General features: G+C 34.3%; 7 protein-coding genes, 1 long non-coding RNA gene and 3 pseudogenes across 8 annotated transcripts; 9 read left to right on the top strand and 2 right to left on the bottom strand.

Annotated features, from left to right (window-relative positions):
- The first annotated feature begins 5849 nt into the window (after positions 1–5849).
- LOC145636826 (uncharacterized) lies at positions 5850–9605 on the top strand. The gene is made up of 2 exons (XM_081688369.1): positions 5850–5992; positions 9044–9605. The coding sequence occupies exons 1-2, from the start codon at positions 5850–5852 to the stop codon at positions 9603–9605; spliced, it is 705 nt and encodes a 234-aa protein (XP_081544495.1).
- Positions 9606–16480: 6875 nt separating this feature from the next.
- LOC145613725 (scopoletin glucosyltransferase-like) lies at positions 16481–18117 on the top strand. Its single transcript, XM_081668812.1, has one exon. The coding sequence runs from the start codon at positions 16562–16564 to the stop codon at positions 17993–17995; it is 1434 nt and encodes a 477-aa protein (XP_081524938.1). The 5' UTR covers positions 16481–16561; the 3' UTR covers positions 17996–18117.
- Positions 18118–22874: 4757 nt separating this feature from the next.
- On the top strand, positions 22875–23924 carry LOC145636806 (uncharacterized). The gene is made up of 4 exons (XM_081688353.1): positions 22875–23225; positions 23313–23336; positions 23404–23460; positions 23727–23924. The coding sequence occupies exons 1-4, from the start codon at positions 22875–22877 to the stop codon at positions 23922–23924; spliced, it is 630 nt and encodes a 209-aa protein (XP_081544479.1).
- A 7202-nt stretch (positions 23925–31126) lies between these two features.
- LOC145613631 (scopoletin glucosyltransferase-like) lies at positions 31127–33039 on the top strand. The gene has a single exon (XM_081668745.1). The coding sequence runs from the start codon at positions 31261–31263 to the stop codon at positions 32725–32727; it is 1467 nt and encodes a 488-aa protein (XP_081524871.1). The 5' UTR covers positions 31127–31260; the 3' UTR covers positions 32728–33039.
- A 6516-nt stretch (positions 33040–39555) lies between these two features.
- On the top strand, positions 39556–50909 carry LOC145613574 (uncharacterized). The gene is made up of 3 exons (XR_014106997.1): positions 39556–39776; positions 40655–40823; positions 50529–50909. It is a non-coding gene; the product is annotated as an uncharacterized LOC145613574 (long non-coding RNA).
- A 63-nt stretch (positions 50910–50972) lies between these two features.
- Positions 50973–52791, bottom strand: LOC145636782 (uncharacterized). Its single transcript, XM_081688333.1, has 3 exons — positions 52577–52791; positions 51211–52318; positions 50973–51017 (listed from the first exon to the last, which is right to left on the bottom strand). Exons 1-3 carry the CDS (start codon positions 52789–52791, stop codon positions 50973–50975), a joined length of 1368 nt encoding a protein of 455 aa, XP_081544459.1.
- Positions 52792–56617: 3826 nt separating this feature from the next.
- LOC145636778 (scopoletin glucosyltransferase-like) lies at positions 56618–58231 on the top strand (annotated as a pseudogene).
- A 5640-nt stretch (positions 58232–63871) lies between these two features.
- LOC145636771 (UDP-glucosyl transferase 73M2-like) lies at positions 63872–64366 on the top strand. The gene has a single exon (XM_081688323.1). It carries the CDS (start codon positions 63872–63874, stop codon positions 64364–64366), a length of 495 nt encoding a protein of 164 aa, XP_081544449.1.
- Positions 64367–68395: 4029 nt separating this feature from the next.
- On the top strand, positions 68396–69979 carry LOC145558437 (scopoletin glucosyltransferase-like). Its single transcript, XM_081619685.1, has one exon. It carries the CDS (start codon positions 68411–68413, stop codon positions 69878–69880), a length of 1470 nt encoding a protein of 489 aa, XP_081475811.1. The 5' UTR covers positions 68396–68410; the 3' UTR covers positions 69881–69979.
- A 3128-nt stretch (positions 69980–73107) lies between these two features.
- On the top strand, positions 73108–86890 carry LOC145636765 (scopoletin glucosyltransferase-like; annotated as a pseudogene).
- An 11343-nt stretch (positions 86891–98233) lies between these two features.
- On the bottom strand, positions 98234–101489 carry LOC145636757 (cytochrome P450 CYP736A12 pseudogene; annotated as a pseudogene).
- Positions 101490–105932: the final 4443 nt, after the last annotated feature.

Here is a 105932-nt window from a genome sequence, read left to right as displayed (position 1 = left end):
CCAAACTTCATTCCCGAAGAAGCCTTACTCAATGTCTTAACTGTTTGGGTTCGTATTCCAAACCTATCAGTTGAGTATTTTGACAAAGAGTTTTTAAAGAAAATTGGAGCAAAAATTGGGAGAGTAATTCGAGTTGATCGATCAACTGCTAATGTAGAGCGGGGTCAATTCATGAGGTTAAGTTTTGAAATTGATTTGTCAAAACCTCTGTTAGCAAAGTTCTGGTTAAAGGGGAAGGTCTGGAGAATTCAGTATGAAGGAATAAAAATGATATGTTACAAGTGTGGAATAATGGGACATGCTGAAGATCAGTGTGCTTCAAGGTTACCTAATGATCATATGGTGGTAGATGACATTAATAAACAATTGGATGAGATAGTCCAGGAAAAACCACCCCCTGCTGTTAGACCTGAGGAACTAGATGCTTTTGGGGACTGGATGCTTGTCAAAAAACCAGGCCGGAAGAAAAATCCCAGACCGGAAAAATCAGGACAACCGGTGGGAAAAGGAAACTCTGGATCCTTAAAAGAGCAAGGTCAAAGAACTCGAACTGTAACGAACGAAATTCAAGGAAATTTTGGGGGAGGATCTCGTTTTGAAGCGCTGAATCAGCAAGGGAATAATGAGAATATTTTTAGTGAGGAAGTTAATGCTGAAAATATGCAAGTGGTAGATATCACTAAAGATACTGGTGAAGATTTACATAAAAAGGATATGGAAATATCTTCTTCCCATATTTTTAACAAGGATAATTTCGTGGGTACAACTGTTAACCTTGGGGATAATTCACAAAATAAGCAGAAAGATGTCAATTTCCAACTAGGACTTGACAAAGCTGGAAGTTCGAACCATATGAAAAATAAAAAAATTTGCGACGGAATATTCCGTCGGAAGATATTATTACGACGGAATTTATTTCCGTCGGAAGTTCTTTGTTAATTTTGAAAATTAAAATTCGTTCCTTGACCTAAAAAAAAGGGGGAAAGACGCAGAGAGAGAAAGAGAATGAGCGAGAGGAGAGAGAGAAAGAGAAGGAGAGAGAGAAGGAGAGAGAAGAAAGACGCGGCGGCGCTTAACATTTACGCCGGCGACGCCTGCCGTCAACGCACACCCGCCGCCGAGAACGAAAGAGAGAAAGAAGGGTGAAAGAAAGAGAGAGGAGAAAGAGAACGAGAAAGAGAAAGATAAGGAGGAAGGGAGAGCTGTCGAGGAAGAAAGAACGACCCTGGTGGTTTCCGGCGACGCCGCCGCGTTTAGGTAAGTGTGTGCAATTGGTAATTTTTTTTTTAATTTTGCAAAAAACCACCACCGGCTAACATTTAACCACCACAACGCAGCACCTCCGTCCCCTAGTCGTGACTGAACCACCTGGCCGTGGTTGTTTCCGGCGACGCCACACCTCCGTCCCCTGAAAATTCAGTAAGTTGCCTTTGCTTTCCCCCTTTTTTTTTCAATTTTATTTTGTTTACTTATAAACCCTTAATTATTTTATTTTTTTTTAATTTTTTTGTAGGATTTGTACAATTTTGTTGGTTTAATTGTTAAAAAGAAGTGCAGATCTAAAGGTTAGTTACATTACAAACCCTAATATAATGTATGTGTGTATGTTACTTTGGTTATTAGATAGTGTGTTGGATTATAATTAGAATGTATTCAATAACTTTTAGTTTGGTTAATTTAGTGACATTGGTCATCTCATATAATTAATTAATTGCTCCCTTCTCTTTACAAAAACAATATAATGTTAGTTTGGTTTAGTTTAGTTTAACATAATGTAGTTTAGTTAAGTTTATGTTAATATAATGTGTTTTAGTTTAATTTATTTTAATATAAAGTATCTTAATTTAGTTTAGTTTTTTTAGAAATATGTTAGTTTAATTTAATATATAAAACGGTAGTTTGGTTTGGTTTAGTTTAATATGATATATTAGTTTACTTTGGTTTGGTTTGATTTGGTTTATATTAATAATATGGTGTTATGATATGTTTCTCTTGTTTAGTTTAATCTTAATATATTTGTTTAATATTATGTATGTTAGTTAAGTATATATATTTTTAAATAAATCTTATAATTAATTAATTGCTCCCTTCTCTTTAAAAAAAACAATGTTAGTTTGGTTTAGTTTAGTTTAACATAATGTAGTTTAGTTAATTTTATGTTAATATAATGTGTTTTAGTTTAATTTATTTTAATATAAAGTATCTTAATTTAGTTTAGTTTTTTTAGAAATATGTTAGTTTAATTTAATATATAAAATAGTTTAATTTAATATATAAAACGGTAGTTTGGTTTGGTTTAGTTTAATATGATATATTAGTTTACTTTGGTTTGGTTTGATTTGTTTATCTTGTTTAGTTTAATCTTGATATATTTGTTTAATATTATGTATGTTAGTTAAGTATATATATTTTTAAAAAAATTATTTTGCATAATAATATACCTAGATACCCGTTCAAGGCATACACATTAGGAGTATGTCTTGAATAGTCCCCGGTTGGGACTGTCCTTGTACGTTTATTCTCACTTAGGTGGTGAATGTATTCCTTTGTTTTAATTCTAAGGAAGATCCTTGCTTGTCATTTCTCTACAATGTTCTCTAGGTACATATATAGGTGTTTCTAATCGCCTATATCGTGTACTTGGGGAACTGTAGGGAGATGCTGCCGGATTTTCCATAGAATTGAAATTCTGGCATACATTCACTAGTGAGATTGAACGTACAAGGATGGGTTAGGTTGGAGTGATAAGGACCCTTGGAAATCATTTCTCTTCTCATTTGCATTTCCATAACAGTTTGATCTATAATGAATATATATTGTGCTTTATGACTAATGTGATTAATGGCATATGTGTTAGTTGTGTAGAACTTGTAATCATGAAACGAAAAGAACGTAGCTGGATGTACGAAAGGAAGGTTGGGAATTCTATTAATCCTGAGTTCTTCAAGGGGGTAGATGAATTCCTTAAATATGTGGAAGATCATCCCGAGAGTAGCAACCCGAATGAAGTTAGGTGTCCATGTTTTAAATGCAAAAACAAACGTCTTTGGGATCCAGATACGGTTAAACTGCATTTGTATCGCAGCGGTTTTTTACCTAATTAAAATGAGTGGATGTGTCATGGGGAAGGTTTTCCAGGAACTCGTAGAAGGCAGTCAAATGAATATCGTGAAATGGTTTTGGATGCCTTTGGTTAGTCTCAAGATCAAGGCCATTCCGAAGAGCCACCTGTTTCATTAGAGGAGGAGCCTAATGCACAAGCCAAGCCATTTTTTGATTTGTTAAGGGCTTCTGAACAATCGTTATACGAAGGGAGTTCATTGTATGTGTTAGAGATGGCTTCTAGAATCACTAGCCTAAAGTGTGAGTATAATTTGTCGCATAGATGTGTTGATGGAGTTGCTTCTTTGGTTAATGAAGCGAATCCTAACAACAACCACATGGCCGAGACATTCTATGAGGTCAAGAAAATTGTTAAGGGGTTAGAGCTGCCCCATGAAAAGATCCATGCATGCCCGAAAGGATGTATGTTGTTTTGGAAAGATGATGCTCAATTATCTACATGTAGGGTGTGTGGCAGCGACCGATACAACAAGACTTCTAAAGGTAGCTTAGTGCCTTTGAATGTTCTATTTTATTTCCCTATCACACCTAGGTTGCAAAGGCTTTTTGCAACTAAAAACATTTATGAGGAAATGACATGGCATGCTAAAAATCCTCGAGTTCAAGGCACAATGGCATACCCTAGCGATAGTGAAGCGTGGAAACACCTAAAGGTTGCTTTCCTGAGTTTGCCTCTGAACCTCGTAATGTTTGACTTGGTCTATGTACGTATGGATTTGCTCCACATGGTCAGTTTGGGGGACAATATTCATGTTGGCCTGTCATTTTGACCCCTTATAACTTGCCTCCGTCAATGTGTATGAAAAGACAGTTCATGTTTCTTTCGTTACTCGTTCCTGGTCCTAAAAACCCTAAGGGCAACTTAGATGTTTACATGCAACTGCTCATACACGAGTTGAAACAATTGTGGGAAGTTGGGGCAAATACTTACGATATTTCGAGAAAACAAAATTTCAATCTCCGAGCATCCATCCTATGGACCGTTAGTGACTTCCCGGCTTATGGTATGTTATCTGGTTGGACCACGGCCGATAAGAAGGCTTGTCCATATTGCATGGAGAAAAGCAAAGCATTTTGGCTCGAAAATGGTGGTAAGGTTACTAGGTTTGATTGCCATCGTCAATTCCTTCTGACAAATCATCCTTTTAGAAATAGTAAAAATGCATTTTGTAAAAACAAAGTTGAAAAAGGTTCACCACCTCACATCATGTCAGGAGAGGAACTTTGGGAATGTGTGAAAAACCTCCCGAAAGCAACAGATGGCCCTGAGGCACTGAAACGTCTCAAGAATGCAAAAAAAGTGTGGTTCAAGCAAAGCACTCTATGGGACCTTCCATATTGGAAACATCTGCTTGTTCTTCACAACTTAGATGTCATGCACGTTGCAAAAAACTTTTTTGATCAGTTGATTCACACTATAATGGACGTGAAAAAGCTATCTTGTGACACGCCATCAGCTCAGAATGACATTACTAAATACTGTAAATGGCCCCAGCTACATCTTCAAGAGGATGATAGAGGAAAATAATTCATGCCAAAGGCTCCATTTGCTCTTGACAAGGCTCAGAGAAAGGTTTTGTTTGAGTGGGTCAAACAGCTGCGGTTTCCTGATGGTTACGCTTCCAATTTGAGCCGATGCGTTGATCTGCAATCAGGTAAGTTACATGGAATGAAAAGTCATGATTGTCACGTGTTCATGGAGAGGTTGTTGCCCACTGCTTTGAGAGAATTGCTCCCTACCCATATATGGAATGCAATTACAGAGATAAGCCAATTCTTTCGCGATTTATGTTGCTACACAATTACAGTTAGCGACATGGAGCGATTGGAAAAAAACATAGCTGAGATCCTGTGCAAGCTTGAGAAGGTTTTCCCCCCATCTTTCTTCAACTCCATGGAGCATTTACCAATTCATTTGCCATATGAGGGCAAGTTATGTGGACCTGTTCAATATCGGTGGATGTATCCTTTTGAAAGGTAAATCAAAGGCCCTTTCTCAACTCTTACTTTCATCTCTTTCATTGCTTTTCGTTACTTATACTTCTACGGCTATATAAAAATAATTACAGGTTCCTCAACCACCTGAAACGAAAAATTGGTAATAAGGCTCGTGTTGAAGGTTCCATATGCAACGTGATCGGGTTCAATGGTGGGCTGTATTTAGAACTCAAGCAAGGTCGGTGATTGATGCTCCGGTAGATTTAGAGTTTTTGCAGGGTCCTTCACCACAAGTACATGCAACGCTTTGTCCACCAAATGACATTCCAGACTATGAACTTGATAGTGATGATGATGATGACGATGACTTTGTTATCTCAGGCGATGAAGAAGAAGAAGAAAGCATTGGCTCCAGTGATAGTGACGAAGAAGAGGACATCGATGTATTTTTAGATGACACTAGTGATAGTAATAATGATAGTGATAATGATAGTGGTAGTAGTGATAAGAGTAATGAAGAGTAGAATATGTAGTTACTCCTTTAACTATTGCCTTCGAATGTTTAGTTTTTAATGACTACTCGGACTTGTAATATTGCATTACATTTTTGGTCTCATTTTATTTTTTTAATGTCTTATGGATCTAATTTATGAATTTACAATGTGCGATCATGGTACTAACAACTTTTTCAGGTGGTCATCATGGGAGGAGGAAATAAAGGAGAAACGTCCAAGAGGAGAAAGACTAAGGGGAAATCTCAGTTTGTACGTGTTGACGAGGATGAGTCAATGGAGGAAGAGGAGGCACATGATTTGGGGGCCTCTCAAGAAATCGTCAATCGGAGACAGATTCCTAGGCATGTACAAGGGCAACAGGAGCTACAGGACCCGCATCCTAATGACTTGCTGGAGTTGGACCCTTCCACACTTTGGTGCGTATGTATTTGTAATGAAATATCCTTAAATTTGTATTTACTTTGATAAAGTGAATTTGTATTACTTTAACCATGTTTTGTTCACTTTTTGTTGATTATCTACTTACATGAATGTCTATCCTTTATTATAGGTTTGATGATATCCCGGTGAAGAATGTGCTCTCCGACTCGCTAACCGGCTACTATGTTGAGCCTTGGAGGAATTATGGAGAGGTTGATGAAGATTCGAGAGAGCACTTTTGGAACTTGTTCAGCGTATGATAACTTTAACCTAACATAATACATGTTTTATAAATTATATTGATGGAGTTGAATTTTGTAATAAAGACATTTTCTTGATTTTCTGCATGTATATATAAAGGCTGCAAAAAACCAAGGCCAATTACCAAATGCCCATGATCTTTTCTTGAAGACACACTTCAAGGAAGTGCCTGGAAAAGGCCAAGTGGCTGCCCACACCAAAGCAAAAAGGATTGCGGTAAAAACTTATTATATGAGTTGATATATGGCAAATTAGCAAAGTAGAACTCATTATATGGTTATTTGGATGAGTTTGGATGAGTTAGGGTCGAAAATTGACTTATGTGCTTATTTTTCTTAATTTATATCCTTAGGCAATTAAAAGCAATTGATATTGGAATGTTAGAAGAAAGAACGAGTCCATTTGCTTGAAAACATAGAAAAAATAGGCATGGTTTTAGCCATATAGGCCAAATTTGGATGATTTTGAATGAGTTAGGGTCGAAAATTGACTTATGTGCTTATTTTTATTTATTTCTATCCTTAGGCACCTACAAGTGTGTGATATTGGAATGTAAGAAGAAAGAAACCTTCCATTTGATTGAAAACATAGAAAATAGGCATGGTTTTAGCCATATAGGCCAAATTTGGATGATTTTGGATGAGTTAGGGTCGATATTTGACATATGTGATTATTTATCTTAATTTATATCCTTAGGCACTTAAAAGAAATTGATATTGGAATGTTAGAAGAAAGAACGAGTCCATTTGCTTGAAAACATAGAAAATAGGCATGGTTTTAGCCATATAGGCCAAATTTGGATGATTTTGGATGAGTTAGGGTCGATATTTGACATATGTGCTTATTTCTCTTAATTTTTATCCTTAGGCACTTAAAAGAAATTGATATTGCAATGTTAGAAGAAAGAACGAGTCCATTTGCTTGAAAACATAGAAAATAGGCATGGTTTTAGCCATATAGGCCAAATTTGAATGATTTTGGATGAGTTAGGGTCGATATTTGACATATGTGCTTATTTCTCTTAATTTCTATCCTTAGGCACCTACAAGTATGTGATATTGGAATTTTAGAAGAAAGAAACCTTCCATTTGATTGAAAACATAGAAAATAGGCATGGTTTTAGCCATATAGGCCAAATTTGGATTATTTTGGATGAGTTAGGGTCGATATTTGACATATGTGCTTATTTTTCTAAATTTCTATCCTTAGGTACCTAAAAGCAATTGATATTGGAATGTTAAAAGAAAGAAACCTTACATTTGCTTGAAAACATAGAAAATAGGCATGGTTTTAGCCATATAGGCCAAATTTGGATGATTTTGGATGAGTTAGGGTCGATATTTGACTTATGTGCTTATTTTTATTTATTTCTATCCTTAGGAACCTAAAAGTATGTGATATTGGAATGTTAGAAGAAAGAAACCTTACCTTATATTGTTGGTTGTTTTTTTAACAATATTTTTTATTATCTTCAATATTTTGTAGGAGACCTACCAGAAGAAGCTCGAAGAAACAAGGAGTCAGGGGATTCATAAGAGTCCCAATGAGTTGTACTGGGAGACGGTTGGTGGGCGCAATAAGAAGGGGCATGTGAAGGGACTTGGCCAAAGTGCAGAGCTCTACTATGGCAAACAGATGGGTCGAGGTTCCCGTTCTTCACAGCAATACACGCCGTATGTCATTTCTCAAATGCAAGACCAGATGGAACACAGGTTGCAAGCTCTCCAAACTCAAATGGAAGCCGAGATGGAAAGGCGAATTGACTCCCGAATGGCTGAAATGGAGAGGAGATACAAGGAGAGTATGGATGAGATGATGAGTCGTTTCACCAACAACGACTCATGTTCCACCATTCATCCTCAGCATCGAGACCCAAGGGACGACCCGGGTAGTGGTGGAGCTGGCCAGGGTTTCCAGGCGATTGCGTAGCTTAGCTTTAGTCTAGCACAGAATCACTCTAACCTAGCTTTTGTTTGGTATAGATACCAAAATGTGGACTATCTTTTGTACTAGGACATAATTATTATATATATATATGTAAATAAATATAATTTCGTAGGTCGGTAATTAATTTTTTTAAAATAACAATTTCAGGACTCAATGTTTAGTTTTTTTTTTTGTCGATTTATCATACAAAAAATTCAGGTTTGAAAATTCATATTTTTACAGAAATTTGTTTCAGGCTGGAACTAAAATTTACGACGGAAAAAGCGTCGCCACCTATAATTTACGACGGAATTTTCTATCGTAATTTATGATTTGCGACGGAAAATTCTGTCGGGAATATATAAGTTGCGACGGAATTTTCTGTCGCAAAGTATAATTTACGACGGAAAAAAGCGTCGCAACTTATATATTTCCGACAGACTTTTCCGTCGCAAATTATAAATTACGACAGAAAATTCCGTCGTAAATTATAGGTTGCGACGCTTTTTCTGTCGTAAATTATAGTTTGCGACGCTTTTTTCCGTCGTAAATTATACTTTGCGACAGAAAATTCCGTCGGGGAATTTTTAGTTTACGACGGATATGTTTCCGTCGGAATCTTGCGACGGATCATCAATAAAGGCCAAATTCAAGTCCGACGATACTATTTCCGTCGTAAATTCCGTCGGAAGGAAGGTTTACGACGGAAATTCCGTCGGAATATGGCCATTTTCCTACAAAGGGTTTTTCGACGACCCGTTACGATGGAATTCCGTCGGAACCCTACTTTCAGACGGAATTGACATATGTTACGACGAAATTTTTCCGTCGCAATTTCGCTGTTTTCTTGTTGTGTTCAGCGGTGCTTCTCATACTTGGTCTAGAGGAAATTCGATTGAGACTTGGGAAAGTGCAAGACTTGACCGTGCCCTTTGCAATGGAGAATGGAGTCTTAGGTTCCCGAATGCATCGGTTAAGCATCTCCCTGCTATCCAATCTGATCATTGCCCGATTATTATTACCCCTAATGGTTTTGCACCTATTTCAGAAGTGAATAGGCCCTTCCGTTTTCAAGCTGCTTGGATGACACACGAAAATTTTCTTGAGTTTATTGAAAGTAAATGGGATAAGGAGGCGCCTCTTATGCCTCACCTTAGTCAACTTGCGGCTGATTTTCAAGAATGGAACAAAACAACCTTTCACAACATTTTTAAGAAGAAACGCAATCTCATGGCTCGGATTGCAGGGGTGCAACGTGCCCTTGCTCTTCAAAAAGTGAGAGATTTGATTAAGCTTGAGTCTAAATTGAGGGTGGAACTTGATGAAGTGCTAGCTCAAGAGGAATTACTTTGGTACCAAAAGTCTAGAGTGGAATGGATCAGAGACGGAGACCGCAACACCACCTTTAATTTTTTCATCTAAGCACAATTGCTAGGAGATGGAGAAACAAAATCTCAGCCATTAGAGATGGCCTGGATGGGCAGTGGTTAACGGATAAGACAAAGGTTCAAAATAATATAGTACAATATTTCACTACTTTATTCGACAGTGAAGAAGTGTAGCAATATGAGGACCTTTCTCGAGATATCTTTCCAGAATTCACAGTACAACACGTGATTGGAGTAACTTAACACGGCCGTACCTACAATGTGAAATTGACAGAGCGATTAATGAGATGGGTGCTCTAAAGGCCCCGGGACCGGATGGTTTTCAGGTTTTGTTTTACAAGAAAAATTTGGATTTAGTGTCCAAAAATGTGTACAAATTGGTCCTTGATGTGCTCAATGGAAAAAGTATGCCACCAAATTTGAACGACACCTTCCTTGTGTTAATTCCTAAAATTGATGATCCTGAGATAGCTGCTCAATTTAGGCCTATTAGCTTATGTAATGTAGCATATAAAATCATTACAAAAGTTATTGTTAATCGTATCAAACCCATGATGCCTCATCTCACGTCAAGTAAGCAAACAAGTTTTGTGTCGGGAAGACAAATTACGGATAATATTGTTATTGTACAAGAGGTAATCCATACTATGCGGAACAAGCAGGGTGCAAAGGGGTTTATGGCTATTAAAATAGATTTTGAGAAAGCTTATGATAGGCTTCGATGGGAGTTCATTCGGGACACTTTAATGGAAATTCGATTTCCTATTCTGCTTGTTGAGGCTATTATGGAGTGCATAACCACTTCCACTATGAAGGTGCTCTGGAATGGGGAACCGACTCAAACTTTCACTCCTAAGCGTGGAATTAGACAAGGGGATCCATTATAACCCTATATATTCGTGCTTTGTATGGAACGATTAAGGAGTCAATTATTTTAAAGAGATGGAAACCTATAAGGGCAAGCAGGAACGGACCACAACTATCAAATCTTGCATTCGCTGATGATATTATACTCTTTGCAGAGGCTAGTACAGAACAAGCACATTGGATCAAATCTTGCTTGGATCGTTTTTGTGCAGCCTCAGGGCAGAAGGTTAGTTACTCTAAAACTAGAGTATATTTTTTGAGCAATACTGATGATACGAAGCGAAAAAATATCACTGACTTCCTGGGTATAGAACAAACAGATGATCTTGGGAATTATTTGGGAATGCCAACTCTTACAAGACGAGTAACTAGAGACACCTTTGGCTATCTCTGTGAAAAAATTGACAGCCGATTATCAGGGTGGAAATTGAAGTATATTTCGTTAGCTGGCAGAATTACATTTGCTAAATCGTCTATCTCAACGATGGCCTCTTATGCTATGAAAACTACAAGGATACCAAGGACAATTTGTGATGACATAGACAAAAGAACAAGACGATTTATTTGGGGAGGTGATGATGAGAAACGTAAAATCCACCTTATTTCTTGGGAAATTCTGCAAAAACCAAGAAGTTTGGGAGGTTTGGGACTGCGTTCATCTAGAGAAGCAAACTCGACTTTCCTATCAAAATTAGGATGGAGGGTCCTTACAGAACCTCATGCGCTTTGGGCTTGTGTTCTTCGAAGTAAATACTGCAAGGGGAGATGCGATGTTGATATGTTTGAACCAAAATCAAACATGTCAAATGTTTGGAGGGGAATTACTGAAAATGCAAACATTATTTTAAAGGGAGTTCGAACTGCAGTTAGTGATGGAAAATCCACCCTTTTTTGGGATCATAGGTGGGCTTGCTCAAAGCCTCTTACACTGGTATCATACCTTTGGACATTGAGGGGGCAACAGTAGCAGAGATGTGGGATGAGCAGCTTGGATGGAAGTGGGCAGTTTTTGCTGATATTCTACCACCTGGCATATTGAGAGAGATTGAAGCTCATAGCCTCATTAGTAATCCAGAGCAGGGAGATCTTTTATATTGGCGGAATGGTAAAAAAGGAAGTTTTTCTATTAAATCAGCAGTGCAAATAATTCGCAATGAGGTCGATGAGCAAAATGATGGATCATGGGATTTAATTTGGAGACTTAGAGTTCAACAACGAATGAGAGTGTTCCTGTGGTTAGTGTTCCATGACAGAGTTATGACTAATGCAAATAGATTTAAGTGCTCATTAACTGAAGATCCTTGCTGTAAACTTTGCCATGAAGTAGAAGAAAATATTCTTCATGTGCTGAGAGATTGTAAGGCAGCTAGAGAGGTGTGGCGCCAAGTAAGAGGGCCTGCTAATTCCTCCAATTTTCGTTCTGGTACATTGAAGCAGTGGCTAATTCGTAATATAAAGGTACAATTTCACAACAATTTATCTCCTGAAATTTGGCCTACCTATTTTGCTATTGTGATTTGGTGGATATGGAGATGAAGATGTGCGGTTGCGTTTAACAAATCAAATGAAATCCCAATTGATGTTAAACAATTTTTACTGGAAAGATTTAAGGAAGTATGGAGGGTTATGGGAGATGATATTTCTGATAACTCCCAAGTGGCTGCTAGAAGGGAATCATTTATTAAGTGGCTTACTCCACCAGTTGGTTGGATGGCTTTGAACTCAGATGGAGCTGCTAAGGGATCTCCGGGACCAGCTGGAGGGGGTGGCATCATTAGAGATATAACGGGGAGAATGAGCTATGCATACTCTCTTAAACTGGGTGACTGCAATGCCTTCAAAGCAGAGGTCTTGGCAGCAGAATATGGACTTGAACTTGCTCGAAGAATGGCAGTGAAGAAGCTGCAATTGCAACTGGACAATAAAGCTTTGGTTCACATTCTTAACAATGAAGATAATTATAATGGGGAGTGCATTCATGATATAAATCATTGCAAGAATCTAATCAAGAAGCAAGATTGGGAAGTTGAAGTGAAACATATCTTTCGGGAAGCAAACCAAGCGGCAGATTGGCTAGCCAATCAAGGAGTAACTCAGAACAACAAAATTCAGTTGATTCAAGTCCCACCCCTAGCTTTAGGGCGTATTTTACATAATGATGTCGTAGGTGTGGCTTTGCCACGTTTTGTACCCCCTTAGTTTATTTTATCTTGTTTTTTATTTACCGGGGCTTAGCCTCTCGTTTGCACCAAATATAATATATATATATATATATATATATATATATATATATATATATATATATATATATATATATATATATATATATATATAGTTAAAGTCCTGTGCAATGCACGGATTTAAATAAATTACATAGTGAATTATAACATTAATATAACAATTATATACTAAAATAATAGAAAAAAAATTACTGTAAAATATATACATATAAAAATATTTCGTTTGAGTGTGTATGGAAAAATATTATCTCCAAAATGGAAAGTAAATATTATTATAAGCTATAAATATTTTTCATGAAAAAAGGAAAGATAAAAGTGGGGGGGGGGGATTTTTAACCAGTGAATGACATGTGTCATCATTGGTTTCGCTTTTAGTATTAAGTTGATTTTAAATAAAAGAAGCTTATGTTATCATCAAGACAAATACTCCCTCCGTTTTTAAATACTTGCTCCACTTTTCTTTTCCGGCCGTTTTTAAATACTTGCTCCATTTTCTTTTTTGGAAAGCATTTACAATATTTAATTCATTACTTACACTTAGTGGACCTAACATAATACTCTCTCACCTCCTATTCTTACACTACTTTTGTTTTTTTACAATTTTTTATTTCTCAACTATCCCACTACCTTCATATTTTATTATTATCTCCAATTTCTCCTAAAACTCCGCGTATGGAGAAATAGAGCAAGTATTTAAAAACGGAGGGAGTAATAAAAGTTGTTTTATGTAAATAAATTAATAAAACATTTCATTTAATATGACATTTTTATATACTCCGTATAAAACAATATTTATAAAGCACGTTTTGATAAAACTTTATTGATTTATTTATAAAAGTTCCACTAGATAAATATTAACTATGATAAAAAAATAAAATAAAAAGAAAATTAAGGATCATATCAAAAGTAGATGTTAGATACTTGGATCTCGCGGAAAGTGGGGGGGTCAAAATCTTCTAGATGGAAAGAAAATATCCCAAACACAAATTTTTTACGAGCACCAATTATATGCCAATCAATCAATCATTGATGAATACTGCACTTACCGATGCACTATTGTAATGGGTGACAGACTGACTCAATATTTTATTGTCATCTAGTATCACAATTTCTATGGTATTCTACTATTTAGCGACCCATTATACTATCTTCGTTATACATTATTTGCAACGATTAGACATTTTTCCTCTATATTTTATGTCAAATTGTTGCAAATAATATGTAACTGAGGTAGTAATAAAAATATTGAGTTTTTCGGTCACCGGTTACAATATTGCATCAGCAAGTGCAGTATTTATCAATGATTGGTATATACTCTCTCCGTTTTTAAATACTTGCTCCACTTTTTTTTTCTGACCGTTTTTAAATACTTGTTCTATTTTCTTTTTTAGAATAATTTACAATATTTAATTCATTTTACACACTTAGTGGACCCAACATAATACTCTCTCTTCTCCGCACTACTTTTGTTTTTTACAATTTTTTATTTTCTCAACTACCCCACTACCTCAATATTTTATTACTTTCTCTAATTTATCCTAAAACTCTGCGCATAGATAAATGGAGCAAGTATTTAAAAATGAAGAGAGTAATTGATAATTAATTTGTGTTTGAGATCTTTTCTTTCCATATAGAAGATTTGGAAACACACCCCCCCCCCTTCCTCCAGATCTAAGTATATAACATCTACTTTTGATATGATTCTCTAATTTTTATTTATTTTATTATGGTTAATACACAAGAAAAGTTTATCTAGTGATACTTTTATAAATAAATCAATAAAATTTTATGCTTTATAAATATTGTTTTATATATAAAAATGTCATATTAAATGAGATAGTTTATTAATTTATTTATATAAAACAATTTTTATTTGTCTTGATGATAACATAAGCTTTCTTTACTTATAATTTTATACATAGAGCAAATAATTACTTGTTATATTTTTAATACTCCGACTATCTCAAAATAAATAACACAATTAAACTTGTTACACATATCAAGGTAATAGCTTGACCATATTTTTGTAAAATTGAATGTTAATGATTAGTATAAATTAAAAGTTATATTAATAAATTTTATATTTAATACCTGACCAACAATATATTTTATGATAAATACTTCCTCCGTTTTTAAATACTTGCTCCACTTTCCTTTTTCGGGTGTTTTTAAATACTTGCTTCATTTCCTTATTTGAAAATATTTTATAATATTTAATTCATTTCTCTCATCTATATAACCAACATAAAATATATTTTATTAATTTCATATTCTCCCCCCTCCAATTCTCGCAACTACTTTTGTTTTTTTTTTACAACTTTTACCAAAACGGCTAGTTTGACAAAAGTATTTACCAAAATGGCTAATTATCAAATTTAATTCCAAAACTAGCTAATTTATTAAGTTTTTTTTATGAAAGATCCCTGAATTTATTAACTTGGAAGGAATTTATCTATTTCTTATTTCCTTTGAACCGGTTTTGTTCACTTTCTTTCTTTCTTTTTTTTTTAATTTTTTTTTTGGTTTTATTTTTATTTCCTTAAAGATTTTTTTAAGTTGGAAAATTTAAGCAATATACAAAACTATGAAGAACATAAACTGTTGCAGACTCGCAGAACCATAATTTCAATAATAAAAAAATAATAATAATAAGCCCTAATGTTTCATCTTGGACATATCAATCACAAAAATTTGGAATTTCAAGTATTGTTCTATCAAGACTACCGCAAATTTATACGACGATAAGTGATTTTAAAGTATTGTTCATCTTTTTCATGTCTATTAATTGTATACACTTTATTAATGTCGGCTAATATGGATATTTTGAGTGGTTGTTTATTTTGTGTAACTTTTTTAAAAATTGAGAATTGCAACATGTATATTATGTTGATTGTTATGTAACAAATTAATGAGATATTTTAAACTATGACATTATAATTTAAATAAAACCAAAATTTAAATAAAAAACAAATTAATTCTTTTTAAGTAAAACAAAAAAAAAAAACATAAAGTGAACCGAATCGGTTCAAAGGAATATAAAAAATAATAATATCCTTTCAAATCAATAAATTTAGCTAGTTTGGGAATTAAATTTTAGAATTAGCCGTTTTGGTAAATATTTTTGTCAAATTAGCCATTTTGGTAAAAGATCCTCCCACTACCTCCTTATTTTATTACTTTTTCCAATTTATCCTAAAACTCCAAATAATGAGAAATGGAACAAGTATTTAAAAACAGAAGAAGTACTTTTTTTTTTATATATATATATATAATTTTAATTATAAACTATAGTCAAAGTTCATACATATAAATATTGAAAAAAAATCCAAAGTGTCCGTCATTTTAGGATAAATAGAGTTCAAAGAGTCCTTCTAACTGAGATATTTTATAAATAAAATACACTCCCTCTGTATTCTGTTTATTAAATAACCCTTACATTTCTCTAGACATGGAGTTTAGGAGGAATAGTAGACATAAAATATTTCATTGTGACATAATAAAAAACAGAGGTAATACTCCCCCCGTCCCTTATTTACATGCCTACTTTTCATTTTACACCGAAATTAAGGAATTTAGAGATTCCTTCAAAGCCTTTATTGGGAAATATAAATATGCATGTGGGGTTGGTCCGGTCCGGTCTTAGACCGATAAACAATCCTAGTGGATGTCAAATTAGTTCATCCTGTCAAATTATCCCTGTTGCTCCAAAACGACCGTGTTTACTCCACTATGTGGATGTCACATCTAATGAATCAATTTCTTCCACTTCAACAATCGGAGTATATAACCAAGCATTTTACTAACTTAGCTTATTCATGTATCCCACAAACACAAAGTAACACCCAAAATATAATAATTTTCCTTCCAAATTGATAAACATATAATGGGTGACAAACCACAAAGACTTCACGTAGTCCTCTTGCCGCTTTTGGCTGCTGGCCATATGATCCCAACCTTAGACATCGCCAAGCTTTTTGCAACCAACAATGTCAAAACTACCATCATCACAACCCCTCTCAACGCACCATTTTTTACTAAAGCACTTCAACCAATGATCGATGTTGAAATCGTACCATTTCCATCTAAGGAAGGTGGTATTCCGGAGGGAATAGAAATTAGTGACCAAATATCATGTAATGAATTGTCTATCAAATTTTTCAAGGCGACCCAGTTGCTTCAAGAACCACTTGAGCAAGTGATGGAGAAATACAAGCCTAATTGCCTAGTCGCGGACATGATGTATCCTTTTGCTACTGATGTTGCAGCCAAATTTAATGTGCCAAGGTTAGTATTTCATGGAAGTAACTACTTTGCATTTTGTGTGGGGCACGCGTTGATGAAGTACGAGCCTCAAAAATCCGTCTCATGTGACGATGAGGAATTTGTTGTACCTAATCTTCCTCATGAAATAAGACTTACAAGAACTCAGCTTGTAGCTGATGTTAAAGAGCTAGGTATGGAAGAGTGGATGAAAATATTCGTTCGTGCTATGGAGGCCGAAGAGAGGAGCTATGGCATCATTGTGAATAGCTTTCTTGAGCTTGAGCCCGAGTATGTTGATTATTATACAAAGGTTATGGGAAAGAGGGCATGGCATATTGGTCCTGTTTCACTATGCAACCGCGAAAAAGAAGCTAAGTTTCAAAGGGGGAAGGACTCCTCTATTGGTGAGCATGAGTGCTTGAAGTGGCTCAATTCCAAGAAGCCTAATTCGGTTGTTTATGTTTGCTTTGGTAGCATGGCGGAAGTCTCAACCTTGCAACTCCAAGAGATCGCGAGGAGCCTAGAAGCTTCCGAGCAAGATTTTATATGGGTGGTGAGGAGGAGCAATAATGGTGAGGGCGAGAAAAATGAAGAGTGGCTACCACATGAATTTGAGAAAAAGATGGAAGGAAAAGGACTAATTATAAGGGGATGGGCGCCTCAAATGCTAATTTTGGACCACGAAGCTATAGGAGCATTTGTGACACATTGTGGGTGGAACTCGACATTGGAAGGCATATCATGTGGAGTTCCCATGGTAACTTGGCCAGTGTTCGCCGAGCAGTTTTATAATGAAAAGTTGGTGACTCAGGTTTTGAAGACCGGGGTTGGTGTCGGAGCTAAGAAATGGAGTAGAGTAGCGGAGAACGTAAAATCGGAAGATATAAAGAAAGCTATAACAAAAATTATGGTGGGTGAAGAGGCTTTGGAGATAAGAAGCAGGGCAAAGAAGTTGAAAGAGTTAGCAAGGAAGGCTGTTGAAGTTGGTGGATCATCTTATTGTGATATGAATTCCTTAATACAAGAATTGAGCTCCTATAATTCTAGAGCCTAGAGTAGTAAATGATGAGGTTATTGTTGACACTTAATAAATAGCATAAATCAAATTTATCACTTGTTCACTTCTAATGTAAGCGTGGTCTCCTTGATAATAAATACTTTCTTGGGATTATTGTATTTCCTTCGGATTGTATGTATTATTATGTCCGGTAAAATTGTCACTTTTTACTTTTCAATGAAAACTAAATTTGGAGTATGCATTCAAGTATGAGCAAAACAAATACACTCATATGTGTGGAGTGACATAAGCATATAAGCTTAATTCAAATGTTTCTTGGTCTAAAAAAAATAATTAAAATGTTTTCTTCCATTTCATATACGATATATATATATAAGCAACATAATCCCATTAGCGAAACAAAGCCTAGTGGTAAGAGTTTTAGCCTCATGGTAAAATAAAAATAAATAATAAATAAATAAAAAATAGAGATTGTATTGGTGTTGGTACCCCCTATGTGTTTTAATAAGTATTATACTAAATAACACATACTTCGTAATAATTTAAGGCAATGTAATTTAATTGATTTAAATAAAATAAGAAGTGGGGTAGTTGAAATATTAGAAAATGTAAAAAAAAAAAAAAAAAGTAAAAAAAAAGTGTAGTAAATAATTTATTGAAAAGTAATGAATGTGAGAGAAAACAAATAATAAAAATAAATTTAGTAATCGTAGTAGATTCAAGTGAAGATCATGAAAGGAGAATGATATAATATTAAAATGTAGTTTTTTTGCCAAAAAAAACAAGTGTAATACTTATTAAAAAACGGAGGGAGTATTAATAGAGTATAAAAACCATCAACTTAAGTTTTTGGTTGAGTTAGTTCTCTAACATGGTATCAAAGCCGGTGTGAACACAAAGGTCACGAATTCGTATCCTATCCACCCCTCCTTTCAAAGTGGAATATTAAGCACATGCATGGTAAGAGGAGGGTCTATGCTACATCCACACTTTAAGCCCCTTGCTTGAGAGGATGCTATAGAGTATAAAACATATTATTCCTCAGCTTCAACCATCAGCTTAAGATTTTAGTTAAGTTGGTCCTCTAACAAGTATATCCTTATAAAATATAGTGGCGGAACCAGAATTTATTAATAGGGAGGGGGGGCAACGTATTAATATTACATTAAAATACATAATTAACAAAAATTGATACAATTAAACATTACATATATTCCTACTTAACAACATATTTAATGAATATTTAATTATAAAATTCTAACACGTTATTAAAAATTATGGTCAAAGTCAGTATATGAATACTAATAAAGGGATAATGTGTCTTCTTCTTTTTTTTTTTTTTTTTTTTTTTTTTGGTGAAAGGATGCTTAGCGAGCCGGATTATTAGCATTTAATTAACCGAAGTCAAGCTCCGCCAAGGCATGTCACTTCTTTTGGGATGAAGAGTGCACATTTTTTTGTTGAATTTAGGATAATTTTTATACGTAAAACTTTGATAATATATATATATTTTTTTGAATAGTTGATAATATATATTTATATTAGGAAAACTTATATATAATGGGTAACTTTCATTCATTATAAGGTAACTTTTGATCATTATAATAATTTAATAAATGTTTGTGTATTCAGTACCCAAATTTTAGAAGCTTATTCAATATACCCATTTTTTAGTGGTGACCATGGGCCATGTTTAAGATTTCTTGGGATTTGGGCACCGGTCTGATGGTCTCTAAAGAGCCACATTCGGCACATTGTAGGGGTTTCCACAAATTAAAGCGTATTTTAGTAGTTTTACTATTTACTAGAATTGGCCCATTAAGGGGGCCTCCTTCCTTTCCTTTCGCATTTCTTTGACCAGGACGGCCCAAATAATTTGTAACTCGTGACTTTATCCGTCACTACTATTCTATCACGTCTTGTAACAATCATTTAGAGTACTTACTAATTAGCAAATAGCAATATTTCTTTCTTAAGTTTAGGCCCTGTTTGGGAGAAAGCTGAAAGCTGAAGCTGATTGAGTTAGCTGATTTTGACTAACTGATTTTATTAACTGATTTGACTAACTTATTGTATTAACTGGTAAATAGCTGATAGCTTAAAGGTGATTGAGTATGTGAAATGACTAATAAGCTAATTGTGGGGTAGGTAGTTTAGATAGGATTTTAAATTAAATGAGGTTATAAATGTCATTTCACAATAATTAATGAATAAGCTAATTGAAAAAGCTCCTAAAGTGAGCTTTTTCAAAAAGAGCTTATTTAGTGGAATAAGCTCTTTCAATAAGCTTACTACCAAACACTTGTATTAGCTTGTATGACTAGTCAATCAGCTAAAGTTAGTCAAATAAGCTAATATACCCCCAATAAGCTTACTACCAAACAGGGCCTTAATCTTTTTTAGTAGAGCAAACTCGACGTCACAAAACCAGGAATAGATCGGTTGACACATTTTTTTTTTTGGGATGATTGTTCTAACAGAAATCCTTATGACAATGTTTTATTATACATATAAGTTACAAATATTAGATAGTCAAAATATAATTTGTAATATTACTAAAATTTTAAATGTGTAACTAAAACAGAATGGAGGAAATATACGTACTACATATATAATGAACATACAAAGCGACCATTAAATGGACATATATATAAGGAAAATTTGCAAATTATCACCCAAAAATAGTTCCATTTTCTAAATAACCACCCATTAAAAATTTTATTTTAAATTACCACCCACTAAAATATTTAATTACGCAGATTACCACCTTTTTTAAATTTTCGGTTGATTTCATGTGTGTGGGGCCCACAGTCGTTATTTCCCTCCTAAATTTTTTTATTTTCTTTCGATTTCACTATTGTAAGCTACTCCTCTCTCAATTCTCTCTGCAAATTCACCTAACTCCATAAATTCTCACCCACTCTTCAAATTTAGATCCTAAATTGCAGATTAAAACCCTAAATTATTTTAAGTTGAGATAAAAATTTGCTCCAGTGTAATTGGGGCTTTGCTTGAAGGTTGTTTGCGAAAATCACCATTGTTAGGGCATCTGCTGGGGACCACGTGTTGAGTTCATTCACCTGACAATTGCTTGCTGTCAATGGCGACGTCAGAGGTTAGCAATTTAGTTCCTTGTCTTTAATTTTGTAAGTTGTTGGTTGGTGATGGACTGATGGTAGAATTTCAATTTTGTTGAAAGTTAGGGTTTAATTTGTACTTTGTTGAATTATTTAATACATTTCAATTATTGTTTAATTGTTGGTTAATTGTTTAAGTATAGATGTTGGTAGGACAGTGATGTAGGGTATATGTTTATTGCTGCTATGTATGTTTGGTTTAAAAAAGTCTTCATTTTTTTCCTATTTCTCCTTATTTTGCTATTACATGCACAGATTGCTGATCCTGTTGAATTAGTTGATGTTAAGGTTAGGTTAGGGGGTGTGTTTGTGAACAAAAAAATAAGGGGGAAGACTTTGTGTGGCTATGAGGGTGGCTTGGAATATTGGAGGTATAAGTGCAAATTGAGTGAGATGTCAGTGGACTTGCTAAGGGAATCTTGTATTTGGGGGTTTGTGAAGCTAGACTTACATGTGCCAGACTCATGGAATATTTGGTACAAACAAAAGGGCAAGACTTGGTCAAATGGTAAAAAAGAAATTCTGAGTGAAGATGATGTAAAGGGCTTTTTGGAGACAAAGACAAAGAATGGGTTTGTTGTAGTGTATTGTACTAGCCAAGTACCTAGTACTGTACAACCCACCCAAAACAGAAAAACCAAAGCTGATAAGCCCACTGAACTTAGGAGAATCCCTAGGTTTAAGCTGAATGTGAAAAATAAAGATAAGGTTGTAGATCAGACTGAAGAGGGAGGTCCATATATGAGACTGTGAAAGGGAAGAAATCATCAAGGAAGAGATTGTTCTCTGAGAGTGTCAAAGAGAAGAAGAAGCAAGGGGAACAGGAAGGTAGTTCTGGGAGAAATACAGTGAAGGGAAAGGGAAAGTGTACAGCCAAGGGTAGGAGGAAAAAGAAGACAGGGAGGGAGGTTGAGTTGGAACCAGAAGCTGGATCTGGCTCCTCTAGCTCTGACTGCTATGACACTGACCCTGATTGGAATATAGGGGAAGAGAAGGGGTTAGATGAAGATGTTAAACTTGAAGAAAATGTGAACAATACTATTCAGAACATAAATCAAGATGTTAATGCAAGTTTGGAGTGTGTGAAAGATAAGAGAGAGGATGAGTTGCAGAACAAGGAGTTGATCATTGAAAGTGAATTATTGAGCAAAGAAGTAAATCTGCAGAGAGAGTTTAGTTCTGATTCAGAGGAGTTGTATAGCCCTAAGTGTTCTGATGATGAAGAAGACAAGTACCCATGGTTTCATGCCTCAACAGACTTCAAGAAACCAATAGTCTTGCTGAAAGGACAGAAGTTTATCAACAGTAAACTGCTTAGGAGAGCATTTAGGGTTCATGTAGTGGAGAATATATATGAATATTGACATTTGCACAGTGATAGCAGCAAGTTAACCATCCAGTGCAGGAGGAGATGTCAGTGCAAATGGAATGCAAAAAAGTGTAGGCTGCCTAAGTGTACCTATGTTGGTGGGAGGAGATGCCATTTTAAGGTGGTTGCTAGGAGATCTGTCAACCAAGATTTTTAGCAGATTAAGAATGTGAATCTGAAGCACAAGTGTGTAAATTTTACTGGTGAATTTCTAGCTGAGAAGTACATTGAGGATTGGAGAAGTGATCTAGGGTGGAAGCTAAAGGGATTCATTAGGAGGGTGTTAACTAATCTTGGCATAGAAATTACTTATAGCAAAGCTTGGATGTCAAGGGAAAGAGCTAAGCTAATGATCTATGGATCAGCAGCACAATAGTATGCCAGAGTTTGGGACTATGGCAAGGCTCTCATGAAGTATAACCCTGGGACACAATGTAATGTTGCTATTGATGGGATTGAGCAACCTGAGCCCCCATTATTCCTTAGGATGTTTGTTTGCCTAGCACCTATGGAAAAGGGCTTTTTGTCTAGCTGTAAATCCTTAATAGGGGTTGATGGATGTCATCTCAAGGGTCCATACCCAGGGAAGATACTTGTTGCAGTAGGGAAGGATGACAACAACAACATTTTTCCCATTGCATGGGCTACCTGTGAAATAGAGAACACAGAGACATGGGTGTGGTTCCTAGAGAGCCTAATGAAGTCCTTAAAAGATGAAAATGAAGGGATTGGATTCACCTTTATGCTAGACAGACAAAAGGTGATGCATTACTTGCTACTAATATATTATTTTTCAAAGTTTGTACATTTTTTTTTATGTAATGCATTACTTTTGATTTTAAAACAGGGGTTGTTAGAATCTTTCCAGCAGGTAGCTAGTCCCTAATGCAGACACAAGGTATTGTGTCAGACACATTTGGGCCAACTTTAAGTTGCAGTTTAGTGGAGCAACATTCAAAGAGCTATTCTGGGCAGCAGCTAGGGCTACAACACAGGTATACATTCACCTCAAATTGGCTATCTGTTTAATCACTGTGACTGTGTGTGAATCACTGTGACTGTAACTGACTTTGACTGAATCTGACTGTGACTGAATGTGAGTGTTTGTGAGTGTGAGTGAATCTTTATGACTGTGAGTGAATCTCTGTGACTGTGTGTGACTGTTTGTGTTGCTGAATCTGTCTATGTAGGTGTGTGTGTAAGTGTGGTTGTAAATGTGTTGCTAAATCTGTCTATGTATGTGTTCTTGTCCTTTTTGTAGTTTGATTGTGAAGTGGCAATGGAGTCAATAAGGTTCTTGTCTGAGGATGCATTTGAATACCTAGCTGACATCCCAGCTGAGCATTGGTCTAGACATGCTTTTAGTTCATTCCCAAAGTCAAACATGTTGGTTAACAATGTTTGTGAGACTTTCAATGCTGTGATCAAAGAAGCTAGGGATAAGCCCATATTGACTTAGATGGATAGGCTTAGGAGGTATATAATGAAAAGAAACAATGATAAATGGGAAAGTTATCAAAAAATGGAGGGAAAAGTAGTTCCATATGTAAGAAAGGCATTCCAAAGGATAGAACCAGCAGGTAGGCATTGCATTGTGCAAGTTTCTAGAGGTGACACTTATGAAGTAGAGCTTAATTCTGACATAGTCAAAGTGGACCTAAGCAAAGGTACTTGCACTTGCTACCATTGGAAGCTAACTGCTATCCCTTGTGTCCATGCATATGCATGCATCATGGACAAAAGGGCAGACCCTGAAGAGTATGTGGATACAGGTATGAGGTAGCACCTATGCCTGGTCCAAATCATTGGGAGAAGGTGAAGCTAAGGGAGCCACTACCACCAGCCATCAAAGTACAACCTGGGAGGCCTAAGAGTAAGAAAAGGAAGCTGGAACAGGGAGAAATTATGGGGCAGAGCCAGCAAGAAGAGAAACCAGTCAAGACAAGGACAACATGTAAGAATTGTGGCCTGCTTGGACACTATGCTAAGACCTGCAAAAACCCATCTGTGACACCAGTGGCTATATCATCCCCTAAGAAAGAAGGTGGTAGATCACATTTGAATACTGAGTGGGTGAATGACCAAAGGAAGATGAAAGCAGAAAGGGCATCAAGAAAGGTAATTTAGACTGACTTTATGCTAATTGTAGTGTAGGTTTAAGTTTTTTAGCACTAAATGTTTTTTTTTTTTCAAAGTGTTGTTGGTGGTACACCTGGACCACATAGTATAGCTAGGAAGAAGTTCCCCCAGGAAGAGCATAGGAAGAAGCAGCAGCAGAGTCAGCAGAGTGGTCAACAGCAGAGTCAGCATCAGAGTTAGCACCAGACTCAACAGCAGAGTCAGCAGAGCCAGGCTTCAACTACAACAGCTGCCACAGCCTATGCACAAGATTCAGAAGCACCAAGAAGCAAGTTGCACACTATTAGAATGACTAGGGAATAGAGTACTTTGAAACAATCTTATTTGAACAATGACAAGTTTTTTTTTTAGTATTTGAACAATGTTAAGTCCTTTTTTAAGTAGTTGTACAATGATGACTGCCTTTGTTTCAATCTTTTGGATTCTGTTTTAAATTGGTGAATGACTAGTTGTTGAATGCATTGGCAAGATAATTATTTGAATTTTTGTTAATACTTTTTGTCATTGATGCCAAAATAAAAAGAACTCATACCAATCAAATCACAACTCATACCAATCAAAAAATTGATACAAAAATAACTTGTTTCATTCATTACTACATACAAATAACACTACAAATCATCACTTTAATCACTCCACCTCCCACTCAAACCAACTTATTAAGTACAACACTACCTAAAACTAATAACACTAAACACATAAGAACTACAACAACCAAAAGCTTGCTGTCAAAACCACCATTGCTATGGAGCATCTTCTTCCTGTCACCATTTAGGACCTTGCATTTCAATGTCAGAGTATCAACCTCATTAAGCAAGCATCTTCTTTGGGCAGTGATATCATCAACCTGAACTTTGAGTGTGTTCACTTCACCCTTCATCAAATTTTTGTCAAGCACCAACTGGTTAATCACCTCTCTCTGCCACTCAGTCCCTTCAATGTCAACCCATTCAAAAGACTTACACCCCCTAGTTTCAGTGTTAGGGTCATAGAACTTGCAAGCCTTGAATTTCCTGCCTAGGTTAGAAGTAGTCCATGATGTCAACTTTGCAAAAGGCAAGCCACAGTTGCATTTCTTCTGGTTTGTGGGAGAAGTGTTATTCCAAGACATTATCAGACCTAAAATGAGCATAAAACAAGTCAGTTAAAGCAACAATAACAACAACCAACCAAGTATACAACACTACTTAATCACACACCTATTCACTGTGGTGGTTGGCCACCATAATCAGGATAACCAGGGGGTGGTCAAGTCCCATTTTGCTTCATCCTGTACTCAAGTATACAGTCAGCCAAGAAACCAGGGTCATCTGTGCTTCCAACATGTATGGTGTAAAACTCCTGATTAGGTAACCTCCTAATCATCTTGAACAAATCTCCATCATCTTCTAAAGTCCAATACTTTCCTTTATATAAGTACTTGAATATGGGGTACAAAATGTCAATTGATCCTTCTATAAGATCATCCATATCACGAAGTTGATCTTCAAATGCTATTGCAGTATCTTATAAGTTACTTTTGGCAATCTCATACTCAAGGTCAATAACTATACTCAAATACTTAAATCTGAGAACCACCTTATTCTTTTCCATTTCTGCCACAATAATTCCAACAACAAATAAACATAACAGCTTAAAACATGCTTCAACCAATACTAACCGTACTTAATTAAGTGTACAAATTGCAAACACAACTTACCCAGTAACTAACTAGGGGTGAGCATGGGACGGATACCCGTACCATTAGTACTAACGGTTCGGGTACCCGATAACCAAAATCCCTAAAAGTGATACCCATATCCCGAACCGATAAGTTCGGGTACTCGAACTTCGGGTACCCGGATTTTCGGTTCGGTTATCTGGTACCCAATAAGATATCCTATATTGATAATTAAACTTAATTATGTAGTTATTATGATATAATTTACCACTAATTAACAACAATATCATATGATTTTGACAAAATTATTAATAATATTACTAATCATTGATATTATAAAGTAATTATGAAGTAAATTAAGAGTTTAGATTTTGAAAAATAGATTTAAGTAGGGAAAAAAGCAAAAAATATGCTTATCGGAACGGATCGGGTAACCGTTAATTTTAAAATAATACCCAATAACCATACCCGATAACAAATTATCGGAACGGGTACCCGAACCGTTATGGTTATCGAATCGGGTACCCTAATTTTCGGAACGGTTACAGATCGGTTTTTCAAGTTTTCGGTTTTTCGGGTAGTTTTGCTCAGCCCTAGTACTAACAGCAATTCAATGACAAAACACCTAAATTGGGCAAACAAAATGAACCCTAATTAACTAACACTACTAAAATTCGGCTAAATTGCAACCGTTTTTCTACGACCGTCTGAAAAACGGTCGCAAAATATGTATATTGCGACCGTTTTTTATGCGGTCGCAATATTACGACTGCTTTGACAACGGTCGCAAATTTGCGACAGTTTTGTGGCCGTTTTTAGCCTTTTAGACGGTCGCTAGGATGTTTGAACAATTAAAAATAATTCTAAATTCAAATAAATTGTTTGCGACCGTCAAAGACGGTCGCATATGTCATAATCTGCGACCGTCAAAGTAACGGTCGTAAATGTCATAATCTGCGACCGTCAAAGACGATCGTGAAATTCATAATCTGCGACCGTCATAGAGACGGTCGTAAATGTCATAATCTGCGACCGTTAAAGACGGTCGCAAATGTCATAAACTACGACCGTCACAATGACGGTCGTAAATGTCATAATATGTGTCCATCAAAGACGGTCGTAAAATTCATAATCTGTGACCGTCATAGAGACGGTCGCAAATGTCATAATCTGCTTCCGTCAAAGACGGTCGCAAAAAGCTTTTTTTTTTTATAAAAAAAAAATCGGGTATAAATGTCACCATCTCACCCAACCCTAATTTACTACTCCGTATCCCTCACGCCGCTCCTCTTTCTCTTTCCTCTCTTCTCTTCCATTTTCTTTCCTCTTCCTCTGAATCTCTGATTTCTTTCCTCTCTTCTTTCTCCTTCCTTTACTTCCTTTCTCTTTCCTCATCCTCCATCTCTTTCCTAAGAATTGAAGAATCATATGTTGATAAATTCGCTGTTCGTGTGAAATATTTTTCCTCTACGCTTCTCATTCAAGCTTTGGCTCAAATTGGAAGCTTTGCTTATGGTGTTGATGCCGACGCTTGCTATCACCTCCGCGCTGCTCGTCACGACTGCACACTCGAGCCACCGTCACGACCTCCGCCGTCATAAGAACGAATCTAAAACAAGTCAAGGATTTCTAGATCTGATATTTAAATTAGGTAGATTGTAGATCTAGTTTTATTGTTTCTAATTATTTCTGATTATGTATAATTGTTATATTGTAATTTTTGTTTATAAATTTTGAAAATTTTTCATTATTATTCGAATTTATGGGTAAAATTTTGTATTTTGTATAATTGTTTCATTTCGAATTTATGGGTAATTTTTCTGTATTTTGATTGTTTTATTTCTGATTTTGTGGTTTTTGCTTTTCAATTTTTGATAATTTTGTTGCCGGTGGTGGTGGGTACTGGGTAAGGGTGGTTTTGGGTCAGATCAAGTGTTTGGTGGGTAAAGGTGGTTTCGGGTGGGAGGCAGTTGTGGGTTGAGGGTGTTTCCGGTGAGAGGCAGTTGGTGGTTGTGTGTTGAGGGTGTTTCGAGTGAGAGCCGGTGGGTTGAGGTGAAGTGGCGGTGGTAGCTGTTTGGGTGGGCGGCGATGGTGGGTCCGTTTCTTTTAGGGTGGTGGTGGTGGTGGTTTGGGTGGGAAGTGATGGACTGATGGTGGTGGGTAGTAGCGTTGGGTACAGTTGGTTTGGGTGGTGGGATAACTGGTTGCGGGGTACAGGATGTGGGTGGGTTTTTTTCTTCTTTTTTTTTCTGTTTTTTTTTTAACTTTTTAGCGACCGCCTTTAGCCGTCGTTAATTCTTAAAATTGTGACTGCTTATAAAAACGGTCGTAAATTTTAATTTTTGCGACCGTTTCCCTTGCGGTCGTTGAAAATATTAAAAACGGTCGCAATAAATCTGCGACCGTCAAACGGTCGTAATAATTTTTTTTTGCGACCAAGGAAATAACGACCACCCCTTTATGACCGTTGACGGTCGCAAAAATGAATTGCGACCGTTTTTGCTATTTTCTGCGACCGTTAGAGGCGGTCGCAAAAACCTTAATTTTTATTAGTAGTGTAAACACTCAGTTTCCCTCAATTAAATTGGAAAATAATCCTAATTTGCGAAGAAAGTAAACCCTAATCAACTAATCAACAAGTTTTCCCCAATTTCAGCACAATTAGAACCCTAAATTTAAAGAATGTAATAGGTTACCTGATGCGAATTCACCTCTGAGGTTTCTTCAAGATGCTACGTACAGCAATTACAAGGGGCTGAAATTTGAGGAATTTGGGGAAATTTTGAAGTATAAATCACAAATTAGGGTAGGAGAAATGTTATATAGGGGAAAATCTGGGGGGAAATCCAATTGGGAAGGAGAAACTAGCCGTTAGTAGCCGTTAAGAGGGTCCCCCTCATCTGAATTCCACCAGATTTTGAAAAAAGGTGGTAATCTGCATAAAAAAAATATTTTAGTGGGTGGTAATTTAAAATAAAATTTAAAATGGGTGGTTATTTAGAAATTGATACTTTTTTGGGTTGTAATTTGCAAATTTTCCTATATTTAATTATACAATAATAAATAACATACAAATAGTCACGTGAGAAATGGCCTAAAATAATGCACTAAGGACTTGTTCTCTTCAACTTATTTCAGATACTTATTACTTATTCCTTAATAAATTCAGATCACATCAGAAAGTTCAGATCAGATCAGATCAGAACTTTTAATTATCATTTACTTATTGCTAAATATCGTTATTTGCGTATTAAATTTTTTTATAAAAATTACATATTTAAAAAGTTCATAATGAGACGAATATAACAAGATCCATTTTGATAATATTTTTCTTTATAGATTAGTATTAAAATGCGGTCAAAGGTTAGCCAAATTGTTAAATCAGATCAGACCAGACCAGATCAGAAAAATTCAGATCAGACCTTAAAAAATTCAGACCAAATCTACTTGTTTCAGGTGAAGAGAACAAGTCCTAGATCAAAAAATTTCCACTTCAAAGTAATTGTACTTAAGTAATTAAGAAAACAACTTAAAATTGTACAAAACTATTTTATAAACACATTGTAACACCCAAATATTAAACCGTAGCTTATAACAAATTCCCTTGATTTATAATACAATGGATGCCGAACCACAAAGGCTTCAATTCACGCAGTCCTATTTCCGCTTATGATCCCAACCTTACAACGAAGCTTAATTTTGCCACGGAGTCGTCCGAGCTTCTTATAGAGCAATAAGTGGTTCTTGCAGGCGCCGGTATGCTGCATTGTACAACCGTTTTGCATGAAAGAACATAATATAGAAAAATGAAGAACATATAACTATAATGAAAAGAACATACTGTTAAAATGTAATGAACATATACCCTTCAGTGAAAAGAACATATTTACACCCAAAAAAGTGAAAAGAACATATGTTCATGTTATTTGATTATCTGTATAATGTGCTTTTATTTGTGACATAATGCTCATTGCTTATTGTTAAACGTTCTTTGAATTTTGTCTCCAAATTGTAGTGGGTATATATAACTAATGTTCATTACATAATATTACGATGTTCTTTATTAATATTACAAATGTTCTTTAGATTTAACAAAAAAAAAAAACATAAAACTGGATGTTTTTTACAAAACAGCTATATGTTCTTTATAAAACAGTTGTATGTTCTTTACAAAACATATGCATGTTTATTCCGCGTTTTTTGTCTGTACCAAGCATGGTACATTTGCCTGTACCTTAAAATTTTCACTTATAGAGAGCATAGAGTCAAGCCATTGAAGATGGTGGTCGGGGTAGATCTGACTTAATTGACACAGGAGGAAGATGATTAGAGAAAGAAGAGATAAATGAATTGAATGCTAGATAAATAATTGAATGAATGCAGTTTGGGAGGTGAATTAAAATGGGAGAAAATCATTAGCAAAATTAAGGCCTTGTTCACTTCTATTGAGATATTGTGATATGATATTATGAGAATAATATCATATGAGATATTATTGTGAAAAGATATATATGTCAATTATGATAGATTTAGGAACTTATGATAATTAGGAATATTAGGGTTAGATATTCCTATTATATATATATATATATATATATATATATATATATATATATATATATATATATATATATATAGTAATATGACTGAATATGATAGATGGAAAAATACAATGGAAAATACAGAAAATTATTTTCCCCAATATTTAACTACTTCACTTTATTTTTGCTTAATTGACAGGCCCCAAGTTAGGTTAATAATGTGATAACTTTATTATTTTACTTTTCATATTAACTTTCCAATTATCTAGAATTGCTAGGAAACACCCAACTTCCTACTGTCCTTTGTCAAGGGTTCAATCACGTACTAAATCTAAACCTCTTATAAAATTAAGTAGAATATGCCTAACACTCTTTCTTCCATTTCGTATATAGCTCTTTAATATAAACGAGCTAAACAACACAATATACACAATCCCAAGTTCAATTTAATAAAAATGTTTCCCAACGAACCACAAAGGCTTCATGTAGTCTTCTTTCCACTAATGGCCGCTGGCCATATGATCCCAACCTTAGACATGGCGAAAATTTTCGCAACACATCATGTCAAAACAACCATAGTCACAACACCTCTTAATGCACCAACCTTCACTAAACCACTACAAAGTTACAAAAATGTCGGTCCTCCAATCGACATTGAAATCATTCCATTTCATTCTAAGGAAGCTTGCCTTCCCGAGGGAGTCGAAAACTATGAGCATTGCACTTCTGATGAAATGACAACAAGGTTTTTGAAGGGCACCGAGATGCTACAAGAATCACTAGAGAAAATCATAGAGAAATGCAAGCCTAATTGCCTAGTTGCTGATATGCTCTTGCCTTTCGCTACTGATGTAGCAGCCAAATTTAATATACCAAGGTTAGTATTTCATGGCACTAGCTACATTGCACAATGTGTGATGCATGCCCTAGGTAAGTATGAGCCTTACAAACAAGTTTCGTCCGATGAGGAGGAATTCGATGTCCCTCACTTTCCTCATGAAATAAAACTTAAAAAATCTCAATTACCTACATTTTTGAGAGGGCTTGGAGAAAAGCATATCAATGATGAATGGATGAAGATATTCGGTCGTGCTATGGAGGCTGAGGAGAGGAGCTATGGAATCATTATGAATAGTTTTTATGAGCTTGAGCCTGATTATGCAGATTATTATAGAAAGGAGATGGGTAGGAGGGCATGGCATATAGGTCCCGTTTCATTATGTAACCGCGAAAAAGAAGCTAAGTTCCAAAGGGGGAAGGATTCTTCTATTGATGAGCATGAATGCCTCAAATGGCTTGATTCAAAAAAGCCTAAGTCGGTTGTTTATGTTAGCTTTGGTAGCTTAGCTAAAGTCTCAACCTTGCAACTCCAGCAGATCGCGATGGGCCTAGAAGCATCTGAGCAAGATTTTATATGGGTTTTGATGAGTAAAAACAATGTGGATGGTGAGAATGAGAAAAATGAGTGGTTATCTCATGAATTTGAAAAGAGGATGGAAGGAAAAGGGCTAGTTATTAGGGGATGGGCACCACAAGTGCTAATTTTGGATCATGAAGCGATAGGAGCATTTGTGACTCATTGTGGGTGGAATTCAATCTTAGAAGGCATATCATGCGGGGTTCCCATGGTAACTTGGCCAGTATTCGCCGAACAATTTATGAATGAAAAATTGGTGACAGAGATACTGAAGACCGGGGTTGGTGTGGGAGTTAATCAATGGAACATAATGGTGGAGGGGAATGTGAAATGGGAAGATATAAAGGAAGCTATAAGAAAAGTTATGGTGGGTGAAGAGGCTTTGGAGATGAGAAATAGGGCAATGAAGCTGAAAGAATTGGCAACAACGGCTGTTGAAGTTGGTGGGTCATCATATAATATCTTGCAATCCTTGTTACATGAATTGCGCTCTTACAATGCCTAAATATATTTGCATGTAATAAGAATTACACTAGTAGAAAAAATAAAAAAGGCACCCCTTAATTGCCACCGGTTCAGTCCAAATCGGTGGCAAAAATGGGCTAAAAAATCGGCAAAAAATGGTTTACAACATATACATCTTTGCTTCCGTTACGCAATCACAATCCTAATTAACAATTTCCCTTGTTAGATTGGGACGATTCAAAGATGTCCAAATGTTGAACTCAAGCTATCTTTAATATGTTTCTGTAAGATGTTTGTGTTGGATATTTTAGCGTATTTATCGCTAATTTAAAATTTGGTGCTCTGCCTACGTTGTACTCCGTCCTTTATTTTATTGGTTTCTAATGCATCAAAGTGTCGGCATGTTTCTAATTTCTCAATCTAGGATTTCTTTGCTTTCAATTATTTGAAGACAATGTGTCAAAAATTTAAAAAATAAAAATAGAAGTTGGGTGACAACTTATTGGTTATTTGGTATGGCTTTATATAAAGTTTACATCATCAAGGAGATCTAAAGTAATGTCATACAACAATACCTAAGGCAAAAGCCACCAACCAATAATGTCTGTGATTAATTGTCCCAATACTCACCACAATAAAACTAATATTCTAGGAACTAATTACATCAGTTACGCTAAATATAAGCAATAAACTAGGGAGATAATTTCTCTAAAGATTATCTCTTTGACTAAATACAAAAATATGTACCATATATTTAACACAATCAATCATCAATATTATTATTAAAACGCAAAGGCAAGGAGTGTCATATCGCCACGTGTCACTTTCTTTTTCTTATTTAGCCATGTCATCAAATTACCACATAAGCGATTACTTTGCATGTACATATTAAATTTGTGTACAATAAATTTTATGATAAATTTAATTCTATTATAGTATTGATTGTATAATTAAATAAATTAAATTAGTTGTTAAAAAAAATTATTAAATTAATTTTCATCACCCAAATTAAGTTTTGTAACCGATTGTATTTATTTTGGGCTCAATTAGAACGACGAATAATTACAATGTTTTAAAATTGCTTTGACCCATTTAATTTGTAGCCGATATGTTATTAATGTGATTTATTTATTGAAAGTTTTCCTATCAAAGATAAATATTTTTCAAATTCAAAAAAGTATTATACCAACAAAAAAAAATATATTTATGTGATATTCACAATCTTCCATACCCCAAAAAAAAAAAAAATAAATAAAAATAAAAAAGAAGAAGAAGAAGAAGAAGAAAAAGAGAAACAAACCTGAGGTATCGCCCGGGTCACTAATTAGTTTAAAGTTTAAACGACGACTAATGTTCATTATTATTTTAACTTTTATACTCAATGTTCATATTAAAATTAAATGATACTAGATGAATGGACATTATTTTTATTTTGATGTAATGGTATTCTCTCCATCTCTAATTATTTGTTTCTATCTCTCCCCGCATCTAAATTATGGCGTCTTCCCCCTTGTGGCAATATCAAGGGAACAGAAGAATTAGTTATTAAATAAATTTAATATAAAGTCTTGTGTATTAGATTATATTTTGTTATCAAATCTTTATGTTACTCATTCTAACTTCTAGTAGGGACATGATATGCAAATGCTTTCAATGGTTAGATTGGTTACAAACTTGGGCATCCACAATAGAACAAAACTTTAAGAAGTTTGTTCACTTGACACGTCATCATTATACAAATCTCTTCCCTAACAAATCTTTTATCAACAATAGACAAACCTATTTACAGGTTCATGTAGGGGACCCACTATCAATACAACTCATTAAATTCATCCAAACCAAAAGTAAAGAAAAAACAAAAAAAAAGAGAAAAGCTTACAATTTTTGCCAACTAAACAAGTACAAACCCATTTGTCTACACAAATCTTAACCCACATCAACACAAACCTCTTATTGCTATTGCCTTTATAGAGTTAAATATAACTTTTTATAAAACCCTAAAAAGTATTAAAGACACATGTTTTTACAAAAAAAAATATTTATAGAGAATTTTCAGTTCATGCACTTGAGTCCAACTTGATGAGGAGGGGTCTAATCGAGTTTATGTCAAAGTTGAATCAATCAATCTACAATTTTAGATACTTCACTTTTTTTTTTTTTGAAAACTTTTTAGATAATTCACTTCCTATGCTATTTCTTCCCTCCAAAATCATCCTCGTTTTCTTTTTTCTATTTTCTTTTTAGTCAATACTAGTCTTTTATACACGCGATATGTGTGTGGGTTAATAACTTAATGATAGTAAAAAAAATTATTTCGTTTGTTTGTTGATTGTAATTAAAATATTAAGAATGAAAATCACAAATTAAAATAAATGATTTTGCTTTTCTAAATCCGTATAATATTCATTGGTCTTGTGTCCACTAATTCTAAACATGAATTCTTTGTTAATTCTGGAAAACCAGAGAAAATTGAGAGAAAAATAGGAGCAGAATTTTTGTGTATATTTCTGAATAATGATATTACAGTTTACAAAAAATATATAAACATAATACAGAATCTAGAACCTGCTATAAGAAAGCCAAAAGAAGTTGTAACTAACTTAACAAATATCTATAACAAACTTCCTGAAATCTAGGGAATTCTGTTATGAAGAATCTGAGCTGGCAGAGCCAAATGCTGACTGTATGAAGCTCAGTTGGTTCCTTCTGTAAGCTGACTGTGCTGACTATCTTCAATACCCCCCTTCAAGGTGGGAGCTGATGAAATCACTCCCAACTTGGACAACAAAAACCTCAACTGAGAAGAAGGGACAATTTTAGTGAACAAATTAGCTAGTTGTTCACCAGTTGGAAGATATGCAAGTTTAATAAGTCCCTCAAGAACTTTATCTCTGGTGAAATGACAGTCAATTTCTATATGTTTTGTCCTTTCATGAAAGACAGGATTTTTAGCTATGTGTATAGCTGATTGGTTATCACAATATAAAGTGACAGGCTTCAGATTAATCACTCCAATCTCTTCTAGTAATCTAATCAACCAAGTGACCTCTGAGGCTGCAAAAGCCATAGCTCTATACTCAGCTTCTGTAGAAGATTTAGAAACCAGACTTTGCTTCTTAGATTTACAGGAAATAGGGGAAGTACCTAGCATCAAGACATAACCAGTAACAAATCTTCTGGTGTCAGCACAACTAGCCCAGTCAGAGTCTGTAAAGGCTTGGAGAATCAACTGGTCTGCAGCTCTTAAAAGAATGCCCTGCCCTTCAGTGTTAGCAACATAACTAACAGTATGAATAAGAGCTTGCATATGACTATTCCCTGGCTTCTGTATAAATTGACTTAAACACTGAACTGCAAAAGACAGATCAGGTCTAGTATGTGTCAAGAAATTTAACTTGCCTACAAGACATCTGTATATCTCAGGATTAGGCAGTAGATCACCATCTTCTAACTGAAGCTTGAGGTGTAAAGGCAATGGAGTAACAGCCCTAGAGCTCAGAGCAAAATTACAGTCATGTAATAGCTCCTTAGTGAACTTCTTCTGACTTAAAATCACTCCATCTGCAGAATAACCAACCTCTATGCCCAAGAAATAGCTTAATCTCCCCAAATCTTTTATATTGAATTTCTGATGAAGGGTTGACTTAAGTAGATCCATAGATGACTCATCTGTACCAGTTAAGATGATGTCATCAACATATACTGTAGAAATACAAACCAGGCTTCCAGCACTTTTAATGAACAAACTGTAGTCATTCTTGCACTGCACAAACCCTAAAAGCAGAAGTGTATGAACTAACTTATCAAACCACTGCCTTGAGGCCTGTTTAAGACCATATATGGATCTTTTGAGCCTGCAGACTTTGTTATGTAGGTTAGGCAACCCCTCTGGTACTCTCATATAAACCTCTTCCTTCAAATCACCATGCTAGAAGGCATTATTCACATCAAGTTGATAAAGAGGCCAATTTTTGCAAGCTGCAACAACAATTAAGCTTCTGACAGTGTTCATTTTTACAACAGGGATAAATGTTTCCTCATAATCAACACCATACTTCTGAGTGAACCCCTTAGCAACCAGTCTAGCTTTGCATCTTTCCAGCTCACCATTTGCCTTAAGTTTGACCTTATAAACCCATTTGCAGCCTATAGGTTTCTTACCCTTTGGCAAATCTACTAATTCCCAAGTATCATTACTGAGTAAAGCTGTGATCTCCTTATCCATAGCTTCCACCCACAAAGGATCCAAATAAGCCTGAGCATAATTGTAGGGTTCTTGTATCTCACAAGTATTTGCCAAGAAACACTTGTGATCATTAGTAAAATCATCAAACATGACCAAATTGCACCAATGTTGTTGTTCATTAGAACCAGCAATATGACATTGATATATGTCATATTTAGAAGGAAATTTGTGAGGTCTGGAAGATTTTCTTAGTTCAGGAAGTTGGATAGAGGAAGAAGAAGAAGAAGAAGAAGCAAGAGAGGTAGGATAGGGAAGTTGAGAAGAATTTAAGGAAGAATCTGAACCAGTAGTGAATTCAGAAGAAGCAGAACAGGAAGAATTAGTGTTTAGCTGGGAAGGAGTTGAAGAAAAAGTTTGTGTGGGATCAGAAGAAGTATGTAGGTGAATGTCATGAGCAGGCTAAATGGCATTGGAAGTGAGGGGTGGAGAAAAATCATCTGTATTGCCAAGAGAAGTAACTGCAGGTAGGTAGATAGCAGTAGACAAGACAGAATTAGGATGATGTTTCTTAAAGAACAAATGATATGGGAAATGTTTCTCATGAAATTAAACATTTCTAGACACCTTAACTTTGTGAGTAGCAAGACTGTAAACCTTATATCCCTTCTGACTAACTGAATATCCCAAGAAAATACAAGGATCAGCCCTTTCATCAAGTTTTGTTCTGTGAACCTTTGATGTATAAATAAAACACAAACAACCAAAGGTTCTCAGATGAAAATTATCAGGAACAAAACCATACAACCTCTGAAAGGGAATGCCAATATCAATGACAGAAAGTGGCATTCTATTAATCAAATAAACTGCACATAGAACACTATCACCCCAAAATTTGTCAGGAACCCTAGCCTGTATACAGAGTGACCTAGCAGTCTCCAAAATGTGCCTATGTTTTCTTTCAACTACACCATTTTGCTCAGGTGTATCACTGCAACTAGTCTATGTATAATGCCACATTTATGAAGCAAAGACTTCATACTTCCCTCACACAATTCTTGAGCATTATCAGATCTAATAACTCTTATTTTAGTATCAAATTGAGTAGAAACCATAGAAATGAAATTAGACATAATACCAACGGCCTTAGTTTTATTTCTCATCAAATGAACCCAAGTAAATTTGCTGTAATCATCTACAATTGTCAGGAATTGATTACAACCTGTTGGTGTCTTTACAGAGTGTGGGCCCCAAACATCTATATGTATAAGATAAAAAGGTTTCTTAGATTTGATACTACTAATGGAAAAAGGAAGTTTGCTGACACTAGTAGAAAAAATGCTATTTGTAACGCCCTATTAGTAACTGACATAAATTATGTTAGTTACTACAAGGGTATTAGTAACTGACATAGCTAATGCAGGTTACAAATAAAATAACATCAGTAACTGGCATAACCAAAGTCAGTTACAAATATTAGGTTAAAGATAGGCTGACCAATTATTAGTATGGGCATTAAAAAAGCCAGTTATAAATAGCAAGTCAAACTTTATTGACTTAATTAAATGTAATGGGTTTGATTAAGGCCAGTTACTAATGCAACTACAATTTTCTTTTTTTTTTTTTTTTTTTTAGAAATTAGGATATTTTTCCTCCTACGGCATACAACCTACCTTATCAATTACTCCATTTTTTCACAACCTCCTTTTTTCATTCTCCTCTGAATCTGCTCTGAAGCTCCTCCAAAACTCAATAATGGAAGTTATCAACAAGGTACGCCCTCGATCTCCTCCTAATTTATTTATATTATAATTAATTCTGATCTAACCGATTATTCGATCAAGAAATAAAAATATGAAATTCTAGGGTTTATTTTCGCTTTTTTTTTTAAAAAAAAAAAAATTAATTTATTGGGTGTTAAGGGGTTTCATAACATGAATCTTTCAAATTTGAAATTTGGGTTTCATAGTAGCAGATTGGGGGCGAGAGTTTTGAGCGCAAGTGAGAGTTTCGAGTAGTGGGATGATTCCAAAATCGTAATTCCTCACCATCATTATTTGAGTTTGCTGGAATTGCTCTTTAGATATGATACTACATCAGGTCAGCCAACCTCTTAGCTATAATTGAGTTATTTATCTAGTAAAATTATTTATAAATATTAGCTGTGTACTTTTGCTCATTATTAGACATGTAATTGTGGTTGACTTATGTGAATCTAGCCTCTGTAGAATTGGGAATTTTAGTTTGCTGAAGGTCTAAATATAATTTTGATTGTGATGAAATATCATGTGAAAGGTAATTAGATGCCGAGATCTCATCGGGGTAAGGTTTGGTTGAATACGTGCACTTTTAAATGATAGGTATGATTATTATGTTCCAAAACATTTATTAAACAAGTCTAATAATTTTTAATAATGTTTTCATTTCGCTTATGTTTTCACATCTAATGTTGGGTTTGCACAATAGAAATATGAAAACATAAGAGACTCTTGAAAATAAAACACCCGAGGGAATTATTTAATAGAATGTACCTTTTCCTTCTTATAAGTCTACACAAAATTTCAAGCATTTAGAAGTTCTCTACTTAGACCTCCCAGTTTTGTGTTGGCTAGGGGCTTCCACTTTGATGTCTATTCTGTTGTTTTCTTAATGCTAAGTTTGGTATGTGTTCGTTCCATTCAGGGTTTTATGGGAGCAATGATATCAAATTTGGCATTTGTCTTCCGTAACATATTTTCCAAGAAAGGCATGAAAGGGAAGTCTGTCAGTGGGATGAACTACTATGCTTGTTTGTCGATTCTCTCTCTTGTACTTCTCACTCCATTTGCAATCGCCGTGGAGGGACACTAAATGTGGGCTGCTGGATGGGAGAAGGATGTTTCTCAAATTAGACTCAACTTTATTTGGTAATTTATTTACTCCCCATGATTTTCCCCTTATGTTTTCCGTGTGGTTCCTATTTGGTTATGTATGTGATATGGATCTCTGTTTTTTCTTGTTGCTCTTCTTGTAGTTAAGAATCAATATTTTGTATTGTATCTTAATTTTTTTGCACATAAGAATTGATTGGTGTAAATACAGTGGAATTTAGTTGTCAGCATGGTTTGCCTTTGTCTCAACATCTTGGCACTATTAACTTATATCCTAATCAAGTACAAGTACTTTGTAGATCTTGTGTTTGCACTGGTTTTGCCCTCTATAGATTTCTACATGTCCTGGTAAAATATCCAGAAGATGGACAAAAGAGTTCTGTAATCGCTCCCTCCATATAATCTACTTAATTGAGGTTGTTTAGAGGTATCTTGGCCTGTAAATTTTCATTTCAATTAGAAGAATTCAATCACTTCAGATTAATATCTGAAGTGTTCACGTGGTGTGGTCTAATACTCTAATGTGTACAATAAAGTTCTTTCCCGAGTTGGTAAAATTTCCAACTTAAACTATATAACTTCCTAGATTTCTTACTTTTTATATTTTGGTTTTATCCATATTACTAGGATCTTGTCCGTTGAGTCTTACACAATACCTGTGTTGCTAAATTAATTATATTTGTTTCCAAATAATTAATGATTTTGTCATCCTTTTACTAACAAGATGTTATTGTTGATTTTTCTATATAGGTGGGTGGTCGCCCAAAGTATGTTTTATCACCTATATAATCAAGTATCATACATGCCGTTAATAAAGAATTGGCATGAATTTTGTAAATGTTGACTTGTTTATTTTGTCTTTCATTTCTTAATTATCAAAGAGCCTTGATGAAGAAAATGCTTTGTACATGCAGGTAAAGCAAAAAGATGACACGTTTTCCTTAACACTCAACTATCAAGAGTTCACAAAGGTATATGTGACCTTGAGTGTTTCTTTGTTAATCTGGAAGAATACCCCAAAGAAGCTCTTCTATGCATGGATGCTACCATTCATGAGGTATATCAAGCAGCTCTATTTATCTGGTAAAAACCTCATATATATAGGTTTGCTTATTAGAATTAATTATCTCATGATAACACTTGGTGACACTACAAGAAAACAGCAAAATTGCGACGGAAAAAGTTCGTCGTAAACTATGTAAATTCCGTCGTAAAGTTGGTTTACGACGGAATTCCGTCGTAAATGGTTGTCGGAAAACCCTTTGTAGGAAAATGGCCATTTTACGACGGAAATTTCGTCGTAAACCAACTTTACGACGGAATTTACGACGGAAATAATATCATCGGACTTGGAATTGGCCTTTGATGAAGTTCCGTCGCAAACTTCAGACGGAAAAAGTTCCGTCGCAAAGCAAGATTACGACGGAATTTTCCCTCGCAAAATATAATTTGCGACGGAAATTTCCCTCGCAAAATCTAATTTACGACGGAAAATTCCCTCGCAAATTATTATTTGCGACGGAATTTAGGGAATTTTCCGTCGTAAATTAGATTTCCAGCCCAAAACAAATTTTTGTAATTTTCTGCATTTTCAAACCTGAATTTTTTTAATGATAAATCGACAAAAAAAAAAAAAAACTAAATATTGAGTCCTAAAATTGTTGTTTTAAAAAAATTAATTACCGACCTACGAAATTAGGGTTATGTACATATATATATTATAATTATGTCCTAGTACAAAAGATAGTCCACATTTTGGTATCTATACCAAACAAAAGCTAGGTTAGAGTGATTCTATGCTAGACTAAAGCTAAGCTACACAATCGCCTGGAAACCTTGGCCTGCTCCACCACCACCCGGGTCGTTCCTAGGGTCTCGATGCTGAGGATGAATGGTGGAACATGAGTCGTTGTTGTTGAGACGACTCATCATCTCATCGAAACTCTCCTTGTATCTCCTCTCCATTTCAGCCATTCGGGCTTCCATTTGAGTTTGGAGAGTTTGCACCCTGTGTTCCATCTGGTCTTGCATTTGAGAAATGACAGACGACGTGTATTGCTGTGAAGAACGGGAACCTCGACCCTGTTTGCCATAGTAGAGCTCTGCACTTTGGCCAAGTCCCTTCACACGCCCCTTCTTATTGCGCCCACCCACCGACTCCCAGTACAACTCATTGAGACTCTTCTGAATCCCCTGACTCCTTGTTTCTTCGAGCTTCTTCTGGTAGGTGTCCTACAAAATATTGAAGATAAAAAAAAATATTGTTAAAAAAACAACCAACAATATGGAGTTATATCGCATACTTTTAGGTGCCTAAGGATAGAAATTAAGAAAATTAAGCACTTAAGTCAATTTTCAACCCTAACTCATCCAAAATCATCCAAATTTGGGCTATATCGCTAAAACCATGCCTATTTTCTAAGTTTTCAAGCAAATGGACTCGTTCTTTCTTCTAACATTCCAATATCAATTGCTTTTAAGTGCCTAAGGATAGAAATTAAGAGAAATAAGCACATATGTCAATTTTCAACCCTCACTCATCCAAAATCATCCAAATTTGGCCTATATGGCTAAAACCATGCCTATTTTCTAAGTTTTCAAGCAAATGGACTCGTTCTTTCTTATAACATTCCAATATCACATACTTTTAAGTGCCTAAGGATAGAAATTAAGAGAAATAAGCACATATGTCAATATTCAACCCTCACTCCTCCAAAATCATCCAAATTTGGCCTATATGGCTAAAACCATGCCTATTTTCTAAGTTTTCAAGCAAATGGACTCGTTCTTTCTTCTAACATTCCAATATCAATTGATTATAAGTGCCTAAGGATAGAAATTAAGAGAAATAAGCACATATGTCAATTTTCAACCCTCACTCCTCCAAAATCATCCAAATTTGGCCTATATGGCTAAAACCATGCCTATTTTCTAAGTTTTCAAGCAAATGTAAGGTTTCTTTCTTCTAACATTCCAATATCAATTGCTTTTAAGTGCCTAAGGATAGAAATTAAGAGAAATAAGCACATATGTCAATTTTCAACCCTCACTCATCCAAATTTGGCCTATATGGCTAAAACCATGCCTATTTTCTAAGTTTTCAAGCAAATGGACTCGTTCTTTCTTCTAACATTCCAATATCAATTGCTTTTAAGTGCCTAAGGATAGAAATTAAGATAAATAAGCACATATGTCAATTTTCAACCCTCACTCCTCCAAAATCATCCAAATTTGGCCTATATGGCTAAAACCATGCCTATTTTCTAAGTTTTCAAGCAAATGGACTCGTTCTTTCTTCTAACATTCCAATATCAATTGCTTTTAAGTGCCTAAGGATAGAAATTAAGAGAAATAAGCACATATGTCAATTTTCAACCCTAACTCATCGAAAATTATCAAAATTTGGCCTATATGGCTAAGACCATGCCTATTTTCTAAGTTTTCAAGCAAATGGACTCGTTCTTTCTTATAACATTCCAATATCACATACTTTTAAGTGCCTAAGGATAGAAATTAAGAGAAATAAGCACATATGTCAATGTTCGACCCTAACTCATCCAAATTCATCCAAAATAAGCATATATTGAGTTTTACTTTGCTAATTTGCCATATTTCAACTCATATAATAAGTGTTTACCGCAATCCTTTTTGCTTTGTTGTTGGCAGCCATTTGGCCTTTACCAGGCATTTCCTTGAAGTGTGTCTTCAAGAAAAGATCATGGGCATTTGGTAATTGGCCTTGGTTTTTTGCAGCCTTTATATGTACATGCAAAAAATCAATGAAAACATGTTAGCCCACCAAAATTCATTAATAGACAAATGACATAATTGTTACTGGACATATTGTAGGAACCTTACCATCTTTTTAGCATGTTGTACAGATGACATTGAACCTTGAAAGTGGGTCGGTTCAACGACATTTTCCATGGATCCGCCTCTTCGGTTTTTCTTGTTTTGTTCCGACCGCTTCTGATATTTTGGATCGGTGGCAACAATTTTCATCATGCCTTCGTGGATATCCTTATTAAGCCATCTTGGTTTGCGACCATTCAGCCTGTGTGTGATGTTGTAGAACGTGTCACGTAGGCGATTTGCAAACTTTTCTTCGAAAGTGTCCTTCATTTGGTTGTTTAACTCAGGTGCCCACTTGAATTTTTTCTGCAAATCAAGAAAATGTCTTTATTACAAAATTCAACTCCATCAATATAATTTATAAAACATGTATTATGTTAGGTTAAAGTTATCATACGTTGAACAAGTTCCAAAAGTGCTCTCTCGAATCTTCATCAACCTCTCCATAATTCCTCCAAGGCTGAACATAGTAGTCGGTTAGCGAGTCGGAGAGCACATTCTTCACCGGCCTATCATCAAACCTATAATAAAGGATAGACATTCATGTAAGTAGATAATCAACAAAAAGTGAACAAAACATGGTTAAAGTAATACAAATTCACTTTATCAAAGTAAATACGAATTTAAGGATATTTCATTATACAAATACATACGCACCAAAGTGTGGAAGGGTCCAACTCTAGCAAGTCATTAGGATGCGGGTCCTGTAGCTCTTGTTCCTGATGCTGCTGTTGCTCCTGCTGCCCTTGTACATTTCTGACGATTTCTTGAGAGGCCCCCAAATCATGTGCCTCCGCTTCCTCCATTGACTCATCCTCGTCAACACGTACAACCGGAGATTTCCCCTTAGACTTTCTCCTCTTGGACGTTTCTCCTTTATTTCCTCCTCCCATGATGACCACCTGAAAAAGTTATTAGTACCATAATCGCACATTGTAAATTCATAAATTAGATCCATAAGACATTAAAATAATAAAATGAGACCAAAAATGCAATGCAATATTACAAATCCGAGTAGTCATTAAAAACTAAACATTCGAAGACAATAGTAAAAGGAGTAACTACATATTCTCCTCTTCATTACTCTTATCACTACTACCACTATCATTATCACTATCATTATTACTATCACTAGTGTCATCTAAAAATACATCGATGTCCTCTTCTTCGTCACTGTCACTGGAGCCAATGCTTTCTTCTTCTTCTTCATCGCTTGAGATAATAAAGCCATCGTCATCATCATCATCATCATCACTATCAAGTTCATAGTCTGGAATGTCATTTGGTGGACAAAGCGTTGCATGTACTTGTGGGGAAGGACCCTGCAAAAACTCTAAATCCACCGGAGCATCAATCACCGACCTTGCTTGAGTTCTAAATACAGCCCACCATTGAACCCGATCACGTTTAAGGCTAGGGTAAGATGCATAATACACTTGAGACACTTGGTAAGATAAGACAAATGGATCATACTTGGGATACTTCTTAGTATGATATACTTCGACAAGCTTGTATTGTTCATGAATGTTCATTCCTTTACCACAATCCATCCAACTACAACTAAACAAAATAGTCTTGTACTTTTTTTCGGGACCGGTGTAGACAAGTTCAATTATGTCGTTTAAAATGCCAAAGTACTCTCCACCGTCCTCACTTGAGACACACACCCCGTAATTCATCGTAGATTTGTGTTTGCCATAGGACTGTGTGTGGAAATTAAAGCCACCGACAAATATCTGGTTCCAAGTTCGAACACGCTTGAAAGGCCTCATAGACAATGCTCGCAACACATCGGAACTTGGTTTTTGTTCTCTCACCTATAACCGTTACGAATACAAGCGTCACACTAATTGAAATGAAATATATTATATTATATTATCACAAATTAATCGAGATGCAATGTTCGAAAAGTATTATCACCTTGTGATGAAACCAATCAGGGAATTCACTTTCGCATTTCTCCATGACATCTTCTCGACGCAAATAAGTTCGAGTACTAAGAATGTAGTCCTCAAACTGCCTAATAGATTAATGACACATGGTTAATCATTGCAGCAATTATATTAAATTTAAGGGATTTTCAAAAGTTTATCGTAAACATATATACCTTTCGTATTCACCAAGAATGCCGGTATTTCTTAAAACAAACAAATGAGCACGTTCGAGTTCCTTGTCATCTAAATACCGAGTTTTACCCAAATTTGACACACGACCCTTATCCACCGTGAACAGCTCTGGGATTTCATCGTTGTCAGTCGGGGATTCCACATCAGCATTCACATTTCGACCTAGATCTCGTGTTTTTGTGTCAACTGAGGGCTGAAAGTAATTGGAGCAGAAGTTTGATATCTCTTCAGTGAGATAAGCGTTGCATATGGAACCTTCAACACGAGCCTTATTACCAATTTTTCGTTTCAGGTGATTGAGGAACCTGTAATTATGTTTATGTAGCCGTAGAAATATAAGTAACGGAAATCAATGAAAGAGATGAAAGTAAGAGTTGAGAAAGGACCTTTGATTTACCTTTCGAAAGGATACATCCACCGATATTGAATAGGTCCACATAAGTTGCCCTCATATGGCAAATGAATTGGTAAATGCTCCATGGAGTTGAAGAAAGATGGGGGGAAAACCTTCTCAAGCTTGCACAGGATCTCAGCTATGTTTTTTTCCAATCGCTCCATGTCGCTAACTGTAATTGTGTAGCAACATAAATCGCGAAAGAATTGGCTTATCTCTGTAATTGCATTCCATATATGGGTAGGGAGCAATTCTCTCAAAGCAGTGGGCAATAACCTCTCCATAAACACGTGACAATCATGACTTTTCATTCCATGTAACTTACCTGATTGCAAATTAACGCATCGGCTCAAATTGGAAGCGTAACCATCAGGAAACCGCAGCTGTTTGACCCACTCACACAAAACCTTTCTCTGAGCCTTGTCAAGAGCAAATGGAGCCTTTGGCATGAATTCTTTTCCTCTATCATCCTCTTGAAGATGTAGCTGGGGCCGTTTACAGTATTTAGCAATGTCATTCCGAGCTGATGGGGTGTCACAAGATTGCTTTTTCACGTCCATTATAGTGTGAATCAACTGATCAAAAAAGTTTTTTTCAACGTGCATGACATCTAAGTTGTGACGAACAAGCAGATGTTTCCAATATGGAAGGTCCCATAGAGTGCTTTGCTTGAACCACCCTTTTTTTGCATTCTTGACATGTTTAAGTGCCTCGGGGCCATCTGTTGCTTTCGGGAGGTTTTTCACACATTCCCAAAGTTCCTCTCCTGACATGATGTGAGGTGATGAACCTTTTTCGACTTTGTTTTTACAAAATGCATTTTTACTATTTCGAAAAGGATGATTTGTCGGAAGGAATTGACGATGGCAGTCAAACCAAGAAACCTTACCACCATTTTCGAGCCAAAATGCTTTGCTTTTCTCCATGCAATATGGACAAGCCTTCTTACCGGCTGTGGTCCAACCAGATAACATACCATAAGCCGGGAAGTCACTAACGGTCCATAGGATGGCTGCTCGAAGATTGAAATTTTGTTTTCTCGAAATATCGTAAGTATTTGCCCCAACTTCCCACAACTGTTTCAACTCGTGTATGAGCGGCTGCATGTAAACATCCAAGTTGCCCTTAGGGTTTTTAGGACCAGGAACGAGTAACGAAAGAAACATGAACTGTCTTTTCATACACATTGACGGAGGCAAGTTATAAGGGGTCAAAATGACAGGCCAACATGAATACTTTCCCCCAAACTGACCATGTGGAGCAAATCCATCCGTACATAGGCCAAGTCGAACATTACGAGGTTCAGAGGAAAACTCAGGAAAGCAACTATCTAGGTGTTTCCACGCTTCACTATCGCTAGGGTGTGCCATTGTGCCTTGAACTCGAGGATTTTTAGCATGCCATGTCATTTCCTCAGAAATGTTTTTATTTGCAAAAAGCCTTTGCAACCTAGGTGTGATAGGGAAATAAAATAGAACATTTAAAGGCACTAAGCTACCTTTAGAAGTCTTCTTGTATCGGTCGCTGCCACAGACCCTACATGTAGATAATTGAGCATCATCTTTCCAAAACAACATACATCCTTTCGGGCATGCATGAATCTTTTCATGGGGCAGCTCTAACCCCTTAACAATTTTCTTGACCTCATAGAATGTCTCGGCCATGTGGTAAATTATACTCACACTTTAGGCTAGTGATTCTAGAAGTCATCTCTAACACAGACAATGAACTCCCTTCGTACAACGGTTGTTCAGAAGCCCTTAACAAATCAAAAAATGGCTTGGCTTGTGCATTAGGCTCCTCCTCTAATGAAACAGGTGGCTCTTCGGAATGGCCTTGATCTTGAGACTGACCAAAGGCATCCAAAACCATTTCACGATATTCATTTGACTCCCTTCTACGAGTTCCTGGAAACCCTTCCCCATGACACATCCACTCGTAGTAATTAGGTAAAAAACCGCTGCGATACAAATGAAGTTTGACCGTATCTGGATCCCAGAGACGTTTGTTTTTGCATTTAAAACATGGACACCTAACTTCATTCGGGTTGCTACTCTCGGGATGATCTTCCACATATTTAAGGAATTCATCTACCCCCTTCAAGAACTCAGGATTAATAAAATTCCCAACCTTTCTTTCGTACATCCAGCTACGTTCTTTTCGTTTCATGATTACAAGTTCTACACAACTAACACATATGCCATTAATCACATTAGTCATAAAGCACAATATATATTCATTGTAGATCAAACTGTTATGGAAATGCAAATGAGAAGAGAAATGATTTCCAAGGGTCCTTATCACTCCAACCTAACCCATCCTTGTACGTTCAATCTCACTAGTGAATGTATGCCAGAATTTCAATTCTATGGAAAATCCGGCAGCATCTCCCTACAGTTCCCCGAGTACACAATATAGGCGATTAGAAACACCTATATATGTACCTAGAGAACATTGTAGAGAAATGACAAGCAAGGATCTTCCGTAAAATTAAAACAAAGGAATACATTCACCACCTAAGTGAGAATAAACGTACAAGGACAGTCCCAACCGGGGACTATTCAAGACATACTCCTAATGTGTATGCCTTGAACGGGTATCTAGGCATATGATTATGCAAATGATTTTTTTAAAAAAATATATATACTTAACTAACATACATATTATTAAACAAATATATCAAGATTAAACTAAACAAGAGAAACAAATCAAACCAAACCAAAGTAAACTAATATATCATATTAAACTAAACCAAACCAAACTACCGTTTTATATATTAAATTAAACTAACATATTTCTAAAAAAACTAAACTAAATTAAGATACTTTATATTAAAATAAATTAAACTACAACACATTATATTAACATAATATTAACTAAACTACATTATGTTAAACTAAACTAAACCAAACTAACATTGTTTATTTTAAAGATCAAGGGAGCAATTAATTAATTATAAGATTTATTTAAAAATATATATACTTAACTAACATACATAATATTAAACAAATATATCAAGATTAAACTAAACAAGAGAAACATGTCATAACACCATACTATTAATATAAACCAAATCAAACCAAACCAAATTAAACTAATATATTATATTAAACTAAACCAAACCAAACTACCGTTTTATATATTAAATTAAACTAACATATTTCTAAAAAAAACTAAACTACAATAAGGTACTTTATATTTAAATAAATTAAACTAAAACACATTATATTAACATAAACTTAACTAAACTACATTATGTTAAACTAAACTAAACCAAACTAACATTATATTGTTTTTTTAAAGAGAAGGGAGCAATTAATTACTTATAAGAGATCACCAATGTCACTAATTTAACCAAACTAAAAGTTATTGAATATCTAACAACCAAAGTAAGATACACATATACATTATATTAGGGTTTGTAATGTAACTAACCTTTAGATCTGCACTTCTTTTTAACAATTAAACCAACAAAATTGTACAAATCCTACAACAAAATTAAAAAAAAAAAAAATAATTAAGGGTTTATAAGTAAACAAAATTAAATTGAAAAAAAAAGGGGGAAAGCAAAGGCAACTTACTGTCAGGCGGAGGTGGGGCGTCGCCGGAAACAACCAAGGGCCGGTGGGTTCAGTCACGGCTAGGGGACGGAGGTGCGGCTGCGTTGTGGGTTCAGCAAATTTTACCATGTTATTCCGGTAGTTTTTTTGCAAAAAAAAAAAAAAATTAATTGACAATTGCACACACTTACCTAGACGCGGCGGCTCGCCGGAAACAACCAGGGCTCGAAAGCTCTCCCTTCCTCCCTTCCTCCTTATCTTTCTCTTTCCCGTTCTCTTTCTCCTCTCTCTTTCTTTCCCGTTCTTTTTCTCCTCTCTGTTTCCCGTTCTCTTTCTCGGCGGCTGATGTGCAGGCGTCGCCGGCGTAAAGAAATCACCACCGCCGCCGCGACTTTCTCCTCTCTCCTTCTCTTTCTCTCTCTCATCGCGCTGCTTCACTTCTCTCTCTGATTTTCAATTATTTCCCCCTTTTTTTAGGGCAAGGTCGCAATTTCAATTTTGAAAAAATGACAGTAAAATTTACGACGGAATTTATTTCCTTCGTAATTTAAAACTTACGACGGAATATTCCGTCGCAAAACACTTTACGACGGAATATTCCGTCGCAAGTTTTAAATTACGACGGAAATAAATTCCGTCGTAAATTTTACGAGGGAAAAAGCGTCGTAATCGAACTTTTCCGTCGCTAAATTGCGACGAAATATTTTCCGTTGAAAATAACCACCTTTACGACGGAAAATCATATCCGTCGTAAGCATTCGGTCGCAATTTAGCCTATTTCTAGTAGTGTGACTGTTTGAAACAACCCTTTTTTAATTTTGGCTTTTGTTTATGTATATATTTCTTTCCCATGTAGAATTATGTCGCAATATCAAGTACTTAGTGTGAACTGCAGCTATCCCATACAGAACAATCAAATTTGTGAAGCAGACAAAAACGTCATTTGAAGGTTGACCATTGTATCGTATCAGTTAACTAACTAGGTTTTTTTTTTTTTTTTTATAGAGTATTATTTATTGTTAATTGTGAGAGAAATATTTGTAATTTACAAGTACATCAATTCAATATAATTTACAAGACGTTGCTTAAAGTTGGTCTTATATTAAATAGATTGATAGTAATAAACAATACATGGTCTTTACATTAAAAAAATATAAATGTAGTGTACGAGTGGTGGCAATAGAGGAATTTGCTACTGCTACCATTTTATTATTATTTTTTTAAACAATAAAAACACTATTCGTAACTGGCGTTAGGCTATGCCAGTTACAAATAATACTTTATTTGTAACCGGCATAACTTAACTCCAGTTACAAATATTATGCTTTCTAACTTGGATAATAGCCTATTTGTAACTGGCGTTAGGTTAAGCCAGTTACGAATAGTACATTATTTGTAACTAACATTAGTCGGTTACGAATAATTAACACTAGTTGTAACGGTGGCATTCGCAACCAACAATGTCAGTTACAAAAAGTCAATTTGCCAGTTACAAATAGCAATTTTTCTACTAGTGTGAATTTAGCCTTAGGACAAACTAGACAAATTGTATCTATAGCACTGTCTGTACAAGGGTTAATGTCTTTAACAGGCATAACCATTTTCAGCTTATTAAAGGGTAAATGACCCATCCTCAAGTGCCATAGCTTTGCTTTCTCAGTTACTGCAACACAAGCAGTCTTGCAAGAAACAGATAAAGAACTGTCATCATTATTCTGCTGTTCTGGAACTCTATACAATCCTGAGTTTATTTTACCAAGAGGAATCGACTGTCCTGTCTGAGTGTGAACAAAACATTGATCATGAGTAAAGAGTAACTCACACTGCAAATCCTTGCACAACTTATGCACAGAAATAAGATTGTACTTAAAATCTGGAACATATAAAACATTTTGCAACTCAAGTCCACTATGAAGCTGCACTACCCCAATGTGAGTAATCAAGACTCTCCTACCATCAGGAATAGTGATATATTTATCACAAAAAGCAGGTTTACAGTTGGAAAAACAAGTAATATCAGAACAAATATGATCTGAAGCACCACTGTCAAGCAACCTCTTAGTATTGGAACAGGGCAGAAGGCGGAAATTACCTGCCATCATGGCATGACTCTGAGAATGAGAAGGATCAATAGACTGCTGATTGCTCATACACGCCATAAACTGATCATATTCAGTTGCAGAAATAGTCTTGACAAAATCATCAACTTCCATACCAGAATTCTCATAAATGCTCAAGGCTGCCACCTTCCTGTCTTTAAAACCTTGAAAATTAGGAGGATAACCATTGAGCTTGAAGTATCTATCAATGCTGTGTCCAGGAATTTCACAATGAGTACAGAAAAATTTTGATCCAGGCCTGAAAGTTTTCTGATCACCAGAATTAGGTCTAGAATAGACATTAGCACCAGGCTTGAATAGCTGAGAATACTGCAAGTTGGAATGAGCTGAGTGACTAGCATTACTGTGCTGAGGTTTAGCAAACTTATTGTATGAAACAGGACTGAATTTCTTCCTGTCTGTAGAAAATGTCAAGGAATCACTACCAGAATTCAGCTGAGAAATCCCTTTGTGTTTCTCTTCCTGAGCAAACATTCTGTAAACTTCAGTCACCTTAGGCAAGGCTTGCATCATTAGAATGTTGCCTCTAATTGTAGAAAATTGTTATGTAAGCTTCATCATGAACTGCATCACCATCTTCTGCTGATGTCTCTCAAAAATACGTTTAGTCAAATTGCAAGTGCATTTGTTGCAAGTACAATAAGGCAAAGGATGAGCCTCATCAATTGAATCCCAAACAGATTTGATAGAGATGAAAAATTCAGAAACAGACTGAGATCCTTGACTAATTTAAGTTAATTTTTGTTCTAAAGCATAAATCTGAGCTAGAGAAGTGTAACCAAACCTCTCCTCCAGATCTAGCCAAATTTCTCTTGCAGATCTCAAGAACATAACACTGCTAGCAATACGACATTCATCAAGATTAAAGAGAATCCAGGAACATACCAGATCATTGCATCTTTGCCAAGCCAAAAACTCAGCACTCAGTTCATCCAAAGGTCTAGTGTAAGTGAAATTAACGAAACCAGCCTTGTTCTTAGCAGATAAGGTCAGCGGCATTGACCTCTTCCAGCTAGTGAAACCATCTCCATTGCACTTGAACGAAACAAAGTTGAGCAGAATTAGCATCTGAAGGATGTATGTAGTAAATGCTTCCAGGATTTTGATTCAAAGGCAAATTCGAGGTGTTTGATTCAGCAGCCATTGATGATCAAGAAGAAACTTGAGACAAAATGATTAGATTCAGCAAAAATCAGCCAAAAAATCTAAGAAATTCAACAAAAAATTCAGCAGAAAAAGAAGAAGATCAGTAAAAAATCAGCAAGAATCTTAGAATTTCAGGAAGAAATCAACAGAAAACAATCACAGAATCAGAGAATTGCTAGCTCTGATACCATGTTAATTCTGGAAAACCAGAGAAAATTGAGAGAAAAATAAGAGCAGAATTTTTGTGTATATTTCTGAATAATGATATTACAGTTTACAAAGAGTATATATACATAATACAGAATCTAGAACCTGCTGTAAGAAATCCAAAAGAAGTTGTAACTAACTTAACAAATATCTATAACAAACTCCCTGAAATCTAGGGAATTCTGTTATGAAGAATCTGAGCTGGCAGAGCCAAATGCTGACTGTATGAAGCTCAGTTGGTTCCTTCTGTAAGCTGACTGTGCTGACTATCTTCAATATTCTTTCTCACTTCGCCTTCTTCCATTCACCAATTTTACAGGAACTTTTAATTAATAAAAAAATGTATGTTAATTAAGGTTTTCGTCAAAACCCGAATTTAACCCGACCTGTTACTATTTTTAGGGTTTTCGTTAATTAAGGTTAGGGATTTATCATCTTCTTTGAATTGACCATTGGCGAACATTCCCCATTAAAGGTTTCAATTTTAAGTGATGAAAAAGTGATAATGGAGGTGGTAGCTTTGACGGAGTTAACGAGGAAACCAATTAATTTTTGGATTTCTTTTAACTGTTAGTAGTACTGTACTTGAATTTAGGGGGTGTTTGACAATTGGCTTTTTGCCTAGCTTTTTGTTTTTTAGTTTGGTCAAACAGCCAAAGAATATGTTTGGTAGTTGCCTTTTTTGTTTGCTTTTAAGCTAGCTTTTCCGCCAAAAGCCAAAAGCTAATAAGAGTAGCTTTTTCTATTGGCTTTTGGCTTGTTGGCCCACTTTTCACTAATAAACAGCTAACAACCATTAATAATTTTACCAGTCACATTTGTAAACAGCCGACTTAAACAATAACTTAAAAGGCCAAACCATACAACTAATACTTCTAGTTAGTCAAACAAGTCAAGCAAACAAGCCAACATCCAACCGCCTATTGCCAAATAGGCAAATAACCCCTTACTCCACTATCCCTCACCAAATCAGCTGAAATGACCTCCGTGCCTTAATATTAACAACTAACAAGATTCGTTTATATCAGTAACCAACTTGTATTTGGCCACAATAATCAGCATAAAAATCCAATAAAAAGCAATAAAATATCCCCAAATTCAAACTTTTAATTTCACCATCAATTCCTTTTAATCAGAGTTGTGATGTTGCTAAATTGCCCAGATTTTGCTCGGAAGCGCTCAAGAATTTGGAGGAAATAGTTATGAGTAGTGATGACTGATGAGAGTTTGAGCTCTGTTGGTTTTGCTAATGGCGAGTAATGGGTATCTCTCTGTTTACGAGTGCCCTGTCCATGGCTCTTTTTTGTATCCTAGGTGTAGTATTTGTAAAATTTGTTATTTGATGAAGAAGTAAAGGTGTGATTTGATTATCTAAATTTATGCTTTAATTTGATGTTTTACCAGATTATTAAGCGTGTGAACCTAACAACGGAAGAAAAGAAATGAACAGGGGAGGAGAAAGCGCAAGGTCCTTATGCCACATTAGTTGTCATTACTTAGTATTGAACTAGATTATCCCCGTGTGATGCACGATTTTAACAAAAAATTATAGTGTAGAACTTGTATGTAAAATGAATCTTTAAATTTTATCATAAATTCATTGGAAGGAAATTTCTTGAAAGAAATACAATTTCAATGTATGTAGAAAATATATAGACTTTTGAATATTAGTGTTAAGGAATACAATTGCTATTCAATTTACTATACCTCCAATTCTCTAGATTAAAGGTATTGAAAGAATTTACATATCCTTGTTTACGAATTAAAAAAAAAAAAAAAAAAAAAAAAAAAAAAAAAAAAAAAAACCTTTAAAACATCATCAATGGTTTTAGGTAGGAAAAAAAAATTCAAAAGAAAGCGACACGTATACAGTTTTGAAGAATAATGATGTCAGCATGTTTTGTTTTCATAATAGTAAATAGATTTTGGGCTAACATGTAAACAATTCTTGGGTTAACCTTGGTTAAATTTGGTCTTAAACGTAAAGTGAGGTCCTTAAAAGTGGGAAAAAAAAAAGAGGTTTTTAAATATGAAAAATACGAAATGTTAAATATTGTATATATACTTAACTCTAAATAATTAGGTGAGAACCAATAAATACTCTGTTACATTAAATCACAAATGGTTAACAAATAATGATGTGCAAATAGTACATTAGAATTTCCTAACATCGTAACGGTCAAAATAAAATAGAGGAAGTACTAGATAGTAGATACCCCTTATTATGGACTATACTTCCTCCGTTCTTTTTTACTTGACCCGCTTTGACTTTTACACTATTCACCACTCCTTCTTTGACCGTGTTTTGTGAATAATAATTAAAGAAAAACATATTCATGTAAGATATTTTTAAATTCGTCTCAACAAGTACTATCATAATATATAACTTTTATAGTTTTTACTTATCGAGAATTAAAGTTATTGATCGTTAAAGTTTTGCATTGGCAAGTGTGATAAAAGAAACAGGTCAAGTAGAAAAAGAATAGAGGAAGTATATCTTATTACAACAAAGAGTCAAAGATGGGCTCATGAGACAAACAACAATATGCCACAAAGTTATGTGTTTATCGGCCACCCATTGCAATATTACATGTAGTGCATAATGCATATATATCACGGGTGCAAATGTTACACGCATTTGAGAAAAGGAAGAAAGGAAAAGGTTTAATCATAAGGGGATAAGCACCTCAAATGTTATTTTGGACCACGAGTCGACGAAGCAATGGAGTTTGAGTGTTTGACATTGAAGGGGATATCATGTGAGGTTCCTATCTTGTGAGGTTCCTATGGTTATAACTTGGATAGTGTTTGCGGAGCAATTTTATAATGAAAAGTTAGTGACTCAACTTTTTAGGACCGGGGTTTCTATTGATGCTAAGAAATGGAATAGAATAGTGGAGAATGTAAAATAAGAAGATAGAAAGAAAGCTATAAGAAAAATTATGGTGGGTGAAGAAGCCTATGAGAAAAGAATCCTGGCTTAGGGAAAAAAAACTAGTATGGATTCATAGTCTATACGTGGGTGACAAACAATATTTTAAACATAGTGATAGTAATGTTAATATAGTGATATTTATTAAAACTAGTGTGACCTTTAATATTATTATCCGTTGATGTTATGTTATAGTAACCCTAATTTTAACATAGTGATCTTTATTAATCATTAGCGAAATTAGGTAAAAATAACACACGTCTTTTAATTTTTATTTTTTCCCATACGTACGTAAGACTCATTATGACCGTAAGTTCATTTCCAAGATTATCAAGAACTGCTAGAAAACAACAAGCTGTGGTTCAATCTTTATTCTAAACCATATGTTAAAGCAGAGTATGCATCCAAATATGAGCATGCAAACAAATATGCTGACTTTTGGAGTGACATAAGCATAAGAATGTACGTACATTCTTTCTTTCGTTTTATATATAGCTCTATAATCTAAGAACATAAACCCTAGCTTCAAATAAATTAAAAATGGTTGCTCAAGAATCACAAAGGCTTCATATAGTCTTCTTTCCACTTATGGCCGCTGGCCATATGATCCCAATCTTAGACATGGCGAAAGTTTTCGCAACGCACCACGTCAAAGCTACCATAGTCACGACTCCTTATAATGCACCAACCTTCACAAGACCACTAGAAAGTTATTAAAAACATTGGTCCTCCAATTGATGTTGAAGTCATCCCATTTGATACTAAAGAAGCTGGCTTTCCTGAGGGAGTCGAAAACTTTGAGCAATTTACTTCAGATGAAATGACTTTGAGATTTTTGAAGGCCATCGATGTGCTACAAGAATCACTAGAGAAAGTAATAGAGAAATACAAGCCTAATTGCCTAGTTGCTGATATGTTGTTTCCTTTTGCTACTGATGTTGCAGCCAAATTTAATATACCGAGGTTAGTATTTCATGGCACTAATTACTTTTCACAATGTTTAATGGATTCACTTATTAAGTATGAGCCTTACAAACAAGTTTTGTCCGATGAGGAGGAATTCGTCGTCCCCCACTTTCCTCATGAGATAAAATTTAAACCATCTCAATTACATACATCCATGAGAGGACTAGGAGATAAGCAGATAAATGATGAATGGATGAACATATTTGTTCGTGCTAAGGATGCTGAGGAGAGGAGCTTTGGGTTTATTATAAATAGCTTCTATGAGCTAGAGCCTGATTACGCCGAGTATTATAAAAAAGTAATGGGTAGGAGGGCATGGCATATAGGTCCTCTTTCACTATGCAACCACGGAAAAGAAGCTAAGTTCCAAAGGGGTAAGGATTCTTCTATTAATGAGCATGAGTGCCTCGAGTGGCTTGATGCAAAGAAGCCTAGGTCAGTTGTTTATATTAGCTTTGGTAGCTTAGCAGAAGTCTCAACCTTGCAACTCCAAGAGATTGCAATGGGCCTAGAAGCTTCCAATCAAGATTTTATTTGGGTGGTGAGGAGAAACAATTATGGGAATGGTGAGAAGGAGAAAAATGAGTGGTTACCACAAGAATTTGAAAAGAGGATGGAAGGAAAAGGACTAATTATATGGGGTTGGGCACCTCAAGTGTTAATTTTGGACCACGAAGCTATAGGAGCATTTGTGACACATTGTGGATGGAACTCGACTTTAGAAAGTGTGTCATGTGGAGTTCCTATGGTAACTTGGCCAGTATTTGCTGAACAGTTTTATAATGAAAAGTTAGTGACAGAGATATTAAAGATCGGGGTTGGTGTGGGAGCTAAGCAATGTAACAGAGTGGTGGAGGGGACTGTGAAACGTGAAGATATAAAGGAGGCAATAAGAAAAGTTATGGTGGGTGAAGAGGCTTTAGAGATAAGAAATAGGGCAAAGAAGATGAAAGAATTGGCAATAAGGGCTTTTGAGGACGGTGGGTCGTCATATTCAAACCTGCAATCCTTAATAGATGAATTGAGCTCTTATAATGCCTAAACATCTTTACATCGGTTATGTTTTGCACTTTTGCATTTAATATCCCAAGTATCTAACAACTTCATTCACTGTTTAAAAACTACAAATCTTTGTAAGATGTTAATTTATTGTGGGTTGGATATTGTAATATAGTACTAATTTGAATCTTGGTTGCTTGCCTATATATTACTTTTTTTTTTGGTTGAAGAAACTGCCTATATTTTACTTCATTTTACTAATTTCTAATAGAAGGATGAGAGAAGAAAAATTGATACATGGCCCACTATGACGTCATTAAGGAGAGTTTGGGAAAAGAGGTAGATGTAATTTTTTTTTTTCTCAAAAAAGAAAACTAGGTGGTAATGTAAAAAAAAAAAAAAACCTTATTCTTAGCACGTCCTATATCTTAGCATTAAAAATATCAGGCGTGAATTTTTTATTATTTTTCTTTTTAATATTTTTTTGGATTTTTTTACTTTTACTACCAAACAAAATCAAGATATTATTTTTTACCACCAAAACTTCTAAAATTTTATTTTACCAGCAAATAAAATTCAAAAAATTGTTTTTTTTACCTCCTATCGTTAAAAAACCGTTAAATCTAACGATTTAAAAAAATTTGTTCGAATTTCATGCACAAGACATGTTCTTCATAGGTTTAGGGGGCATATTAGTCCTACGCCGGGTCCAATTTGTGGTCAAAATTGACAAAAAATGGTCAGAAATGCCTCGTTTTGCGTATTTCATGCAAACCGAGGTATTTTAAAAAACGCAAAATGAGGCATTTACGATCATTTTTGGTCCATTCTGGCCTCAAATTAGATCCAAATGGCCATTGCCCCCCCAAACCCCTAAAGACCATGTGTTTGGCACGAAAATATAAGTGGTAAAAAATAATTTTTAATTGTTTTATTTGGTGGTAAAATAAAACTTTTAAAAGTTTTGGTGGTAAATACAATTTAATTTCTTGATTTTTTTTGGTGGTAAAAGTAAAAAAAAAAATCCTTTGTTTTTGTTTTAATTGTGTATGCCAATGTAAAAAGGGAAGATATACTACTGTAATACTAACTGGAAAATCTTGTGTGGACCGGAGGTCCATACACACGCAAGACCTTACATTGAAAATAATGACCAAAATATTAAATATAATAACCTTAATTTTAATGTAGTAACCTTAATTAAAATTAGTGTGACCTTTGATATTATTGCGAACTTGAAGTACGACATAATGTTGAATATAGTGACCCTAACTTTAATATAGTGATGAACTTTGTATTCTTATTGACCCGTATTTTAAAAAATTTCATTATAAAAATTTAATCTCCTATGACTTTTTTTTTTTTGAAAGAAAATCTCTTAAGACTTTTATAAAAACACAATAACTTTATTTTAACATAATAACCTTTATTTTAACATAGTAAATTTTTTTAATTAATAGAAGGATCATAGTGTCTCTTTATAAGTGGTCCACAATTAATTAATGTGAACCAGGTGTATTAAAGATTTTGTAAACATTTCGCATATTTAATAATATGGAAAAATTGCAAAAAAAACCACATTTTATAACACCTTTTTTTTTGTGAAAAAACACCTTATAAAAACTTTATTGTGAAAACACATCTAAAACACTTTTTTTTTGCGAAGTAACACCTTTATCCCATTTTCGGTGTTTGACTTGGTTTTCCGACATTGACTTTGCACGTGTGGGTCACGTGATCTCATAAACCATCTTCCTTTAATTTTTTTTCTCTTTTCCCTCACCAACACCACCTCACTGCCACCCCCAACAACACCACCCCCTCACCGCCACAACCAATTCACTACCACCCTCACCAACACCATCTCACCCAATAAATCTGCTTTCATGAAAATTCCACCCCCAAATGCAGCCTCATCCACCCAAAAACCCCACCCCACCTCCTCACCCCCTTCCTCCATTGAAGCCCAATAGAGCAAGCACATACAAAATTTAAAAAAAAAAAAAAATTTAAAAAATGAATCAAAGACATTGTGTACATTGGCCCCTTGAAATTACTCCAAATTCCATCATCAGTGGGCAAAAACAAAGAACCCTAAGTTTTTATGAGCTAGAGCCTGATTATGCAGATTATTACACTACTAGAATCCGGGCATATTGCGACAGTTTGATTACGACGGCCAATGAATTTGTCACAAAAATTGAAATTTACGACAGTGTTTTCTAGCTGTCGTAAATTTACGACAGTTTTACACCCCGTCGTAGAATTACGACAGTTTTAGACTATTTAAACCGTCGCTGGGTATCTAAAATAAAGGCAAAAAAAATTAAAATATCTACGACAGCCTAGAATTGTCGTAAAAATGTTACAATACGACGGTTTACAATACCATCTTTATTAGCGACAGCTTTTAGCTATCGTAGAACACATTTTTTTTTAAAACAAATAGTGGTATATAAACCCTTCCCACTTTCCCAATCTAACCCTAGCCGCCTATCCTCTATTTTCTCTTGCTCTCTCCCTTATCTCTCTTTCTGGATCTCGTACCCTATCTCCTTCTCCTTTCACCTCTCTCTACTTCAAGCCTTCAATCTCCTCCTCTCATCTTTCTTTGCGTCAATCTCTTTCTCTTTTCCTTTCTCCATTCTCTAATAAGATGTTTAAGCTATTTCATTTTTTTGTTTTTATTATCTTTAATTTATTTTTATTTTTTATAAATTCAACTTGATTAGACCATGAAATTCAACCTAAGTTACGAATTACACGATATAATCGACAATGGTTTCGGAGCTAAGGGTTTTCTGGACAAATTCGACCATGATAATTCCAGATCTGGAGTTTTCAAGGTCGAATTTGACCATGAAAGCCCATACAAAATGAAATTTGGTATAGGTATGTTGTTTTTTGTGTAATTTTTGTTTTTGTAGTTGTGGTTTATGTTTATTTTTGTTTCTTTGGAGCATTTTTCTTATTATGTCAATTTATTTATGTTATATACGGTTTTAATGGCTGATTTTGTTGTTATTTTGTTGTATAATTTCGATTTTCTTGGTTGATTGTCGTTTATTTGAAGTTTATTTCGATTTTTTTGGGTTTATTTCGTTTTTTTTAGTAAAGGGTTTATTTCGTTTGAATTAACTTAACTATTGTTTTTGGGTTTAACATTATTATTCTTTGTGTTGTTTTCATTTATTTTTGTACAATTTGATGAATATTCAGGTACTTGCATTCTTTATTTTAGTTTTTTGATTTTTTTTGGTTTAATTTCAGATCTTGGGTTTATTTTGGGTATTTTATGTTTTTCTGGGTTTAATTGGGTGGTTTACAGTGGTGGTTGGTGGTTTGTAATGGCGGTGGGTGGTTTGTGAAGGCGGTGGGTGGTATTGATGGCTTGCGGATGGGATATTTTGGGTGAATGGTTTGAAAGACGGCTGCTATAGCTGGGTTGTAAAGTTTTTTTTTTTTATTTTTTTGCGACGGCCAGCCGTCGCTAAAGTTAAATTTTGCGACAGTTTCTTTGCTGTCGTAATTTTGCGACGACTTTAAGCTGTCGTAGAGTAATTTCAACGACAAAATATAAAACTATCGCAGAAATTAGTAAAAACCGTCGTAATAATTTTTACGACAGTCAAACTGTCGTAAAAATGAATTTTTGCAACAATGCTGATTGCGACAAAATAATTACGACAGCTGACTGTCGTAACTAATTTTTGCGACGGTTTTGGCTATTTTAGCGACAAATTTCAGCTGTCGCAAAATAGCTTATTTCTTGTGGTGTTATAAAAAGGTTATGGGTAGAAGGGCATGGCATATAGGTCCCCTCTCACTTGTTGGAAATAAGAAAGCAAAAATAGTAGGAAACACGTTGAATATGGAACTGATGCTTTCTAATTCATTCAATAATAGAAAGTTAGGCCATATAAATAGCCTTTACCAGATACACCAAATAACTAAAATAAAGCAACTAACTAGGAAGTGGGTACTCCATGATATACTCCAACTACTTAGTTAACAAGTCCACTAACATCCACTAACAATAGGTAACACATGACTAACGTACTTAATTTGACTAATTCTAATTAACAAATTTAAACTAAGATATTTATCCTAAAACTAAGGAAACTAATTAACCACAAACTTGAAGCATTGACTTCAACACACCCCCTTGCTTCAAAGTTTGTGATAATCATGAAGCATGTCTCTTCAATATTGTGATGCCCGTCTCATCACCTACACAATTCGTTGTTGATGCACATTATCACCAACTATCAATGTTTACTTGTTGATGCACATCTCACCAACACACTCTTCAAATTTTGGAGTACTTCCCTCCATGGTGCACTTCTCACCCACAACTCTAAAATAAGTTCTCTTCCACGGCCACTTGTGCCATGGTCTCTTGCTCTACATTTTGAGACCTACAATTCTTTGACAAATGCCCAAATTTTTGACATTTGAAGCATTTCAGCTTTCCCTTATGCCAACAATCCTTTTCCTCATGACCTATCTTTTGACAATTGTTGCATTGGACGGACTTGCCTTTCCCCTTTTGATTAGGAGACTTTGCTAGAAAGGCATTTTCATTCTTATTTTCACCATCTTCATTTCTCATGGTCCTCCTTTGATCCACCGCATGTAGTGAATTGATCAATTCTGCAAATGTGATTTTAGAAAGATCTTTAGTATCTTCAAGTGAAGAAATTTTACCTTCGTACTTTTCCGGAAGAGTGACAAGAAGTTTGTCAACCACTCTTTGGCTTGTAAATTCCCCACCAAGTAGCTTGATTTGGTTGACCACACTCATCAATCGATTCCCATACTCCTTGACACCTTCTCCACTTTTCATTGTCATCATTTCAAACTCCCTTTTAAAGTTTAAAATTTGCATGAGCTTGGTTTGATGGTTTCCTTCATACTCCTCCTTAATTTTTTTTTCCATGCTTCTTTAGGAGTATCATAACCCATAATAGTTGTGAATATTTCTTCCGACACGGCCGAATGTAGACACGAAAGTGTCTTTGCAATTTTTGCCATATCCTCATCATATTTTTTGGTTTGGGCTACGGTTGGATTTTGTTAAAGAGGAATTGGATACACATCAGTCTCAATTGCTTCCCATAAACTCAGGCTTTCAAATATGATTTCATTTTGATAGCCCATGTACTATAATTATCCCCTTTGAATGTGGGAATGGAAAGTGAAAAATTGTTTGGGGTAGACATTAGAACTCTCACGATTTTTTAAACTCACAAGCCCTTAGAATCAAATGGCTCTTGATACCAATTTGTTGGAAATAAGAAAGCAAAAATAGTAGGAAACACGTTGAATATGGAACTGATGCTTTCTAATTCATTCAATAATAGAAAGTTAGGCCATATAAATAGCCTTTACAAGATAAACCAAATAACTAAAATAAAGCAACTAACTAGGAAGTGGGTACTCCATGATATACTCCAACTACTTAGTTAACAAGTCCACTAACATCCACTAACAATAGGTAACACATGACTAACGTACTTAATTTGACTAATTCTAATTAACAAATTTAAACTAAGATATTTATCCTAAAACTAAGGAAACTAATTAACTACAGACTTGAAGCATTGACTTCAACATCACTATGCAACCACGAAAAAGAAGCTAAGTTCCAAAGAGGGAAGGTTTCTTCAATTGATGAACATGAGTGCCTTAAGTAGCTCGATTCAAAGAAGCCTAAGTCAGTTGTTTGTGTTAGCTTTGGTAGCTTAGCTAAAGTCTCAACCTTGCAACTCCAACAGATTGTGATGGGCTTAGATGCATCTGAACAAGATTTTAATTATATGGATAGTGATGAGGAAAAACAATGTGAATGGTGAGAATGAGAAAAACGAGTGGTTACCACATGAATTTGAAAAGAGGATGGAAGGAAAAGGGCTAATTATTAGGGGATGGGCACCACAAGTGCTAATTTTGGATCATGAGGCTATAGGAGCATTTGTGACTCATTGTGGGTGGAATTCAACCTTAGAAGGCAAATCATGCGGGGTTTCTATGGTAACTTGGCCAGTATTTGCCGAACAATTTTTGAATGAAAAATTGGTGGTAGAGATACTAAAGACTGGGGTTGGGGTTGGTGTTGGTGTTGTTAAGCAATGGAACATAATGGTGGAGGGGAATGTGAAATGGGAAGATATAAAAGAGGCTATAAGAAAAGTTATGGTGGGTGAAGAGGCTTTGGAGATGAGAAGTCGGGCAAAGAAGTTGAAAGAATTGGCAACAATGGTAGTTGAATTGAAGTTGGTGGATCATCACATTGTAACATGCAATCCTTACTACATGAATTGAACTCCCACAATGGGGAAATTCCCTGTTTCTCATGGTGAGAAACGAAATTTGTTTCTCATGGTGGCATTTTCGTGAATAAATCAACAACTTTTTCAGTATTGTGGGCTCCACAAGTTAAAAAAGTTGAATAAAGTTGTTGGTTTATTTACGAAAATGCCATGTGAGAAACAAAATTTGTTTCTCATCATAAGAAACTGGGGCATCATCCCCACAATGTCTAAATAAATTCACACTCACTAAGAATTTGTCATTACAAGATATACATCTTTGCTTCTGTTACGCACTCACAACCCAAACAACTTCCTTGTTTGATTGGAAAGAGTCAAAGTTGTCCAAATGTAGAACAACTACAGATTTCCTTAAGATGTTTATTGTGTGTTGGATATTTTATCATAGTTATAATTTAAATTTTGATGCTCTGCCTATGTTCATTGTTTATTTTATTGGTTTCTAATGCTAAGGGCCTATTCTAATAGATTGAAATCAGCTGAACTGAACTTATGTGAAATGAATATTTTATAAGAGAAGGAAATTAGGAGCTGAATTGAACTGAACTGAGCTGAGCTGAATTGAACTGAACTGAAAATAAATGTATGAGAACAAGCCCTAAGTATCGGCATGTTTCCTGATTTCTAACTAGGACTTTTTTGCTTTCAATGCAATGAATTAACAAGAAAAAATGACCATTTTTTCTGCCCTTGGTTGGTATTATTAGTTTGTGTTAAAATTTAGATCATTAAGGAGGATCGGAGATTTAATGTAATTAATTTAATGCACAAATTAGGGCCTTCAGTAATTTAATGTAATTTAATTGTGTATTGATTGAATGGGGGCTATGTATTAATTGAATGGTAGCTGGTTTGTCCTACTTACTCCCAACGTATGTGATTAATTGTCACTTCAACAAAAGTGTACATAGTTTAGAGTATAAACGACGACCAAATGAATACCACACTTTTCTTTATAATTAATTGTCCTAATGAGAGTAGATTAATGCAAGTATTTAATTAATTGTCACTTCAATAAAAGAGTAGTTTAAAGTTTTAACGATGACTATATAATATGAATGAACTGGAGTCTTCGCTATTATGATATAATAGTTATTGTTGCATACCAATTTATCACTTTGGATGATGTCCAGTTTAAAATTTGTGTCTAATTGTCTATCATGGTACAAAATAATTTAAAAATGTTTAAATTTACTACCTTACACCGGATTATAAAGGAGTTTGACCAAAATTCTCCAGCATTGACTTGGTCACGTGACACTTAATGACCCTTTTCTTTCCCAAATTTTCTCACAATTTTCCCACGTGATGGTCACTAAGTGTCATGTGACCAAGTCAACGCCGGAAAATTTTGGTCAAACTTCATAATCCGGCGTAAGGTAGTAAATTACAACAATTTTCAAAAGTTAGGTAGTCAATTATAACATTTTTTTAATAGTTACTTCGTTCCTCTATAGCATTCTCTGTTTTTTTTTTTAAAGTTCTTTTCATGCTTGTTGATGCATTATTTCAATGAATAATATCTTTAATTACCAATAATATATACAAATAATAAACATTTGATATTAAAATGCTATAAATCGAGACGAATCTAACAAGGTCTAACATGGCTATAATTTCTCTTAGATATAAATCATCGATGCTAGTCAAAGTGAAGCAAATGACTTGTGTAAGAGTCAAATCATAGCGGCAAGTACTAATTTTTTTTTTTTTTTTTTTTTTTTTTTTTTTTTTTTTTTTTAATAACACAAAACTATGTACTTTATTACTTATAGTGTTGTGGGTATATGACTTTAAAATTCAATAGCTAAGTTGGTTTTTACATAAATGCATAAATAATTAAGTGAGAACTGAGAAATACTCAGTTTAATTAAATCACAAAAGGTTAACAAATAATGATGTGCGAATAGTACTTTAGAATTTCCAAACATAGTAACGGTCAAAATACAAATAGAGGAACGAAGTACTAGTACTAGATACTAGACCTGACAAATGGGTCATTCGGGCCGGGTATGGGTCGGGTCATTTTGGGTCGGGTCAAGTTCGGGTCAAAAGGTTATCGGGTCAAGTTTGAGTCGGATCGGGTCATTTCGAGTTTCGGGTTGATTTCGGGTCGGGTCGGGTATCGGGTCGACACTTCGGGTCGGGTCAAGTTTGGATCGGGTCAATTTTTGGGTCGGGTCAATTTTCGAGTCCAATTTTCGGGTCAACTTCGAGTCAAGTCATATTCAGGCGATTCATTGGGTTAAATTCAACTCTGTATATATATTTATTTATTTTTTTTTTGACGAAAAACTCACTATATTTATTAAGGTTTTTTTTCATGGATTATAGTAATTGTTTGACTTTTTTTTTTTTTTTTTTTTTTTTTTTTTTTTTTGTGTTTTAGACTGAGAATCACTTTCAGAATCTCTTGAAACTAAGAGGGATGCTCTAACTAATTGAGTTATACCTCACTCTCTTATTGATCTTAAATTTAATAAGTACTCTTATTATCATTGTCATTGTTGTAATAATTTCTTTGAATTATTCTTATACTCCCTCCGTCCCAAATTACTCTTAACGATTTAACATTTTACACTATTCACACATCTCACTTTGACCATATTTTTTTAGCTATTATATGAAAGTCAATGTAGTCATGTAAGATGTTGTTGGGTCTATTTTAATGTATAATTTCCTAATATAAACTTTTTATAACTTATATAATTATTTACTAAAAGAAATTAAAGGTCGGATCATTTTCGGATCGGGTAAACTTCGGGTCGGGTCATCTTGGGTTGGGTCGTTTCGGGTTGGGTCATTTCGAGTTTTGGGTCAAGGTCGGGTCAGTTCCACTTCGGGTTGGGTATGGGTTGGGTCGGGTTAATTCGGGTTTTGGGTTAATATCGGGTCACTAGTTTTGGGTCGATTTCGAGTCATGGGTCGGGTCATTCGGTTCGGGTCATCGGGTCTGGGTCAGGATTGCCAGGTCTACTAGATAGTAGATACCCCTTATTATGGACTATATATCTTATTACAACAAAGAGTCAAAGATGAGACTCAAATGAGACAAACAACAATATGCCACAAAATTATGTGTTTATCGGCCACCCATTGCAATATTGCATGTAGTGCATATGGGTGCAAATGTTACTCGAATTTGAGAAAAGGATGAAAGGAGAAGGGTTAATCATAAGGGGATAGACACCTCAAATGTTAATTTTGGACCACGAAGTTATCGGAGAATTCATGACTCATTGTGGATAATATTTGACATTGAAGGGGATATCATGTGAGGTTCCTATGGTTATAATTTATAACTTGGCTTGTGTTTGATGAGCAGTTTTATAATGAAAAATTAGTGACTCAAGTTTTTAGGACCGGGGTTGCTATCGATGTTAGAAAAATGAAATAGAATAGTGGAGAATGTAAAATAAGAAGATATAAAGAAAGCTATAAGAAGAATTATGGTGGGTAGGGTCATTGGTGGGTGAAGAAGCTTATGAGATAAGAATCCCGGCTAAGGGAAAAATCTTGTATGGATCCAGGGTCTATACATGCGTAACAAACAATATTTTAAACATAGTATTTTTAATATAGTGATATTTATTAATACTTGTGTGACCTTTAATATTATTTTTAGTCGAAGTTATGTTATAGTATAGTGACCCTGATTTTAACATAATGATCTTTATATTTTCTTTTTTAAACATAATGATCTTTATTAATTATAAGTGAAATTAGGGTAAAATAACACAAGTCTTTCAATTTTTATTTTTTTTCCCATTATTATGTGAGGCTCATTATGACCGTAAGTTTCCACAGGTTATCAAGAACTGCTAGGAAACGGCAACTTCTGGCTCAATCTTTATTCTAAACCATATATTAAAGCGGAGCATGCATCCAAATATGAGTATGCAAACAAATATGCTGACTTTTGGACTGACATAAGCATAAGAATGTACATACATGCTTTCTTCAATTTTATATATAGCTTTATAACATTATTAACATAATCTAAGCAACATAATCCCTAGCTTTAAATAAAATAAAAATGGTTGCTGAAGAATCACAAAGGCTTCACATAGTCTTCTTTCCACTTATGGCCGCTGGCCATATGATCCCAATCTTAGACATAGCGAAAATTTTCTCAACACACCACGTCAAAGCTACCATAGTCACAACTCCTTATAATGCACCAATCTTCACAAAACCACTAGAAAGTTATAAGAATGTTGGTCCTCCAATTGATGTTGAAATCATCCCATTTGATTCTAAAGAAGCAGGCTATCCTGAGGGAGTCGAAAACTTTGAGCAATTTACTTCAGATGAAATGGCTTTGAAGTTTGTAAATTCCACCTATGTGCTACAAGAATCACTAGAGAAAGTGATAGAGAAACACAAGCCTAATTGCCTAGTTGCTGATATGTTCTTGCCTTTCGCTACTGATGTAGCAGCAAAATTTAACATACCGAGGTTAGTATTTCATGGCACTAGTTACTTTTCACAATGTTTGATGCATGCAATATTTAAGTATGAGCCTCACAAACAAGTTTTGTCCGATGAGGAGGAATTCGTCGTCCCCCACTTTCCTCATGAGATAAAATTTATAACATCTCAATTACATCCATCCATGAGAGGGCTAGGAGATAAACAGATCAATGATGAAATGATGAAAAAACTAAGTCTTGCTAAGGATGCTGAGGAGAGGAGCTTTGGGTTTATTATAAATAGCTTCTATGAGCTAGAGCCTGATTACGCTGAGTATTATACCAAGGTTATGGGTAGAAGGGCATGGCATATAGGTCCTGTTTCACTATGCAACCACGGAAAAGAAGCTAAGTTCCAAAGGGGGAAGGATTCTTCTATTAGTGAGCATGAGTGCCTCGAGTGGCTCAATACAAAGAAGGCTAGGTCAGTTGTTTATATTAGCCATGGTAGCTTAGTAGAAGCCTCAACCTTGCAACTCGAAGAGATTGCAATGGGTCTAGAAGCTTCCAAGCAAGATTTTATTTGGGTGGTGAGGACAAACAATAAGGTGAATGGTGATGAGGAGGTGAAAAATGAGTGGTTACTACACGAATTTGAAAAGAGGATGGAAGGAAAAGGACTAATTATAAGGGGATGGGCACCTCAAATGCTAATTTTGGACCACGAAGCTATAGGAGCATTTGTGACACATTGTGGGTGGAATTCGACTTTAGAAGGCATATCATGTGGAGTTCCTATGGTAACTTGGCCAGTATTTGCCGAACAATTTTGTAATGAAAAATACATCACATCGATATTAAACACCGGGGTTGGTGTGGGTGCTAAGCAACATAATAGAGTGATGGAGGGGAATGTGAAACGTGAAGATATAAAGGAGGCTATAAGAAAAGTTATGGTTGGTGAAGAAGCTTTAGAGATGAGAATTCGGGCAAAGAAGTTGAAAGATTTGGCAACAGTGGCTTTTGAAGTTGGTGGGTCATCATATTGTAACATGCAATCCTTAATACATGAATTGAGCTCCTATAATGCCTAATTATATTCACGAGCACCTAGTATAATTAAATTGCTAAAATCTTTACATCTGTGATTTTGCTATTCACAATATTAATTAATAACTTCGTTGTTTAAACAACTATAGATCTTTGTAAGATGTTAAATTATTACATTAGAATATTTAGTGTGGAGGGGCACTAAATAAAAAAATTAAATAAAATGTTTGTATAAGGGCTTGAACCTAAGACTTTTAGTCCAAACTCAATGCATTACCACTATAACAAAGCTAATTTAATGTTATTTATTGCATAAAAATTGTATTTAACCTATAAATTTATATATTTACTTAAATAAAAAATAAAAAATTTGGGGGGGGGGGGGGGGCGGTGCCACCCAGGCCCCTTCATAGATCCGCCTATGTGGGTTGGATATTGTGATATATAGTAAGAATTTGAATCATGGTTGCTTGCCTATAATCTGCTGTTTCTTAGTTTTTATTTGGTTTGGTTGTTAAGAATGAAGATCCCTATAGGGCCAAAACCCTCACGGTTCAACTCGGCCCGAGTAAGTGGGCTGGACAATTTGGGAGAGTGGGAGAAAGTTAGCGAAATCCCACTACCCCAAATTCTCATTAGTGGGAATTGAACCTTCAAACTCATGATTGTAAGGTACTTTCCTTTCTACTAGATCAAATTTGGATTAATACTTTAAAGTGTTGGTATGTAATGATGTTGAAGTAGTATACTCGTAGTATTCTCAATTCTCAAACAACACATGTTGATGACAGAGCTATACATTTTATAAGTGATTATTACTCTTACAATGGAAGTTCCTTAGATTTGCGAGATAGATTTTCTCTTTTACAAACGTCTAGACGGGTGTAGCACAAGCCCAAATAAGTATTTTGATCAACATGTTTTGAAACAGTTAAAAAAAAAATTTAGCCAAAAATCACATGTTTTTGAATTTGAAGAGAAGAGCTAGGTGACATGTATCCTGATTTTTTACAAGGACTTTTTGCTGTCTATATTTTGATAAAGTCAACGCCATGAATCAGTAAGTACGTATAAAATAAACCATAAGTTCTACAAGTGATCACTTGTTCTGAACTTGGTTATGGTATGGTTTTGTACAAGTTAACAAGAAAATAGTGTGCATAATATCACATTTAATGATTTAGAGAGTGAGGGATAACTCAAGTGGTTAGAGTTTTCCTCCCGATTCCAGGAGATCTTATGATCGATTCTCACCCGCATCATTGTGGTTCTCTGAACACTAAAAAAAACATTTAATGATTTTAATCTTCCCATTCAGTTTAAAGTGCTATAGGAACTTGAAATTAATGAATCGAATACCTTCTGCTCTGCTTAGCGGCACATGAAAATGAAAATGTTACATACTAATACACCTAAAGAAAACCAAGGAAAATAGAAGATTTAACGTAATTTCTTAGCATCTCCTAGTTACAAGTTATTTATGTTGATCCTACCTCATTGGGTCTTCATTTTTCCTTATTCCTTTTCATTTGTATTTATTCATTCAAAATGAACGTTATTTAGAAAAATTTGTCTAAAAGGGACTAATATATTCACTATTTTGTCTGTAAAGACCTTTTATGCTGAAAGTTGTCTAAAATGACCTTATAAGTATGTTTTGTTGTTTATAAAGACATTGACATCGAAATCAGGCGTTTAACTTTGATTCTCCGGCGTTGACCCCCATGTGCATGTCACGTGACATTAAAAAAATTACCCTCTCCCTTTTTTTCCCTTTTCCCTCCAACCCTAACCTTCAAAACACTAGCAAAGTCAAACGTCGGATTCCAATGTTAAGGGGAAAAAAGGGAGAGGGTATTTTTTTTTAATGTCATGTGACATGCACGTGGAGGGTCAATGTCGGAGAGTCAAAGTCAAACGCCGAATTCCGATGTCAAGGTCCTTCCAAATAACAAAACATACTTATAAGGTTCTTTTAGACAACTTTCAGCATATAAGGTCATTCTAGACAAAATAGTGAACATATAAGTCCCTTCCAGATAAATTTTCCCGTTATTTATAAGGAATTTTTACAAAAAATGCCTTTTATAAGAAATTTATGCAAGAAACCACCTTCTTATTATTATTATTATTATTATTATTATTATTATTATTATTATTATTATTATTATTATTTTTTTGCAATGACATACCTTAATCAAATTTTTTTTTTCAATGACACACCTTAATTATTTTTTTTTTTTGGCAATGACACACTTTTGGCCAGAAAAGAGGTTTGACCCTATTTTTCGGCGTTGACCTGATGTGAAAGGCACGTGACCTCTGAAAACCACTCTCCAACTACGCCAACCACCAGAACGCAACTGAAACCTCCTTACCCACCCCACCAAAACCGCCGCCTTACCCATCCTACTGCCACCGAAACCACTCTCTTTGGTAGCGTTCTGGTGGATTGCGTCATGTGCCTCGCACGTGGTCGGGTCAACGCTTAAAAACATGGCTAAACCCTCTTTTTTTGCCATAGGTGTGGCATTGCAAAAAAATTTTGATTAAGGTGTGTTATTGCAAAAAAAAAAAAATTATAACGTGATTTCTGGCAAAAAATTACTTATAAAAGGTGGTTTTTTGCAAAATTTCCTTTTTTTTAATGATAATTGTAAATTATGTACTTTTACGTAACTCTATTTTATGTTATTACAATAATATAGTACTTGTATTTTTTTTAAACAATTTATAGTACTCTGTATGTGAGAAGAAAGCTGGAAAGTGGAAACCATGCTCTCATAATTAGCATGCCAAAATCAATTTTCCAATCATATCAATTATTGCCTTATTGGTTTAACAAAAATCACTTTCAAAATAAGCGCATTATAATTTCATTAAAGTTTTCGTATAATATATGTGTAAATAAGTATAAGGTGGAAAGGACATAGTTTTGTTTTTCATTTATTAATATTATTATTAAGTATTCTATAATTTCACCTAACCTAAACTCATCAATCGTCTACTTTTAGCTACGCAAATTTTACACAATTTCTACGTTGAAATCATTCAAGTGACAATGGTTTTTGGTGCTCGAAGATTTCCCACTACCATAACATTCCAAGATTATTTAGAATGCTCAACTTTATACTGTCCTTTTTCCATTAATCTAAACAATAAATTCAAAGCAGATTGCAGATTTTTGGAGTAACATAATATTTTCTTCCCTTTCATAAATAGCTCTATAAGTATAAGCTAAGTAAACAACAAAATCCCTAACATAAGAAAAATGATAGCCGAAGAACCACAAAGGCTTCATGTACTCTTCTTTCCACTAATGGCCGCTGGCCATATGATCCCAACCTTAGACATCGCGAAAATTTTCACAACACATCATGTCAAAACCACCATAGTCACAACACCTCTTAATGCACCAACCTTCACTAAACCACTACAAAGTTACAAAAATGTCAGTCCTCCAATCGACATTTGTTGAGTAATAAGGTTTTGATGATTGTAAACTAATGATGATTATCTATCTAACGTGTTTGTTAAGTTGTGCATAGAAAGAACAAGTTATACTTGGAACATGATACAAGGAACCTGAGCAATGACAAGTATATAAGGAACTTAAGCAATATATGATAAGCAATAGAAGAACAAGAACAATGATGAGTGTTATGGTTGATAAGCATGATGATGGCTAAGGAACCATGAAGGTAACTATGTAAATAGGTGTTTGCATAAGTTAGCTTCATGAGGTAAGTACACTATGCATACATGAGTTATATATTTGTAGGAGTATTTACATAAGCTTTAAGTTTAATTAGTTCTCTCACTTGAAGTTTGTTTATGACAAACAAACTTCAATCTAATGTTTCTCTTAAGTGTTTATGTGAAGACAGGAACTGACTTAGGTGAAGTCAATGGGTTGGAACATAGAAGACTTCAAGAGGAATAAGAGAGAATGAATGAAGCTAAAGCAGGTTCTCCCATGAGAACCAAACCACGAAGGAACCTGAAGGTATTCTCTAACAAGATCCAGAAGGAACTTTCGGCAGGCTTTCCCATGAAAGCCGGAATATGTTCCCTAACAGGTACATGAAGAGTTCCATGTTCCCTAACAGGTACATGAAGAGTTCCCTAACAGGAACTTAGTTCTCTAACAAGAACTATCTAAGTTCCCTAACAGGAACTTGCCCCGAGATCTAGAATACATCAATACTACAAGATTCCATAACAAGAGTTTCAAAGAAACAACATGAAAACGGAGAAATCGAAGGATATCGCTCTAGGATTCATGTAAGTATGTTGGACATAAAAGTTAGTCTGGAACAAGTCTAAAGAACCAAGGTGAACTCATGATAGTCAATGAAATTAGAGTTACTGACTTGTCAGGAACTCAGAGACTGTCAGAGTTCCGAAACCTAATCGGAACTTTGGTATGCACGTCGTTAAAGGTCGCAGGTCGAATTTAATGATATAAATATTTACCTAATACGTGCATATCTTTTAGGGATTTGGTTTTACAGAATAAAAATATTTATTTTCTAATAAATCCCTTTTGGAAAAAGATAAGTTATTTTTGGAAAAATATTTTCTATAAAATAAGTTTGAAATAAAATTTAATTTTATGGAAAGTATATCTTTTGTTAAAAGATATGGTAAATATATCTTTGTAAAAAGATATGGGAAGTATATCTTTTATAAAAAGTTATGGTAAGTATATCTTTTGTTAAAAAGATATATTAGTATATTTGGAAAATATAAGATTTAGATAAAATCTGATTTTATGGTAAATATATCTTATTATTATTGATAGAATATATTCTCAACAAAAGATATATTTTTGGAAAACTTATTTTTGGAAAATATCTTTTATTTCTATCTTTTAATAAAACTTATCTTTTACGAAAAGGATGATTTGGGTGTACTATAAATATGCTCATATGTATTCATTCAAATTCGAGGCTGATGAAGCTTAGTGGTCGTGCTTAATAGTTTCATCCTTCACCACGAAGCTAAGTCAAACCTCCAGGTCGAAGTTCCAGTCAAGTTCCAGTTACAGTTCGTCTAGTAAGTTCCAGACAGATCTCGAATGTCCAGCATATTAGTTTTATCTCTTTATTTATTGGTATGTATTTAGAGTTACTCTTTGAGATCTTGTAATTGGGAAAAAGGGTTTTGAGTGTTTTATGTATTGGGGTGTGAGAGTTCGTGAGGATTCTCGTTATAATTATATTAAGAGTGCAATGTGTGAGCTTCTAGGTGAAGTTGTGGGTTTTGTACTTAGGTGGTACAAGTATTTAGTACTTTGGCATTACGTGTAGTGTTTTGGTGGTACGAGTGAATTTAAGTGTGGTGCTTAGATTGGGTAGGATAGAGTCCTATCAAGTAGCAAGTCCAGTGAGGAACTTGTGAAATAAAGGTCTGTTTCTAATAGTTTGTAACTTGGTGTTTGCCCTATTATAGTGAAGTGGTTTGTGTTTGAAATCCCTAAGGTAGGGTCGAGGTTTTACTTCCAGTTGGGCCCTGGATGGTTTCCTCGTAAAATCCCCTTTGCATTGTCTAAGTTCCTAACAGCAATCAGTTTTATATTCCGCAAAAAGTAGGCACTAGGAACATACTACAATTCACCCCCCCTCTTGTAGTATATCATCCGAAATATCAACATTGAAATCATTCCATTTTATTCGAAGGAAGCTGGCCTTCCTGAGGGAGTCGAAAATTTAGAGCAATTAACGTCAGAAGAAATGACTATGAAATTTATGGAGGCCACCGAGATGCTACAAGAATCACTAGAGAAAGTGATAGAGAAATACAAGCCTAATTGCCTAGTTGCTGATATGTATGTTGTTTCCTTTTGCTACTAATGTTGCATCCAAATTTAACATTCCGAGGTTAGTATTTCATGGAACTAGCTACTTTTCACAATGTTTGATGCAAGCACTAGGTAAGTATGAGCCTTATAAATCATGTTCATCCGATGAGGAGGAATTCGTCGTCCCACACCTTCCTCATTAAATAAAACTTACACTATCTCAATTACCTACATCCTTGAGAGGGCTAGGAGATAAGCACATCAATGATGAATGGAAGAAGTTATTCGGTCGTGCGATGGAGGCTGAGGCGAGGAGCTATGGTTTTATTGTAAATAGCTTTTATGAGCTAGAGCCTGATTACGCTAAGTATTATAAAAAGGTTATGGGTAGAAGGGCATGGCATATAGGTCCTTGTTAGTTGAGATGAACTCTACAAGAGGGGGGGTGAATTGTAGATGAGTTCCTAATGACTACTTTTGCAAATATAAAACAGAATAAGATAGGAACTTGCAATGCACACAGGATTTTACGAGGAAACCTTCTAGTGCCCAACTAGAAGTAAAACCTCGACCCTACCTTAGGGATTTCAAACACAAACACTTCCACTATAATAGAGAAATCACCAAGTTACAACCTATTATAATTAAGCCTCTACTCACAAGTTCCTAAATGAACTTGCTACAGAACAAAACACTGTTCTACCCAGTCTAAGTCCCACACTCAGACTTCTCTCGTACTCCCTAAGTACAGATCTTTCCCCTTCTCACCAGAAGCTCTCTCTGTATGCAATAAAAATACTCTCACCCAAATAACCCTAACCAATTACAAGTACAAACACCTAGTATATGATAGGCAAGCTATGCATGAAACCCGAAACTAATATGACAAGATTATAAACTTGGCAAACTTACACAATTAAAGCTCTGTAATTCTTCACGCAAAAACTCACAAAAAAAATCTTAACTCCTTTTTTTTCTCTACTATTTATACTAGCATTGCTCATATAGAAAGTAGGTTTTCATAAAGATAAATAAGTAAAACTTAACTTATCTTAAAACACGGTTTTTAAGTAAATCCTTTGAAGAAAATCTTTTCAGAAAAATAAGATAGAAATATTAAGTTAAAAAGCATAATATCTTTTTAACAAACTGATTTTAAGAAATAAACATTTAAAGAAAATCTTTTTCGATTTCTATCTTTTATCTTTTTTTATTTTAATTTATTTGCCAAGCTAACTTGTCACGCTTCTAATAAATTTCATGCATATCCTACTTAACATTTTTAACAACGAATCTAGAAGATAAAATCTTAACTAAAACATTGCTGCGCTGCGCTCTTGTTCTGGTAGGTTTACTTGGGCTCCACGCTTACTAAGTTCCTCCAAAGATCTTAGCCAGCCATCTTCAAGTTCCTATTAAGGAACGTTCCTGTTAGGGAACTCAGTTCCTGTGAGGGAACTCTTCTTCTATTTTGAATAACTTTCTTGATAAAGAACTCCTTCAAGTCTTCTTAGCTTCAGTTACTTCTTCCATCTCCAAGATCAATTTCACCTAAACTAAACAAACACTTGAAAAGCCTTTATGAGATGAGTTTGCTGTAGCTTAAGTTCCTCATCATCAAAATCTTTAAACATCAACAATTTCCCCCTTTTTGATGATGACAAACTTAAGCAAACTCTTGAGAAAGTTAAAACCAAATAAAAGGTCGTATTTTTGTATTTTAAAATTATTAACAGAAAATAAACACACAACTGAATAAAAACAAAAACCAAAAGCAAAAATAACTAAGACAGAAAGTAAACTAAGCTATTAGCATCATATCAGAAGAAAGTTCTGATACTTTATCAACTGGAACCCATAACAACTTTAGCCTCCATATGTTTGCTTCTTATTTTCCCCCTTTTGGCATTATCAAAAAGTCCTGCTTTTTCAAGTTTATCAAGCATCTACCCACAGCCCCACAAGCAATTCATCGAGTGTGGGAAACTGAAGGCAGCGCTGCTAACTTCCCTTAGGAAAGTTCCACTCTCCTGTTTAAGCATTCATAATAGACAAGAGTATATATGTATAGACAGTTCCAAAAGCATTCATTAAAAACAAAAGAGATTAATCATCCTGCTTAAGTTTTTACAAACCAAAATATTTAAACATGAAAAGCAAACTGAAAATGTTCATGACTGCTAAGGAAGTTAGGATAGGCTATTTTTATGAAAGCTAAAAAGGAAATGACTAGGTCTGCAAGAGGTCCAGAATTTGCTTGCTGTCTTCCTTCTGTTGTGCAATGAGAGCTTCCAACCTTTGCTCAAGACTCTCCAGTTTCTGTTGGAACTTCACCTCCTGTTCCTTCAGAACCTTGTCCTGTGCCTGCACTGATTTCTTCAGTTCTTTTAGTGCCTTCCCCTGCTCCTGCACCTGTTTTTCCAACTTCTGAAACTGAACCTTCCCAGCAGATTCCTTGGCTTGAATTTCAACCCTCTCCATTCTATCAACCAATTCAGCCACTTGCCCTTCAAGTACTTTGTCATCAGTATCCAGCTCCAATGGTTTCTCCATGCTGGTCTGAGGCAGAGCACTTTCAGATAATCTCCTGCTCTTCCTAACAGGTTTATCACTCACTTCCCTTTGTTTTCTCTTTCTTGTTGACTTCTCAGCCTTCTCTTCTTCCTTCTCTAACTTCTGAATCTTACCCTGAACTACCTCTAAGCTTAGACCTGCCAGAGTATCAGCATCAATCACATTCTTTGGCTTCTCATCCATGCCCACATACTTCCCTTTAAGCTTAACACCAAGACTCTCAAAAACTGTAGACAGAATAGCACCATATCCAACTTTTGTTCCACTTGGAACACAATGTACCAAGTGCTGATACATAAGTGAGGGAAAATTAATTTTAATCCTCCTTGATAGACAGAAAATTACAGCCATGTCCATCAAACAAGCTTCACCCTTCTTTGCAGTTCTTGGTAAGATGGTCTTCTTAACAAGATTGAACAACAATTTATTTAAAGGACTCGGATCATTATGACTCATAATGTTCTTCCCCCTTTTTCCTCCTAGGGCTTCCACTATGTCACCACTCAAGTAATTTCCAACCTTGACACTTGACTTACCCTTAATGTAAGTCTCATACCCTTCCATAGGGGTTCTCAGAATTTTGCTTAGTGTTTCCACATTTAATTCAATATTCACTTTACTAACCTTACTAGTTATTATTCCCAATTTCGCTTCAAAATTTTGACAAAATTCAGTCATAGCACTCGAATACATCAAATTATTAGAAACTTTAACCAACAAATACTCCCAGCCTTGGAACTTAATTAAATCAATAAATTCTAGAAATCTAGCACTCCTACACCAATCTAAATCAATACGATGACCAACCACATACCTATCAGCTTGAACTTCAAGCTCAGCTTGATCAATTTCTTCCTCGTCCTCCGATTTCTCTTTTTCAGAACCCTCCTCTTCCAAATTGTGAGCAAACTCCTCAACTTCCTCAATGTGATCCTCCAGTGACTTTTCTTGATCTTTCTTAGCCTTCCACTCTCTCAATTTGTCAAGCACTGACTTGGTGAAGTTTTCTAATTGTTCGGGGTTAGGGTTTTGCATGGTGGATGATGGTGGGTTTATGATTTGAGTTTCAGTGTGAGAGACAATCGGAAGTGATGAAACTTCTTCTTGTTCAGAGGAATGGTTGTGGTGTGAGTTTTCAGACGAGCTTAGTGAGGTGATTATGGCCATGGTTTCTTCTTCAAGAGGGTTTTAGAATAGTGTAGAATTTTTTCACAGTGGAGTAAATGATTTTGACAGCGTGATGATGTAAGGTGGTTGTGGGTTCCTTTTATAATTAATGAAGCGGTGTAAGGAATTTAAAGGGTTTACAGAGCAGTCATTAATTGAACAAGTTCAACGAATTTTCCAAAAATAAAACACGCAGGAAGAATTTACCAAAATTCATTTTCTTTCCAAATTCATTTAACTTTCAAAACAAGATCACTGTTCACAAATACGCAATTGGAACACGCTTTCTACACATATACAATGTACATTACTACTAGCAAAATTAATTGAGCGTTTAATGAACTTACCTTCAGTAATTAACAACGGTGACACTTCAGCTATGTTTAGCACACCAAAATTGTGTTAAATGCTCTTTTTGCTTTATTTACATTATTTTTGACTTTGCCATATCTTGGAACTTCAGAAGCTAGTACTTCAGCTTGATCATCCCAAGTTCCAGTCTCAATTTTTCAAACCTTTCTCTGTTCAAGGGCTTGGTTAGAATATCTGCGATTTGATTTTCAGTTTGACAAAATTCCTAACTTAATATTCCCTTGCTCCACATTATCTTTTAGAAAGTGATGCCTAATGTGGATATGTTTTACCTTTGAGTGTTGAACTGGATCCTTAGAAATACATATAGCACTTGTATTATCACAGTAAATAGGTACACATTTAAAAATAATACCAAAATCTCTGACCTGTTGTTTTATCCATAGAACTTGTGAGCAACATGCTGCTGCTGCCACATATTCAGCTTCTGCTGTAGATAAAGCAACTGTGTTTTGTTTCTTGGAACCCCAAGAAACTAAACAAGGACCTAAAAATTGTACCATACCATAAGTGCTTTTTCTATTAACCAAATCACCTGCATAGTCAGCATCAGTAAAACTATTTAAATCAAAAGAGTCACTTCTGGGATAGAAGAGACTCAAATCATCAGTTCCTTTCAAGTATCTTAAAATTCGTTTTACTGCTGTCAAGTGAGACTCCTTTGGATTTGCTTGGAACCTGGCACACAGACCTACACTAAAAGATATGTCAGGTCTACTAGCAGTTAAGTAGAGTAGTGAGCCTATCATACCTCGATACATAGATTGATCTATGCAAGTTCCAGATGGATCCTCATCTAATCTAGTAGCAATTCCCATCGGAGTATTATTGGTTTTGGCATTTTCCAACTTGTATTTCTTGATCAGTTCCTTAATATATTTTTGCTGATGAATCATGATTCCCTCTTCAGTTTGCTTGATTTGCAAGCCAAGGAAGAAATTTAATTCTCCAGTCATGCTCATTTCAAATTCTCCACTCATAAGGTCAGCAAAATACTTGCATAAAGATTCGTTAGTTGCACCAAATAAAATATCATCAACATAAATTTGTACAACTAAGATATCAGTTCCATTTGACTTTAAAAACAATGTTTTATCAATTTTACCACGTTTAAAACCATTAGCCAAAAGGAACTTAGATAATCTTTCATACCATGCTCTAGGAGCTTGCTTTAACCCATAAAGAGCCTTGTCAAGCTTATAGACATGGTTTGGGAACTCTGGATTTTCAAATCCAGGAGGCTGTTCCACATAGACTTCCTCATTTAAGTATCCATTTAAGAATGTACATTTGACATCCATCTGGTAAAGCCTAAATCCCATATAAGCAGCAAAAGCAATAAGTAAACGAATAGCCTCTAACCTGGCTACAGGTGCAAATGTTTCTTCATAGTTTATTCCTTCTTGCCGGTTGAAACCTTGTACAACTAGTCTTGCTTTGTTCCTGACAATAATACCATGTTCATCTAGTTTGTTTCTGAATACCCATTTTAGTCCAATGGACTTCTTGTCTTTTGGTCTAGGTTCCAGATGCCAAAGTTTATTTCTTTCAAATTCATTTAGTTCAGCTTGCATAGCATTAATCCAGTCAGCGTCAGTCAAAGCCTCAACATAATTTTTAGGTTCCATGGAAGAGAGGAAAGCATTGAATGCACAGAAGTTCCTAAGCTGAGATCTGGTTTGAGTTCCTTTTGTTATGTCACTCATGATTGCATCAACTGGATGAGATTTCTGATGTTTCCAGGGCCTTGGGGTGAAATCTTTGATTGGATATAATCTCTCTTCATTATTTTTGACTAGTTCTTCTGTGGGAACTTGATTCTGGATCTCAGGTTGATCTTCTTCAGGAGTTTCCACATTTTGGCCTTCATTATGATTTTCAGTCTGTTCTTGAAGTGGAGTTCCTGGTGCATTCTCCAACTCTGGTTCAGCATTTGCTTCAGGATTCGTTACTTCTGCAATTTCAACTTGCTGCTTCTGCAGTGATGCTGGTTCCTCATCTGGATTCTACTTACGCACAAGTCCAATCTCGAAATCATCATCACAATCCTGTACATCAACCAAATTTCCAGTCTCATCAAATATAATATGTACAGACTCCTCAACACACATTGTTCTTTTATTATACACTCTGTAAGCTTTTCTATTTGAGGCATATCCTAGGAATACTTCCTCATCACTACGTTCATCAAACTTTCCCAAGTTTCTTTTACCGTTATTGTGAACAAAACATTTGCAACCAAAAGATCTAAAGTAAGAAATATTAGGTTTTCTCCCTTTCATAAGTTCATATGGAGTTTTGTTAGTGATGGCTCTAACAGATACTCTGTTGAGTATATAACATGCTGTGTTCACTGCCTCGGCCCAGAAGTTCCTAGGCAGCCTGCTTGATATCAGCATTGTCCTTGCCATGTCTTCAAGACTCCTATTCTTGCGTTCCACTACCCCATTTTGTTGTGGAGTTCTTGGGGCAGAGAAATTTTGATCCATACCATACTCAGTACAGAATTCATCAAATTTAGAATTCTCAAATTCTGTTCCATGGTCTGATCTAAGATGTATCAAATGATTACCTGTTCTTCTCTGTTCTTTCTTTACAAAAGCAACAAACTCATCAAACGTTTCATCCTTTCTTACAAGAAAGAAAACCCAAGTGAACCTTGAAAAATCATCAACAATAACCATTACATATTTCTTACCACTTATACTTTGGATTCTCATTGGACCACAGAGATCCATATGAATGAGTTCCAAAGGCCTTTTGGTACTTACCATCTTTTTGGACTTGAAAGAAATTCGGGTCTGTTTACCTCTAGCACAAGCTTCACACACTTTGTCATACAAGAACTTAATGCAAGGAAGTCCTTCCACTAAGTTCTTAGATCTTAGTTTATCAAGTAAAGAAAAGCTTGCATGGCCAAATCTTTTGTGCCATAAAAGAGGATCATCCTCAATAACACTAAGACATGTTAAACTGCTGTTAGGAACCTCGTTAAGATCCACAACATATGTGTTCCCTTTCCGAGTTCCTTCTAAAATAATGTTCCCAGTGTCATTGTGGATGATTCTACACTTATTTGAAGTAAAGCTGACAGAATTACCTTTGTCACAAAATTGTGAAATACTTAACAAATTGTTTTTGAGGCCCTCGACTAAAAATACATTATCAATGGCATGGGAACGTGACCTTCCTATCTTTCCAATAGCAATTATATCACCTTTCATATTGTCACCAAAGGTCACAGTTCCACCATAGTAGGCATCCAGTGAGAGAAATCTAATTTTATCTCCAGTCATGTGCTTAGAACAACCACTGTCGAGGTACCAAGTGTTGTTCCCCCTCACTGGAACCTGCAAGAAGAATTAAACGTTAGAGTCAGGAACCCAGGTTTCCTTGGGTTCCTGTATAACAGGAGTTGATTCATTTTTCTTAACCCAGATTTGTTCTATATGTTTGACATTCTTCTGAGTGCACTTCTCTTTATTAGGACATTTCACCTGCTTATGTCCAGTATTGCCACAGAAATAACAAACAATACTACTAGGCAAATTGACATATTTCTTTTCTTTCTGGAACTTCTTCTTAAAACCTAAACCTTCAGTTCTCTTGGTCTGAGCTTTAGTGATCCAATCAGGAACTCTATACTCTAGTGGTTGTTTGCCTTTCCTAGCTCTCTCAAGTTCCCCCTTAAGACGTTCTTTATCCGTTTTTAAATCTTCCAAATCATATTTTAATTTTTCAAAATTCGGATATTCAGTAAGTGGAGGAACTTCAGAGTTAGGAGTATCTACACTAAGCTTTAGCAAAGATAATTCCACGTTTAGAAGTATGTTATCATGTTTCAGATTTTCAATAGTCTCTTTTAAAATTTTATTATCATCAAACAGACTAAAGAACCTGTATTGAATGTCAAACTTCATGTTATCAACCCATTCACTGTTCTCTTTGTAAGTTACTAAAGCTTTATCACTTTGCTGTTTGGATCTATGCAATTCCTTTAAATCTTCTTGAATTTCCAAAACAGTATTTATCAGATTCTCTTTAGACAGATGTTTTAATTGATTGTAAGAGAACCATACCTCAGACTCAAGCTCCTTTAGTTTGGCAGCTTCATCAGTTTTTGCCATTAGACATAAATGAGCGGTTTATTCTGATGGTTGGTCCTCCTCTTCTTCTGAATCTGTATCGCCCCAGGCAGCTAGCATTGCTTTCTTCACATTGTCCTTAGTAAAGTAAGGCTTATAGACTTTTGACTCTTTAGCTTGCTCCTTGCCTTTTGTCTTTCCTTTCTCTCCATCCTGTACAGGACAATCCTTAATGAAGTGATCTTTTGACCCACACTTGAAGCACGTTGTGTTTCTGGAACTCGTGTACTTCTTGTTCCTGTCGAACTTCTTGTTATTCATCATCCTTTTAAATTTCCTCACTAGCATAGCCATCTCTTCCTCATCAACTTCTGATTCTTCTGAGTCTTGAGCCTTGAGTGCAAGACTTTTACTTCTGGAACTTTCATTATTGGAACTCAGAAGAAGTTCATGAGTCATCAATGATCCAGCTAGTTGTTCCATATTAAACTTGGTGAAGTCCTTAGCTTCCTGCATAGCAGTAACCTTGGATCTCCAGCGTTCATCTTGTGGTAGGCTTCTTAAGATCTTCCTTGCCTGTTCATCAATAGGAATATGCCTGCCAAGGGAGTTCAGTTCATTAATAATATCATTGAATCTAGTAAACATCTCTTCTATGGTTTCTTTAGATTGCATTTCAAACCTTTCATACCTAGACATCAATAAATCTATTTTAGAACGTTTTACCTCGTTAGTACCTTCATGAGTTACCTGTAGCAAATCCCAAATCTGTTTGGCAGACTTGCATCCCATGATACGATTATGTTCATGAGGTCCAAGTCCACAGTGCAGATACTTTATAGCTAAAGCATTCATTTCAAGTTTCTGATTATCTTCTTTATCATAATCAGAAATGGATTTAGAAACTACCTCATGTTTGTCATTGGTTTGATTTATTTCAAAATCACCAGTTTGAATTACACGCCAAACCTGGTAATTTTCAGCCTTGATGAATATCTCCATCCTGTTCTTCCAGTAGGCATAAAACTTACCATTGAACATAGGTGGACGTTGGGTTGAGTACCCTTCTTCAAGTTTCTCCTTGTAATTCATCTCTCCAGGAACTTACTCAGCAAAGTTATCTGCTTGCACGTGAGAACCGTGCTCTGATACCAATTGTTAGTTGAGATGAACTCTACAAGAGGGGGGGTGAATTGTAGATGAGTTCCTAATGACAACTTTTGCAAATATAAAACAGAATAAGATAGGAACTTGCAATGCACACAGGATTTTACGAGGAAACCTTTTAGTGCCCAACTAGAAGTAAAACCTCGACCCTACCTTAGGGATTTCAAACACAAACACTTCCACTATAATAGAGCAAACACCAAGTTACAACCTATTATAATTAAGCCTCTACTCACAAGTTCCTAAATGAGCTTGCTACAGAACAGAACACTGTTCTACCCAGTCTAAGTCCCATATTCAGACTTCTCTCGTACTCCCTAAGTACAGATCTTTCCCCTTCTCACCAGAAGCTCTCTCTGTATGCAATAAAAATACTCTCACCCAAATAACCCCAACCAATTACAAGTACAAACACCTAGTATATGATAGGCAAGCTATGCATGAAACCCGAAACTAATATGACAAGATTATAAGCTTGGCAAACTTACACAATTAAAGCTCTGTAATTCTTCACGCAAAAACTCACAAAAAAAACCTTAACTCCTTTTTTTTCTCTACTATTTATACTAGCATTGCTCATATAGAAAGTAGGTTTTCATAAAGATAAATAAGTAAAACTTAACTTATCTTAAAACACGGTTTTTAAGTAAATCCTTTGAAGAAAATCTTTTCAGAAAAATAAGATAGAAATATTAAGTTAAAAAGCATAATATCTTTTTAACAAACTGATTTTAAGAAATAAACATTTAAAGAAAATCTTTTTCGATTTCTATCTTTTATCTTTTCCGATTTTAATTTATTTGCCAAGCTAACTTGTCACGCTTCTAATAAATTTCATGCATATCCTACTTAACATTTTTAACAACGAATCTAGAAGATAAAATCTTAACTAAAACATTGCTGCGCTGCGCTCTTGTTCTGGTAGGTTTACTTGGGCTCCACGCTTACTAAGTTCCTCCAAAGATCTTAGCCAGCCATCTTCAAGTTCCTATTAAGGAACGTTCCTGTTAGGGAACTCAGTTCCTGTGAGGGAACTCTTCTTCTATTTTGAATAACTTTCTTGATAAAGAACTCCTTCAAGTCTTCTTAGCTTCAGTTACTTCTTCCATCTCCAAGATCAATTTCACCTAAACTAAACAAACACTTGAAAAGCCTTTATGAGATGAGTTTGCTGTAGCTTAAGTTCCTCATCATCAAAATCTTTAAACATCAACAGTCCTGTTTCACTATGCAACCACGGAAAAGAAGCTAAGTTTCAAAGAGGGAAGGATTCTTCTATTGATGAGCATGAGTGCCTTGAGTGGCTTGATTCAAAGAAGCCTAAGTCGGTTGTTTACATTAGCTTTGGTAGCTTAGCTGAAGTCTCAACCTTGCAACTCCAAGAGATCGCGATGGGACTAGAAGCATCCAAGCAAGACTTTATATGGGTGGTGAGAAGGAATAGTGTGAATGGTGGGTATGAGAAAAATGAGGAATGGTTACTACATGAATTTGAAAAGAGGATGAAAGTAAAAGGACTAGTTATAAAGGGATGGGCACCTCAAATGCTTATATTGGACCACGAAGCAATAGGAGCATTTGTCACACATTGTGGGTGGAACTCGATTTTAGAAGGCATATCATGTGGGGTTCCTATTATAACTTGGCCAATATTCGCCGAACAATTTAAGAATGAAAAATTGGTGACGGAAATATTAAAGACCGGGGTCGGTGTAGGAGCTAAGCAATGGAACAAAACAGTGGAGGGGAACGTGAAATGGGAAGATATAAAGGAGGCAATAAGAAAAGTTATGGTGAGTGAAGAGGCTTTGGAGATGAGAAATAGGGCAACAAAAATGAAAGAATTGGCAAAAATGGCTGTTGAAGTTGGTGGGTCGTCATATTGAAACATGCAATCTTCAATTCATGAATTGAGCTCCTATAACGCCCAAGTATGTTCACAAACTCTACTATCCAGCAATCACTATATTCATATATCTTTGCTTTTGCTGTTGCTTATTTCGTGTTAGATATTTTACCATCGCACTAGTTTGAATCTTGGTACCGTGCCTATGTTTTACTTTATTTTACTGGTTTCTAATAATGCTTTGAATGTGAAACAAGAGCATAATGTATTACGTTTAACTATTATTAAAACAAAATATTACAGACAATATTAATCCTCAAAATATCTTATGTGTCATTCTAACATTAAATTTTTTCCTCCTTCTATTTACTTTCTTTGTGCTTGAATAAGTGTTACAGTTTGACCCCGTCATATAGTTTTAGGCATTTTAATTGACTCATATAAAATACGGGGTAAGAGGTGAATGAAGTAGTTGGAGTATTAAAAAATTATAAAAAAAATAGTGGAGTTAACAATTTATTAAAAAGTAATGAATGTGAGAGGAATGAATTAAAAAAAAAAAAAAGTATAAGTAGATTTGGGTGGGAACCATGAAAAGAGAAAGATTTACTATAAAAATTTAGTTTTTTACAAAAAAAAAATACACGGAATAACACTTATTAAAACGTGGCTGCATTCAATCAGTGTAATACTTATTAAAATACGGAGGGAATATAATGTCATCAATTATTTTATTAATTTTATTTTTAATCTACAATTTTGACTTCAATGTATAAGTTTCTTCATAAAATTCAATTTCGATTATGGTTTCAATCCCACGTTCCCACATCATAATAAAAAAAATACATCAATTATTGTAAAAAACTAACGAATTAGCTAAATAAATGGGAAACATAATCCCACGTTCCCACATCATAATTCACTGCATAAAATATTAATCCACTAACAAGCACTTTTCTACTTTATTAGAATCCTAAGCTACTGGTAACCAACAAATGTTCCTAAAGACTTTGAATTAGTCATTTAAAATTAAAGTCTTTGCAAGCTTTTGTTATTATTTTATTTTATTATATGTTTTATTTTGCTTATTTAATTTACTTCAATCATTCTGATGTACGTGCACTGTGTTTTAGAATGAGTAAGGGTCTGTTCTATTCACTTTATTTTCACTTATTTCGGCTTTAATAAGTTCAGTTAAGTTCAGATAAGGGTTAATAAGTTCAGATAAGTTCAGATAAGGGTTAATAAGTTCTAAGTTAACGTTGTCCTCACCTTATTTCCACTTATTATATTTATATAGAGTTATTACTAATCAAGATTGCTTTTCACTTTTTTTTTTGTAAAATTTTATGTGTTTTATTATCATGATTTCATATAAGAATAAAGTAACATTTGCATAAAAAATAAAATTAAAGTAACGTTATACTCATAAGTTATGGTAAGACTAGATAAATTTTGCTTATATAAAAGTTAAGCAAATCAACAAGTTTATCCGTCTATCATTGTTGCAACATTTACGCTTCACAATTTTATCCGTCTATACGAATTAGGGATACCAATATTTCAAGAGGTTGAAGAAATGGAGACTAGAGCAGATTATAATTTGTATGATATCTAAAGGAAAAAAGCTATGAACCGTATTCCGGATAAAATAACAAAAGATATATGGAAGTCGGTTGGAGGTATCGTAGAGGATGATACAGAAGAAGGAGATGATGAGAATGATGATGATGAAGCATTAGAAGATTAAAATTTTATTTGGTGTTATTGCAACATACACTTTTGCTTGTTTCAGTGTTTATTTTTTTTAATATTTGAAATTATCAAAATGCTAATATTTTCATATTTTATTGCTTTTATTTTAATATATTGTTATATATATACTCATATTACCAATATGTTACACAATATGTTTCAAGAATGACAAATAATGTCTAATAAAGTCTTATAAGTGTTAATAAGGTTTAATAAGGTCAAATAAGTGAAAATAAGTGTTAACAAGGTGTAATAAGTTCAGATAAGGGTTGATAAGTTCAGATAATAAGTTCAGTTAAGTTCAGACAAGTTCAGATAAGTTCATATAAGTAAAAATCAGGTGAATAGAACACACCCTAAATGGTTGCTTTCACATGCAAATTGCCAAATTCAACAAATATAGTCTTTTAGTACATGCTTCAAACTTATATCTATAATCAATAACTATATTAAAATAACAAATGATGACACCATCTCTTTCCCCAATTGTACACGTGTCAGTTTCTCCTTCATTTTTTTTCCCGCTTAAACATTTCTTAAGTACATAGTACAGTACCTTTATAGTTTTATACAATACATTATCTTAAGTTACATATAGCTAATCTTAAGGATTGCAAATATTAACCCTGTATATGTGAATACTCCGTCTTATTATTACAAAGTCCACTAAATTTTGTTGTAGATATGATTTTTTTTTTTTTGTTTATATTATTTAAATTTTGGTAGTTTGTTTTATGTTAATACAAAGATTTTACATATTTTGAGTGATAATATGACTAGAAAATTAATTTACACAATTATAAATTCTTTTTAGGAAATTTTGTGAAAAACTACCTATTATAGTCTAGAATTTGCGAGAAACTACCTATTAAAAAAAATGTTGTAATTGACTACCTAATTTTTTTAAAATGTTGTAATTTACTACCTTACGCCGGATTATGAAGGAGTTTAACCAAAATTCTCCGGCGTAACGTGACACTTAATGACGCTTTTCTTTCACAAATTTCCTCACAATTTTCCCACGTGATGGTCACTAAGTGTTACGTGACCAAGTCAACCACTACTAGAAAACAATGAAATAACGACGGAAAAAATCCGTCGGAAAACCTGTTTTCGACGGAATTTCCGTCGGAACTGGTTTTCGCAACACAGTTCGTCGGAAAAACTACCTTTTCCGACGAACATTCCGTCGGAACCACTTTTCCGACGAAAATCACTTCGTCGGAATAGATTTTCAGGCCCGAGAGAATCCGTCGGAAAATTCCGACGGACTGTATTCCGCCGGAAATTCCCGACGGAAATTCCGTCGGAAAATTCTTTTAAAAAAACAAAAAAAAAGCCACCTAACTCGTACTTCACCACCCACTGCCCAACTCACCAAAACATCCACTAGCCACCACCCAGCCCACCTTACCCGTACCACCACCTACTACCCAACCACCAAAACCAAACCAGAACCCACAAACCACACCAGACCCCCTAACCCTAAACGACCAGACCCACCACCTTAACCTACCCCACCTACCCCCACCAGCAGCCACCAGCCCACCACCATAGCCCACCTAACCCGTACTTCACCACCCACTGCCCAACACACCAAAACATCCACCAGCCACCACCTAGCCCACCTTACCCGTACCACCACCTACTACCTAACCACCAAAACCAAACCAGAACCCACAAACCACACCAGACCCCCAACCCTAAACGACCAGACCCACCACCTTAACCTACCCCACCTACCCAAGCCCAGATCTACAACCTTAACCCTTAGAAAGTCGGCCGAACCCCCCAATCTAAGCAAACCACCACCACCGTGGCCGCCGAATACCAGAATCACCAACAAAAATTAAAAAAAAAAAAAAAAGAAAGAAAATTGACAAAAAATAAGATACATACCTTAATTCGACCACACATGACCTCGAAATTGGGTTTAAGAGGTCAAATTCGACCATGAAAACTCTAGATCTAGAGTTTTCATGGTCGAATTTGACCTGAAAACCTTTGTTTTCAACATGAGAAGAAAGAGAAAAGGCAAAAACAAATGAAAATTGTTGTCGGTGATGGTGATGTTGTTGATGTCGGTGTTGGTGGTGAAAACTGTTATAGGTGATGGTGGTGAAAACTGTTGTCGGTGATGGTGTTGTTGTTGGTGATGAGCGTTCGTTGCCGGTGGTGGTGGAGGATACGAGTGAGATTTTCCATGAGAAGATCGATAATGAGATGAGAAGAGAACAGGAGCCGACAGAGAGGAGATAGAGGGAGAATGAAGAGGAAAGAGGATAAGGAGAGGAGAGAGAAGAGGAAAGACAAAGAGAGGTAATTAAAAAGAGACGGAAATGTAAGGGAGTAAAGTAGTGTAGGGTTTTAAGAAGTTTGGGTTATTTTTTTTAAAAAAAATATATTCCGACGGAAATTTCTGTTAGAAACCGACGGATTTTTCCGTCGGAAAGCACATATTTTCCGACGGATTTGCGACGGAATTGTTGAATTCGTCGGAATTGTTGACTTTTCCGACGGAAAAATGTGTCCGTCGGAACTAGTTCGTCGCTATTTGCCTGTTTTCTAGTAGTGAACGCCGGAAAATTTAGGTCAAACTTCATAATCCGGCGTAAGGTAGTAAATTACAACATTTTTCAAAAGTTAGGTAGTCAATTACAACATTTTTTTTAATAGGTAGTTTCTCGGAAATTCTGGACTATCATAGGTAGTTTTTCACAAAATTTCCTTCTTTTTATTATATATGTGCATCACACAAGATCTAATCTAGTAACTATAATTAACTTGTCAGCCTCTCATAAAAAAATCTCCCGCCAAAACTAATAATGACATGATTATTTTTATTCAACATAAATAAAAGTTTGAAAATGGTAAATTAATTATACATTTACTAATAGATTTTATATATAAGGTAACTAATTGCACAATCTTCAGTGGTCTTTAACCTATGCCTCTTTCAACTTTTGTTGTAGTTCATTGAAATCACCTATAAAGTATCTTGAATTAAAGGCAAGTGTAATGGATTGAAACAAATAAAGCAACTACAGTCAACAGAAGTCAAACTAATTAAAAAAAAAAAGCATTTTGAATCAAAAACTAGTCAAACGGATTCAAGCAATCATATGTACTATATATTAAAAGGCGTTTCTAAAGAAGTGTAGGTGCCACGTGGCATCTTCTTCAATCAATCAAGTCTTTCATTACGTGCTTAAAAATATAGTTTGGTATAAGATTTGAACCCACAACCTTAAGTTTTAAAACCATATTGTTAGCCACTAAGTTATTGCCATATTATTTGTCATTCTATTAAAATTAAATATAAATAAAGATTTAAATAATCATGGAATTAATATAGTAACTTAGGGCATCGCTTGTGCCTAAAACTAGTTTTGAATGAAAAGATAGTGAAATGTATTCAAACAAAGCTTCTAGATTCCAACAAAATATTATGACTCAAGTATAAGTAAAATGGATTCTATCAAAGCAACTCCAATCAAACGTAAGTGAAACACATTCAAACAACGCAATTGAATCAAACAGAAGTGAAAGGAATTCAAACAAAGTATCTTTAATCAAAAGCAAGTGTGATGGACTCAAACAAAGCAATTCACTAGAGTTAAACAGATGTCAAACCTATTCAAATAAAGCATTTTGAATCAAAAACTAGTCAAAGAGATTTTAACAATCATTTTGAATATAATGGAAGTAACACGTACTCAAACAAAGCTTCTTTATTCAAATGGAAGTAAAACGGATTCAAACAAATCATTTTGATTCCAGTAGAAGTCAAAAGGATTTGAAAAGAGAAAACTACAATGAAACTAAAGTGAAATACATTCAAATAAATCAATTGAATCAAAAGGAAGTGAAACGAATTCAAGCAAAGTATCTTGAGTCAAAAGCAAGTGTGGTAGATTCAAACAAATTAACTAGAGTCAAACAGAAGTCAAAGCATTTCATATTGTTAATTTTGTTGATTGTATGATCGTAACATATATAACCTTAGAGTTTACAAAATAAGAATGCAAACCAAAGATTAAACTCATTATAACTAGCACATACTATTTTACAATATATAGAAGATAGAGAAACTTCGCTAATGAAATTTCACTTTATTTATATTATACGTAAGGCAAATTTTTATATGTGGCTGGCCGCATGGTGTGGCCAGTCCGTTTTATATAACGGACTCCGTTATACCAAACGGGTCCGTTATTTTAAATTAAAAAAAAAGTGTCTTTCTTTTTTTTCATTTTATTACATCAAAAGGTTGTTCTTTCCCAAAGTTTTCTCATTTTCTCTGTTTCCATTTTCTCTCTCCTCAAACTATTCTTCTTCCATTTTCTCTCTCCTCAAATTCTTCTCCTCAAATTCTCTCTCCTCTAAATTGTTCTTTTCGTTGATAATGACTAAAATCAAGATAATCTTCCCCAAGATAAAGAAAGGATCGACATATACGCTGAACTCTCCTACTTTTGATATAAATCAAACCCTAATTTTAGTAATTTTTCGATTTTCTTGTCATCTATGCTCTGCAATTTGAACAAGCATCGTGAGATTGTTTTTGGTGGTGTGAAAGAATTTTCGTGAGTAGAAATCAAGCAATTTATGAAGAATTACTAGAGAATGAAAAGAAAAAAAAGGCAGATGAAATGGAGGCTGCTAAGAAGATGCTGAAGGAACTTGCTAATGTAGAAGATACAACAATAGTTACTTTTTTCATTATGTAGGGATTACTTTTAATTTAAAAATTACAGTGTACTTGTTTTAGGGGTTACTCGTTGAATTGGTTTTATAGGGAGGGGTTACTTGTTGATTTTACAAGGGTTATTTGTAAAGTTTTAGGGGGTTATTACTTGTTACTCGTAGTTTATTAGGAGTTACTTGTTAGTTTTACAAAATTTGTTGTTAAATTAGAGGGGTTACTTGTTAATTTTTGTTAAGTTTCAGGTGTTACTTGTTAGTTTTATAGGGGTTACTTGTTATTTTTACGAGTTACTTGTTAATTTTTGTTTGGGTTACTTGTTTATTTTAGTGGTTACTTGTTATTTTTATGAGTTACTTGTTAATTTTTGTTAGGGTTACTTGTTTATTTTAGTGGTTACTTGTTAATTTATTTTCGGGGTTAATTGTTAATTTTTGTTAGGGTTACTTGTTTATTTTAGGGGTTACTTGTTAATTATACAGGGGTTACTTGTTAATTTTATAGGGGTTACTTGTTAATTTTTGTTAGGGTTACTATTTTATTTTAGGGGTTACTTGTTAATTTTTGTTAGGGTTACTTGTTTATTTTAGGGGTTACTTGTTAATTTTTGTTAGGGTTACTTGTTTATTTTAGGGGTTACTTGTTAATTATTATTAGGGTTACTTGTTTATTTTAGGGGTTACTTGTTAATTTTATAAGGGTTACTTGTTAATTTTTGTTAGGGTTACTTGTTTATTTTAGGGGTTACTTGTTAATTATTGTTAGGGTTACTTGTTTATTTTAGGGGTTACTTGTTAGTTTAACAGGAGTTACTTGTTAATTTTATAGGGGTTACTTGTTTATTTTAGGGGTTACTTGTTAGTTTAACAAGAGTTACTTGTTAATTTTATAAGGGTTACTTGTTAATTTTTGTTAGGGTTACTTGTTTATTTTAGGGGTTACTTGTTAATTTTTGTTACGGTTACTTGTTTATTTTAGGGGTTACTTGTTAATTTTTGTTAGGGTTACTTGTTTATTTAAGGGGTTACTTGTTAGTTTAACAGGGGTTACTTGTTAATTTTATAAGGGTTACTTGTTAATTTTTCTTAGGGTTACTTGTTTATTTTAGGGGTTACTTGTTAGGGTTACTTATTTATTTTAGGGGTTACTTGTTAATTTTATAGGGGTTACTTGTTAATTTTTGTTAGGGTTACTTGTTTATTTTAGGGGTTACTTGTTAATTTTTGTTATGGTTACTTGTTTACTTTAGGGGTTACTTGTTAGTTTAACAGGGGTTACTTGTTAATTATTGTTAGGGTTACTTGTTAGTTTAACAAGGGTTACTTGTTAATTTTACAGGGGTTAGTTATTAATTTTACAGGGGTTACATGTTAATTTTACAGGGGTTACTTGTTAATTTCTTCAATTTCATTGTATCTGTTTTCATCTTCCAGATCCAATACCTGATTACTGGTTTGGATTTCAAGATTCATCAAAGAATCTTCAATTTGTTCGATCTCTAATTATTCTTGTGAATCAGGTAATTTTTCGAATTCTTCTGCCATTGTTATTCTTTAATTTCTGGAAGAAAAATTGTGTGAGGTTTCGCTCAATTTTCGGATTCGTTCCTCGTAAATGAGTTGTTATGGGTTTTAAGGTTTAGAAATTTGCGCGTGTTTTGTAGAGTCATTTTGTTCAGCGCCTGTTTTCTAATCCCGTTATGCGCGCGTCGTTCTCCGTTAGTTTGCTGACTTGGAAGCAGGCCACACGGTGTGGCCTGCTGCTTCAAAAAGGCGTCGTATACGTAATTATTGTTCACATTACACAACACATCTCTATTATATAAGCCAAAACATAAGGTCATTGTATCCATATAAAAAGATAATTCTTCCCTTTTTTGCTTCAAATAATTACAACTACAACTTCTAAATAAGCCCTACAAACCTTAGATAAATAACGCATCAAACAAAATCACATAAAAAAATATTGCTAATGTTATTTACAAATCAATGCAAATGATAATTGCAAGTCAATCTAAGATCACATTTAACTACAAATACGAAAATTTTCCAAAAAAAAAAGAATCAACAATGTTATACCAAGAGAATTAACACTATTCTTGCAATCTTACCGCATAGCTAAAATTTAAGTTTCAATTATGCATCAAATATATATTACACATTTACATTTCATGCCACCAATGAAAAATTGGCGCGTTATACATTTAAAATTTGACGTGTGATTTATTTTTCTTCACTTCTTCTATATTTAAACACATGCTTTCTTCTACTAATTCTTTTTTTCATCGCATATATAAGACTAGGAGGATAATCTAATATATATAAATAAAGTAGGCATTTTTGCAGAGCATTGGGAGCGTCACATAAGAAAATGTATATTTTCGACCAATTAAAAATTAGATTTCTATTTTATTTTAGAATTAAAAAAATCACTCGCCACCTAAACAAAAGTGACGAATGAAATTTTAAATTTTTACCACGTAGGTAAAAACGACGAATAGTAATTTATTAGGATTTTAACTATTTAAGAACACTAAATTTTATCATTTTTATTTGTTACAAAAATAAAAATTATCTGCTATTCAAAAAAAAAAAAATTATCTTTAGATATTAGGATTTATATTATTTAAAAAACTAAAAATTATATTTTGATATTTGAAAAATATAAATTATCATTTGATGTTAATGGTTTTATGTAAATATCTAATGATATGATACTTTCATAAAAAATTTTAAAACTTATAATGCAAGAAAAAAATTAAAAGATCACCAAAACGACGAATAGTAATTTATTAGGATTTTAATTATTTAAGAACACTAAATTTTATCATTTTTATTTGTTACAAAACTAAAAATTATCTTTATATATTAGGATTTATATTATTTAAAAAACTAAAAATTATATTTTGATATTTAAAAAATATTAATTATTATTTGATGTTAATGGTTTTATGTAAATATCTGATGATATGATATTTTCATACAAAATTTTAAAACTTATAATGCAAGAAAAAAAATTAAGAGATCACAAAAAAAAATTATTTATATACAAAATGTATATGAAAATTCGTGCATCGCACGCCACATAAGCAAAAGTAATATTTCGACCAATGAAAAAATTAGATTTATATATTAATTTGGAATTTAAATTTTCAGTCGCCATTTAAGAAAAAATTAACAAATGAAATTTTAGAATTGAAAACAAAAAATAGTAATTTGAGATTTAAACTATGAAAAAAAAAAATTATCTTTTACATTAGGATTTATATTATTTTAACAAATAATTAGAAATTAAAAAATATATTTTGATTTAATGATTTTATCAAACTATTCGATGAATGAGATAATATTTATTTCAATTTATAAATTCAACTTCTATATACGTAAAATTTTAATAAGAATAATTTAAAACTTAACAAAATATTTTACCTTAAATTAATGTTAAAATAATAGAATAGAAAATAAAAACAAAAAATATTAAGAAATTACAAAAAAAAAATATACAAAATAAAATATTTAAAAAACGTGCATCGCACGGGCTTTCATCTAGTATATATAAATAAAGTAGGCATTTTTGGAGAGCATTGGGAGCGCCACATCAGAAAAGGTATATTTTCAACCAATTAAAAATTAGATTTCTATTTTATTTTAGAATTAAAAAAATCACTCGCCACCTAAATAAAAGTGACGAATGAAATTTTAAATTTTTGCCACGTAGGTAAAAACGACGAATAGTAATTTATTAAGATTTTAATTATTTAAGAACACTAAATTTAATCATTTTTATTTGTTACAAAACTAAAAATTATCTTTAGATATTAGGATTTATATTATTTAAAAAACTAAAAATTATATTTTGATATTTAAAAAATATAAATTATCATTTGATGTAAATGGTTTTATATATGATATTTTCATACAAAATTTTAAAACTTATAATGCAAGAAAAAAAATTAAGAGATCACCAAAAAAAATATTTATATACAAAATGTATATAAAAATTCATGCATCGCACGCCACATAAGCAAAAGTAATATTTCGACCAATGAAAAATTAAATTTATATATTAATTTAGAATTTAAATTTTCAGTCGCCATTTAAGAAAAAATTAACAAATGAAATTTGAGAATTGAAAACAAAAAAAAAATAGTAATTTAAGATTTAAATTATGAAAAAAAATATAAATTATCTTTTATATTATCTTTTACATTAGGATTTATATTATTTTAAAAAATAATTAGAAATTAAAAAATATATTTGGATTTAATGATTTTATCTAACTATCCGATGAATGAGATGATACTATTTATTTCAATTTATATATTCAAGTTCTATATACGTAAAATTTGAATAAGAATAATTTAAAACTTAACAAAATATTTTACCTTAAATTAATGTTAAAATAATAGAATAGAAAATAAAAACAAAAAAATTAAGAAATTACCAAAAAAAAAAATATATATATACAAAATGAAATATTTAAAAACCGTGCATCGCACGGGCTTACATCTAGTAATTCATAATAGAGGAAAAAAGCCAGCAATTCTAAAAATTAAAGAAAACAATCAAAAAGTAAAAATAAAAAAAAATAAAAAAAAAAACAAAATATTAGTGTAGATAAATTAATTTCTAAATATACAAATACAAAAATATAAAGCAATCCTGAACAAAATTTAGCAATAAAGAAATTATGTGATTCGAAAAAAAAGTCAACACAAAAGTTGTGTAAAACAACAAATTTTATTTCGCATCACATGCATATAAAACTAGTACTTATATTTTACAAAGCATTACACATACCATCTTACACTATATTGGCTCTAGAGCACAAAAAAAATTAAAATAAAATAAAATCTTACACTATATATGAAGTCCCAAATCATTTTCTTTAAAAAAAAAAGGTGCCAAAGCTTTAAACAAAGACTCAAACATTGAGGCGATATTTAGGAATAAGTGCCAAGTTGTTTGCCATGGACATGACAAGGCCAAACTTCTCTTGCATGACTAATTTGTTGAAAGAAGTATTATCAGGCATGTGCCAATCAAAGGAATGCACCAATGTAGACAATATTAGCTTAACATTTAGTAGACCAAGTTGCGTACCAGGACATCTCCTTCGACCAAATCCAAAGGGTACAAGGCGAAAATCTTGCCCACTAATAATATCAACATCGTTAACCAAAAATCTTTCTGGGTGAAATTCTTCATAGTTATCTGACCATATAGTTGGATCTCTACCAATTGCCCATGAATTTAGGAAAATCTGTAAGCCTTTGGGAATATAGTACCCATCAAATGTAATTTCTTGCATGGCTTCATGTGGAGCAAAAATAATTGGATATAGGCGAAAGATTTCTTTAATAACTAGGTCCAGGTATTTGAAATTTGGCACATCTTTCTCCTCCACCATTTTATTTTTTCCTACAACACTTTCTATCTCTTTTTGTAATTTTCTCATTTTCTCTGGATGCTTTAATAGAGATGCTAGTGCCCACTTAACTATGTTGGTAGCACTATCAATTGCTGGCACAACTAGGTCTATTAAAATGGCTTTTATATCATCTCTTTGAATGTCATATGATGCTTTTGTATTGTCATTGTTGTTCATCACTGACAACATTACATCTACCAAATCTCTATGAGTTCGTTGCTCCTTTTTTGCTTCATCTTCATGGTTGCAGATGATTTTCTCCTAGACATCATCCACAATCTTCATAAGTTTTTTAATACGCCTTTTCAGCCCCTGATAATTCCATAATAGTTAATATAGTTAATGCCCCAAACCGTGCTTGATTAATTTAACTTGTATAGGAAAACATGCATGGACATCCACTTATTATAACACTAGTAATTTTAAAATATGATTTGATTTATAATTAGCATTATTTATAAAAAGCACTATTATTTCTAATGCATTAATTATTTGTTTCCGAATATGTAAGATTTCAATATAACAATTGTGGTGTTATCATAGTAGAATTATATTTGATCTTATATATTATGCATATTTTTTTTTAGTTTTTTGACTTCTATTGTAGATGTAAACTTTTGATTAAATAAATTAGTTAACTTTAGTTAATTTCAAAAATATAAGGTGGGTAAAATTTAACCATTTTCTTAGTTTAGAGACTACATGTATTTTAAATTAATAACCAGTAAAACATTAAATGCATCTAGTGTTTGACCTAACCACTACATAAATAAAAGCTTTTTAGCAACTAAGTTTGGCAACAAATTTTTAAAACGTTGCTAAATAGCAACGAATCTAAATTTTTTCATTGCCTAATTAAAAGCGACATTTTATGCTTTAATTTTTTTAATAAACAATGGCTACATGTTTTTGATTTGTTGCTTTTTAAAACAAATTGTCTTACTAGTTGTTACTAGATGGCATCATATTTTTCTTTTGTTGCCAGATAGTAGCAAACTATGACAACAAATGTTTTATCTGTATTGATTTAGAAACAAACAAATGTAATGAATTTTTTAATTGTTTCCATTAGAAACAAGTCTTCTAAATTATTGTTGCTAATTGATAACGTATTATTTTATTTGTTGCCATTGGAAACGAGTTATGTTACATATTGCTTTTAATTTATATGTAGGCCGCTTTTTGTTATAATGTATAAAATTATTTGTTGCTATAGTGACATCAAATAGAGACGGATTTCAATTTCGTCTCTAATTTAGAGACGGACTTTTGATTTTGTTTAGAGACGGACTTTTGATTTTGTCCCTAATTTGGAGACAAAATTTTCAATTTCGTCTCTAATATTTCGTTCACTTATTATAAATTATATGCATAGAAGTAAAAAAATAGTACTTGGTATAGTTGGTAAGAGATTCACCATCTGACTTTGAGGTCACAAGTTCGACTCCTACTAAATGCAATTCTGAGACTGGGGATTCAAAGAGTCTTACATGCAAAGTCGAGCCGAGTTGACCTAAACTGAGTGAGATTTCAGATTGGTAAAGGCCGAGATCGGGTTGAACCGAATTGCTAATAGGGATTGGGTTTTTGTCTCGTAGTGTTGATAGCAACCAATATTTATGATTTGTAGCTATTTTCATGAACCAACTTCAGTAATTTGTTGCTATTTTTAGGAACCAAAATTAATATTTTGTTGCTATTTTAGGAACTAAGATTAATAATTTGTTGCTAATTTTAGCAACGACCAATGGTAATCTGTTGCCAAAGTTGGCAACAAATGCACCAAAAACAGCAACAATCATGGAAACTATATTTAAATTGATGCAATATTGCAACAAAATTGCTTTGCAACTGGTAGCCAAAATCCCATGGCAACAAGCCTTTTAGCAACAACAAATTTTTGTTTTCAACCCGTTGCTAAATACAGTTGGCAACGGATTTTTGGTGAATAGCAACAAATTTTAGTTGATGCTATATTGATTTTTTTTTGTAGTGAACTAACAAGAATTTAGATTAGCCCAAAGGATGAACCGGAAAAGGAAACAAAAAAAGAAAAAAAGAGACAATGCTTGAAACAAACCTGAGGATCAAATGGTGCAAGGAAAGGCAAAAAGTCAGCAATATTTAGGGTTCCTGACAGTCTTAAAGCCTCAAGGACAGTAGCTCTAAGAGCCAAATCATTCTTCGGAGCGCCATACAACATTCTATATATCAACTCCTCGAGGACACCACCAACACTAGCGCCAATATCTACGGCTTGATTAGCTGCCGAAGCAGCCTTCAATGAAGTCATTAGTTTACCTAATTCCTCCTCCCTTAACCATGCGAATGACTTAATTTTTGAAGCACTCATAAGCTCCATGACACATAATTTTCTCGCATTTTTCCAATATGAACTATATGGTGTGAAAATAATTCCCTTAGAATTATATGAAAGGTCATGAGAAACCTCGGACATAGGCCTCTTTGCACAAAGTACATCGTGATTCCTAAGAAGGCGCTCCGCCATTTGTGGCGAGGAGATCACAATGACGTGCTTGGAGCCAAGCTTTAAGTGCATGATAGGTCCATATTTTTTGGCTAAGTTTTGAAAGCTACGATGTGGGAGGCTCCCTACTAAGTGAAGATGTCCTACGATGGGTAATTTTGGTGGGCTAGGAGGTAATTTTGGCGTATTAAATGATTTTGATGAGGGCATACTCTTAATTTTTTGTTTAAGAAGTTGCATAAGTGATCTCCATGAAGCCATTAGGCTAAGGAAGAATACAATGATGGTAATACAAAGGGACAATATTATTATTGTTGTGTATGTTTTACCAACAAGAGTATCTTAATTGTTTGAGATCAGTGAGGGATAGATCAAATGATAAGAGCTTATTTTCGGGTTTCAGGAGACCCTGAGGTTGATTCTCACACCTGCCCTTTGTGGCTCTCTAATATAAACACACACACACAAAAAAAGTATCTTAAGTTTTTGATTCTTAAGGGTTATTATGAATCATATATGTGACACTATGCTGAACTAGGGTACTTATAGGTAAACAAACCAAGTATAACCTGCCAACGGATTATCATAAATTATTAAGTGATTCCAATTATAGAATTTAAAATAGTGGGTTAGAGTATTAAATGTAGTTGTTTCTACGGAGTAATTAATATTTTCCCGTAACACGTAATCCACAATTGCCTTTAAAAATATACATAGTTGCGGATGACCATACTTATCCCAACGACTTACCATAGATAGATGAGTCATCACCATCATACTTTGACTAATCCTTACTTGGTTTAATAAATACGAGTACAACTATTTAAGCACGCGAAATGAATTATACGAGTAGAATTAGAACAGTGTTTTGGGAGGGAGTAACTAAGGAAGCATCACTAGGGAAATGACATTTGTAGACGTTATTTAGACATTTAAATAATTGTAAGGACTATACTTTAACATTTAATTTGGTTTCAAAAATAAAAAATACTTTAACATTTAACACATTTTCTCACCAGTCATCAATTATTAGATAGTTAGTTGTCATTATATTCATTAATTACTCCATAGTAGAGAATAATACTCGTAGTTAGTTGTCATGATGTGACATTATTCTTGATAAGCATGCAAATCATAGGCTTGCCATATATAAAATGACCATTACTATTTTTAAAATCATAGTATCATGACGTGATGTTATTCTCTACATAATTAAGTTATTTAGGAGTAAAAATTCTACTAATGGTCATTTTTAATGACCATTACTATTTTTTAAAATTTATTTGTTGATTTTTTCTTATTTTAAATACTTGGTCAAACCTCTTCTTTTTTTTTTTTTTTAAATTAATTTTTGATTTTTCAAAAATCTTTTTTTTTTCATAACTTTTTTTTTACTCGTATTAAAATCACTTTAAAAAAAATCTAAAAATAAGATTAAACCAAAAAAATAAAATAAAAAAAATTGTACATCTTTGTTCTTCAATGTTCATTGGATGAAGTTAACCTTTAATTCATGATATTTGTCCCTTAAATTCATTCATGCATTGACGGAGAAAGAATACATGCGCCAATCTACACACCATCTACAAAAAAAATTGTTTTAAAAAACCGGAGTTCGCGCGAATTTGGTTTGTTTCTAAATCCTAAATATTATATTTTAATTGGACAATCTCAATCAAGGATGTAAAATCCGCGATTAAATGTATTCGTAAATCTTAAATTTTCATTTTTTCGATGATCTGGGTTCGTGGAGCAAACCTTGGAAGAAATCGTAAAATATTTCCTTCAAAACCTTGTTTGATCCAATTATCAAATGAAGACGAAATTTTAAATATTGTTTTTGTAATAGATATTCACCAATATGCTAATAAGACATTACCCATTACAAACAATTTTATTGTTTATTCGTTGTTTTTTTTTTTTGAAAATTTTATTGTTTATTCATCTAAAACCATAAAAATTTTATAATCATATTGAATGATATGATGATAACTTTTTGTAATTATATTATTATGTTATTATAACACAATTTTTATTAGATTATCAATGCAAAGTCAATTTCACTATTAATAATTGATCATAATTACAATGAAGACTTTAACATGTTTATTATCAACAAAGTTATGCCCATATACATTATATGCTATTACATTATGAAACGATATATTTATGCCAAGATTATGTCATAAATTGGATGGAGAAAGGGAGCAAGTATTTAATAACGGAAGGATCATTTCATAATGATTAATACCAATAAATTTTCCCTTTTATATTACAACAGATTTTAAGTTGGAAAAAAATTATTCAACAAACCAATAATTTATAAAATTTCTAATCAACAAATAAGGAAAATGTATAAACTAATATCAATTTTTTTTTTTTAAAAAAAAAAAACTATGCATAATACCTTTTTCTTATAAAATTAATGTCAGTACTATATATTTAAAATAATGTGAGAAATATGTGTCAATTAATTTCATGCATTCAAGTTTAATTACGATAATATTTCAGATAATAAGTTAAAAAAAAAATTATACTACTATTCGTGCATGCACGGGATCTATACTAGTATATATATGTGTGTGTAAAGCAAGCCTGAACAAAATTCAGTAATAAAGAAATTCTATGATTTGAAAAAGAATAAGCACAAAAGAAGTGTAAAACAACCAATATAAAACATCTCCTTCGACCAAATCCAAAGGGTGCAAGGCGAAAATCTTGTCCACTAATTATATCAACATCGTTAACCAAAAATCTTTCCAGGTGAAATTCTTCATAATTATTTGACCATATAGTTGGATCTCTACCAATTACCCATGCATTTAGAAAAATATGTGAGCCTTTGGGAATATAACCCATCAAATGTAATTTCTTGCATGGCTACATGTGGAGCAAAAATGATTGGATATAGGCAAAAGATTCTTTAATAACTAGGTCCAAGTATTTGAAATTTGGCATATCTTTCTCCTCTGCCATTTTATTTTTTCTTACAGCACTTTCTCCTATATGGTCCAACTTGAAGGGTTCGTTGTTCTAGGCCAAGAGAACAAGGTTTGTAAGTTAGTCAAGTCATTGTATAGGCTTAAGCAAGTTCCAAAGCAATGACATTACAAATTTGATAAGACTATGCCTGGTAATGGTTTTCATGTTAATGAAGGTGACTCTTGTGTTTATTCTAAGCATGATAGTCATGGTTGTGTAATTATTTGTCTTTATGTGGATGATATGTTGATTTTTGGGACTGGCTTGGATCGAGTAAATGAGACAAAACAGTTTTTGAGTTCGAATTTTGAAATGAAAGACATGGGTGAGGCAGATGTGATTTTGGGAGTAAAAATCAAAAGGACTCTAAATGACATCTGTCATAATTAGTCACACTATGTTGAAAAACTTCTTACAAAATTTGACACATTTAATGTCAATCCAGTTAAGGCTCCATATGACCCAAGTTTACACCTAAAGAAAAATAATGGTGATCCAGTTAATCAGTCTGAGTATGCTAGAATTATTGGTAGTGTTATGTTTCTAATGAACTACACTAGACCTGACATTGCTTATTCTGTTAGTAGGTTGAGCAGGTATACTCATAATCCAAGCAGTGATCATTGGATTGCTCTAAGGTGGTTGCTTAGTTACCTTAAGGAAACTATGGATTGGGGTTTGCACTACTCCAAATTTCCTAGAGTTTTGGAGGGCTTTTGTGATGCCAACTGGGTATCCATAATGATGAAGTTAACTCCACTAGTGGCTATGTCTTCACCCTTGGGGGTGGAGCCGTATCCTGGAAATCTTGTAAGCAATCTTGTATTGCTATATCTACTATAGAATATGAGTTTATTGCTCTTGAATTGGCAGGTCATGAGGCAGAATGGTTGAGGAACATGCTTGCAAATATTCCACTGCGGGGAAAGCCAGCTCCTTCAGTTGCACTTCATTGTGATTCGCAAGCTGCGATTGCTGTTGCGCACAACCATGCCTATAATGGGAAGAAGAGACACATTCGTCTGAGGCATAAAGCCGTCAGAAATTTGTTGTCTGAAGGGGTGATATCACTGGACTATGTTAAGTCTAAAAAGAACATTGCGGATCCATTAACTAAAGGCCTATGTAAAAAACTAGTTTTGGAAACATTGGAAGAGATAGGGATAAAGCCCATTGTATGAATTGTGAAGTAATGAACTCCTACTCACTATAAGTTCAAAGGGAAACATTATGTAATAATTCGGAAGCACGTTTTTATTTTATTTGTCCATCTCTAGATGTTTGGTTTGTTCTTAGGTACAAATGAGAAGGAGGTTGAGCATACGACTCTTAATGAACCCATATCCATATTTTTGGAGGTGTGAGCTCACACTTGATGGAGTTCACCTACTTAGATGTGGAAGTGTAGCCGCTTCCTATGAGTATTTCGTGGGCTTATACTCTAGAGCACTTATGAGCATCCAGGCTAGACGTATGGCAAGTATAATAAGTCATATTTATTCGCGGAAGTTCAGAATATTATACATGTTCAATTGTGACGGGTCCCTAACTCCGTATTGAGTTCAAGACGAAGGTCACTTGGTAGGTGAGAAATCATATATAGCTTGATTTCCACTATGTGTTAATTCAAGTCGCGAGACATTGACACTTATGCAATTGTCTGTTTTTCCCAGAATTCATTTTTCCTTCTTTTCTTTTTCATATCTTCGAACCTGTGGGGGA

This window comes from Chenopodium album, chromosome 1, assembly GCF_948465745.1.
Source record: "Chenopodium album chromosome 1, dcCheAlbu1.1, whole genome shotgun sequence".
NCBI classification, from domain to species: Eukaryota; Viridiplantae; Streptophyta; class Magnoliopsida; order Caryophyllales; family Amaranthaceae; genus Chenopodium; species Chenopodium album.
Note: the sequence above shows the minus strand (reverse complement) of the source record. Positions and strands in the feature narration are given on the sequence as shown.

What these genes read in the sequence shown, in the direction of transcription:
- LOC145636826 (XM_081688369.1), top strand. Translation starts at nt 5,850, where the DNA reads ATGGAGGAAGAGGAGGCACATGATTTGGGGGCCTCTCAAGAAATCGTC. An exon ending in TTGGACCCTTCCACACTTTG is followed by an intron (nt 5,993 to 9,043) that starts GTGCGTATGTAT and finishes TGTTGTGTTCAG; the next exon opens with CGGTGCTTCTCATACTTGGT.
- LOC145613725 (XM_081668812.1), top strand. Translation starts at nt 16,562, where the DNA reads ATGGGTGACAAACCACAAAGACTTCACGTAGTCCTCTTGCCGCTTTTG.
- LOC145636806 (XM_081688353.1), top strand. Translation starts at nt 22,875, where the DNA reads ATGAAGTATAACCCTGGGACACAATGTAATGTTGCTATTGATGGGATT. An exon ending in TGTTAGAATCTTTCCAGCAG is followed by an intron (nt 23,337 to 23,403) that starts GTAGCTAGTCCC and finishes TTTAAGTTGCAG; the next exon opens with TTTAGTGGAGCAACATTCAA. An exon ending in CAGCTAGGGCTACAACACAG is followed by an intron (nt 23,461 to 23,726) that starts GTATACATTCAC and finishes TCCTTTTTGTAG; the next exon opens with TTTGATTGTGAAGTGGCAAT.
- LOC145613631 (XM_081668745.1), top strand. Translation starts at nt 31,261, where the DNA reads ATGTTTCCCAACGAACCACAAAGGCTTCATGTAGTCTTCTTTCCACTA.
- LOC145636782 (XM_081688333.1), bottom strand. Translation starts at nt 52,791, where the DNA reads ATGCCGCTGACCTTATCTGCTAAGAACAAGGCTGGTTTCGTTAATTTC. An exon ending in TGGCTAGATCTGGAGGAGAG is followed by an intron (nt 52,319 to 52,576) that starts GTTTGGTTACAC and finishes TTCTACAATTAG; the next exon opens with AGGCAACATTCTAATGATGC. An exon ending in CTATAGATACAATTTGTCTA is followed by an intron (nt 51,018 to 51,210) that starts GTTTGTCCTAAG and finishes AGTTACAAATAG; the next exon opens with GCTATTATCCAAGTTAGAAA.
- LOC145636771 (XM_081688323.1), top strand. Translation starts at nt 63,872, where the DNA reads ATGAGGAAAAACAATGTGAATGGTGAGAATGAGAAAAACGAGTGGTTA.
- LOC145558437 (XM_081619685.1), top strand. Translation starts at nt 68,411, where the DNA reads ATGGTTGCTGAAGAATCACAAAGGCTTCACATAGTCTTCTTTCCACTT.